Source organism: Cupressus sempervirens, chromosome 6 (genome assembly GCF_028749045.1).
Source record: "Cupressus sempervirens isolate cs-2001-9-10 chromosome 6, ASM2874904v1, whole genome shotgun sequence".
Taxonomy (NCBI): Eukaryota; Viridiplantae; Streptophyta; class Pinopsida; order Cupressales; family Cupressaceae; genus Cupressus; species Cupressus sempervirens.
In genome coordinates, this window is record NC_143123.1 from 57,886,307 (window position 1) to 58,019,364 (window position 133,058).

Below are 133,058 nucleotides of genomic sequence, written 5' to 3' on the forward strand. Positions count from 1 at the left end.
TCATTATTCATATTTTTTGATAAGAAATCAATTGTAATCTAAATAAATAAACAAATTTAAAAAATTTTTGAAACAAAACTTACAAAATAATGTAAAAACAAGGGTAGAAAACATACAACGTGATCTTGATCTCAAACTTTGGCAACAAGGAGGCATTTTGAGGAGGTAGGTGGAAAAAATCTTCAATTCCTTGAACTCGTGTACATGCTATGATCTGATTTAGGATCTACAAGTTTTATGACTTAATCCTAACAATTAGATATATTTTCTTGATCTAGGTAGTAAATGCATGGCTATGTATTGTAAAATTGTTGAAATTTTAGAGTAGAAGATTAGCGAACTAATACAGAAGAATTGTAACCACTTAGGTGCATTTAAATAATGCTTTTATTGAAGAAAATTAATGTAATTGAAAAATGCAATAAAAGAACATCACATAACTGACAGAAAGAGAGATGAGAAAAGAGGCACAACACAATTTGATCTCAGAATTTTCCCTATTAGGACTACGTCTCTGGGTCTAGCTCCAACTGATGGACCGATTCTATTAACTCCAAGTAAAGTACAATGTGTTACAAAATCAATCCCTTGTAGAACATCAACAATACTGCTTCGATGTTCAAGACTAAAAATACGTCCTCCATAATTTCTCTCTCCTCTAGGATTTAATTGCCAAAAATCCTCAAATTTTCCATTAGAAAAATGCTCAAATCAATTTCCCCTATCAATTTTGCGTCAATTTCCTTAGCTCCATCAGCTAGACCGACTGAATCTCTTATGTTCAATGTTTAAAATGAACTCCTATACCCCCTTTTTATATTAAAAAAATTGCCTAAAATGGCCTATAACAAAAGATTAAAATAATAGGCCTCAAAAAAATTACATTTTGTAATTACCCCCTAGGCCAATTAACAAACTTGGCTCTACACCTCATTTGGGGATTTAGTTATTAATAAAATAAGCAAAAAAGCCTATTAAAAGGGTGGTGGTTGACTTTGTTAAAGCATAAATATTATATAAGCCTTATATATATTGAACTACAATGGTGGCATAACAACCATCTAAATTTTACCTAGCTGGCTGGTCTAGGGTTCAAACCCCACTGATGGCCATTTGACAAGAATTGTGATCATTGAAACTTAAATAGGAAATGGCATATATAAGATGTAAATTCATTCAGTGGCCATTATTTTTGGTAGCTGGTGGTCGCAAGTTCCACCCCAGCCACCAAACATGAACTACTTAAAACTGCTCGCCACCATGCCAACTATTCACCAAATTGAATGCCATGTCAGCTGCCAAATCAACACCAAGGTGGGGTGCCATGTGGGCTTCCTTGTCATACATGTGGCACCAAATTTTTTTCCATGTATGCCACATCAATGACATGTGTCACCTCTTGATTGGATCATTTACTTAATGCTGACATTATCATACAGTCATGTTGACATCATCAACCCTCTTTGGTTAGCTAAACATTGATTGAGCATAAATTTTGCATATGAACTCAAATTTTGATGAAATGAACATCGTCGAAAAGCTCTCAATGAGACTTTTGATTTGGTGCCAAATTTGACCAATTTTGGAGAGTTCCAAATTTTTCCTTTCTGACAACCTCTAGTCCAGGTTTTGACCCAACTTTGACTGGCCATAACTCAAGCATACAGACTCCTTTTTCACTTGTTCAAGTTGTGCTAGACTTAGAATTTTGAGGACTCCAATCTAATACTAATTATTATATTTTTAGAGATACTTCAAATTTTAGTGAAAATATCCTTCGAATCAAGCCTCCCCACTAAAAGGAAGATTTCGGTCCTCCAAAAGTTTATTTTTCACATAGAATGCAAATGAGAGCATGTTCACCTCACTTGTCTAGTATCACCTATACAAACTACTGGAATTTTGAATATTTGAACCATCAAATACATTATAAAGAATGATATAACACTGTTAATACAACTAGCCATACATCCACTAGTTTCCACTGTTACATCCATCACCCACATAGCACCAACTTGTAGAAATAGAAGCAACAAAATTGAAAAAACTGATGAAATGGAAAAAGTATCAACATGTTAGACCTCTCATATAGAGACATCATTAGAAAATGAACCTATCAAATCCTCTTTTACCATCACTAGCTGAAGACTTGATTTTTCTTGCACATGAACCTCACTAGTTGTTGCAGACATGAGAGTCAATTTACTACTTGCATTAACAATCATTTTCAAATGTCTTTTGTTTATAATTGATCCTGCATTCTTCATGCAATGAGCTCTGATAATGTATTCAATTCCATCTTTTAAAAAATGATACCTATTATGTTCCCTGTAGAAGATAGCTTTCCTATCATATAAATATGGACTACCCAACACAATCTGATAGATATCAAATGGAACCACATCAAACTCAACCTCATCTATGAACTTAGATGTTATTGCAAATCTTAACTTACATTACTTAGTAACTCACAATATGTTATCATTGTACATCTAGCCTAATGGATAAGGTCTCTTATGTGACTTAGTTTCCAATCCCAACTATTTAACAACTTCCTCTAAAATTAAATTAACTTGAGACCCACTATCTACCAATGTGTCAATTTTAGTGTTATTTGAAATCACCCTTATATGAAAAAGTTCACATCTTTTACTATCTTCAGGAACAACTTGACTTTTTGAAGTGGAAGCATATGAAACATTAGTGGTAGAATCAACAAAAGATTTACCTTCCAAACCCATAACTAATATTGTTGTTTCATCACCATAATCCAATCCAAGATCCTAAACAATAGCTATAGACATTTGTTTTCCCTTTTGATCCTTCTTGAACCACTTTGGTTTCAAATCTTGATGCAATTTCCAATACATTTCTTCTGACAATCTAAACAAGTAGGCTTGTCACCTTCCTCTTTCTTCACGGTGGTTGTCTTCTTTCCTTTCTTGTTGCTTTCAAGAAGAACAAATTCCTTCTTTGAACTAAAACTCATGTTTCCTCCACCTACTTCAATATGAGTTACTTGAACACGTACTTCATCAAAGTTAGAAGGACTAAACATCAATATCCTATGTTTCAAATATGAATGCATTCCACCTATATACTTTAATAAAGTATCTTGTGTGTAAAGACAAATTAAGAGAGTTAAAGCCTTCTTCCTAAACACCTATGTATACTCTTGTAAAAACTACTCTTTACCTTGCTTGAAATTTTTCTTGTCCATAATGGCTTGTTACATATGACGCAAAAGACAAAATTTTTTCTTCAAAGTAGAAGTAAATTAATACCACGTTGAAAAGATTTTACCATGTGTAGCAAGATCATCTTAGATCTTCATCTCCCACCAAACTAATGCAGTACCTCCCATCCTGAGAGTTGCTAGCTGGATTGTGGAAGAATATTCCAAAACCTTTTAAATCCTATAGTACACTTCAATCTACTTAAGCCAATTATCCAATTTCTCTGCATCCAATTCACCACTATATATAGACAAGTCAAACTTAACATCCAGTTTTAACAAAGGCACATTTACATGTTCAAGTTTCTTTGAAGAGCAAGTAAACAAAGAAGATGAAGAAGATATATAAAATGATGAAGATGGGGATGGAGGTTCAAGAGGGTTACTACCACCTCCTACTCCTTTACCTTTCACATCTCCTAATGAGAATTTTGTATCCTCCTTCTTAGCTTTATTCACTTTTCTCAACTATTATTCATGTCTCTCTTGAAGAAGAATGTCCACCAAAGCCTTTAAATCCAAAAAAGCTTTCTAGAAGGCTTTCACATCAAACTCAAAAATATTTTTTTCATATGTCATCTCTGGCCAATGAAAAGTCAAGTTCACCTTCTCCTTGTTTTAATCTCAACTTGGTTAACATTCACCACCTGCAATTTCTCTTCAAGATGCCTCTGATACCAAACTTGATTTGATTTAGGATCTACAAATTTTATGACTTAATCCTAACAATTAGATATACTATCATAATCTAGGCAGTAAATGCATGGCTATGTTGTTAAACCATTGAAATTACAAAGAAGAAGATTAATGAACTGATACAAAGGAATTTTAACTAGTTACATGTATTTAAATAATGCTCTTACTGAAGAAAATTAATGTAATTGAAAAATGCAATAAATGAACATCACATAACTAACAAAAAGAGAGATGAGAAAAGAGGCACAACATAATTTGATCTTGGAGTTTGCCCTATTAGGACTATGTCTTTGGGTCCAGCTCTAACTAGTGGAACAATTCAATTAACTCCAAGTCAAGTACAACGTGTTACAGAATCAAACCCTTGTAGAACATCAGCAATATTGCTCTGATGTTTGGGACTAAAAATACGTCCTCTAGAATTTCTCTCTCCTCTAAGATTTGATTGCCAAAAATCCTCAAATTTTCCATTAGCAAAATGCTCACATCAATTTCCCTTATCAATTTTGCGTCAATTTCCTTAGCTCCATCAACTAGATCAACTAAATCTCTTATGTTTGATGTTAAAAATGAACTCCTATGCCCCTTTTTATATTTAAAAAATTTCCTAAAATGTCCTATAACAAAAAATTACAATAATAGGCCTCAAAAAAAATTCCATTTGATAATTACCCCCTAGGCCAATTAACAAACTTGGCTATACACCTCATTTGGGGGTTTAGTTATTAATAAAATAACCCAAAAAGCCTACTAAAAGGGTGGCAGTCAGCTTTGTTAAAGCATAAATATTAATAAGCCTTATATATATTAAACCACAACTGTGGCACAACAACCATCTAAATTTTACCTGACCGGCCAGTCTGGGGTTCAAACCCCACCGACGGCCACTTAACAAGAATTGCAGCTATTCAAACTTAAATAGGAAATGGCATATATAAGATGTAATGTCATTCGGTGACCTAACGGCCACTGGCTATTTTTGGTAGTTGGTCATCGTGGGTTCCACCCTGGCCACCAAACATGAACTACTCAAAACTTCTCACCACCATGCCACATCGACATGCCAACTGTTCATTGAATTGAATGCCACATTAGCTTCCAAACTAACACCAAGGTGGGGTGCCATGTGGGCTTACTTGCCATGCATGTGGCACCAAATTTTTTACCATGTATGCCACGTCAGTGACACATGTCACCTCTTGATTCGCTCATTTACTTAATTCTGACATCATCATATGGTCATACTAACATCATCAACCCTCTTTGGTCAATAGAACTGTGACTGAGCATAACTTTCATGTATGAGCTCCTATTTTGATGAAATGAATGTTGTTGGAAAGCTCTCAATGAGACCTTCAATTTGGAGCTGACTTCGACCAATTTTGGAGAGGTCCAAATTTTTCCTTTCTGATGGCCTCTAGTCTAGGGTTTGACCCAACTTTGAATGGCCATAAATTGAGCATACAGACCCCTTTTTTGCCTATTCGAGTTGCATTGGACTTAGAATTTCAAGGACTTCAATCTGGTATTGATTATTGGAGTTTTAGAGATACTTCAAATTTTAGTGAAAATATCCTCTAGATCATGTTGTGAGGGGGAAATCTTGCAAAATGAAGATAAAATGAAATGGACTGTGGGTTTGTATCCCATTTATTAAAAAAAAAATTGTTTTACAAAGCGCGTATGCACTATGGCTTGGGTAGCCCAAGCCATAGTGTATATGCACTTTTAAAAACTAGAAAAAAAAAAGGTGTCATCTTTTTGCCACCACAATTTGGTGCACTTACCCTAGACTGAATGTTGATGCTTCTTGAATGGGGGAGAATCTGGTATGTTCTTAGTCATAAAAGACTCTTGATAATTGGTATTGAACAATGTCTTTGGATATTTGGGCTGATTGATGAATTGAGCAGTTGATTAGCAATTGGTATATAATAATTGGTATTATGATTGACACCTTTGACATTGATGTCATTGGGGGAGAAAATGTACATGAAATACATCTTGAGAGAATGTACATAAGCAATGGGAAGAGAAGCACCTATCGAGATGGAAATGTGAGAGTTACCTCTTTAGGGAGATTTAGAAAGATTCATGTAAGTGTGCAAAAAAGAAATGTAAGCTCATAGTCAGAAGTGAAAGTGTGTAGATGTAGCTAGAAAGTATTGTAAGTTGTCTAATGTGAACAATTGTTGTTGATCCTAAAAGAAGAAGAAGAACAATACAGTGTTCCAAAAGATTTCAAATTTGTGAAGATAATTTGAGAAGATGACAACAACAAAGTACAGTTTGGTATTCTTGGAACTTAGATTTTTTTTTATCTATGTTGGTATTATTGCCAAAGGGGGAGATTGTTAGCATGAATGCGGATAATAATACAATGGGGGAGTATCCTAGGAATTATAGAGTATTGATATGTTGCATTCATTCAACATAACAGTAATTTCGTTAAGACTAGAAGAATATCAGTCAAAAATCTTATGATACATAGAAGATTAGGAAATTTTAGATGATGCACAATGGAGGACATGTTCCTAAGGTTGTTCTAATAAAGTGGTGAAAAGGAATAAGCTCGATTTGATGTTCTACAGTGTTACACTTGATTTATTGGAAATAGTGCATATATAGAGCATTTGTTTGGTAGTTTTTAATGTTGCATTATATCTTTAAGCCAATATATAATGAGGTGATGCATAGTCAACCAGAGACAAAAGACAGTTAGGTGATGACATCAACATGTGCACAAGATTTGATTTTACATGTGTTAATTTTTGTATAGATTGTTAGCCAATAGTACTATTGTAATTGTGAATTAATTAACTATTTTTTTAAATTAATTGGGAAAGCCTCATGGCCAACTCAAGGATTTATTACAGAAGATATAGTATAAACTAAATTGTTTTTCCTCTATTGTAAAGGGAACTTGAATTAGAGGATCAAGTGGAATACAAAGTATTAGTGCATTATTCGAGAAGGATTAGAATTCTTACTGAATGAGTATATGTGATCCAAGGGATCATTGGATGCACAGTATGAGATCTAGTCACAAGATCTGAAGTACCAAAAGTCTATTAATAGGACAATGAAAAAGGAAAGAAGTACATTTTAGTTCTATTATTTTTCAAGGAATAATACAAAGATCATTTGGATAGTGGGTTCTTTGATCTTAACCTTGAAGCTATTTGGGTAGTGGGTCCAGCTATCTTCCACAACTCCTAACAGGGTTGGAATCTCCTAACAAGGATTCAAAGTCTCCTAATAGGGACTCATATGTACTAAATGTTGTAACAGACTCCTAACAAGGTCTGTCCTCTAAAATGGAATATTTATATTAGTACATCATCTTGTGGGTATCATCCCTACCACAATTTTCCCTCTGATCAAGGGTTTCCCTAGTTAACATATCTAGTATTAATTGTGCATGTGTATCTTGTTGTGGTTGAATCAGTTTATATTGCTCACATGATTAAGTTTGTTTAAGTATAATGTTTGTGATGATAATTGGATTTTGTGATGATAATTGGATAATGAATTCATCCCACCCCATCTTAGTTATATCAACGGAGTGTATATTCTAACACCCAATGGTAATGAATGACTGATAGAAGAGTTGAAGGCCATGCCAGAGTAGTGCATGTTGATGAAGATGCCTAATCATCAGATTCTAAAGATGTTTAAAGAGGAGAAGTCCTAGTTAACAAAAGAGTCTTGCTCATTTGTGAGAATAAACCTAATTGAAGGAGAAGTTTATTTCACACAAGGTGAAAATGTAAAGATAAGTGTTATGATGTAAGTATTGGTGGTGGAAGAAATGATAGTCCAATGTCAAATAATGCTCATAAAGATAAATCTCAAAATTCAAAAATGTGTCCATGCATATCGTATTTCTTGGGCACAAGATGACCACAAGGTCATGGTCAGTAAGAAATTCCTAGTGAAGTTCAAGATTGGAAGCTACCAAGATGAGGTCTCTTGTGATATCATACCTATGGAAATATGTTGTATGTTGTTGGGTAAGCCATGGAAGTTTGACAAGCATGTTGTATATGATAGGTGCACAAATGCCCACACTGTAACAAAGAATGGAGTGAAACATAAGTTGAAGCCATTGAAGGAGAAAGAAGAAAAAGTATGTAGTGCAGAAGAATATTTTTTGTTGATGGAAAGAAGTGTCTCAAGGATATGAAATGAGAGCATGTGTGTTTTGTTTTAATTATAAAATATGGTAAAGAATAATTAGAGGAGGTACCTAAAAAAGTGAAATTTTTTTTGGAGTGTCTATATATTGTGTCAAATAATGTACCTAATGGATTACCCCTAGTGAGAATGATCAATCAGTAGATGAACTTGATTCTAGAACCTAGTTTTCTAAATAATGTAGCATACAAAATAACACTAGTAGAAAATGAAGTCATGAATAGAAAAGTTTACAAGTTGTTCTAGATGGGGTTAATTCAAGAGATTCTAATTCCCTATGGTGTACCAATAGTATTAGCACCTAAGAAGAATGGAGAATGGAGGATATGTATAGATTCATGAGATATCAACAAGATCAAAATCAAGTATAGATTTACATTGCTATGGATGAATGATATTATGGACTATTTGAGTGGAGCTATGTATTTCAAAAAGATAGATTTGAAGAGTCTATGCCATCAAATTTGCATCAAAGAAGTATTATATGAGTAGTTAGTCATGTCTTTTGGGATAACCAATGCACCAAACACTTTCACAATACTCATGATTGATAAGTTGAGGGAGGAAAAGTTGTTGATAAATGTGAATAAGTATAGTTTTGTGAAGAAGGAGTTGGTGTACTTGGTTTTTTTGTTTCAGCAAGAGGCCCAAGAATGGGCCCTAAGAAAGTGAAGGCTATCATTGAATTGACTACTCCAAGGAGTATGACTAAGGTAAGATCTTTTCATGGATTGGCTAGTTTTTATAGAAATTTTAGAGGTTTTAGTAGTATTTGTGGACCTTTGACTAAAAAAATGAGAGGATAAAGAAAATAATCTAAGTGGACTATAGGAGTAGACAAGACTTTAAATTTTTTGAAACAAAAAGTTATATATTAGCCCATTTTGGCACTTCTATATTTTAAAAAGGTTTTTTAGGTAGAATGTGATGCTAATGGTATTACAATAAGACTTGCTTTGAGCAAAGGAGGTAGACATGTTTCTTATTTTAGCAAGAAATTGAATGATGACAAAAGAAATTATTATGTTTATGATAAGGAATTTTATGTTATAGTTTAGGCATTGAGGAAGTGGAGACACTATCTTCTTCCTAATTCTTCCTAAGGCATTTTTTAATATATTGATCATTAATATTTGCATTTAAATAGTTAAGAAAAATTGAATTAGAGGCATTTGAGGTGGGTTAAGTTTTTGTAGAGCTATACTTTTGTTTTGAAAAATGGAAGTGAGAAGTCTAATAAAGTCATAGATGCTCTTAGTAGAAGAAAAAATTTGCTAGCAGAAATGTAGATTGATGTGGTTGGGTTCAAGGAACTCAATAAGTTATATCCAAAGGATCCTAATTTTGGTGAGGCTTGGAAAGATTGTACATAACCAGTTACACCTGACCAGATAAAGTGGGTGGATTTAATAATCCAAGATAGTATTTTTTCAAGGGAAGTCAATTGTGCATTCCCAAAAGTTCTATGAGAGAGACTTTTATTATGGAGAATCATAGTGGAGGATTGGTTGGACACTTTGCTAGAGATAAAACTATTTATTTCATTGCTGAAAATTGTTAGTGGTCGTGGTTGTAGAAAAATGTCAAGGATTTTGTGCAAAGTTGCAGAGTGTGTTAGATGGAAAAAGGGATGAAGTAGAATATGGGGTTGTATTAGTCATTGCTTATACCTGAGAAGTCATGGGAAGATGTCATCATGGATTTTGTTCTTGGTTTACTAAGAAAAAGATGCAGGCATGATTTATATTTGTGGTGGTTGATAGATTTTCAAAAATGGCACATTTCATCCCCTACAAAAGACTAGTGATTTTGTTCATCTGGTAGAGTTACTTTTCAAAGAAGGAGTGAGGCTCTATGGTTTGCTAAAGAGTATAGTTTTTGATCAAGAAATCAAGGATTTTTGGCATTCCTAGCATAATTTATGGAATAAATCAAAGACAAATTTGAAGTTTAATTCATTGCATCATCCACAGACTTATGGACAAATATAAGTTGTGAAATAGAGTTTGTGGAAGTTGTTGAGATGCTTGCTTGGAAATAAACCAAAAGGTTGGAATCTAATTTTACCATAGGAAAAAATTTCATATAATAATTTTGTTAACATGAGTACTAGTAAATCAAAATTCCATATTGTATATAGGAATAATCCCAAAATTTCTTTTGAATTGAGACAATTAGATAAATGATAAATAAGTAGTGTTAAAGCAAAAGGTTTTCCTAAAAATTTGAAGAATATCCATGAGGAGCTGGTGAAGCACATTTAAAAGACAAATGCATAGTATAAGGATAAGTAAGCTATGGAGAAGAGGTATAAGGAATTTTAGATTGGTGATGAACTCATGGTTCATTAGAGAAAGGAGAGATTTCTAGTGGGTACATATAAGCTGAAAATGAAGAAGTTTGGACCATGCAATATAGTGAAAAGGCATGATTATAGAGCAGCCTATGAAACTTAGATTTGACAACTAGACTAAATATTTTACCAGTGTTAAAAATTTTAGATTTGATAGAATATTATGAAGGAGGTTATGGAGATGAAGTTGTGGAAACACTATGGAGTATTTCACCATCTATTTCTACTAGAAAGGAGATGCAAAGATATTGGACAACCATGTGAAAAGAAGCAGAAGAAATAGAACATATGAAGAGTATTCAGTCAAATGAAAAGCAATGATAGTATAGGATTAATCATGGATAGAATGGGAGGAGGTTTGCCATCTTGGTTTTATTTTGACTACTTGAGACATGACAGGGTCACTTCTTAAATTATATCGGGTGTCTGATGCACAAGCATTCTAGGTGTAAGGGAAATCTTGCATCAACCAAAAATATTTCTACTTCTAGGTTTCCAATGTTTTCAATAAGGGTTATTCCTTTGTAGAGTTTCTATTTGTGGGAGCTTCCTAATTTTAGTAAGTTGGTATTATGTGCTTAGATTGTTATATAATCTCATGTGCGGAGGTTCATCCTTGAAATATCAGCTTTCTCAATGAGTTTTATTGTCATATCATATGTATTGATGTTGATGCATGGGAATATTGGCTTTTCTTAGTGACTACTTTGGAGGAGTGCTCGGTAGTTACTTTGGAGGTAATTTTTGTGTTTACCAAGTGTTCTCAACTAAGCTTTGGTTTGTACTTGGTCACTGAAGAGGTGGTACTTGGACATTACTAGGTAGTTGGTAGTTGTTGTGTTAATTGAGTGACTCAGTTAATTAAGATGTTCAATGATGCTTATTGTACTTGGCATACACGGGGGCCTTGGTTATGCTTGGTTGCAATGTTGATCAAGTAGCTTGATCAATGAAAGGGCTCAATTTCTTTGGAGGACTCGACACATACTAGTGCTTAGTCAATGAAGGAGCATGGTTATGCTAGGTGGAATGCCAAAACTCAGCATGGTTTTTCTCTAATACTCAGTTTGGTCTTGGTTTTGTGTTGACCGAGTTGTCTATGGTCAGCTGACTTATGCATTTAATTTGGTTTATATGTATTTAATTTCTTTTGTAAGCTAACTTGTGGCTTGATAGGTGTATTTAATGTATGGTTTTATTTAATTTGTAATTAGCTAGACTAACTTGCAACTTACTTAGGTATAAGTACAGGGTCTTGTGGAGTCTTTGGTAATTATCATCTAACTTGGAGAAGAGGATGTCTAGCCAAAGAGTGAATTTTGAGAAGGGCTAGTAGATGAGGCTTGGGAAATGAGGAGATTTTTGGTGGGCTTATAGGAACAAGTTGAGATCTTCCTTGGAGGTTTATACCAAAGTGTAGATTTCGACTAGCTAGTGTTTGAATTGGGTCTTGAGGGATCTTGCAGAATTGTTATTGTAATTGCTATTGTATTTGGCCCTAATCGGGAAGGCCTTATAGCTTGGCATATTGCATGTAAACAATTATTCTATGAATAAAGAGTTGCACTTGGTATCAGATTGTCTATATCATTGTTGTATTTTCACTGTGTGGGTATTTGCAAGGATCTAGGTTATCTCTAGTAGGGGTACCCTTGAATTCACACTGTGTTAGATGGTATCAAAGCCTAGTTGATCTTGAGAGTGTAGATCAAGCACCGAAGGTGAGGTAGTTTACATCAGGACCTTGGGTTGAATGGAGTTGATCTGAGAAGATCTTAATTTGGTGGTGGATAATTCTTTCAAGAGTCCAAATCTCTTGGCTATGATGTGGCAGATCATGGTACTGAATAGAAATTGCAAAGGGCTTATAGATCAATCAATGGATGTGAAGATGGAAGATTGATCTTGTTGGGGAAGATTGATGTATTGGTGATTTGTTACAAAAGGTTTACAAAGATCTTGGGAGATTTCTTTGTGAGGATTGGACCCTAAGATGATTGAAAATATTTGTGACGTGTTGGAGAAGAGAATTTGTGAGATGTTTTCTTAGTTACTTAAGAAAGGGATGGTTAAATTTTGTAGATTTTTGTTGAGTTGGAATCTACCGATCTAGAAGAGAGTTTTCTAGCTAGTTAGAAGACTTGTTCGAGAGAGAAGATGGCATAGAAAGGTCAAGGTGGAAGAGGTTGGTTTTGTTGATCATTTTGTGGAGTTTGATGTGAAACTTGTACAAAAACTTGAGGTTACTACTAAGGATATTCTTAACGTTGTTGATGTTGTAATAGAGATTTTTTTTCATGATCAATCAGTTGAGACTAACATGGAGATTGCAAAGCACTTGGTCATGGATGATCTGGTTATAGAGCCTCTTGTTGTGTAGTGCCCACCCCTAGTTAACTTTTTTGATTTTATTGCCAAACTCTTTTAGGCTAGTTTATGTTTATGCTTGATGATTAATAGCAATATTTTTCCAAATTATTGGATATTATTTTCATACTCAGTTAATTATATGGTGAGACTACTTTGGTACTAGTTATTTCATGTATGCATGATTATACTTTGATGATGATGACTTCTAGTGATTTTAGTTATTTAATGATGTTAGTTAGATGGATAATTTATACTTATTTTCTATGGATACTAACCCCATACTACATGTGTATGGTGTGCATGTATGTTTTCTTTATGTATGACATTTCTAATGTGGTTAAGGAAGGGAGGCATAGTCACTTGCTAGTCGAGATCTACACGATGCACCACTTCTTTCCATTTCCTATTTAGTTCAAAATATATGTGTTTGTACATGTGTGGATTTTATGCAGCTTGTAGGTACCGAGTATCGACTTCCCTAAATTGCCAGGATGAGCATACCCTATCGCATTATCTCAATGGTAAGAGATGGGAGATAAATTGTTGGGTCCAAATCCTAACCTTTTAAACCAATTGTCCTAGAAAATTAGGACAAGTATCTGTGAAGATAATCCTTTCAAATTCATTGTATGATATAAATTCATGATTATAACCCTTGAGTTTGATCTTGTATGTGGTATTTTATGATGGGTTTTCATATTTTGTCTTGTAGGTCTTTAGCGATTTTTATTAATTAAGTAAAATTAAAAGATTAATTGATGATTTAATTTAATGAAAATTTGTTAAGATAATTTCAATATTTTATTATATTTAATTAATTGGAAAAATTAATTAAACAAAAGGAATTAAATTTAAAGAAAAAATTGTAGTCTAGTTTGAGAGTGTAATAGTATTTATTTAATTTAATAATAATATATTTAGGAGATCATTTTTAAATAAATGCTAAGTATTATTATTACTTAATAAATATTTTATCAAAAAATTCTTTGAAAATTAAATAAAGAGAGAAAGAGAAATTAATTTATTAAAGATATTTTAGATTGCACAAAGTATGCATGAATATTATAAAAAAAAAAAAAGAGTTAAAAGATTGTGATCAATGAGTTCCCTCATGTGGTCGCACAATCAATGCCCCGATTTTAGGGAAGAACTCCATATCAAAGATTGAGAGTTCTTTTCAGAGGGACTGGGATTTTTGGAGAAGGGATTTCTTAGAGACAAGGTTTTGAGAGAAGAGAATTCTCTCATGTAATCTTCGAGTGATTGCATATTAGCATCAGAACTAGGTAGAGCCTTGTGCTTTGTTCACCTAGTGAATTATGTAATTTAATATTCCTATCTACATCATGCTTGTTAATCTATGTTTACAAATTTCATTGTGATAAATCTTTCAATCTCTCATTGTGAATTAATATTATTCATATGAATTCTTCTATATATGAGGATTGAAAATTAGGAAACCCTCATTCCACAAATTGAATAATTGTTAATTGATTAGAGTTAGTTTTGAAAAGAAATCAATTTTAGATTGAAAATTTGACTAGTTGATCTAGCTTTTCCTATCAGACTAAATTTGCTATGTTTATTAAAAATATATATATTAAAAATTATATTGAGGCGGGGGACTTGTTTTGAAAACAATTTGTAAAAAAAGTATATTTCAGAAACAAAAAAGAAAACTTAAGAAATTTGGGAGGAGGTAGGGCCACCAAATCCCCACCTCCCTTTATTCCCTCCCACGACCCTTTTTAAATGTCTATGTGCGTAGACATACTATTGCACACAGAAGGGGTCCATCTATGGCCACATGGCAACAACTTCTGAAGGACGACTAACAAGCATAAAACATTTTGTATACGCACTTTTTTAAAGATTAATTTATTAAATATAATTTTTATTTATTAATAATTTTATTGATAGTTTTTATTAATTATTAATTTAACTAATAATTAATGAATTTTTAATATAGGTTATTTTAAATAATTATTCAATTAATTTAATAAATTTAGTTTAAATTAAGTTTTTTTAAAATTAATAATAAAATATTAATTAATGACATTTAAAATATATACTGATATTATTATCTAATAATCTTGATTATATATAAAATTGCAGTAATTTTATTTAACAATCAATAATTATTATTTTAATAATTTATTGGAGATAATTGTTTTTAAAGCCATCTTATGATATTTGGTTATAATCTTTTTAATCTCATAAGTTAAGGGTAGCTATATTTTGTATAAATACAAGAATGGGTTAAGTTGTAAGGGTAAAATGTAAACCCCATATATTCAAAAACTTATATTGAAACAAAAACTTAAGCCTTACTGTTATCTCAAACTATGTGTCTTCAAAATCAAACCAAACTATGAAACTACATTGTTAATTGTATGTTGTCTTATGTTTTAGGGTTTAGGTTGAGTAGAGTGTTGAACAATCTTAGGATGTTTACCAAAGGCTTGGGAGTTTTGTGTTTGCAATGTTTATGATGATGCTTTGATCTTGATCTTTTAAACTCAACCATGGTAATGTGTCTGGTATGCTCTATAATGAGTTTGGTTATATTATTCATTATTACTTTTAGTGTTCTTGTGTGATAATGAGATGAATGTTATGACATATTTGACTTAACCTTTTAGTCTTTGATCTTTGGATGCTTTCTAGTTGCTTGTAAAGGATTGAGATGTTTTTTAAAATTGTCTTTTGATACTTTCCAGTCACTTGTATAGGACTGAGGTGAAAACTATGATTCTTTGATTTGTACTTTTATGATCTTAGGGTAGGTTATCTATATGCAATGTTAGGAAGTGGCTTGCAATGGAGGCTAAAGCCCAAAGTGGCTGCCAAGGTAACCCATTGTAGGTTATTTAATAAGTGAAAACAATACACTAAATGAGAGTAAAATGAACCTAATAAGAGTCTTTTTCTTTCCTTTCCCATGCCTCAAGTGCTAGTACAAACTAGGATGGGAGTAGCGAGGATGCTTGGTTATGACCATGCATCGTTAGTATGCCTTGTCAGTATGAAACGATACTAGTGCCACATAGAGTCACTAGGGTGTCAGGATCAAGTTAGCTTGCTAGGGTAACTCTAGAGTTGATTCATGCAATGACATTTTTTTGCTTGCATAGTAGAATCCCCATGTGTCTTTGTTTACCTTTGGGTTTAGATGTTGATTTATATTGGAACCTTTGAGTTCGATTACTTTTAGGGTTTTCCTTCAAGAATTATCTATTACTTTTGATTTTTGTGATTGATATCTTATTTGGGACTTGAGACTATCTCCTTAGCGTGGTGGGAGTGGACTTTTTTGGGTTACCATGAGGTCGAGTGGTATTTCTTTTTACTTTTACCATTGAGATCCACCTATTGATGTCATGGTTGGAGTTCCTTGTTTTGCATTTTATTTCATTCTATCTTTGTGTATTATGATCGATGGTTATATCTATATGGTGGATGCTTTTACATATTGTATTTTACTTTGTTTCATGGATCCAAGAGGGATGATGTGATCTATTTTATAAATTTATATCAACCCTTCATACCTTGTGATATGTACAATGGATGATTGTGCATTCTGAATTTATTGCCAAGTGGCATTCAAAACAAATGTATGTTATTCAAATGGACTTGAACTGGCAGTTATTCTTTTATGTGGATGTGTTATTTATTGGACTTAAAGCATAATTTAAATTTAAATGTGACTCAACGTCTTGGGATTGTTAAGGAATGTAATCTGTTATGTTTTCTTATGTATGATTGTATGTTAGTTCTTCCACTACTTTATGAATGTTATACATGTTATTCATTATAAAAAAAAAATTGGTGAACTTAGTAAAACTTTAGGTTAGTTCTTTTGGATCCCTTGGTGAGGCATTACATGTTGTGAGCAATGGGATTGCTAGTTTTGAGAGTTTGTCATATGTTGTTGAAGAGTTACATATTGTTGTTGGTGTGGATTCACTAGTTGCTAATGTGGATTTGTTGATGAATCATTATGTTCAAATTTTTCCTAGGAGTGAACATGTTGATTAGATGGTTTTGATTCTAGTCTTTGATAGCTAGATGAAAATGTGGATGATTGGCATGTCGATTTTCTTGTTCTTGTTGGAGTGAAAACCTTTGGTGAAGATGAAGATTTCATTTTATCTTTCTTTGGGCATTTGAGTGTGGGACACATTTTTCTATTGACCTGGGGAGAATGATGCAAGAGAATCTTGGGATTTCTCAGTGACTACATTGGAGGAGTGCTCAGTAGTTACTTTGGAGGTATTTTGTATGTTAATCAAGTGTGTTCATTCAAGCTTTGGTTTGTGCTTAATCAATGAAGAGGTGGGATTGGGTAGTTGGTAGTTGTTGTGCTAATTGAGTGAATTAGTTAATCAAGACATTCAATGATGCTTATGGTACTTGGCATACAATGAGGTTTGGTTATGCTTGGTTGTAGTGTTGACCAAGTATCTCAGTTAATGAAGGGGCTCAGTTTCTTGAACTTGACACATACTAGTGCTCGATCAATGAAGGAGCTTAGTTATGCCAGTTGGAATACTGACACTTAGTGTGATTTTTCTTTGATGCCTAATTTGGTGTTGGTTCTATGTTAATGAAGCTATTTGTGGTCAATAGACTTATGTATTTAATTTGGGTTATATGTATTTTAATTTTTTTTGTCAGCTAAGTTGTGGCTTGAGGGGTGTATTTAATGTAAGGGTTTATTTAATTTGTAATTGGATAGGCTAACCTGTGGATTAGTTGGGTATAAGAAGGGGGTCTTGTGAAGTCTTTGGTAATTATCATCCCACTTGGAGAAGAGGATGTGGCAGAAGAGTGAATTTTGAGAAGGGCTAATAGCTAAGGCTTCATAAACAAGGAGATTTCTCGGAGGGCTTACAAGCACAAGTTGAGATATTCCTTGGAGGTTTCTACTAGAGTGTGGATCTAGACTAACTAGTTTTGGGGTTAGATCTTGAGGGATCTTGTAGATATTTTATTGTAATTGCTTTTGTATTTGGCCCTAACCTGGAAGGCCTTACAACTTGGCATATTGCATATAAATAATTATTTTATGAATAAAGAGTTGCATTTGGTATTAGATTGAGTATCTTATTATTGAGTTTATGTTATGTGGTTAGTTGTAGGGATTCATATTACCTCCAGTAGGGGTGTCCTTGGATTCTTGTTACATCATATGTAGTTAGTGCATATTTTTGGTATAAATTTTGGCTATCCAAACTTCAGGTCTAGTGATGAAAGTCTAAATGACTCTAAAAGGAGGCAGATTTGTAGTTGTTGGATGTTTACAAAATTAACTAATATAGATTGTTTGACCAAGGATTCTAGAATGTGATTATAATAGCCCATTGGGTCAACAATTTACTAGTTATGGTCTCCAGAAGTGGACCCATCTAAAAATGTAAATTTTTTAATTATGTTGAGTCAATCTTATGTAATAAAGTGTAATGAAAAGATGCAATATGAGGTTGGTCAGCCTCAAAGGTTAGGGCTTAGTGTCTAGAACCTTCTTGGACTATAAAAGTTCTTATATAAGGAAGGCACATAGGTTGTCTAGAGTAGTTCTAGGTGATAGTTGTAACTCTATCTTATAGACTGTTGTAAGGAAGGCACCCATGTGGGTTTGCATATTGTAATCCTATTAATATGCATTTGCGGTGATAATAAGAAGACCACATTTTATTCTCTTAATTTGTGTTGGTATATGTTTCTCTTGTTTGGTGTGGTATTAAGGGGAGCACATAACATCATAATTTCATGTTTAAAAAAATATTTTATAATGAAATTGAAAAAAATATAACTATAGTAAAAATTTGTATATTTTCTTACATCAAAAAACCAATGCACCTATCTAATGATTTTTTATAAATTTTAATATAAAAGTTATTTTGATGATTTTTGATGAATAATGATAAATCATCAGTAATATAATGACCATTGAGTATAACTTTACTCTTGATAAAAATAAATTACATTAACCTCTCTTTAAAAAAACTCAATTTTATATGAGATAAATTAGAATAGAGACAAAGGATTCACCATATATAGACCAAATTCCTTCTCAATATGAAACTTTCAATAGAGACTAATGGAAAAAATTATTATACATTATGTGATAGGCCATCATCTATCAAGGAGATCACATAGGTGGAATCTCAATACAATTTTAATCTTACAAACACCCTTATAAACTATGGAATTTAAATATCCTAGCCCTTTAATTTGGTAAATGATAAAGAAGAAATAAAATTGAGAGATTCAAGAGTGAGGAAACCCACTTATCCTATAGGTAATCATAATTTTAATGTTGGATGAGAGTGTGAAGTAGTGTGATTATTTTTATGAATGCTCTATTCAAAATCCCTATATGATGTAAACCCATTAATTTGGTTAATGTATTAATCTACTTTGGAAATATTTTTCATCCAACCTAAAGGAATGGAGTATTCAAACATATCTAAGATGTGGTTTCTAACAAACATACAAAAATATCACATTTCTTCTTAGGTACTCCCTATCAGGTTTGCAAGTAGTTCAATAATGACAAAATCAAACAACATGATGTCCCACATCTATCATTAGGCCATCTACCCATGTACAATTTATTTTGAATTCTCATTATGTCAAGCTTTTCATCTGTAATTTATATTGTAAGTATGTTATTTTTTTTTTAAACACCATTTGTGTATTACATTAGGAAAATATTTTGGATCATGCATTGAATTCTAAAACAAGTTACATTTTTAGAAATGAGAATCCATTCTACACACATTTTTGAAAAATTGATTTTTGATTGGTTTTAAATGATCTATCAGTAAGCACATACAAATTTAACATTTTTAGGATGTGTGCATTTCAAAATTTTTGAAAAAAATTTATATTCATCAAACAATTAGTGGAAAAATCTAGGATAAACTACAAGGTGTTAGCTTAATTTTCACTAGAGAAATTAGAATATTTGAATAAATAAATTTAACATTTGAGGGGGAGGATACTAGATGCTATGTTATATTTTTCATTAAAAAATAGGACCACTTTTTGTGCTTATTTTATCATTTAAAAAAAAAATTAATTCAAAGTACTATAACTCTTGTTCTTGTTGCATCTTGCAATTTTGAGTCGAACTTTAATTTTATGTCAAAGTTCAGAGTTTACTAATTTAAATAAATATAACATCTTATTCCCCTTGTTTATTTCCAATCTTTGTACACTTTCCATATGTTTATGTTTATGTGGATATGTATGTCTATGTGTATGTGTATTGTATGTGTATGTGTATGTATATGTGTATGTGTATGTGTGTCTATATATACATATACATATATGTGAGTTTTTTTTTTTTTTTTTGTGTGTGTGTGTGTAGAGAGAGAGAGAGAGAGAGAGAGAGAGAGAGAGAGAGAGAGAGAGAGAGAGAGAGAGAGAGAGAGAGAAGTGTATATATGTATATATAATATATATGTAGACACAAACACACACACATATCTATCTATCTCTCTATCCTATTCTTAAATTAAACTAACAATTAGAAACAAAAATCAATCAACATTACTTGATAGTTTTCATAATATTAACTAACCCATGCCTCAACTTTATCCATAAAAATAGTAATACGTTTCATTTTACAAATTAAGATAATCATATAAATCCACAATGTAGTTTAGCTAAAATTAAGAGGGCCACAATCCTAATATATCTACTAATTTTTTGTATAATATCAATGACATACAAGTATCTACTTCTACTTGCTTTCAACATAGCTTCCTCTAACATACCTCTTCCTTTTGATATAAATCAAACGTAAAATTTTGGATACTTAAAATGCGAGGACAATCATTTGTCTATACTTTTCTTCAATAACATTAAGAAGATTACTCTATCATATTTCTAATGGGAACCTTCATGAACCTTATTTGAAGAAGCCACAAAGCTAGCTAAACTTGAAGAAATAGATTGCAAGCAGCAATTACATTTATTTCTACTCTTCTTCATCTTCTTTTTTACAAAATTGTGCTTTTTTCTTTCATTTCATTTCATTTCTTATTTAAATTAAAAAGTTTATATTTGATTTTTTTTCTTACTATTATTATTATTATAATCATACTTTTATTATGAAAGTATAATTAGGATGATCATTTGTCAAATTTTCACTTGAGTACATATATTCTTTTAACATATTGTAATGATCATTAATTCAATATTTTATTTCAATGTAAATAGATTTTTACTTGGCTGGATGTCTTCTCGCTCAACTCTCTCTATGGTAGCTTCTGCTCTACACTCAAGAGAGGTAATCATGGTTACTAATGTGTATGCAACTGTTGATCTTGTGGGAAACGAGGAACTTTGGGAACATATTCAATATGTTAGAAATTGTCATCCTTATCATCCTTGGGTGTTAGCAGGGGACTTCAATTCAGTTTTAAGTCTGGAAGAGAAGCATGGTGGTTTGGCTAGATTGGGGCCTTCTTCTGCTCTTCTTCGGCAACACATATCTCTTTTGCATCTCTCTGATGTTAAGCCTTCTAATGGCCTCTATACCTGGAATAATCGCAGGACTGGTGTTGCTGCTATCTCAGAACGCCTGGATAGATTTCTTGTTTCTTGCTTCTGGCTTAGTGGCACCCTTACTATCTCTTCAGAAATCCTTGATTGGAGGGGTTCAGATCATTGGCCAATCAAATTTTCTGCTATAGGGGCTTATGTTCTGAAGCATCCTCCTTTTAAGTTCCAGTTGATGTGGCTTCGTGACTCCTCTCTTCATGATTTTGTTTTTTGTTGGTGGAAAGATGGTGCCCCTGCATATGGTACTGCAATGTTCTCATTTTCTAAAAGGCTTCAATATGTTAAAAGGAAGCTCAAGATATGGAATAGGGAATTCTTTGGGAATCTTCACTTTATGAAGAGGCTTGCTCAAGAAAATCTTGATGTCATCACAAGGGAGATTAGAGATCGAGGTTTCTCAGAGGATCTTGGCCAGGCTGAATCCCTTGCTTCTAGAGCTCTAGAAGAATGGGAACTTCGAGAGGAAATTTTTTGGAAGCAAAAGGCTCGAGTTGATTGGCTCTAGGAAGGTGATCGAAACACTGCCTTTTTCCATAAAATAGTGCAATCTCGCCGGAATCAGAGCACTATCTCTTCTTTGGTTAATTCTCAAGGTATCCAACTGAATTCCTTGCTAGCTTTGTTCCAAGAGGCTATTTCGTACTTCTCTACCCTCTTCTCTGAGGGCTCTCCTCCTGCTGATAATGAAGAAAATATTATTTTGTCCTGTATTCCTTTCCTTATCACTTAGGAAATGAATGATTATCTCATGCGTCCTATCTCTTTGGAAGAGCTAGAGGCGGTGGTCTTTGGCATGCCTAAGGGGAAAGCTCCTGGTCCTGATGGTTTTCCAGTTGAATTCTTTCAAAAATTTTGGGACATCATTAATCATGATTTTTTGAAGGTGGTTAAAGAATCCTATGCTAGCAAGCAGATGCTTCGAGCTTTGAACTCTACATTCTTGACTCTTATTCCTAAGAGAGAGGGTGCTAATCAATTGGAGTTTTTTAGACCAATTGCCTTATGTAATGTGGTCTACAAAGTTATTACTAAGCTGATTGCTGAGAGACTAAAAAGGTGGCTTCCCATTATTATCTTAGAAGAACAAGGTGGTTTTGTTGCTGGAAGACAAATTTTGGATGGGGTGGTTATTGCTAGTGAGGCTATTCACTCTATGGTTACTTCAAGGGAGAGAGCCATGTTTGTTAAGCTGGATATGGCTAAGGCCTACGATAGAGTTAAATGGAGCTTCCTAAGGAGTATTCTTCTTTCTTTTGGATTTAGCTCTGACTGGGTGAGTTGGATTATGAGTTGTGTTACTTCTGCCTCTTTTTCTATTCTTATTAATGGTCAACCTTCACAACTATTTGGTGCTTCTAGAGACCTCCGCCAGGGTGACCCTCTATCCCCATATCTATTCATCATCATGGCTGAAGGCTTGTGCAGATTCATTAAGCATCAGGTGTCCTAGAATTCTATTCAAGGCTAGCGGTGGGGTAATGGCTTACCTTCTCTTTCCCATCTTCAATTTGTTGATGATTCTGCTCTTGCCGGTCTTGCTAGGATCAAGGAAGCTGAAGCCTTTCGACATGCTTTGGATGTTTATTTGGCAGCTTCAGGCTAGAAAGTTAATGAGCACAAATCTTTCATTTACTTTTTTAACACTCCTGATTCTATTCAGCACAGGATTTTTGGTATCCTACGGTTTCAGATAGGTTCACTTCCTTTGACTTATCTTGGCATTCCTATTGCCGTTTCCAGGCAGCCACGTCTCTTCTGGCAAAATTTGATTACCAGGCTTCAGGATAAGGTAAATCATTGGACTCATAGATGGCTTTCTACTGCTGCTCGGGTTACTCTTCTTCAAGCTGTTATCCAAGCTCTTCCTACTTATAGAAGCATGGTTCATGCTACACCTATTTACTTTCTCAAAGATTTTGATGCTCTTTCTAGACAATTCCTTTGGAGTGGTAATTTTCGTAGTACTAAATGGAGCTTGGTTAATTGGGCAACTGTTTGTAGGCCTAAAAGGAGGGTGGTCTTGGTCTTCGTTCTACTCTATTGAGTAGACAAGCTTTGGCTGCTAAACTTTATTGGCGATGGTGCTTTGGGCTCGTATTATCACTCATAAATATTTTCGTGGTGCTGATCCTTGCTCTGTTTTTGCACTTCCTCTTGAAGGTCGTCGCTCAATGGTTTGGCATACTTTGAAGACAGGTGCGATGTTGGTGAAGAGGGGTCTATTCTGGATATGTAAAGGAGGTTCTCAGGCTTTGTTTTGGTCTGATGCTTGTAATGGATTCCCTTCCATTTTATCCATATACCCTCATCTTCAGCCTCTTTGTGACTCTTTTCTGGCCACTGGATGGGATAAAGTGGCTCATTACAAGACTCCTTATCAATTGGGACCTGTTGTTGGTTATAGATGGAAGCATTCCTCTGATTGGCCTCCTGGAGGTACAGACATGGATCGTCAGGAGCTTTCTCAAATTCTGGCCTCTAGAGAGTGTTCCTCTTGGCTTGGTCCAGATGTATTGCCTTGGGGCGGTACCTTGTCTGGTAAATATCATGTCTCTGCTAGGTATCAGGAGATAACTAGACAATTATTTGGGGATGCTGAGGTCCCTTGGTGGAAGCAAGTCTGGAATAAATTTTCTTGGTCCAAGTGCAATTTTTTCATGTGGCTAGTGGCTCACAACTGTTGGCTTACCTGGGATAATCTTTGTAAACGTGGATTTCAGGGCCCCTCTTATTGTGTTTTGTGTGGTAATTAAGAGGAGTCTGTCTCCCATCTGTTCTTCCATTGCTCCTATTCTACTCAGATATGGCACCTTTGGTGGAGCGCTTGGGGTTGCTCTTGTCGGCATGCTTCCTCTTTGCCTGAGTTCTGGGCTCGCTTGGGTAGTGCTCCCTCCAAGTCTTCTTCTCTCGATGTTGCTTGGATTGCTGGCCCATCTTTCATGCTTTGGCATTTCTGGTTGGAGAGGAATCGTCACATATTCCAAGATGTTCGGCTTGGTGTTTTGCATTCTTTGGTGGAAAATATCACATTCTCTCCAGGAAACTATTCTTGTGAAGTGTGAGCTTGATGGGGGTATGGATCCGGTTGATCTTGCTATCTGTAATTGCCTCAATTTTCATCTGCAAGATGGGGTTGCGGCTCATAGGTTTCCTTCTATGTCCAAGTAGCTTCACCATCAGAGGAAGGGTCGGGTTAACTGGGATGGGCACTGGACTCCTCCTCCCTGTGGAGTTCTGAAAATTAACACTGATGGTTCTTCTCGTGAGAATCCTGGTCCGACTGGTATTGGCGGAGTGGCTCGTTGTAGTTCTGGGAATGTTAAATTTTTCTTCTCAATTCATAAGGGTGATTATACTAACAATCTCATGGAAGCTCAGGCTATTTTATATGTTGTGGAACAGTGTTGCTTGTGGGGATGGAGTAAGATTATTTGTGAGTCTGATTTCCAAGTGGTGGTGAACATGCTTTCTTCGCAAGAGCTTGAGGATGTTAGTTGGCAGCTGGCCACTGTTGTTAAACAGATTCTTTTCTTCTCTTCCTCTTTTCAGTTCATTAGGTTCAAGTATATTCTGCGAGAATGGAATAGACCTGCTGATTGTTTAGCCAAATGGGCTTCTAGTCATGATCCGAGTTGGAATATTAGGGATAGGGGGCAACTGTCCTTTGAGATGGTGCAAGAATTTGATGATCTTGTTGCTCAGGATCGAGCTCCTTGTTGAGCTCTCCTTGTTGTATTCCTTTCTGTCTTAATAATTTTTTACCCCTCTTTTTGCAAAAAAAAATAGATTTTTAAAAAAGAATGAAAATGGAAAAGTTCATTTATCTACTATACTTTATGTCTTTGTCATAAAGGAATCATACGATTCTAAAACTAGTAATTTAATATTAAATTAAATTTTGTAAATACTTATCAAATGAAAAAGAAAACGAAAAACCTAGATCAATTTGTATAAATCTTCATATGAAATAGTGTTAGTTTAATTATAGAATAGTCTTAATTATATTTCAAATAAATTATAACAAATTTTTTTCATATGTTAAAATTAAAACTTCCATAAATTTATATGTATAAATGAAAATACAATGATAAGTTAATAGCTTATATTTTCTAAATATTAATGAATTGAAAGAGAAAAATCTGATTTGAGCAATCAGAATAAGCTCTTTTTAGAGCTGATTCCTACACAATTTTTTAATCTGAAAGAGGCAATCAATATCTACCATAATTGAAGAGTGAAAGGCGCCCTAGGAGATTCACCATCAGTATCATCTTTCCCATTGCTTGCATACTTATCAGATAGTTTAATTGATGAAATCTACATATCAACAATTTTATTAGATTAAATTGCAATATAGTATATATTTATCTGTGCAATAATTTTTTTAAAAACTATTCAATCATAATTTTTAAAACTTGCGAAGTGAAACAATATTTTTAAATGCTTAAATTCTATAGAAAGCTCAAGTCACTTTCAGCTTGAGTATATTTAGAATCCCATAAGTTACCTGCTGATGTAGCTTTTTATTTTCCTCCTCTAAATGAAGTTGCTGTATATCAAAGCAAAGAGATAAGTAACATATTCATAGAACGAAAGAAAAAAAATTTAAAATATAATTTTAAACAAAAAGAGAATATACCTTTTGAGATCGTTGTTTAATTTCATCCTCGAGAATTTGCTTCTGAGAATTTTATATAAAACAATTTAAATGGGGTCACAAACAGGGAAAAATTAACAATTTCTTGTAAATAAATTTTGAGAATTACCTTTTTTTCTCGAATCAGGAATAAGCTTGTTTGTAGTTCTTCCTCCAACTGTTGCAGGGCTTTTGAATTAAACTTTGATAGCTCTTCTCCATCGATGGAGCTATTTAAAATGGGTAGAAAATAATTAAAGTTTTTGAAATAAAAGCAGTCGAAATAAGGGGCTGGCCCATTACAAAATAATTAAAGTTGATATCAAATAATTTTATTTTTAAAAAGTTTTCTTCCCCTTGAGATTATAAAACTGTTGCATCATTAAGACATAGTAAATGTACAACTTACACAAAAAGCAAGGGATAGTAAAATAATTTGATTTCAGTGGTTATTCATCAAATAGTTGTAATCTTTTATTTGAATTAACTTGGAACTTTTTATGGTTATGTTTTTAAATCAAAAATTATAATACTATTATTTAAAGATATGAATCTATTCTAGTTGTAATTTAGTCTATAACTGATAAAAATAATATATATAAAAATAAAATAATAGATATATTCCAGAAAAATTTCTCGAAGTAGATCAAGAAGAAGATGGATAGATACAGTTTGTGTTGAACTTGATCATAAACCCTAAGATCTATATTGATTGTGGAAAATGGTAAAGAAAGAATTTCCTATTTAAAGAGGAACAAAGCTAATCAAATTATTGAGCAGTGCAAGTATATGAAAGAGGCACGCACAAATAGAGGTGGATAAAAAATGCACAAGTGTGTGAGTGAATACAAAGCAAAAGGAGAAAGCTTGTATATATGTTTTTGATAGTGAATATGAGAAAAATCAAGCAATAAGGATTAAGTGTTGTTCAAGGGGGAAGACTTATTTCTTGAAAGTTGCCAAGTGAAATAAGGAAAGAGATGATAGTGGAGAGCTTGTCAATGAATCAACACCTAAACCGAACAAAGATTTGAACTTACAAACTGAGTTGTAATCATACATATAAAAACCCTAATGTTTTCTTTATGATCATTGTAATTTGTTTCCATCGAAATCCTTTTAATAGAGGTCAACCTAACAATCATTTGAAAGACTTAGTAGTCTATGTAAATCCTTTCAAAAGGTAACATTCTAAATGGAATAATCAAATTCCTCTAACAAGGCAAGTCTTAACAGGGTAATAAAATCATCTAACCCGGTCATGTTTAATAGTGTGTATTATAACCTTTAATAGGGCAGGCTCCTAACAGAGCTCACTTTAAAAGAGTGAAAAATTGGTAATATGTTACTAGTGGATTTTCCCAAATTATGTTTCCACATAAAAATCCTAGTGTCAACTTTTTGTTGAATGCTTTATATGTTTTACATTTAATATTCAATAAAGCATGTTATATTTGGAACAATAATTTTTTTTTGCAGTAGAGACCAAGCAATAGTAGGAGAAGCAGAAGAATAATAGTTTTATTATATAAAAGTTCAAATGGTACTTAAGGACCTTGAGTAACTGATTCAACCCTCCCCAGTTACTGTAAACATTTCTAACAAGTTGAAATATAAAGACATTGAACTTTATGTGAAACTACATATTATATCCACATAAACAATATTATCATGTATCAAATACACACACACACACACACACATTTGATAGCATATTTTAGAGAAAAAATAATAGTATAATAAATGATTCACACTGCATTTTCTACTTGTACTATTATGTGATACAATTTATATATCCATACTTCCTAGATATACCATTTATTTTGAGGAAGGAGTGTGTCATTTAAAGATTGAGTAGATAGTCTTTTACGATATTATAACATTAATAAACAACAATATGTATTGAAAAAATGATAAATTTTAAAATTAGACCAATATGTCTATTACTACAAAAATCAATGCACCACTTTCTTTATAGCACCAAATCTTGTTCCATACCTTAAATTGTTTCATACAAGAGTGTAAAAAAACATTTGGCCTAGTACCAGTGTATTTTTTTAAACTTGGCTTGATATATATATACATATATATGTACATATATATGTATACATATATATTGCTGCATTCTAGAATTTCAATGGGTGTTGTTACTTTCTATAAAAAAAAATTGAGTAGAAACCTTATTCTTAGGTTAAGAAAGCAATGTTTCTTCAAAATTTATCATGTTGTTTATAAGTGTTTCATATCATTTATTAACTGTCACATAGTATCTAATGTATTCCATTGAGTTGTGTTAATTTATTTTCATGTTCTTATATGAATTTCATGCTAAGTTTTAAAACATAAAATCCAAGGTTATCCCTTTATCTTCCAACAACATCATATATGTCATCAAACTGAATTTATTGATAGTCAATCTATACTTCTTTGGATTGCATATGCATTTAGAACCAAATTTACCATTGATATGAGGTAAGAAGCATTTTGTATGTATTACTAAATTTCTTTAAAAAAATCCTACATGGTTGGTTTACATGTTAGTAGGAAATTATTAAGGCCTTGTATTATGGTATTAGTTTCTTCTTTCTCTTTTTCTAATCAATTTTTACATTTACAAGCACCACTACTTCATCCTTCCCCTTGATCTTTTCTTTGGATTTATTTGGGCAAATCTTTGAATAAAAAGATAAAAATTGTAAAAATGGTTTTGTTGATACGAATAGATCCTTGATTTTATATCATAATGAAATTTCAACATTTGTATGTAAGCTGATATGTCAATCAATTTCATTATAATATCTAGAAGAAATTTTAAAGTGTAATTTTACCAAGCTTGCATTATTTGTATTGGTGTATCAAGACAAGGTTCTCTTTTTCACATATTTATGCACTAGAAACTACTATAGTACCCCAATTCACACACAAGCCTCTATGATTATATACTATAAAGAAATTTCTTAGTCAATTATTATTCAAAATCCATGTGGAAAATATATGTATCCATCACAACTCATAGGCAATGGTAGAAATTTTAATAAACCTCTTGAATGCCATCTCATATCTTATTGGGTATCCAAATATTGAATGTTTCATCTTCTACTACATTCAAATGCAATATTGGATCAGTTAAGCTAAGTAAAATTCATGGCTTGTAATTATTACTAACATCCTCTAATAAGCTTTATAAACATTTTGATATGCATTAATTCTAAGTGGTTCCTTATCTAATAATTGTGGTGGTCTTTGATAAGTTGATATATCTTTCTTACACCTAATTGCCACTTTACACCTACTAGTTGTAACTTACTAAATCTATATTTGTAATTGGGATCTAATTTTTTTTCACAATTTGGCTTTCTATGATGGGTTTTCTTGCATTAGATATTTTCTCTATTAGCTTCTTGAATGGTCTAGTTTAGTGGATTGCATGATCTTTTTAGTATACTCTCTAATTGATTTTACATTTTAAGTTATATAATCTCTTCACTTTTAATTATCTATATTCCTATGTTGATTTTCTTGCAACTATGTTTCCTCCATATAACATGAGCAATATTTAAATATTTTGGTCTATTTCTGAAATTATTATTTTCAAAAAACATCAATTATTTTTTCCCCATTTTTTTAAAAAATTAGATAAGCAAGGAAGGGCCTTAGTCTCTTACACTAAAATGCATAACAACTCTAAAGTAGTTATTGAGTATGAGAAAATCAGGGAGGTCCCCCAATAATAATAAAAAATAAAAAATCTATTATTGAATTTAACATTAAAAACTAATGACTATATCCCACAACTTAACTATATTATAAACTAAGTATATCATAATAGCATAGTAATCCTTAAAACATTTAACAAGTTTCCCTTGATGCAATGAGTGTAAAAAAGACCAAAATGAATATAAAATATCATTTGAAATTGTGAAGAGCCTTGATAAGGATGCAATCTTACTTCAACTCCCAAAGTGCCTTGATCAATTATCTAGCTTCATTATCTTCAAATTTCCATGAGTAGTACAAAACTTGTAACCCTTTTTTTTTCAATCTATTTCCTGATCTTATATTTTCAATATTTTAATTTCCGCTACTACTTTTTTATTATTATATTAGTGATCCAAATAAGAGAATCATAAACCTTATCAATGGCCTAACTATTCTTAGACATCATTCTTTAGGGTTGATCAAGTCTTTCACAATTCCATGTAAAGGATAATCTCAACCTATCTCTTCTTCCTCCATAACATGCATATCCTTATTTCTACATCCTCCTCTTTGGAGTCAACAAAGTTGTACTTACTAGGAGTGTCGTTGTCTTGATTTTTAGTTTTCATATATTGATCTTGATCTATGTAAGGAGAATTCATGTCTTGATCCTCTTGATCCTCTTATCTATCATATCCATTATCTTAACTATCCTTGTCTAGATAAAAAATCTCTTCATAAGAGGTATCTTCTTCCATGCACATTACACTTTTCATGTTACACAACAAGTCAACAAAATGTTTAAGGAAGCCTAGAAGACCTTATTACTCCTTGTTTCAGGGTAAATCTCTTCAATCTTAATACCCTTGGATTCATCTTCATATCTTCTCTCGTTCCTCTAGGATAATTATAGTAACCTCCTTGTTAATAGGGGATTTATTGGTTTTTTCATAGATAAGCTAGGGAAGTATAGAGAGGACTTATACTTTTCAATGGTTACCACCAAAAATTGATCAAGAAGAACCTTAGGGGGATTCTTAACTCCCTTTGGTTTCTTACCCTTGTTAGTCAAATAGAAAACATATACATTACCCATGTAAATACACTAGGGAGCCTTAACCATGGGTTTTTGGGGTGGATATTGAAACTTCACTTCATGTTAAAGGGGAATAAGATCTTTGTGATATTCCTCAAAGGGGAAATTTGTATAGAGACATAATTAGGACTTGGTGGAGAAGAAAGGAGGCTTGACTCTCAATACTTTATTACAAAAAAATAAAATATAAATATGATAGCATTGATCTCCCTATGCATAGCATGGTCAACGTAGGAAAATGGTTTCCATGAAAAGTTTTGTTGATTGATCTTATGCTAGAATTTGTGTTGAAATTAATTTGAATAACCCATTACCAGATTCTTTGGAAATTTGTATGGGGGATTTTTCTTGGGTGCAGCAGTTAGATTATGAATCTCTCCCTTTCCGTTACCGGATTTGTCATGAGTATGGTCATTTACTGCGTTAGTGCCCCCGTAACTCAAGTTTCAAAGGAGTGGATGGTTCTATAGCTGGAAATACTGGTGGTTTGGCAGATACTACAAGGAAAGGACAATCTCAAATGCCTAATACTACCAAGGGGATGAATCCGCAAGATGCTACAGGTAAGGGTAAGGCTCAAATGCAAGATAAGGATGGATTTACCCCTGTTCGCCCTCATGCTAACGGCCGTGGTCAAAAGAGGCCTTTGAAAGAAAGATTATCTAATTCAGGTTTTAACAACTTTGAGGTGTTGGATAGTATGGTTCTAGAGGAGGGTATTCCTCCTCCTATCTCTTCTGATCTAGTTTTCCCAGATGAGAGATCTATTCCTAATGATGCTTGTGGGGCATCCCAAGTTGTAGTATATCAGAACTATGAGGTCCTTGTAGCTCTTGTGACAGAGGCTCTGGTGACTCCTGCAATGTTGGAGGATAATGATGTTGTTTTAGCTAATTTGGTTAAGGATGTGCTACCATCAGGTCAGGGCAAGGGTTCTCCTCTCCCCTTGGGGTTGATGTCTCGACCCTTTAAGCGGGCTTCTTCTACTCCTCCTCTAAAGAGTGGGCGCAAAATAGACCAAGAGAAGATTAAACTCATAGGAGATATATTGATTGAGTCTGGTTTAGTGAAACCTTTGGATTCTCATTTTCCCAATTCTACCCAATGATGATTATTCTCTCATGGAATGTAAGGGGGTTGAATAGCATCCCTAGACAAAAGGCTATTCATAACTTGGTGGTTGGCCATAGCACTGATGTCTTTTGTATCCAAGAGACTAAGCTCTCTGTGGAGTCTATGGTCCAACATGCCTCTAGTATTTGGTCTCGTGGCCAATGCCAGTGTGTTGGGGCAACAGGCAGTGCGGGTGGTTTAGTTATATTTTGGGATCCTCAAAAAATTTCTCCTCTTTGCTAGATGTCTTCTCGCTTAGCTCTCTCTATGGTAGCTTCTGCTCTAGACTCAGGAGAGGTAATAATGGTTACTAATGTGTATGCACCTGTTGATCTTGTGGGAAAGGAGGAACTTTGGGAACATATTAAATATGTTAGAAATTGTCATCCTTATCATCCTTGGGTGTTAGCAGGGGACTTCAATTCAGTTTTAAGTCTAGAGGAGAAGCATGGTGGTTTGGCTAGATTGGGGCCTTCTTCTACTCTTCTTCGGTAACATATATCTCTTTTGCATCTCTCTGATGTTAAGCCTTCTAATGGTCTCTATACCTGGAATAATCGTAGGACTAGTGTTGCTGCTATCTCAGAACGTCTGGATAGATTTCTTGTTTCTTGCTTCTAGGTTAGTGGCACCCTTACTATCTCTTCAGAAATCCTTGATTGGAGGGGTTCAGATCTTGGCCAATCAAATTTTTTGCTATAGCGGCTTATGTTCTGAAGCATCCTCCTTTTAAGTTCCAATTTTTGTGGCTTCGGGACTCCTCTCTTCATGATTGTGTTTTCTGTTGGTGGAAAGATGGTGCTCCTACATATGGTACTGCAATGTTCTCATTTTCTAAAAGGCTTCAATATGTTAAAAGGCAGCTCAAGATATGGAATAGGGAATGCTTTGGGAACCTTCACTTTATGAAGAGGCTTGCTCATGAAGATCTTGATGTCATCACAAGGGAGATTAGAGATCGAGGTTTCTTAGAGGATCTTGGCAAGGCTGAATCCCTTGCTTCTAGAGCTCTAGAAGAATGGGAACTTCGAGAGGAAATTTTTTAGAAGCAAAAGGCTAGAGTTGATTGGCTCTAGGAAGGTGATTGTAACACTGCCTTTTTTCATAAAATAGTACAATCTCGCCGGAATCAGAGCACTATCTCGTCTTTGGTTAATTCTCAAGGTATCCAACTGAATTCCTTGCCAGCTTTGTTCCAAGAGGCTATTTGGTATTTCTCTACCCTCTTCTCTGAGGACTCTCCTCCTGTTGATAATGAAGAAAATCTTATTTTGTCCTGTATTCCTTCCCTTATCACTCAGGAAATGAATGATTATCTCATGCGTCCTATTTCTTTGGAAGAGCTGGAGGAGGTGGCCTTTGGCATGCCTAAGGGGAAGGCTCCTGGTCCTGATGGCTTTCCAGTTGAATTCTTTCAGGAATTTTGGGACATCGTTAATCATGATTTGTTGGAGGTGGTTAAAGAATCCTATGCTAGCAAGCAGATGCTTCGAGCTCTGAACTCTACATTCTTGACTCTTATTCCTAAGAGAGAGGGTGCTAATCAATTGGAGTTTTTTAGACCAATTGCCTTATGCAATGTGGTTTACAAAGTTATTACTAAGTTGATTGCTGAGAGATTGAAAAGGTGGTTTCCCATTATTATCTCAGAAGAACAAGGTGGTTTTGTTGCTGGCAGACAAATTTTGGATGGGGTGGTTATTGCTACTGAGGCTATTCACTCTATGGCTACTTCAAGGGAGAGAGCCATGTTTGTTAAGCTGGATATGGCTAAGGCCTATGATAGAGTTAAATGGAGCTTCCTAAGGAGTATTCTTCTTTCTTTTGGATTTAGCTCTAACTGGGTGAGTTGGATTATGAGTTGTGTTACTTGTACCTCTTTTTCTATTCTTATTAATGGTCAACCTTCTCAACTATTTGGTCCTTCTAGAGGCCTCCGCCAAGGTTACCCTCTCTCCCCACATCTATTCTTCATCATGGCTGAAGGCTTGGGTAGATTCATTAAGCATCAGGTGTCCCAGAATTCTATTCAAGGCTAGCGGTGGGGTAATGGTTTACCTTCTCTTTCCCATCTTCAATTTGTTGATGATTCTGCTCTTGTTGGTCCTGCTAGGATCAAGGAAGCTAAAGCCTTTCGACATGCTTTGGACATTTATTTGGCAGCTTTAGGCCAAAAAGTTAATGAGCACAAATCTTCGATTTACTTTTTTAACACTCCTGATTCTATTTAGCACAGGATTGTTGGTATTCTACAGTTTCAGATAGGATCACTTCCTTTGACTTATCGTGGCATCCCTATTGCTATTTCTAGGCAGCCATGTCTCTTTTGGAAAAATTTGATTACCAAGCTTCAGGATAAGGTAAATCATTGGACTCATAGATGGCTTTCTACTGCTGCCCGAGTTACTCTTCTTCAAGCTGTTATCCAAGCTCTTCCTACTTATCGAAGCATGGTTCACGCTGCACCTATTTACTTTCTCAAGGAGTTTGATGCTCTTTCTCAACAATTCCTTTGGAGTGGTAATTTGCGTAGTACTAAATGGAGCTTGGTTAATTGGGCAACTGTTTGTAGGCCTAAAAAGGAGGGTGGTCTTGGTCTTCGATCAACTCTATTGAGTAGTCAAGCTTTGGCTGCTAAACTTTATTGGCGATGGTGCTCTGGACAACATCAACTTTGGGCTCATATTATCACTCATAAATATTTTCATGGTGCTGATCCTTGCTCTGTTTCTGCACTTCCTCTTGAAGGTCGTGGCTCAATGGTTTGGCATACTTTGAAGACAGGTGTGATGATGGTAAAGAGGGGTCTGGTTTGGATGTGTAAAGGAGGTTCTCAGGCTTTTTTTTGGTCTGATGCTTGGGATGGATTCTCTTCTATTTTATCCATATACCCTCATCTTCAGCCTCTTTGTGACTCTTTTCTTGCCGCTGGATGGGATAAAGTGGCTCATTATAAGACTCCTTATCAATTGGGACCTGTTGTTGGCTACAGATGGAAGCATTCTTCTGATTGGCCTCCTGGAGGTACAGACATGGATCGTCAGGTGCTTTCTCAAATTCTAACCTCTAGAGAGTGTTCTTCTTTGCTTGGTCCAGATGTTTTGGCTTGGGGCGGTACCTTGTCTGGTAAATATCATTTCTCTACTGGGTATCAGGAGATAACTAGACAATTATTTGGGGATGCTGAGGTCCCTTGGTGGAAGCAAGTTTGGAATAAAGTTTCTTGGTCCAAGTGCAATTTTTTCATGTGGCTAGTGGCTCACAACCATTGTCTTACCTGGGATAATCTTTGTAAACGTGGATTTCATGGCCCCTCTTATTGTGTTTTGTGTGGTAAAGGAGAGGAGTCTGTCTCCCATCTGTTCTTCCATTGCTCCTATTCTACTCAGATATGACACCTTTGGTGGTGCGCTTGAGGTTGCTCTTGTCGGCATGCTTCCTCTTTGCCTGAGTTCTGGGCCTGCTTGGGTACTACTCCTTCCAAGTCTTCTTTTCTCCATGCTGCTTGGATTTCTAGCCTATCTTTCATGCTCTGGCATATCTGGTTGGAGAGGAATCGTCACATATTCCAAGATTTTTGGCTTGGTGTTTTGCATCTTTGGTGGAAAATATCACATTCTCTTCAGGAAACTATTCTTGTGAAGTGTGAGCTTGATGGGGGTATGGATCTGGTTGATCTTGCTATCTGTAATCGCCTCAATTTTCATCTGTAGGATGGGGCTGCAGCTCATAGGTTTCCTTCTATGTCTAGGCAGCTTCATCATCAGAGGAAGGGTTGGGTTAATCGGGATGGGCACTGGACTCCTCCTCCCTATGGAGTTTTGAAAATTAACACTAATGGTTCTTCCCGTGGGAATCCTGGTCTGGCTGGTATTGGCGGAGTGGCTCGTTGTAGTTTTGGGGATGTTAAATTTTTCTTCTTAGTTCATAAGGGTGATTATACTAACAATCTCATGGAAGCTCAGGCTATTTTATATGTTGTAGAACAGTGTTGCTTGCGGGGATGGAGTAAGATTATCTGTGAGTCTGATTCTCAGGTAGTGGTGAACATGCTTTCTTCACAAGAGCTTGAGGATGTTAGTTGGCAGCTAGCTACTATTGTTAAGCAAATTATTTTCTTCTCTTCCTCTTTTCAGTTCATTAGGTTCATGTATATTCCTGGTGAATGGAATAGAACTATTGATTGTTTAGCCAAATGGGCATCTAGTCATGATTTGGGTTGGAATATTAGGGATAGGAGGCAACTGTCCTTTGAGATGGTGCAAGAATTTGATGATCTTGTTGCATAGGATCAAGCTCCTTGTTGAGCTCTCCTTGTTGTATTCCTTTCTGTCTTAATAAATTTTTACCCCTCTTTTTGCAAAAAAAAAAAAAGATGTTAATTCCCATTTTATCTATCTTGGGATCAAGAATTGGTAAGTTTAGATGGGAGAGTAATGATGCAACCTTCCATTTCTCTAGAAAAGAAAGAAACGCCATCCACAATAAATAAGTCTCATAGCTGAATATTTACCAAGGACTACTATTTAATTGGATTTATGCATTGCCTAGGGCTATCCATACAAACAATAGTTCTCCAAACTCAACCAAACACCACAAGCATTTTTCTTAAAGCAGTGGGTCGAAGGCAAAAAATAGAAATCTGCCTAATAATTAAGGAAAAGGGCCCAATACAAAGGGGTATTATGAATAAAGGAAATAAGGAGTTTCCTATGGAAAGGAAATTCCATTATAGATGAAACTCAGCTAAATTTACTAAGAACACTCCAAAAGGACTACCAAAAACCTTGTTCATATAATTTCAATAAGAGATCTAGTCGCAACAATTCATTGATTCATATTTATCCATGCTCAAAAAAAATAATTTAGTCATAATCTACATTAATCTATTTGTATCCTAGATTTCACTAAAATATTTTGATACCTTTTATATTTCTATAGATGTGTCACAATATGTTACTTGATAAATTATTGTATCTTTCATATATGCACAATTATTCTATTCTTATCATAGACATACTTTGTCAAAATTTTCCTAATGAAACTATAGTATTTGTGTAGATAAAATTAAACATTAATTACAAAAACTTTCAATAAAACAACAATACATGTGTTAATATAAAACTAAAAATCATTGTATAAAAAAGAATTAATAATAAGAAAAATTACTAATTTGGACAATCCAAAATCTAAATAAAGACACCACTTAAATTTTATTCATCAATAAAAATTCCATTAGGTCTTCACGTAACACTTGCCTTAAATTTAATGATCCAACTCATCAATATTATCGTCAACAAGGTTTACATCTCCTAAGAAGTCAACTGAGTCAGCTGGGAGTCATGATTTCCTCAAATTCATCTTTAACAATATTACTCAACAATCACTAAGTTATGACACTTAGTCATCACTTAAGACTCTGGCACTATAAATCTTTCTGGCTTAGCATCAACTAGCTTTCTCAATCAACACTAGATTTTTTTGGTACTAACTATGGCTCCATTGACACTAGCATCACTTGAGATTCCTTTACTATTTTCCTGCTTGGCTTGGCTTAACTTTTTTGACATAAATAGTCACATTTCTTTATCAAAGTCTATCTAATCAAATGTCCATTGTAGCTTCCTTTTCATAACTCAACATTTTCTCTAGGTGCTATTGTTATGAGAAAGTTCTCAATTTCTCTTCATCAATCAAATAGATATGACATTTAGATTAGGTAGGAATATGTTTTATCAATAGATTTGACATCAATGACAAAATAATAATTGTTCCAATTGTAAGTTTCTGACACTCCTACTATAAATACACAAATTTCAATATATATGAAGCTCTTAGTTTAGTATTTGCAATTAGTCTGATATTATTCTTAAGTGTATACACTCTAGGCACATAAGATCTTACAAGTTAGGTGAATGTATGATCTGAATCCTTTTTAATTCATGAATTTTTATTTTGTCTTTTATACATGTTAAAATAAATGTTGAGTGGTACTATGAGGACATTGGAGAAAAACCAATTTGAATTAATAAGTATATGTGAAAATTAAAGTGCAATTTTGATTACAAATATTCATATCTCTGGTTTAGGACCAAATAATTAGATATTCAATATCATTATATATATATATATATATATATATATATATATATATATATATATATATTTATATATTTATATTTATATTTATAGACACACACATACATATATATACAATATATATACATACACATATGTGTGTGTATATACATATATACATACATACATATACATGTGTGTGTGTGTGTGTGTGTGTGTGTGTGTGTGTGTGTGTGTATGTTTGTGTGTGTATATTACATTTATATGTATGAACATACATACATACATATCTATGTATATATGTACATATATTTTTATTTATTTATGTATATACATATTGTTGGTACCCAATATGGACCTAATTTTTAAAATTTTCAATTCATGGTTTTGAACCTCTTTGAACTAAAGTTCAAAGTAGTTCAAAGTGGTTCGATGGTTTGATGTAGTTCGAAATGCAAGCTCAATTCATTTCCTATTCAAGAAATGTAATACTTTAGAGTTTGATGTACAGATCTAGAAACCTAAGTTTCAACTTTTGGATCGAAGGGTTGGAGTAAAGGTCCAAATGTAGTCCCAGTGTTTTCTTGGTTCAAAGGACAAGAATCAGTCTAGATTCAAAGTGCCTAATCCCGCTAAATATCTTTAGTTATCAAGTTTCATTTTGCATCAAAAATTTATAAGATTCAAAGTGTTAAAATACAATTTCAATATTATAGATAGTTGAGTCAAGTTCAGGTGAAGATTCTCTGATCCATATTATATTATTTAAATTTCAAAAGATTCAATCATTTTGCATGTAATCTCCATGCAAGAATGATGTTTGGATCCTATGGTGATACTATCATGATGTTCAAATCCTCAGTATACAAGGTGTTTGTTCTTGTAATTATCGGCCTAGCCAAGTTTGAAGGACTCATAATGATTGAATGAGTTAGGGGAACTAATAAGAAGCATCCCAAGTTCATCCAAATAGCCTATATGAGAGCTGCAGGTTTTAGAAGAAATTAGTTTGGGAGTTTTGAATAGTGACAGTCATATTTCATAGATCCAAGGAATGGTGGCAGATAGTATGATGAATTACTCAAAGTCGTGGCATTCAAATATGATAGTGGCTTGATGCAATGAGACTGCCTACTCCCATATATCCACACATTGGATGTCTGTGATGTTCTTGGCTAAATATGATTACCACCATTGAGGAGAGCCAAATAACGATGCCTACCATCCATGGCATTGAAATAAGTTCACTAGAAATGATGGTCTTGGGCATCAAAAATTATTTGCACTATTCAGTTTGATTGATTATTACACAAGCCAACCATATGATTATCAGGCACGTGAATGAAAGGAATAAAGAAAGCCATTGTTATGCCTGAATAGTGACTGGGACCTCCCAAAGATAAACCTGTGAGAAAAATCAATTAAAATTTAAACTCAATTGCAACCCTAACCCTAAAAAGTTTTCTCGGCACTCACAATTGCCGAGTGCCAATTTTGCTCAGCACGTGAATGTGTCAAGTGGCAGGTTGCTTGACACTTGAAGAAAAGTGCTCAACACAGGAAGGTGTCGAGTGCCATAAATTACTTGGCACTTGCTCGGCACTTGAAGGTGTTGAGTGACAGGCAACAGGTGCCGAGTGAACTCGGCACAAAGAGGAGCTTGACAGTTGCACAGGAAATGCTCGGCACCAATGGATGCCGAGTGTTCTATTTCAAACTTAAGAAATATAACTTACAAAATATTTCAACGTGAATGCTTTCACCATTAAAACTAGAAAGTCAAAGCTTTAACCTTTCAACCAAACTTGTCATATGCAATGAATAGAAGATGAAGAACAATAGATTAAGTATGCTGCTTGCTTTTTATTCAACTGAGATTTAAACTATTACAAAATCTGGGAGCATTTGGCTTAAACCAGAATACCCTAAAATAACCCTAAACTGATTATGCTTCAAAAAAAATTTAAACTTTCAACTGTAATGGCTACATACAAAGGTGCCTGGAGCAATCATTGCTTCAACAGGATGAATCTAACAATGACAAACTTATAGAGTGAGCAAGGGAAACATGTGCAACTGTAGGCACAAACTTCTTTCCTTCTTTCTTCTCTACTCAGCTCTGCAACTTCTCTCTAATCTGCTTGATCTGCACTCTCTTCAGAATGAATGAATAATCATTCCTTTTGTCTCATTCCATTTTCTCCCTCTTTTTTTTATTTCAAAAATTTCACCCACCATATTTATGTTTATGTCTATTATGGACGTCAGAGGTGGTAGGTGAGCATTTGGCTCAAGGGGCAAATGTATATTGCCGTAATAAATATTCCAACACTCACCCTTTGTCCTGAGCCAAAAAAAAACAAAGATCACAACTGATCCACATCAACTACACCAAGACTCTCTCTTAGGTGTACAAAAGATCCAATGCCTAAAGGCTTTGTGAAAATGTCTGCTAGTTGCTGCTCAGACTTGCAAAAATTTATTTTGATATCCCCATCCTCCACCAACTCTCTGATGAAGTGATATCTAATTTCTATGTGTTTACTTCTCCCATGGAAGACTGGATTCTTGGACAATGCAATTGATGAGATGTTGTCACAATAAATTGTGGTTCCATCCTCTTGCCTTTCATTCAAATCTGTCAAGATCCTCCTTAGCCAAATTACTTGACATGTTGCTGCATTTGCTGCAATGTATTCAGCCTTTGTTGTAGATTGAGAAACAATAGGTTGCTTCTTGGATGCCCATGAAATTGCACCTGATCCCATATGAAACATGTATTTGGAAGTGCTCTTCCTATCATCTAAACTTTCAGCCCAATCACTATCAGTATAACCAACCAACCTGAAATCATTTGATGCAGTATAAAAAATCCCAAATCCCTTGGTACCTTTCACATACCTTAGGATCCTCTTTCTTGCTTGCCAATGGGAATCTCTTGGTGTTTCCATAAATTTGGAAATCAAACTTACTGCATGCATTAGGTCTAGCCGAGTTGCAGTCAAATACATTAAACTTCCAACCATACTCTTGTATAGTGTTGGATCCACTTTCTTGCTAGAGTCTTCCTTGCTCAACTTCAGACCTACAACTATTGGTGTGGGGGTTGCCTTATTGTTATGCATTTTGAATCTCTCCAAGATCTGCCCTGAATATTTTTCTTGGGAGATGAAAATGCCATCATGCATTTGTTTTACTTCTATGCCTAGAAAGTATTTCAAGAGACCTAGGTCTGTCATTTCAAATTCACCTTTCATGGCCTCTTTGAATTCACCAATTAGAGCCTTATCATTTCCAGTAAAAATTAAGTCATCTACATACAAGACAACAATCAATACATTACCATTTGCTACCTTGATGTAAAGAGTAGGCTCATCATTGCTTTCGCTAAAGCCATTGCTCATCAAATATGAGTCAATCCTACTATACCATGCCCTTGGAGCTTGCTAAAGCTTGTAAAGAGCTCTCTTCAATCTATATACTTTATTCTCTTCACCTGCAACTTCATAACCAGGTGGCTGCTCCACATACACTTCTTCTTTCAATACACCATTAAGGAAGGCGGACTTCACATCCATTTGATATACCTTCCACTTGTGCTAGGCTGCAATTGCTATGACAGCACACACGGTTTCCATTCTTGCAACTGGGGCATAGGTCTCATCATAGTCTCTTCCATACTGCTATTTGTAGCCCTTGACTACTAGCCTTACCTTATACCTATCAATCTTGCCTTTAGCATTGCATTTGGTCTTATAGACCCATTTCACTCCAATCACTTACTTTTTGGGAGGTAATTCAGTTAGCTCCCATGTCTCATTCCTTTCTATGGCATCTATTTCCTCATCCATGGCATTACACCATTTCTTCTCCTTAATAGCTTCTTCAAAATATGTTGGATCACTATGAGAAAATAATGCAAAATTAACACTCTCATCATAATCTTCATACCTTTCATCTTGGTATATCTTCCTAAGACTCTTGGTCTTTCTTGGTAACAGGGAGGAGACTGTGGGATTAGAATCTTCACTGCTGCTACTTTGCTGACCACCTCAGTCTTCACTAGTACTCAGCACTAACTCTCGGTCATGCCTAGAGGAGCTCGGCAATGTCTGAACTTGCTTGCCTTTTCTTCTATTTGCTCCTTCTTCTTTCTATTCATCAGCATCTTCTTCACTCATAATTGGCACTTTACTGGAAATGCTTGGTGACTCATCAATTTTCCATACCAAGATTGATTTTCAAGAAATTCCACATCTCTTGAAAGCATCATATTGTTGTTTAATGGATCATACAATCTGTATGCCTTTGATTCTAGGTTGTACCCTGTGAAAATGCATTTCACACCTTTGTCATCAAATTTTTGCCTTTGCTCTTTAGGCACACGTGCATATGCTACACATCCAAACACCCTTAAGTGTTCAACTATCCATCTTCTTCGTGACCATGCTTCCATTAGAATTTTGTCATGGACTACCTTTTTAGGACACCTATTAATTAGGTAAACTACTATTGCCATAGCCTCTCCCCAAAATTTAGTTGGGAGACCTTTCTCTTTCATCATGCTCCTTGCCATTTCAACAATGGTCCTGTTCTTTCTTTCAGCCACTCCATTCTGCTGTGGTGTATAACTGGCTATGAGCTCTTTCTTTATGCCATGTTTCCTGCAAAAGTTTACAAAAGAATTGGAGGTATACTCCCCTTCTCTATCTGATATTAGGACCTTGATATAATTTCCACATTCTCTTTCAGCCTGGGCTTTAAATTCTAAAAATTTATCAAATGCTTCAGATTTGTTCTTCAAAAAATACACCCATGTCCTACGACTGAAATCATCAATGAATGTCATGAAATAAGTACTCCCCCCAATGGAAGTAACTTGCATAGGACCGACTAGGTCAGTATGAACTAATTCTAATGGATATCTAGCCCTCCTAGAATTTCTAGAATTAAAGGGAAGCCTATGTTGCTTACCCAAAATACAAGCCTCACACTTGTCACATGAATTTCTTATTCATGGTAAACCTTCTACCATTCTTTTATTTGACAATAAATTTAAACCAGCATAGCCAAGATGACCATACCTGAGGTGCCATAGCCATGAGGGATCTTCAATCACACTCCTTAGAGCTGATTGTGTGTGAGGTGCAGCACAAACTTGAGATGAGAAACATGTCTCTATCCTCAAGGGAAACATTCTATTCTTTTTCATTTGAACTGCTGCAAGTAGGTTCTTGCTCCCACCTTTTTCTTGGATGACACATATGTCATTCTCCATCAACACTTTGTATCCATTTTGAATGAGCTGACCAATGCTCATCAAATTGTGCTTCATACCAGGGGCAAAATACACATTTTGTATCTCCCTTTTCTCACCTTTCTTGGTGCGGACCATAATAGATCCTTTGCCCACAACTGGTAGGGTTCCATTGTTACCTATCTTAATTTCTAATTTGAAACTCTTGTAAATGAATGAAAACAAGGTTTCATTACCACTCATGTGGTTGCTACATCCACTGTCGAGGTACCAAACCTCAGGGCTTCCTTCTTCACCAACATTACACATGATGAAGGCAGTGTTTTCACTTCCCATATTCACATCAGCCACATTTTCTTGTCCTGACTAATCTTTCTGCTTCTTCCAGCATTCATTTGCATAATGCCCATATTTATGATAGTAATAGCATTCTACATTTCTCTTATTTGAGTTTTAGTTTTTCTTACCTCCTCTTGAAGTATTGTGTGAGCTACTTGCTCCATTTGCTCTTCCTGAGCTTTCTGCTATAGCATTTCTTTGTCCTCCATTACCTCGGCCTCTACCTCTAGAGTTCTTGCCTGAGCCATTTCTTCCTCTCCCCCTTCCTATTGGATTTGATTGAGCCTTGAATGCTTGCTCTTGGGTAGAAGAAGATGTGGATCTATTGATCCTATACTCATGGGTTTGAAGAGAACCCATCAACTCATCCATTGTCAAAGTAGTGAGGTCTTTTGCCTCTTCTATTCTCATGACCAAATGGTCATATTTATGAGGTAAACTCCTCAATATCTTTTCCACTATCCTCTTCTCTTGATAGTCTTCTCCATTTGACTTCAATTGGTTAATCACATTGGAGGTCCTTGAACTAAAGTTTGTAACTGATTCATTTTCCTTCATTTGAAGGTTCTCAAACTCCCTCCTAATTTTTTGTAGCTTTACAGTATGAACTTTATTAGTCCCCTTGAATTTCATCTCAAGGATATCCCATGCTTCCTTTGCATAATTTACTGCTGCAATCTTTGGGAAAATTGTCTCTGTCATTGCTGCTTCAATCAAACTTAGCGCTTTAGCATCCTTCCTCCTTGACTCTTTCAAATGAGTCTTTTGTGCATTTGTGAGGGTAGCATACTGAGTTAGATCAGTCACATTGGATCATTGAATCCATTAACTAAAAACTCCCACAAATCATTTGCAACCATAATGGTTTTCATGTTCTTTGCAAATGTATCATAATTCTGTCCATTAAATGATGGTGGTTGCTCCCATATCTTTCCTGCATCTCCTACCATGATAAATATTCCAAGAAAAAAAATGCCCTAACTCACTGTGGATGTGGGGCCTCAAAGCTTTGATACCATGTGGGAAAAATCAATTAAAATTTAAACTCAACTGCAACCCTAACCCTAAAAAGTTTGCTCGGCACTCACAATTGCCGAGTGCTAGTTTTGCTCAGCACGTGAATGTGCCGAGTGGCAGGTTGCTCGGAACTTGAAGAAAAGTGCTTGACACAGGAAGGTGTCGAGTGCCAAAAATTACTCGGCACTTGCTCAGCACTTGAAGGTGCTGAGTGACAGGCAACAGGTGCTGAGTGAACTTGGCACAAAGAGGAGCTCGACAGTTGCACAGGAAATGCTCAACACCAATGGATGTTGAGTGAGCTCGGCTCTAACTGAGAAAGATGTTGAGTGTTCTATTTCAAACTTAAGAAATATAACTTACAAAATATTTCAACATGAATGCTTTCACCATTAAAACCAGAAAGTCAAAGCTTTAACCTTTCAACCAAACTTGTCAAATGCAATGAATAGAAGATGAAGAACAATAGATTAAGTATGCTTCTTGCTTTCTATTCAATTGAGATTTAAACTATTACAAAATCTGGGAGCATTCGGCTTCAACCAGAAAACCCTAAAATAGCCCTAAACTGATTATTCTTCAAAAAAAATTTAAACCTGCAACTCTAATGGCTGCATACAAAGGTGCTTGGAGAAATCACTGCTTCAACAGGACAAATCTAACAATGAAAAACTTACAGAGTGAGCAAGGGAAACACATGCAACTGCAAGCACAAACTTCTTTCCTTCTTCCTTCTTTTCTCAGCTCTGCAACTTCTCTCTGATCTACTTGATCTACACTCTCTTCAAAATGAATGAATAATCATTCCTTTTGTCTCATTCCATTTTCCCCCTCTTTTTTGATTTCAAAAATTTCACCCACCGTATTTATGTTTATGTCTATTCTGGATGTCAGAGGTGGTAGGTGAGCATTTGGCTCAAGGGGAAAACGTATACTGCCGTAATAAATATTCCAACAAAACCCATGTGCAAATGAAGCTTTGACAAAGTGTCATGTGAAGACACTATGTCATGTCCAAATGCCAGGTACCAGATTGAATAAAGAAGAGATGACCAATCGGGTCTCCCCATGTTGAAATTTGACCACCTCATCGAGCCACCACAGAATTTGGATAGGCCTTCATGCAGTTCAATGAATCCTCATTGGATCAAAAACACATTCGGATGCTTGGTATGTGATTTGTTTAACAGAATGCCTATGGAAGTCTTCCTCAACCTTCATTTCCTATCCAGCTATACAGAAGATGTCAACAATTATTTGATGGAATATCAATTCAGTCATATGAGTATCAAGTTGTGGATCAGCGCATATGGAAAGGAGGTATCAGAGCACAAAATCCACATTTGAATTGTTTAGAAGCTCACACACTAACATGAGAGTACATACAAAATTCCATTGCTTCATCAGGGAAGCTTGAAAGGATCACATTTGATGATAAATGATAAACAGAAAAGGATTGAGTCTCACCAACCCTCTTATGTTGAAGCCACAGTGGAGCCCAAGACATTAGCTTGGAACCCGAACTAAAAGTTGAATGTTAGGCCTGCACTCTAATTAGCTCGAGCATAGAATATGTGAGGTGATTTTTGATGATATGGGATCAAATTTTTATAAATCCATTTTACTATAATGCCGATGAGATTAAAGATATGGATAACCCACTCTGTCATGATCATTTTGAGCTTTGTTGACCAAAGTATGAATAATCATTCAATAGATGTCACATATCAAGTGTAAATCAAGGGCATAGTAGTCAAACTACAAATATGACAATGACATTTGTAGAGAGGAGCTGCAAGTCTCATTTTCGTACATTCGGTTTGTCCATATTTTGAGCTCTCGAAGACATGGAATCATCAAAGGTGCCCATGGGCTTAGCAATAAAGCCATGTGTTAATTATTAAGGGACCACAGACAAGCATGTGGATTGTACACATTGCTTGTTAAGCATGACAATCATAAGTAGTTCAGATGGAGAAGAAAATGTCTCCCTACAATATGGAGTTTTCATAAGCCCAACAGACATAAATGATTCTCAGATGGCCTGGCAGCTAAAAGGCAATTGGTGACACATAGGGGCAGTGTCCCAACACCTAAAAGAGATCCTTCACTAACTATTTGATACAAGAGGGCCACTCTCCACATGGCTAACTGCCCTTAGGAATGTCAACATAAAAATTGGGATAATACAAATGTGTGTAGGTCATGGTTCCTTCTCCAAAGGACACCTATCAGAATAATTGCATCACATGTCCAATAATTTTACTTTTTCATTCGAATGTGACTTTAGTTTTTAGAAAACATTAGGCCTTGTAATTCAAAAATGAATAACCATTAAACATGATAAATATTAAGTTATCAAAACTGAGAAGGATTATCGAGAACAGGCTCATATTAAAAGGACAAAAAGAGAAGTCTCCTAGGGGTTCCACTTATGTCTTTCGGCATTACAAACTTTGTGCTACAGTAGGAGGGGAGAGTTTTTCCACATTTTTCCAATTCTTTAGAGAGAGAGAGCAAACTGTGGTGTTGGGAAAGAGTAGAGTTTTATTTTTCTAGACTTGGTGTTGATTATAAAGGGGAAGTTTTGATTTTTAATGTAATGTAAGGGAAGAAATTTTTTTTTTTCTTCTAGATAGTGATTTAGATGCATATGTGTAATAAGGTTTGTGTTATCTTTTGCGCTTTAGAGAAGGGAGATTGGAAGATAATTGCATATCAAAACTTTGAGTTTGGAGAAGTTTCTTTCCATTGATCACAATCTTTGTATAGCTTTCAGTTTTCTCTAAAATGCATTTTAATGTCACTACTTTTTTATTATGTTATCATTTCAAGATATCTTTAAAAGCTCTGATTCTTCATTTTGTCAAGGGGATGGAAGATTTATTCTTTATTTTTGTTCACTTTGTAATGCAACATTTGGGCAAATGAACTTTGTGTCATTTGTTGTTATTTTCTTTTCAATTACTTAGTTTCTACATCTATTTCGTGTTTATAGGTAGATGTATTTAAACCTTTTGTGTTTTCTAGTTAAAAGCATCCGTATTTGAATTCATTTTAAATAATGTATGAGGAATTGTACCGAGATAAATTTAGAGGACATTTATGTTTTTCAATAACAAAATGACCCAACCGTTAGTGTATATTTAGTCTTCTTATTTGGGCTTTGGGGTTAATTTGTATGTATTTTCTTGGAAGATAATTTGTTCACTGATCGATTTTTGGTGACTCTACTAGGGATCTAGAAACAAAGATTAGCATTAAGTTTTGTTTCCTTAGATATTTTTTTATTAGCTTAGTGTGCAGGAGATTGGCGACTCTATTGCAAAGATCATGTTGACTATAAAAGTCATGAGAACATCATGGCCAAACCCTTCTCTCCCTGAAATTTATCAAATGGATGATAAAGTATTGCATGAATTTGTAGGTAGCTTCAAAGAAAGCATTTCTCAGGATGTCCAAAATAATATAAGTCTTGAAGATGATGCCTCATCTTGGTTGCTATGGAAAAGCCTATGTACAAGATTTCACAAGTTGAAAGACTTGAGAGATCTTGAGGAGAAAGTGTTTCGATTGTAGAAACATTTGGAGGTGGATGATGACAAGGCCTTGGTTATGTCTTCACACTTCATCTCATGTAATTATTTAGTGCTAGGTGAGAAAGGAATCCAAATAGCAATAACCCATCCACAAGAAAGCCAAGCATGGGCGAATAATAACCCTCGGGCTTAGAATGAGAATTATAGAAGCCAGGATAGCCAAGAGAAGGAAAGAATTGATACTAACTTTTGGCCTATAGATAATATGTTGAAAACATTTAATGTTTCCCTTCTTGATGATGAAGAAGAAAGATTTCATAATCAAGAGGATTCCTCCAAATGTGTTTCAGTTATCGATCTGAATCTAGTTGAAAGTAAAGAGCTGAAATATTTTCCATCATGCATAGAACATAACAAATGAGAAGATTTTCCTACTATTCTTGAGAAGGTAGACTCATTGAATGAATTTAAAGATGATAAGTTTCAGTATGAGACCTCCTTTCAAAATTATAAGAATGTTGAAACAAAGATAGATCTGCAGACCTCTAAGTTGAGCAGTTTTCAAGAAGATGATCATGTTGCATTTCAAGTGGAGGCAATCTGGCTTCAACCAAATTCAGCAGCAGCAAGAAAGAGAGAAAAGAAGTCTAAAAATCTGGAAGATGAAATCACCTAGAGTGAACTCAATCCATTTTTCTTACCAATAGGGTTTTGTGAGAATGCTAATATCAGAGAAAATCCTCTATTTCAGCCTCAAGACTCACCATTAAATGATGAAAATCTTTCCTCAAAGAATGCTGAAATGTTGATGGAAAGAGAAAAGGTTGGAGTTGATTCTCAGCTAGTTGAAAACTTTGCTGAAACATCGGGTGAAACTTTCATCTACGAGGAAGAGGATGACATCATAAGCAAACTTTTATCATTTCTTGAGCAAGAAGATTCCTCTTTGGATAGCCAAGGTATAAATATAAAAAAAATAAGCTGTGAAAGTTTGTTTGGTGTTTTATTGCATTCTTTTGGGTATGATTCTATTCAAGATAATATTATAAAATCAGATGATGCATTGGGAGGAATGAAAGATCAAATGTTTTACATATCTGATGATGCCCTAATTCTTGATAGAGTTGCATAAATCTATTTTGATAAACTTGATCCCATGTTTTATGAATTCTCTCTATTTAATGATGTTAGACATGATTCTCATGATTATGAGAAACAACAGATCTTTGTAAATTATAGTCAGCAAGCTAATGAAGAATTTCATAAAAATTGTTCTCTTCAATTCAAAACCTTTCTTGATTTAAAAGATGATGGAGTAAAGCCATCTAAAGATGAAGAATATTATGATGAGCATTGGCTATTGGAGACATAATGTTGTGTTTCCAAAATTTTCCATACTATGAGCTTGAGTTTTAGCATTGAAGAGATTGACATTAAGCAATGGTATGGAACTGCTCTATTGAGCCATGCTTTGTTGATGTGGAAAGGCTCCTACTTCTCCTAGCTAGTAAATGGATTCACATGATCTTTTCCTTTTCTCTATTTCTTGTGGTAGGTTTTGCTTCCTACCTATGTGTATATTTTTTAAGTATTCTTTTGTTGTGCGTAGTGTTAGTTTGAATAATGTACAAGCCTTGTGCTTTCTAGTAGTTTAGGTGTTTTGGTTGGCTTTTCCCTACTCCCCTCTGCCTTATTTGCAATCAACTCCCAGTTTTCACTTCTTGTTGACTCTATTTTCCCAATGGATAAGGCACTTTTCTTTTACTAGAGATTACTAGAGTTCTTTGCTTTCAAAATTAGTCCTGCAATTAGTGCTGCTGTTGGTACTCAATATGGACCCAATTTTTAAAATTTTCAATTCATGGTTTTGAACCTCTTTGAACTAAGGTTCAAAGTAGTTTGAAGTGGTTCGATGGTTTGAAGTGGTTCAAAATAGAGACTTAGCAATTCATTTTTAGTTCAAGAAACGCAGTAGTCAGTGTTTGATGTATAGATCTAGAAACCTGAGTTTCAACTTTTTGATCAAAGGGTTGGAGTAAAGGTCTAAATGTAGTCCTAGTGTTTTCTTGGTTAGAAGGACACAAACTAGTCAAGGTTCAAAGTGCCTAATCCCTCTAAAGATCTCCATTTATAAATTTTCATTTTGCATCAAAAATCTCTAAGATTCAAAGTGTTAAAATACAATCTCAATATTATCGATAGTTAAGTCAAGTTCAGGTAAAGATTCTCTCATCCATATTATATTATTTAAATTTCAAAAGGTTCAATCATTTTGTATGTAATCGTCATGCAAGAATGATGTTTGGATCACGTGGTGTTACTGTCATGATATTCAAATTCTCAGTATACAAGGTGTTTGTTCTTGTAATTATTAGCCTAGCCAAGTCTAAAGGACTCGTAATGATTGAATGAGTCAAGGGAACTGGTAAGAAGCATCCCAAGTTCATCCAAATAGCCTAAATGAGAGCTATGGGTTTTGGATGAAATTAGTTTGGGAGTTTCAAACAACAAAAGTCATATTTCATAGATCCAAGGAATGGTGGTAGGCAATGTGATGAATTACTCAAAGCCGTGACTTTCAAATATGATAGTGGTTCGATGCAATGAGACTCCCTACTCCCATATATCCACATATTGGATGCTTGTGATGTTCTTGGAAAAATAAGATTACCACCATTGAGGAGAGTAATGATATCCTCAACCAAATAATGATGCCTACCATCCATGGCATCAAAATAAGTTCATTAGAAATGATGGTGTTGGGCATCAAAAATTATTTGCACTATTCAGTTTAGTTGATTATTAGAGAAGCCAACCATATGATTATTGGGTACATCAATGAAAGGAATGAAGGAAGTCGTTGTTATGCCCAAATAGTGTCAAGGACTTTCCAAAGACAAACTCGTGTGCAAATCAAGCTTTTCCAAAGTGTCATGTGAAGACACTATGTCACATTCAAATGCCAAGTACTAGCTTGAATAAAGAAGAGATGAGTAATCATGTCTCCCCATAATGAAATCCAACCACTTTATCGAGCCACCACAAAATTTGGATAGGCCTTCATGTAGTTTGATGAATTCTCATTGGATCACAAAACATATTCGAGTACTTGGTAATACAATCTATTTAACAAAATGCCCATGGAAGTCTTCCTCAACCTTCATTTCCTATCTAGTTGTACAGAAGATGTCGGCAATTATTTGGTGGAATATCAATGTAGTCATATGTTTATCAACCCATAGATTAGTGCATAAGGAAAGGAGGTATTGGAGCAAAAAAACCACATTTGAATTGTTTAGAAGGTCACACACTAACATGAGAGTATATACACAATTGCATTGCTTCATCAGGGAAGCTTGAAAGGCGCACATTGGATGATAAATGATAAAGGGACAGGGATCGAGTCTCACCAACCCTCTTATGTTGAAGCCACAATGGAGCCCAAGACATTGGCTTGGAACTCAAACTAAAAGTTGAATGTCAAACCCGCACTGAAATTAGCTCGGGCATAGAATATGTGAGGTGATTTCTGATGATATGGGATTGGGTTTTTATAAATTCATTTTGCTATAATGCCAATGAGATTAAAGAAATTGATAACCCACTCCGTCATGATCATTTGGAGCTTTGTTGACCAAAGTATGAATAATCATTCAACAAATGTCAGATATCAAGTGCAAATCGAGGGCATAGCAGTCAAACTACAAATATGATAATGACATTTGTAGAGGGGAGTTGCAAGACTCATCTTTGTACATTGGTTTTATCCATATTTTGAGCTCTTGAAGACAAGGAATCATCAAAGGTGCCCAAGGGCTTAGCAATAAATTTGTTTGTTAATTGTTAAGGGACCACTGACAAGCATGTGGATTGTACACATTTCTTGTTAAGCATGACAATCATAAGTAATTCAGACAGAGAAGCAAATGTCTCCTTTTCATAAGCCCAACAAACATAAATGATTCTCAGATGGCCTGGTAGCTAAAAGGCAATTGGTGACACCTAGAGGCAGTGCCTTGAAACCTAAAAGAGATCCTTCACCAACTATTTGATACAAGAGGGCCAATTTCCACATGGATAACTGCCCTTGGGAATGTCAACATAAAAATTGGGCTAATAAGAATGTGTGTAGGTCACAATTCCTTTTCTAGAGGACACCTATCAGAATAATTGCATCACATGTCCAATAATTTTACTTTTTTAGGAAGCTAACTTTAGTTCTCAGAAAACATTAGGCCTTGTAATTCAAAAATGAATAACCTTCGAGGATGATAAAAAATTATTTAAAAAATTGAAAAAAGATTACCGAGAATAGGCTCGGGTTAAAAGGACAAAAAAAGAAGTCACCTAGGGGTTCCACTTTTGCCTTCCAACATTACAAACTTTGTGCTATAGCAGGAGGGGAGAGCTTTTCCACATTTTTCTAGTTCTTTTGAGAGAGAGAGAGAGAGTAGACTATGGTGTTGCAAAAGAGCAGAGTTTTATTTTTTTGGACTTTGTGTTAGTTATAAAGGGGAAATTTTGATTTTTAATGTAATGTAAGGGAAGAACTTTTTGTTTTTCTTCTACACAGTGATTTAGATGCATACGTGTAATAAGGTCCATGTTATCTTTTACACTTTAGAGAAGGGAGATTGGAAGATAATTGCATATGAAAACTTCAAGTTTGAGGTAGTTTCTTTCCAGTGATCGCTATCTTTGTATAGCTTTTAGTTTTCTCTAAAATGCATTTTAATGTCACTATTTTCTAATTATGTTATCATTTCAAGATATCTTTTAAAGCTCTGATTCTTCATTTTCTCAAGGGGATTGAAGATTTATAATTCAAGAAAATGAACTTTGTGTCATTTGTTATTCTTTTCTTTTTAGTTACTTAGTTTCCACATTTATTTCATGTTTATAGGTAGATGTTTGTAAACCTTGTGTTCTTTTTGGTTAAAAGCATATATTTTTGAATTCATTGTAAATCATGTACGAGAAGCTATACCCAAATAAATTCATAGGGCATTTATGCTTTTCAATAGCAAAATGACCCAACTATTAGTGTATATTTAGTCTTCTTATTTGGGCTTTGAGATTAATTTGTACATATTTTCTTGGAAGACAATCTGTTCACTAACACACACACACACACAATTTAAGCTAAATTTTAGTCAATACATTTGATTATCTTATTACGACCTTCAATCTATTATAGAGATATTAGGAGTAGTAAGATATGAAACTCATATTAAAGAATGAATCGAAGTTGTCTAAAGTGGGGGAGGAGGTTGTAAGGATGGGTAAGTAGAATTACTTATTTAGGAAAGCTTGAATGAGTACACACACACACACACACACACACACACACACACACACACACACACACAAAGAATCAATTTAAACTAAATTTTAGTCAATACATTTGATTATCTTATTATCACCTTGAACCTAGTATAGAGACATTAAGACTGGTAAGATGTGAAACTCATATTAAAGAATGAATGGAAGTTATCTAAAGTGTGGGAGGAGGTAGTACGAATGTGTAAGTAGAATTCTTTATTTAAGAAATTTTGAATGAGTTAATATAGATTTTTTTTCCATAAATTTAGAAACATAACATTAATTATGGAGTGGACATCTACTTTCTTTTATATTAATAAACTAAACTATATATTTATTTATTTTTGTACTAGACACTTTAGCATTTATTTCTATAGTCAAAGTTACATAAATGAATATGAACCTTAATAAAAGGGGAGAGAAACTATTGGAATTATAAGATTCCTATTCTACATGTTGCAAAATTCATTTGCATAAAAATAATACTTCTCATAATTATTTTTACCCTCTTTTAGATCAACATAAAAGATCATTGGACCTCAACAAACTCTCTTAGTTGAGAGTGTTTTCCTTCTTTCCACAATTGCATATGATTTTTTTGAGGATTTTTGAAAAGAATGGGCTCCAAAAGCTATATGTGTTAGATAATGGTGACTGATCAGGAAAGTACTATACATACTTCATAATTAGTGGGGTTCGAGGCATTGCCCCGAAAAAAAACCAAGGATTTGTTTTGCGGCCTCCAAATCCTTCATAGCAAATGCATGTGCTAACTGGCATTTTAGCCCCTTAATATGATCCATGTTAGACCCAACTACAAGCATGTCATCAATATATAAACATAAAATAATGTAGCTATCATCATCCAACCTCTTAAAATAAACACAGTAATCTGAATGACACCTATTATAGCCATGCTCATGCATAAAACTGTCAAATTTCAGATACCATTTCTGAGGTGCTTGCTTCAAACCATATAAACTTTTCTTCAATTTGCACACTAAGTTCTCCTTACCTTTGACCTCAAAACCCTTTGGCTGAGCCATATATATTTCTTCATCCAAATCACCATGAAGAAAGGTTGTTTTAACATCCAACTGCTCTAAATGCAAATCTTCAGTAGCCACAAGACTTAAAATAGTATGAATAATTATGAAGTATGTACAGTACTTTCCTGATCAGTCACCATAATCTAAAAATCTTCCACTTGGGGACTAATCAAGCTCCACACTAAACAACAATCTCCCACTTGCAGACTGATCCTGTAGCAATACTACTACCACATGGGGCTCCCACTGGATCAAACCAACCTGGACTCTATTGTTCTTTTATTTATGGTCAGTCTAGAAGACCAACTGAAGCTAAAGAGAAGTTCAACTTCTCCCTTGTTACAACCTTTGTCAACATATCTGTTGGATTGTCATTTGTATGGATCTTCTCTAGCTTTAACTATCCATCTTCCAAAATTGACCAAATGAAATGGTATTTCAACTATATGTGTTTGGTCTTAGAGAGCAGAGCTGAATTCTTTACAAGATGAATGGCACTCTGACTATCTGTGAACAAATAATTATCCTTCTGATGATGTACCAATTCTTTCAAGAAGAACTAAAGCCATATCATCTCCTTAGCTGCCTTTGTAGCAGCAACATACTCTGCCTCTGTAGTGGATAGAGCATTGATCTTCTGTAACCTAGAAACCCAGCTCATGACTGCCCCACCAACAGTAAAGACATAACCTGTAGTACTCCGCCTAGTATTAATATCCCCTGCCAAATTTGAGTCAACATAGCCCTGGAAATCAGTAGTAGAGCCCCCAAAGTGTAAACGCTTATTGGATGTTCCTCTCAAATATCTAAGAATCCACTTGACAACATTCCAATGGTCAAAACCTGGGTGACTCATATACCTGCTAACAACTCCCACTGCATGTGCAATATCTGGTCGAGTGCATACCATAGCATACATCAAGCTTCCTACAGCTGAAGCATAGGGTACCTTGGACATCTTATTCTACTCTTCCTGTGTCTTAGGACACATCTCTTAGTCAACTCCAAATGACCAAGTAAAGGTGTACTGACAACTTTAGCATTCTCCATAGAGAAATGTTGTAACACCTTCTCAACATAATTAGCCTGGGATAGTGTTAATGTTCGGTTCTTCCTATCTCTGCAAATCTTCATACCAAGGATTTTTTTTGCAGGCCCCAAATCCTTCATAGAAAATACATGTGCTAACTAGCATTTTAGCCCCTTAATATGATCCATGTTAGACCCAGCTATAAGCATATCATCAAGATAGAAACATAAAATAATGTAGCTATCATCATCCAAACTCTTAAAATAAACACAATAATCTGAATGACACCTATTATAGCCATGCTCATGCATAAAACTAGAAAATTTTAGATACCATTGTCGAGGTGCTTGCTTTAAGCCATATAAACTTTTCTTCAATTTGCACACTAAGTTCTCCTTACCTTTGACCTCAAAACCCTGTGGTTGAGCCATATATATTTCTTCATCCAAATCACCATGAAGAAAGGCTATTTTAACATCTAACTACTCTAAATGAAAATTTTTAGCAGCCACAAGACTTAAAACAGTACGAATAGAAGTCATTTTAACAATAGCAGAAAATATCTCATCAAAATCAATTCCCTTTTTCTGTGCAAATCCTTTTACAACTAACTTGGCCTTAAATCTTTTATGACGTCCTTCTTCTTCTTTCAACCTGTAAACCCACTTATTTTGTAAAGCCTTTTTACCTATAGGCAACTTGCATAGATCCCATGTCTTATTCTTTAGCAAAGAGTCAATTTCATCTTTCATTGCAAATTCCCACTGAATCTTAGTATCCACTTTCACAACTTCATCATAACTTTCAGGTTCACCAGCATGAGTAAGTAAAATAGAATACAAAGAGGGAGAAAATCTTTGTGGAGGTCTAATTTGCCTCATTGACCATCTAACATTCACTGGTGTGTGTGGTATTTGTTGTTATAGTTGTTTCACATCATGAGGAATGGCTGGAACATCAACTTTTGGAGTATCATCCAACACTATATAATCATCTTCTTTCTTCTCATGTTGCTGCAACATATCTTTGTACAACACTTTCTCATTGAATATGACATCTTGGCTTCTTACAATTTGATGATTTTCAAAATCCCAAATCCTATAACCAAATTCATTAATGTCATATCCAACAAAGACACATTTCTTTGATTTAGCTTCTAGCTTGGTTCTATTTATAGAGTCTATATGAGCAAAAGCTTCACAACTGAAGGTCTTGAGAAAAGAATAACTCACCTTCTTACTAGTCCATGCTTCCTTTAGAATACCACAGCCCAAAGGAGTAGAGGGACCTCTATTAATCAAATATATTGCAGTATTGATAGCCTCTGCCCACATGTGTAAGGGCAACCCAACATGCAACCTCATGCTCCTTGCACACTCCATTATAGTCATGTTCATGCATTCAGCCACTCCATTTTCCTACGGAGTCCTTGGAACAGTTTTTTATCTACAAATACCATTAGTGGAGAAATAATCTTCAAATTCATGACTGCAATATTCACCACCATTATCAGATCTGAGACATTTTAATTTCTTACCAGTCTCATTTTCAATCAAGCATTTCCAATTCTTAAAAGTTTGAAATACATCAGATTTATGTCTAAGAAAATAAACCCATACTTTTCTAGTTGCATCGTCAATAAATGTAACATAATAATGAGAGCCACCAAGTGAAGATACCTTAGCTAGTGGGTGATCCCACAATAATGGGTTCCACTTTTTGACCAATTTTGACTCTGAAATCAATATTTTTGCAACAAACGTCACGTTCAAGTGACTATATCTCCAAAACTATAAATAATTTCAAGATGACATAAACTAGTGATTTTGAGTACTTTGTTCCTACTTTTTAACCATATTTTTTAATCTAAGAAAAAATATTATTTATGTCAATTTTTTTATCTCCTCCAAAAAGTGGTACATAATGAAATTCAATATTTTCAAAAGTGACAGTCCGTTTGACACACATAACCTTTTTTCTAGAAATGATAATGAAGTAATTCTTTCTGTGTTGGATTTGTAGCATCAATATCCAGTGTCTGTATTTGGTTTGATTTATTTTTGTTGAATATTGTATAGTTTATGAAGTTTTGAAGTGACATGAACCGTAATTCAGACATACATTCTGTTTGACATAGATAATTTGAAGTCAATTTATCATAAACCATTTTTTTTTTTGAATAGAAAGGTATCTCAATAAGCCAGTGCCTCCATATTTTTCAAAAAAAAAATTGACCTAATTTACTAATTTTCTCGAGGTGTCAAAGTTGGTTGATGTTCAATTGGTAATGAACCTATAATGAGTTAAACTCATATTTGAAAGTCTTAATGATTAAATTATGTAATAAAATTATAGTCGTTGGAAAGCTTGCTCCGAGAAGCACATTTTGACATTTTTTAAATTTTATAGTAGGAGATCATTCTCCTACAATTATGGTAGTCAAAAGAGCAAAAAAAAAGAAAAAGAAAAAAAGGTTAAAATTTTTGTGATTTTGCATGTTCGTGCAAACATGGCATTCGCGCGAACACGTTTACCATGTTCGCGTGAACCTATGTTCACGCGAACATGCAAATCATGTTTGCATGAACATATATATCACATATCTTTGCGCAAACATACGAAATATGTTCGTGCGAACATACAAAATATATTCGCGCGAACATGATTAAAAAAAAAGTTCGCGCGAACATATGGTAAACTCAATTTCTCAGTTTGAATTTTTTTCATTTTTGTTCGTTCCACTAAAGTGGAACCCATTATTGTGGGTTCACCCTGGTCCCCATACATCTATATGCACAAGCTCTAATTTCTCCTTTTTATTTTCCTTCCCAGTCTTTACAAAACTCACTCTCTTTTGTTTTTCATACACACAACTTTCACAAAAATCCATATTAACACATTTCAGACTTGGTAAAACTTTCTTTGAATGAAGAACTTTCATACCTTTCTCACTCATGTGCCCAAGTCTATTGTGCCACAACACTGTATCAGAATCTACAATAGCTATTTGTTCTCCCTGCTCAACTACAACAGTTGTTCTTGAACATTCATTTTTCTTTGAAACAATCAAAGTAGAAGGAACAATATGACCTGTACAAAGATATAAGGTGCCTACTTTCACACCTTTTGCTACTACAAGGGAACCTTTTGAAACCTTCCAATTTTTATCATTAAAAATAACTACACAACCCTCATCACCGAGTTGCCCTGCTGAAATTAAATTCCTACTCAGCCTTGGAACATGTCTTACCTCATGTAGTAGCCAATGATTCCCATTCTACAACTTAATCTTAATTTTTCCCTTTCCAACAATCTGACAGGGTTCATTATCTCCCAAATAAACAAGCCCAATATCCCCTTGGACATAATCAATGAAATAACCTCTATGTGGTGTAGCATGAAATGAAGCACCAGAATCTAAAACCCATGAATCATCAACACTTTCTAAAGACAGAAGCAAAGTATCCTCTTCAGATTTGTTACTTACCACATTTGCCTCCTTGTCTCCATCTGATTTATCTCCTTCATTTTTCTTTCAATTCCAGCAATCTTTCTTTTTGTGCCCTAGTTTCCCACAGTACCAGCAGTCGTTTGGTCCTCTCGATTGAGACCTCTTCCCCTTTGACTTTCTTCTTGATTTTTCATGATTTCTAAAGTTACTTCCTCTCTCAATCGTTCTACCCCTGCTTTGTCTATTCAAAGCACTTCCTGATGTAGATCCACCTAAAGATTTCTTACAAGTTTTCTCACTCAAAACAACACCGATCACATCATCATCTTTTAGGGTACTAGATCTAGGAACAGAATTACTCACTACCATTACCAAGCCATTCCAGCTTTCAGGCAAAGAACACAAAATCAAGAGAGCCCTTATTTCTTCATCAAAATTTATACCCACAGAAGATAACTGACTAGTAATAGTATTAAACTCATTTAAAGGATCTGCAATAAATCCACCTTCTGCCATTTTCATATTAAATAAACACTTCATGAGAAATACCTTGTTTGAAGCAGAGGGCTTTTCATACAGTGTCACTAGGGTTTTCATCAACTCTTCTGTCGTCTTTGCTTTTGTAATATTAAATGTCACTAATGGTGCCAGGCATAACCGAATTCTTTCGAGTGCCTTTCTATACAAAAGATCCCATTCAACATCTAACATAGTTCCCTGATTCTTGGCTTTGCCTTCCAATGGCTTCCATAAATCCTTATGATACATATAGTCTTCCATTTGCATCTTCCGTAACTAGAAGTTCTGCCCATTAAACCTATCAACCCTCAGCTTACCCTCATCTGCCATTGCTCTCACTCAACCGTGAGACTCCCACTCAACTGTGAAACTTTCCTGCAGAGGATAACTGAAAAACAACTAGGCTCTGATACCACTTGTTAGGATAAACCACGAACAAAAATAAAAAGTAGATGCAAATATAGCCAATAACAGAAAAACTAATAGATCACACAAAAATGAACACAATGCACCAAGATTTAACGTGGTTCACCCAATCCTTGGGCTACGTCCACCAAACAGCAAGTCTGATCTTATTACAATCTAGTGATTACAACTTGATTACAGTCTATAATCCCTTACAGCTCAATACTGCCGCAAGAAGTAATTTCACATCACAACATAATGAAAAGATACCTAACCCTAAACCCTTTTATACAAGTATTTTATGTTGTTTTAGGGTTACAACATGTCGGCCATAATATGTCGGCTACAACATCGGCCACGGCCCAAAAAAAAATTTCAGGGTGATGCCCCGAACCCCACTAGTTATGAAGTATGTATAGTTCTTTCCTGATCAGTCACCATAGTCTAACAATCTCCCACTTGGGATTGATCAGGCTCCACACTAAACAACAATATGAGGGGTCAATGTTAGTATCATTTGACTCTCTTAATGCACAAATTTACAATTCAAGAGCTACACAACTCTTAACAGGGAGAATATAGTATGAGCCAAAGTTGGATTAATCAGACTAAAGAGGCAATAATTAAAGAAACTCCAAAAGGATCATCCTTATTACATGTAGGTTTGACAATTTGTGTTCTACTTTAGTTGCTTTCCATCAAGTAACCTTCCTCGATTGATAACGAAAAAGAGAAAATGTTTTGCAAACATACAACAGCTAAATTCCAAACTTAACTCCATTTGGTGTCGGCCTCAGAAAGATTTTTTTTCTAAATGATTCACCACCTAGGTCCTATTCACAATGTGAATAAAATTATTTATCCTAAAAATAGAATGTTTGTCACTTTATCTCTTTTAAGTCACAAGATTTAATACATTTCATAATTTTATATAATCCTATCTCTCATATTTGCTTGTATAACAAAAGATTCTCTCTCTCTTTATATGCACTTCATATTGTACATTTGCATTCTTTCATATGACAGCATTAGTCTCTCATGCTTGATCTTTCTTTTCTTCATTCAATATTGAAACCCTTATATTTCAAGTGGCTACATCTTCAACTAGATTTGAAACCCTTATTTCAAGTGGCTACATCTTCAACTAGATTTATATTATCTTGAATGATGCACTTTTCATATAAAAACAATCCCTCCATAATTTGACTGATACATCGAATTTTTTTGTCAACTTCTCAATTTAACAAAGTTATAATTGAATGGTAAGAGTTAAATATAAATAGTCGAATAACTTCCTGGAAGACCAATCAATGTTGGTATGGTGTATTTTTTAATGTCCTTCAGCTCCACCTAGATGTTATAATTCTTATAATTGATTGATTATATATATAGCCTCATAAATTTATAGCTGAGTCAAAAATATAAAATAAATTGAATGAAAAAATTAGATTCTGAAAAGCATCATTTCAGACCCAAAAATGCCTTATTCCAAAACCACAAGCCTCAAGTGAGCAAGGAATCTCTTTCGAAAGGGAAATTGTAGACTACAAAGAACCAGCCCTTCACAATGTGAGAGAAAAATCCTCTTTCACCATTGCCTTCCATGAACAGTTAACCACTTCTGAATTTTAGACTACTAAGAACAGTGCTCTTTATGAGTCACAGGATCTGAAAATAAAGAAGAGTAACCTTCCTTAATTTCTAAACCCTAAGCCAAGGTTTACAAGCTACATCCAGAAATGGATATGATTTCCAATCACAAGCATTAGAACTTGTAAATTGTTTCTGTTAATAAGACTGAAGCGAAATTTTCAACTTTTTTCAGTTTTTCTTTAGTATTTATCTCTAACTGTTGTTTTCTTGTTCACTATATCTATTCAAATTTGAATAACGTGCAAATAAAAAAATGCACATCTATGTTGATCAATTCACTTTGGGAGATTTTACAACTTCATATTTTATAACGTTGACTTTTTAAAACATTTCTAATTTAATTGTGTAGATATTTTTGTGAGTATTTTTGGATCATCAGAATTCAGAAAACCAGATTTAAAAGAAAAGTTAATAGCAAGTCAAGTTCACTAAATTAAAGAGAGAAACGAGGAGACCCGGAACCAGGAAAAAAGAGAAGAAAAAATGAGGGAGGAAAGTTCTGAGAAATCTATAATAAAATTTAAGGCTAACAGTGTTGAAAAATATATTACTATTTAAAAGTGTGTTTTTGCAGTAAAGCAGTGTCACCTGTAGTAATCTTGCAAGCTTTCAAAGTTATGCTTCATGATCGTCGCCTTCTTTTGCCATAACTATCATTAACACACATTGAACATTAGTATTTCTTTCTTAATACAAAATACCCACCAATAGCAATCAACAATACAATTCAAGCATAATTTGTTTTACGAAATAGATAATGCTCATCAGTCGTTACCAATCACTCTGTAGCATTGACAATGCAAATTGTTTCTATGTTAATGTATCAATTAAAATTATCAACTAAAATTAGTCTAGCAAATTCAGCACGAAAGGATGATATTTTCATTTAACACTGGTCCGTTTGGCTGCATGCATAGGAATGGAGAATAGGGATGCAATATTAAGAACAGGAATGACTATTCTAGTAATAGCTTTTTTTGGAATGGGTATAAGCTCATTTTAGAGCTAAAATGAGAATATGTATTCTTATTGCCTATTTCATTTGACGAACAAAACGGAGAATAGAAAATATATTTAAAAATTTCTATTCCTATTCCACCAACCAAACAGCCTAGGGAGAGCTAGAGTATAAGAAGACTTAGTTAGCGGAAATATGAGTGGAATAGGCATATGTAAATTTGTAAAATTTCAAATTCTCTATTTGGGTGCACCAAATCAGAATTGTGAATAGGAATACGTATTCCAATTTTAGCCCAAAAATGAGCATTTGCAATTCCACTTAAATAGGTGGAATTGGAATACAATTCCATTTTTATTTATTTTAGAAAACATAAATTTTGAGGTCCGTGAATTCCCCATCAAATTCTAACTGAACCAAACAAGAATAGGAATACGTATTCTTATTTTCTATTCTAGAATAACAATTCTGGAATATGTATTCGTATTCCTGCAGCCAAATGGACCCTTAAAGAAAGGAGCACGACAAAGGTCATTCTTAAACATCACATACTAGGGAAAAACTTTAAGTTTGATAAAAGAAAATTAATTTTAATTATTTAACACTTTTAGTCTAGATTTCAAGCTTTAGTGTGTGATGTTTAAGCTGTCCTAAAAAAACATAAATGATTACGACCAAACAAACAAAAGAAAGACTCGATATGCAATGTAGATAAGTGTCCCCAGAATATGATTTTTATTTTATTTTGCCATGAAATGATCAAAGAGATAAAAAGTTAGCATCGAATATTCTACTATGACAGTCCTCTGTTTTTGAATAAAGACTACAACTTTTGGAGTGGGATTCTTGTTCAACTAGTTCATGAAAATAGTATTTAGAACAGCTAATGGAAAGAATTGTGAGAAATATAAATAATCTGAAAGTTGTCCTATATATCAACCAGCAGATTAAACATTATAACAGCAATTAGTGAACAACAGAAGCAAATATCAGACGTGCCAATATCAGACACAACAGTGAACCAATATTCATAATAAAAATCCAGCCTTATAGAATGTCCAGCAAACTCTTTAAAATAAATTCTTGTTATATTTATGACACTATATCTATTATAATATTTTGTTGAAGCTTGTACCCCAAAAAAGAGGCTTGTCATTAAAAGAGTTCGTAGCCCAAAAAAGGTACTTTCAATATCTGATTGAAGATTGGAGGAGTTTATCATGGAAGATTTGCATACATTATTCGTATTTACAACAACACTAGATGAAATGGAAGGCGTTGACTAATCATTAGACAAAATGTATCAAAGATTAAAAAAAGTCAAAACATGATTCATTTTCAAGTTCACAAAACATAGCAAATTTTTTTCAAAGTTTCATTATTTTCAATCACAAAATATATAGATCGAAAATTTCAAAAAAAATTCATTGTAGTTTCATTTTTTTGAAATTTAGTTAATGATGCATTTTGTAGGAAAGATAGCTAATCAAAAACTAAATGTCAAGACTTGTAAGGCTAGGCAGGACAGCAAAGATGATTCTTGCAGTTAAAGCATGATTTGTCAATATAATATTCTAAAACAATTATTCAAGTGTATGTGGAGTCTGGACATCTCATTTTTCTTTATAATTTAATTTTTCAATAAGCTTGTAATTTGCCTATGAAGTTGATCATTCTTAATAGCAATGAATTTTAATTTTCATGAATAGATGGAAAAAGAGGGGTAAAAATTTATTAAGATAGAAAGAAATACAACAAGGAGAGCTCAACAAGGAGCTCGATCGTGAGCAACAAGATCGTCAAATTCTTGCACCATCTCAAAGGAAAGTTGCCCCCTATCCATAATATGCCAACCCGGATCATGATTAGAAGCCCATTTGGCTAAACAATCAGCAGCTCTGTTCCATTCACGAGAAATATAAATGAACCTAATAAACTGAAAAGAGGTAGAGAAGAGAATAATCTGATTAACAATAATAATAATATGATCTTACTCTCACCATATTATTAAATGAATAGCTCAGGTCTATCTTCTATGATCCATATTAAAAAAAAATCATCCTCAAATACTTTTCCATTAATAACAACACGATCTAATAGGTGATATAAAATCAGACAACCTATTCTAAATCACTGTTGGCTTGTTTTCCCATCAATCCTAGAAAAGTTGGGAGCTTATTGTACATGTTCAAAGTTGTTTAAGATATGTGACAGTGCAATGACATGCTGTTTCCATTTCCTAAGTATCATTACAGTAAAGAGGCCATTTCAGCATGTGAACATATTATTGTTTCCACACTTAAGATCAATAATGCACTCGAAGCCAAACATTCTGCGTCTGTTTTCCTTCCTGAAAATGAATCATGGGTAATTGTTTGAGATTATAGTTTTGAGACAAAGCATTATAGAAATCTATTTTCCATCAATTTGGGTTCTTAAGCCAATGATCTTTCCCCACCCTTTTATGGCGAAATTCCAGTGAGCTAGGTCTACTGTTGCTGAAAGGTGAGGGGGATTCCCTAGACATAATCCATTGTCCACTTAAAACGCACACCTCTAGCTAGAGTATCTCTAGCCTAGTAAAGGAGTCTAACAATAAGGTTAAATCAAACATGTTTACCATGAGAGTAAGGATTCTGTCAATAAGGTTAAATTAAACAGTAATGCACTAAATCGAATGAGGAAACACAGGTTCTAAAGGAAGCTATTCCCTTAATCGATTATGACTGGCTTTGTAATAGGTGTGGTGAGACTTTCTAGCTCTTCCCTTCTTCTTTTTGAGAAGTAATCCTCTTTACAGTCCACTCCATTGTGAAAATGTAATAAATCTATTAGATTGATGCATGAAGAGCATCTTTGTAGCGAAATGACTCCTAGCTTACTTCAAAGATATTCAAAAGAATCCTTAGGTAATGTCATTGTGAAGATATCTGCAACTTGTCCCTTTGATGTCATATAATCCAACTTCACCTCTTTCTCATGCACCTTTTCTCTTAGAAAGTGATACTTGATTGCAATATGCTTAGTCTTGGTATGCTTCACTAGGCTCCTTGATATGTTTGTTGCATTAGTATTATCACAAAACATAATCAATGGTCCTATCATATTTTGATTAATCCTCTCCAAGACATTCTTTATCCATATAGTTTGTGAGAAATTACTAGAAGCTATTACATTTTTTTAGAGGGGAAATGGTGTCAATTAGTATAGAATATGTGAGATCAATTCATCCATTAACCACTTTCACACAAAGGCATTCAATACAAGAGATGAGGGGCTTCCAAACACATCTCGAGCAATATAGGTCAAATTAGATTAGGAAAAACCAAATACAACGAAGTGGTGCCAATGCTAAACCCAAATTATATCAAAGAAATATGCTAGAAAGTCACCTTTCATTCAATGTTAATTAACTTTAAGATGTGCAATGCAAATGTAAATTGAATCAATAGATTATATGATAAGAGAAAATTATATCTAGGAACTATATGTATACAATCAACTAAACTAAAATGTGAAAATAGGTCTAGGCCAAGAGATAAACAAAAGGGTGGAAGATTAGTCTTGAAACATGCAAGGGAAAATTCTATTTTGCTCTAAAACTTAAAGATCTGCAACTAGGACTAAGATTCCAACTAAAGATTGACAATTACAATAGAAAACCTAGAAAGCCTCAAAAATATTAGATCTTTTATAATAAGTTGAACTAAATAAAACCTACTACTAGGTTTTCTGAATGTGTGAAATGTTCCTGGAGCACAGAAAGAAATTCAACCCATATTTTTAAGGCTATGGTAATGGTTCCCACTTTTTGGACAAGTTTGACACTAAAGTAGATATTTTTAACAAAAACTTGATTTTCAATGCATATTGCTACAAAACCGTAAAGAATTTGATGATGATATAAACTAGTGATTTTTAGCATTTTTTATCTAGTTTCTAAAAGTTTTTTTTTTTTTTTTAATTTAGTTGAAGTCCAATTTTTCCATCTCCTTCAAGAAGTGGTCTATATAAAAATTGGCATTTTCAAAAAGTGATGAGTCGTTTCATCAAGATAAGTTTTTTAAAAAAAATAGTAATGACAAAACTCTTTCAAGGATAGAATAATAACATCAAATCTAGCAAGTTTAGTTGGTTTCATTCAATTTCATTAAAAAATGTAGATTTTATTTTGTGGCAAAGTGACACTAATGATAACTCAGACATACCTTGTTTTTTATCAATATAATTTGAGTTTTATTTGTTAAAATTATTTTTTTCTTGATTTTATAAAAAGATAACATACATACCTTTGATGGACATTTTTTTGAAATTTTTTATTTTCTCATTATCTATTTTCCCCAAAGCTTCAAATGTAGATTTGTGAAATGACTAAACAACCTATATTCAATAAAACCAAAAAAAATACATTATAATAAAACTAATATATACTAAAAATATAGTCATTGGAAAGGTTATTCCAAGTATAACAATTTTCTATGTTTAGTTTTAGAATATGGACCTATTTGGCCCTTGTTTAAGCCCTCAAAATGGAAAAAAAGATAGAAGTTTGAGTTTGTAAAATTTCCAATTTTGGGACCTCTAAATGAAGAGGGCTTTGAATGAAGTCCATGGAAAGGCTTTGAACAAAGGGGATTCATTCAAATCCTCCCAAGTGGTTATTTGGGTGGCCTTAGGGGGGTTCAAACAAAGCCCTTGGCCCACTTTTTGGCCCCCTGATGGCCCAGAACCCCCCTGGCCCACTTTTCAACCAACTATTGGCCCTAGGGGGTTCAAGTGAAGCCCCTTGGTCCACATTTTGGCCACCTATTGGCCTTTAGGGCCTTGTTTGAAGACTTAAGGCTTAGTTCAAAGCCCCTTTGGTAGTTGGCACAAGGGGCTTCAAATGAAGCCTAGGGCCACAACTTTTAATGAAGCCCTAGGGGGGATTCATTCCAAGCATAGGTTTCATTCAAAACCCCTAGAAGACAATTTTCCCACTTTTCATGTGATTTATTCATGATAAAAAGTGGGAACCATTATTGTGGCCTTACTTTTTATGAAAGCCTGTAACTAATACTTTTTAAATCTAAATCCATAGTAATAATTTGTTCATGTATATAAGAAAAATAGGTTTTATTTTTTTGAATGGGGGCTTATCTTAGTCAAGCACTAGTAGATAGTAGAATAAATCTTCAAATTGAAATATAGATAATGGTGAAGGAAATGCTAGAATGTAGTAGGACTAAATTTAACAATTGAAATACATGAGACTTGTCAAGCTTGGAGATTTCAATCCTTCTTGATATAGGTCAACCTAGTTGACTTATACCTATATAGGTCAACCAAGTTGACCTATACCTAAGGGTAATCCCAATAAAAGGGATCTTAAGGTCTACAAGAAAGTGCAAAAAGATTCACAAAATATTAAAATTGTTAGAAGATATTACCAAAAAGGTGATAAAATAACACCTTTAAAGTGCCATACTTGAAGATGATAGATATCCTACAAAATTGTGCAAGAACAGATGAAGAAAAAGAGATAAAAACTACAAAAGAAGGGATAAAAAGACTCAAAATGTGTTAGGATTAACCATAGATATAAATAAAAATTCCATGCAAATATAACCAATATTAGAAAATAATAAATTGCATAGAAGAGAACACAAGACACAAATATTTAAGGTGGTTCACCCAATCCCTAGGCTACTTCCAGAAAAAGAAAGTCCAATATTATTATTATCTAGTGATTACAATCTATAATGTCTTACAACTCAATATCACTACAAGAAGCTACAATCTCATCATACCTTATGAAATCCCTAACCCTAAGCCATTTTATATAAGTTGTTTCCACTTACAAAAGTAGGGCTAGGATAAGTAATCTAATAGAAAAACGTATGAATTGATGCCTTTTACAATCATAAAGTAAGTGTTGCCCCTTGACCTTGTCTTGGGGGCACTATCCCCAAACCCCCATAGCAATAATATGGGGGGAAACCACACCAAATAAATTGATCTAGCAATTAACATCTAAGTTTGATTAGGCTCCACATCACAAAAAAATTAAAGTGATTCTATTTTAAGGCAATAATTTTTTCCCCACTCTAGAGAGAGTATGAGACAATGAATACTATAATAAAAGAAGAAGAAAAAGAGATAGTGTCACAATGAGATAGAGCATAACCAAGTTTAAGGACATAGCCATGAAAGCTAAGATGCTAACTCCATTCCCATGTGTAAGAGGATGAAAAAAATGCAACAAAAAAAGGGAAAAAGAAATAAAGAAGGTTCAAGAGACTAAACAAGGGTCGGTACTAACACACAAATCAACTATTGTAGGAGATCTTAACTAGAGAAACATCTCACCTACTGATATCATGTTTGGAAGGTTAGTAAAAAGAATAAGAGATCATTTAAGAAAGGAAATGACATCATAATGAATGATATCCCATATGATTTTATTCCACTAGAGAGAGAGAGAGAGAGAGAGAGAGAGAGAGAGAGAGAGAGAGAGAGAGAGAGAGAGAGAGAGCAATTATCTTCCTAGTGAGTTTTGTGTCTTAGAATGAATCAAAGAAACAAAAATAATAAAGAAGGATCAAAGGGTTTAGTAGATTTGTGTATTTGATAGTCACTCACGTACACTCATTGATGAATTTTTCATGCCTACATATGTATATGAGTACACTCAAGGATCAATTCCTTACTGTCATCATTGAGTGTAAATATTCATATGCTCTTTGTGGATGGAGAAGAATCATTGATACTCATTAGGTTGTGGCATCTTATAGTGTAATATTAAAAGTTAATAAAAAGTAAAGTATTGTAGAAGGAGCATGCATTTATTCCCCCTCCTTCTGATGACTATATAGCCATAGACATCATAATGAAGATATTCTTTAATAATGCCTCTATCAAAATGTGACATTCTTTAAGAGATAAGGCATCCCATAAACTAATAAAAGTGTGTTGGTTCTTATAAGATACAAAAATAGATAATTATGGAAGGATATGTCGTCTATGTACACCTCTTATATACAAGAGAGATTCATGATGAAGATAAAAATTCCTTATAGGAAAATAATATCACATGATACAAAAATATACTATACAAAGGAAAGTTTATAGAGATCTTAGACAAAGAGATCAATGATGCACAAGAGACCTTACCCCCCAAGTATAGAGGCAATAATGAGCAATAGGAAAAATGAGAAGACCATGGTGGATTATAAAACAAAAGCACTTTTTCATGAAAAAAAAACTTACATAACCAATGAAAATAATGTACCATAAAATAATGCAATCTATAGAAAAATGAAAGAGGGATATGGAAGGATACCATGTTATACCTACTTAGTTGTCATGAGATTAACAAGAAAAAGAAAACTGATCATTAAGGGGAAAAAATCTAATATATGCTCTAAATAAGAGACCCCTTTATAATAAAGATGCATTTACAAGAATAAGATTGCACTCAAAATGGTAATCACTACATAACTCAATAAATGCATATAAGAGTGAAGATCAAACTATAAAATAAAGCAAGTTAACAAGGGATATTGAATGGATTGAAAGGATGCATTATTCCTCCCTAAGTAGTTTCAATTTATATTAGAGATGTGATTTCAAGAAAACATGAGATTGTGGTTGGGATATTGATTCTTATGTGATATAGTAAATGCATGCAAGACAACATATCATCTTATAAAATGAGAAAAAAGTCAAAAAAAAATGGATAAAATGGACCGCTCTATACAGATAGAAAAATGAAATATCCCCCATTTCCCCCCAAGTGGGGACTCAAGGGAAATGACTATTATGTTTCTCAAAAAGTAGGACAATGAGACAACAAATGAGAGGGTATTGAAATATTGCATTGTTATTAAGTAGAATGATATTAAAAATGATTCTATTTATCATTTCAATTCACATTAAATGCACTATAAGTAATGAACTCTTTATGTTTCAAATAATAACATGTATGATTCTTATAGAAATGAATTGGGTAAAATATGGAAATGGAGAAATTTTGTTTAAAATAGAACTATTAAATATACATACAATCATCTAATAAATATGTTTGATTTTCACAGTCAAGGATGTTTGTTTTGGGAGAAAATGTTTGTTTTAAATTTAAGGTTGTACAATCTTGAAGGTTTGATAATCTACCCATAGGATAAATGTGATTAAGTTCCTTAAGGTCTAAGGTTAAACTTATGAAAAGGAGGTCATAATTTGATCAAGAAGACCCAATTTTATTTAAAATATATCTTGAAAGGAACAAGAAGAACCATCAAGGGTGTGATCCTCCACTTGTAAGGTACTTTAATTAAATGAAAAATATAACTCATCAAGGCCTCATCTATAGAAGCAATGAAATGCATGGGAAGTGGTTTATTATTAGGAGGAATAATTATGTTATCCTTCGATTGTAAAAAAATTGCTTAATGAGTAAGGGAGTAATCTATTTCCTTATCCAAGGTTTCATCTCAAATAGTAGAATAATTAGGGGAGGAATAATCATAACTCAAAGAGCATCCACAAAAGAGGGAATAGTCAATATTCCTATCTAAGGGTTGATCCCAAATAGTAACATTATCATGACTCACTAGATCTTGAATAACATAATCCTTTAAAAGATGAACCTCAATGAAATAAAACACTAAAGTGTTATCAAATTCATGGAATAAGATATCTTGAAGATCATGAATAAATCTTGAAAATAAAGATAACAACCCTATTATAATTAAATGCAATGTCTATGAGAGGAATGTCTTTGTTTTTTTAATATTATTTTAAACCAAATGAAATACAATGTTTCTTGCTTGGATAGTCTTCATTTGCTTGCACTTATTTTTGGGTTCCTCATGATTCTATTCATACTTGTACTAGTGTGGGTTGCTCTTTTTAAGGTTTTTCCTCATTTATCCATTTCTTTATTTTTCTCACGTGTATTTTTTAAATTATTCTTAGATGTTGACAACACAGATATTCAACCTTGTTTAAGATGATCTAATGACTGGAGATATGATGATTTTGGATTTCCATTCAATGATCTATGTTTGGGTAGGGAAGTAGTTTGACTCAAAGATTAAAAAAAAGGCTTTAAAGATTGGTTGGATAATAGAACACACGTCTTCAAAATTGACTTATTATTATTATTTATTCACACATTAGATATGCACGAATATTCAACTTTGCTCAAGATTATCTAATGTCCAAAGATATGACAATTTTGAATTTCCTTTTGATTATCTACATTTGGGTGGGGAAGTAAGTTCACTCAAATATTAAACAAAAGGCTTTAAATATTGGCCAAGTAATAGCATATAACTTCTCTCAAAATTGATGTTTTATCATTTGTTAGTCACACATTAGATATGCATTGATCAATCTAATCATTCTATATGAATAAACTAAAATGTAATAAAAACATTTGTTACTTGAAAGGTTAACTTAAAAACATCCACATTTGTTATCATGGAGGTAACTAAACCATCAGTTTTCTCATATTTCTTCTTTTCTTACATTATTTTTTATAGGAGATTTGTTGGAGTTGAAGGCAGAAATCAAGATGCTTGGTGTAAATGTATTATTAGAGTACATCATGCAATTAATTTGTTTTCCATGTCACCAACATATAATAGATGTTATAAAGTGTATTGCAGTTGATAATGTTGACTTTATGGTATTAATCTCTCTCATACTTTGTATGAACTAATATGGTTTCAGTGTCTAATTTATTTCTTCCACTAAGGATACTTCTAGTATAAATAAATCATCTCTAATTTGTGATTTAGATTTCCTTTCCAGATAGTGTGCTCTATCCTTCTCTAATTTTAAAACCTCCATCTCCTTCAAGAATTTCTTGGGAAGCATGCAACCATCTTGAGTCACCTCAATTCTTTTTTCAAAGCATGATGATGCATGTAAAACTGAAAAAATTTCTATGTATGTCATTTACCCTCAACCATCTACCAATTTTCTTTAGTGACTTTGAATCCAAGCCCATGCCTCATCCATTGCGAGCATTGAATCATATCATGTGTTAGACCTAACACATGACTGCATCATAATATTTCCATATTTATATGATCTATAAACATGGATTCTTCCCCATGCAAGACATCCATAATATTCTAGAATTTAGGGTAGCCAATCAGAAATATACCCATCATCCTTCTCCTTGAAGGCTCTTCAAACAAAATGTTGTTACTACTCAAGGATTTTGAGAGTGAAGTTAAATTACATTTGAATCTACTTTTAATCAACAAGGGTGAAATGTCCCCTTTCTAATTTTATATGATATTTAAAGCCTCTATTCAGGTTTTTAAAATCAAACAACCAACATTTCAAAGATTGACCAATTTCTCAATAAAACCCAAATCAGGTATGCCTGAAATAGTGCCAAAAACTTCACAGCTTCACATATTATTAATAAATATGAAAGTGGAAATTTTTATACAAATTTCACCAGCATAATGGCCTACAAAATGAAATTTCCATATCTGTATAGCATTTACACAACAGCTCCCAAACAAAGGACAAAAACAATGCTCATCGAGCTCCCAAAAATAACACAAAATAGCCCAGAAACACCACAAAAACACTAATAATCTATCACAGAAGTAGAACCACAACCAAATAAAAATATTCAGCCCTATTTTAACATCTAAATGTCTAAAATATAGCAGCAACCCAAAATGATAAGAAATACTCAACCGGAAACACCAAACTCTTACAAAAAACACACCTAAAAACTCACAAATTTGCACTGTTCAGCACAAGGGAAAAATCTACATGAGCTTGCACATGGAATGGATTTAAAATCCCATCATTATCCTTCCTAAAAACCTAAAAACTCCCATACTTGGGTCTCCTTCTCCACAAGTTTGATAGCCTCTAAAGAACAACAAAGCAATGAGCAAAAATCAAGTTCTGGAATGAGCCCAAAATGCCTCCAAATCCCTTAAAAGAGGGCATAACCCTAACTCATGTCCAATAGGGGTTAATAAAACATATTTTAATAATAATTTTCATATATTATTCCATTGGTTTCCAAAGATTAGCCCCTTTTGCCGAAACTTCACCTTTTTGGGCTTTCCTGCCTTAGCAAAGATTATTATTTTTAATTATTTGAAAAAGGGACATGACAAGTCCTCCCCTCCCAATTATTTCTTTTCCTCAAGAAATGAAGGTTGGAATGCTCAAGAATATGTGCTCCTTCCCAAGTTGCATCCTCCAGTGGTAATCCTTTCCATTTGACCAAATGCTCTATGATGCTCCTATTTCTCAATCTTTTCTCTCTTGTATCCAAAATCTCTTCTGGTATCAAAACTAATTTCCCTTCATCATCAAGAGGTGGTAATTCTATAGATACTATGGTTTGTTGTCCTAGAACCTTCTTTAGGCAAGATACATGGAAAACATTATGTATTTTGCTATTTGGTGGGAGCTCCAATTCATAAGCTACCTCTCCTACCTTCTTGGTGATCTTATAAGGCCCATAGAACCTTGGCTTGAGTTTCTCTACCCCACTCCTCTTCAAGGTGCTTTTCTTGAATGGCTGCAACCTGAAAAATACCAAATCTCCCACCTCAAAAGATCTATCGGTCCTTTTCCTATCAGCATACAACTTCTATTGGTTCTGTACATGTTGTAGATTATCCTTAAGGGACCTTATTATGTTTTGGCTTTGCTTAACGAAATCACTTGCTACAGGTACTCTACTATTTGAAAGTACTAGATCAACAAAAGAAAGGGCATTATAACCATAAAGAGCATGAAAAGGAGGCATACCAATAGACATGTGATGAGGTGTATTGTAACAATACTCTCCTAGGTGCAACCATTTCACCCAAGCATGTTGTTGATTTGAAACATAGCTCCTCAAATATCCCTCTATCCATTTATTAACTATCTCTTTTTGTCCATCTTTTTGAGGGTGATAGCTAGTATTGGGAGTGAGTTTAGTTCCTACCAAATGAAAGAGATCCTTCCAAAAAGAGCTGAGGAATCTACTGTCCCAGTCACTAACAATGTTTCTAGGCAAGCCATGTAATCTTAAAATTTCCTTGAAGAACAATTCGGCCACTTGTGATGCCTTGAAATCGGATGTGATAGGAAAGAAATGTGCATACTTAGTTAGTCTATCTACCAACACATATATGAAATCCTTACCTTGAACCTTAGGCAACCTAGTGATGAAGTCCATGGAAATACTTTCCCATTTTTGTTTAGGAATAGGAAGTGGCTGCAACAACCCTGCAGGAAATTTTTTCTCACTCTTTCTTTGTTGGCATTCCATACATTCCTTAATGTGTTTAAGGACATCCTCCTTCATACCCTTCCATGAAAACTGCTCTCAAATTTTCCTGTATGTCTTGAAGTATGCTTGATGACCAGCCAAATGTGTGTCATGAAAGGCCCTCAATATCCTTTCCTTAGTTTTTGATCCTAGCACTAAGAAGATGTTGTTCTTGTAATAAATCAATTCATCAACAACCTTATTCCTATTATCATCTACTAACTTATCCAAAATCTTGGTGGCAAAGGAATCTTTAGCATACTCTAAAATTACGGAGACTTTCCAATCAACAGAGATAGATGTTAAGGAACACAGAGTGGGCTTTCTTGAGAGAGCATCAACAACCACATTTTTCTTTCCTTTCATGTATTCAATATCAAAATCATAAGCTTTTAATTTTCTTACCCATTTTTGTTGACAATCATTCAAATCCCTTTGGTTCAAGAAGAACCTGAGGCTATTATGGTCTATCTTTACAATGAATTTCCCACATACCAAATATTGTCTAAACTTATGAAGTGCATGCATGATTGCCAACATTTCCTTATCATAGATGGAGTAAATTTTCTCTGATTGATTTAGTTTCCTACTATTAAATTCTATTAAATGTCCCCTTTGAGTTAGGACATCCCCTATACCTTCTCCAAAAGCATCACATTCAACAACAAAAGGTAAAGAGAAATTTGGAATTGCAAGCATAGGGCATGAACTCATTACCTCCTTAAGCTTATCAAATGTTTTTTGTGCCTTTTCTGTCCAAAAAAAAGCTCCTTTCTTTTTCAAATTAGTCAAGGGGGCAGCAAGCTGAGAAAATCCCTTGGCAAACCTCCTATAGTAGCTACATAACCCAAAGAAACCTCTCAACTGTGTAAGATTAGTGAGTGGAGGCCAATCCAAAATTGCCTAGATTTTTTGTTGATAAACCTGTACTCCTTTAGAAGTTATAATATGTCCCAAATATAGGATCTCTATCAAACCAAAATCACATTTAGATAGCTTAGCATAGATTGTTGTTCCAAAATTCCCAAAACAATGTCTATGTGCTTTAGATGCTCTTCCCATGTTTTACTGTAAATCAAGATATCATCAAAAAATACCAAAACAAATTTTTGAAGATGCTAGTTGAATACCTTATTCATACAAGATTGGAATTTTGTAGGTGCATTAGTGAGGCCAAATGGCATAACAAGAAATTCAAAGTGCCCATAGTGACATCTAAAAGTAGTATTTTCCACATCTTCACTCCTCATTAGAATTTAAAGGTACCTTGATCATAAGTCAACTTTTGAGAAATATACAGCACCATGTAACTCATCAATGAGTTCATCGATGCGTGGTATGGGATACCTATTTTTTATGGTCTTCTTTTTTAGAGCCCTGTAGTCTATACACATTCTCATTGTACCATCCTTTTTCTTGAGAAGTACCACAGATGATGCAAATGGACTAGAGCTAGGCCTTATGAATCCCATGTCCAGGAATTCCTTAATAGTTTTTCAATTTCTTCCTTATAACCTCTTGAATTGTGGTATGGGGTTGTTATAACTGGTTTGGCACCCTGTTCTAACTCTATAACATGCTTGAAACCTTTATCTGGTGGTAATCCTATAGGCAAGTCATTGAAAACTATACTGTGCTTATCAAGAATATTTTGAATTTCAAAATAGAAATTACCTTGATTCTTTGGAGAGCTTGTTGGATGGATTATGACTCTTGTTGCCCATGCTACTTGGCCTCTTCGAAAAGTTCTCTCCATCCTCTTTGCAAAGACTGCCTTAGGTGCTCCATTCGATAAGCCTCTCAATAAGACTTCTTTCCCATTGGAATGAAATTTAAACTCCATAGTTTGATGGTTCATGTAATAGCCTCCAATAGAGTGCAACCATTGAACACCCAATACAAGATCTGTCTCCCCAATGCCAACAACATAGAAGCCATCACATAACTCATAATCTCCTAAGGTCATCTTGAGTTGTTTCACCACCCGTGTGCAAGGCATAGTGAATCCATCAACTACAGTAACATTGAATCCCTCAAAATCTTTTACTTTAAGCCCTCTTTTCATGAAAAATCCCTCATCAATAAAATTGTGAGTTGCCCCAAGTTATCAAGAAGAACTTTCAACCTTTGCCCTACTAGTACCCCTCAAATTTGAAAGGGATGGTATCTTGGGACTCCTGATAATGCTGCTAAAGTACCATCCTTGCTGATTTCTTTTTCTTTTTCTTCTTCTTCCTCCTCCTTAGTGTCATGAAATTCCTCATACTCATCTAAATAAGATTCTAAAGCAACTTCAATATAATGCACTTGACCTTTCCCCAAACATCTATGTCCTAGAACCCATGGTTCTCTACAAGTGAAACAAAGCTTTTTCCTTCATAATTCACTCCTAGTCTCTTCATCTACCTTATTTTTTGCCACATTTATCACATCTTTTGGTGGTAGTGTTGGAAAAGTATTTTTCTAAAAATTCCCCTTATGTTGCCAAGGATTTGGGGGTATTTGATTAGTGACTGGTCTCATAGGTACGCAAGTTTCAAGTTGCAAGCTTCTTTTGATAGCTTACTATAAGGTTGAGGGTGAGAAAGCCTTAACCAAACCCTTAACAGAATCTTCCAAACCATCAAGAAAAAGATAAACAATCCTCTTTTCACTCATATTAGGTACCATAATAGCTAATTTTTGAAACTCTTCTATATACTCATTAACTAATTTGGTTTGCTTCAACTTTGACAATTCTTTAAAATACTCTTCATCATCCTTGAGGTCAAATCTATCTCTCTTTGACTGAAATCATCAAATGTAGTTACCTGATCATGACCTTGAGTAGTCATTCCATGATACCACCAATCATAGGCTGCATCTTCCAAGTGTAGACTTGCAAATTGAATAGCATCACTCTCCTTCATGGGGTTAAGTGTGAAGAAGGTCTGTAATTTTTGTAGCCATGCTCTAGCTGAAATTTTATTTGTTCCATCAAAAGTAGGTGCTGAAAACTTGCTTATTTTATTTTTGAGATCTCTTCCACTTATGTCGTGCTCCCTCTTGTACTCTTTCTTGGGCATCAAAGTGTTCATCATATCTACATATTCTCTAAAAGGAATTGAACTGCAAAAGTCATCATCTAAGCCATTGTAAGTAGCTCTTAATGCAATCAAGTTACCTGTAACCTCTTCCATGAGATTAAGGGTTGGATTTGGCACTGGTGGCTCATCTGTAGGAAAAAAAATTGTTTTTGTTGATTTAGAGGGTGTGGGTTTTATATTTCTTGGTTCCTCTGAAGTGCTCCCTTTCTCATTAATAGATGCAACTCCTTGAAGATTTTCTGTCAATATTCACAAAGCCTCTCTAGTTTCTGCCAAACTATCCACTATTTGCTTTTGAGTATTTTGGATGTCTTGGAAGAATTTCTTTGCCATCTCATCTAGATCAGCCATACGTTTTCCTTCCTTAGATTTTTCATTTTTACTTTCAACTAGAGGTTTGATCAAAATTTCTTTATTCTTTTCTCGCTGCAAATATCTCTTTTCTCTTTCACTTAGTTGCATGCAAACTTCTACAAACCCTCAAGCTGGCAAGATCATAGCTCTGATACCACTAAAATGTCCCTTTTCTAATTTTATATTATATTTAAAGCCTCTAATCAGGTTTTTAAAATCAAACAACCAACATTTCAAAGATCCACCAATTTTTCAATAAAACCCAAATTGGGTATGCCTGAAATAGTGCCAAAAACTTCACAGCTTCACATATTATTAATAAATCTGAAAGTGGACATTTTTACAGAAATTTAACTAGCATAATGGCCTAAAAAATGGAATTTTTAGATCTGTATAACATTTATGCAACAACTCCCAAATGGAGGACAAAAACAATGGTCATCGGGCTCTCGAAAATAACACAAAATAGCCCGAAAATATCACAAAAACACTAATAATCTATCACAAAAGTATAACCATGACCAAATAAAAATATTCAGCCCTATTTTAACATCTAAATGTCTGAAATATAGTAGTGACCCAAACTGATAAGAAATACTCAACCGGAAACACCAAACTCTTACAAAAAACACACTCGAAAACTCGCAAATTTGCACTGTTCAACACAAGGGAAAACTCTGCATGAGCTTGCACATGGAATGGCTTTAAAATCCCATCCTTAGCCTTCTTATAAACCTACAAACTCCCATCCTTGGGTCTCCTTCTCTACAAGTTTGGCAGCCTTTGAAGAACAACAAAGCAATGAGCAAAAATCAAGTTCTAGAATGAGCCCAAAATGCCTCCAAATCCCTTAAAAGAGGGGATAAACCTAACTCACATCTAAGAGGGGTTAATAAAAGATATTTTAATAATAATTTTTATTTATTAGTCCATTGGTTTCCAAAGATTAGCCCCTCTTGCTGAAACTTCACCTTTTTGGGCCTGCCTGCCTTAGGAAAGATTATTATTTTTAATTATTTGAAAAGAGGACATGAAAAAGGGTCAAAATCTATTTATAACTCACAACTTGGCATGATTTTTTTGATCCCTAACTCATCTTCCAACATATGTGGCTTGACCAATTCTAGATACTTCTAAATGTTAATAATTTCCCAAGCATTTCCTTTATTTAGCATGATCCCAATGATTTTAATTTCCACTTGCCTCCATTTCATTTAATGATCATATATCATCATTAAACTATAATGCAAAGAAAATATTCAATTCCACCCATGTTTCCATTGACAACTATAATACAAAGGTGGAAGAAGGTATCAATTCAAATTTGAAATTTGACTGCTAGCTTGGTATTTTAAAAAATGCAGGTGTGTACAAAATACACTATCCTAGTCCATTAAGGCATAAACAATGACTCTATCTACTAGTCTTAAGTTCAAACCATTATGCTTTGATCTCCTAGAAGTCTGCAATAACATGTTTTCCTAGTTCTATCAACTTGACCATCAACTTCTACTTGACGTCCTCCTCATCATTCTCATATCTCTTGGAATTGGTCACTCTAAAACCTTCAAAGGCCCCTAGAAGTGATATGATTTCTTTTATTGGCTAGTTGAGATACCTAATCTGTGTCTCTATTTTATTAATTTTGTTAAATGTTAGTAGAAAGCCAACCTACGAATGGATTTTCTTCACATTGAATTGCCTAGCCATGTTGATGGCTAGAAAAATAGCTTGGGCTCCAACTCTGGCTTCATTATTTGTTCCCTCAAATAGATTCTTAGCCACTGCTGCAATCCTTTCAAATCCCTTACTACAAATTCAAAGTTTAATTTAATCCATCTTTTCTTTGAAGGATTCTATTGCTGAGACTCTATGTGAACAACTAAAAAAAAAATCACTTAAAGGAAAATTAAATTATTTCATTTAATTTTTTGCATAGGCACACAAAAGTGTAAATAAGTTAAAAATCTGGTTTTTATTGAACTATTAAACTATTTCTCTAACTATGCATTTTTAAATGAAGGTGTTAATTTGATTAGTTAGAGTAGATAATCATATGTTTGCAAGATACATTGATGCCATACAATGGCTAGTTGATATAGACTTTCTCGACTTGATTGTAGAAAAATTGAGTTCACCTATAAATATGTTGAACAATTCTCATTGTTCTAGAATTCTTGTGTTTTATCTCTAGGTAGACAATGCATTTGGGTCTTTGGGATTCTTAAAAAGCTTGCTAATTTAGAAAAAAAAAAATTGTTAAGAAGAGTCCTCTTGAGGTACACATTAATGCAATAGAGACACTCTATGCTATAACTCGCTCAACACTTTCTACTCTTGCTACAAAGCTTCCATGCCCAAGGTGTGAACTACAACATGGATTTTTGTACAGTTTAAATTATCTTTTATATTTATCGGTAGTGTCTTTGACATATTTATATTGATGTGCAATTTTGTGGGAAGGCTTTTTCACCATGCTTTAGAAGATTCACAATTAACATCTTCCCTAGTGTATTCTTTATTTGTTTGTATCTCTGTGTTGGATACAAAGTGATCAACAACTAGTAGAGGAGGTGGTGGTTGTGGACACCATATTCTAGAGTCAATTTTGTTGCAAATCCTGAGATTGTGGATGGCATGCTACAGAGACTTGGTAAGTGTCATTGAGATACATATCTTCAATTGTATGGTAATTTTTGATCCTTCCAATGCAAAACCAAGGCTAACTTAATTTTCTTTTCTAGATAAATGATTATTTGAAGACTTGAGTTTGATAATATATGGCAAGCATTACTACATGCAGATGATGTGGAAGATTAGGAACAATTTGTAAATGTGGATAGTCTTATTTATGAATAAATATAGGAAGTGCCTTGTGAATAATAAATGATGACTTTCCTTGTCTACTTCTTGAAAGCTCTTTATTGAAAATTTTTTTTTTTAAATTCCAATGTTGCAAGTGATTTGCTGAAGCTTTTGGATGTATCTTCTAGTGAAATTTTTCTACCCATGACATATGGCCAACTCCAGCCTCCTTTGGGAAAACATCATCTAAAGGTTTATTCTTTTTCAACACATGTTCATTAGTTGTAATGGGAAAAAAGCTATTTTGTGGAGGTGGGGTAGTGAATCAATATAACAACAAACTTTACTTTTCCAACTTAATATCATAAGCATATAGCTTAATCTTAAAGCCTGATCATTGTTGCATATTAACTCAAATGAAATCTAAGTCTAATGAAACACTGATAGGGAATGAAATATAAGTGGAAACACCAATGGTATAAAACCATGATAGATTAAGGCTTTTATATAAAATTTACAAAGTTGGTATACTCAACTTACTAGAGGCAACAATAGCTGATTCATTTCTTGAGACTTCTCCTCACTAGAGGCAACAATCCATCATTCTATTTGTGAGAATTTTCCCACTAGAGGCACCTATATCTTGTTATTTTAAAATCATCAACCTCATTCTTTTAGGGGGACCAAACCTTCATAGGGTTAAAAGTACTAACCCATTATTCAACTTTCCACCTTATTAATGTTGCTCCTATAATAGATGATGGATAAATTTTTCTTTTGGAAACTATTATTATGGTGACTAGAATCTTCCACAAAACTGATTACAATCTACTCAAACATTTATAAAGCTGTCATATTATTTCTCACAATGTTTTCTTAAATATGCTTCATGGCACTACTCCAAATTCTTCTCTATTTCTGTATGAAATCCTCCTCATTGTTTTTCTCTTCTATAATATGATATATCACATATATTTCCTATATCTACTCAAATACCTATCATAATCTTTCCATACAATCCTTTATAATTTTTAAATAGTCTTTCATATATTCAATATAAATTTGTATAGTCTTCTATATGCTCCTCATAAATCTATGCATTCCAGCCTTCATGAATCTACAATAGTCTTCTATATCTTATCTTCATTAGATTTGCACTATCTTACTTTTCAGCAGTGTTCTTGGTAGTCTTTGAACTCACACCATTGTTTCTCACACTTATTTTGATCTCTATTTTGCTCTTTTGGAGTGATCACTTCAATCTTAATCATTAGTTCAGGTGATTCCATACATAGAATATTCTTCTTACTATGTGAAGTTGCAAATTTATCATATTTAAACTAATTTTATAATGATCATTTCCTTGTTGCTAATCCCTTTTTCTTTCTAAATAAATAAAACCTTGATTACTTTTGCTTTGCTAATCATTTTCATTATTAGTTTTCATAAGGTAAATCACTACCTCAGGGAGTAGCCCCCCATATAAAGGTGGATAATATAGAAGATTACAAATATGGTCAATAGCTGGTGAAAGAGGAAAATGAGTCCTTAACTTTGCTCAAATATCCTATTTAGTTGCTCTATGCTAAACATTGTATCTATCCCTGCTAGGAAGTCAATGAAACTTTTCATGTCATGTTTTACAATTGCCTTCTTGAAAAGGGTCTACACTTTTCCATTGTAACTTTCTTCCATTTTTCTTGTAGTATGAATAATTAATCATTCTTCTTTTAATATTTTTATCCACTAGTAATCGCTATCTCATAATTGGTAATCACCATGCATTTATTCAAGATGACTTAATTGAAAAATTCATGTGAGTTTGCCAACTATTATTTTGTGAATTGCACATTTGTTTCTTACATTCAAATATCAATACTTTGTATTGCAACCTTTACCTTATAAAAGACTACAATAATGATATAATTTATACTATGTTAGTTGGGAATAATAGATCTGTCTTTGCCTAAATCACTACCCTCATACCAGTTCTAATTCTCTTTGATTATTGCCTTCTAAAGTTACTCTTTATTCAAAATTGTTGCATCTACAACAATTCTTTACTTCTCTTGTAAATAGGTCCATTTATACTGCATAATGTTTGTAGTTGATTCTTTATTTATTCTACTTCTCATTCTTGTTCAACGTCACTTCACTTTGGCTTATTGTTTTCACATGGTGCAAAGATAGTAACTAAGTTTTGTGTAAATGTAGGAACTTTCTAGATGCAAATTATTCTCACTTAATTATTCTTTTCACAATTATATAGATTTACTTTCTTTATTTACTTGCACTTGAATTTTCATTATTCTTTTTTAGGAGGAACAGAAGCTATAAACACATTAGTGATCCTTAGTTTTATTCAAAGAATCTTGAAGAAAAATTAAGAAGATTGCAATGTAGTCTCTATTTTTAAATCAGCTATAATAGGATTAAAAAAGACATTTGATATTATAAATCATGAAGACTTTGTCAATATCTATATTTTAGAAAAGGAATAATTTAATAAGTTTATGATTCTAAAAAGCCTTTAAAACTTTATAAGGTGTGCTTCAAATTCCATTTCTCATTCTAATGGTATTTATGATCATCATTATTAGGGTGCCAACAAGCTCAGTTGGAGAGGACATTAGGCTACAAAAGAGATTGAATTTGACATTGAATCGAAATCTATAATGTTGTAGCAAGTGGAGAAAATTTCAAATTCCATGCAAGTGGCAATAGGACCTAAGATAATCTATGATTGAAAGTTATAGTGATTTAATGCTAGTGGTGTTATTTAGTAGGGTTAGATTGGAAGTATCCATGCCAAGTATTGTGTTGTATTTCTTATTTATTTTGTTGACTTATGAAGGGCTAGACTATGGTTATTGAACAAAGATATGGATCTCTAAAGAATACAAATGATGACAATACTATTAAAAAAAAGTATCAATTTCAGTTATAAATTTAAAAATGTTGGTGCAAATCTCATGACATAAGTTGCAAGTACAACATGTTGCAGTATATGGTAAATTTGTGTGTTGGGATTTTATTTATTTATTTATTATATAATATCTTGTAACTTATATACTTGTTGATTTCATATTTAACAATTATTTTTGAGTCACTGATATTTTTGGTCCTTGTATTAATAAAAAAATAAATGAAGGTGAGGTGCAACTGGTTGAAACTACTAATTCATTCCAGTATTCAGCCATAGTGTAGAATGTTCCAAGGACTTTCAACCTATAAACACAAACTATCATGCCCCTTTCTTCCAAATATTTATTTTGGAATGTCCTGCCAATTTTGTGCTCTATGGATAGCTACAAGAGGTTCCTATATTATCTTGAATGACCAGAGAGTATTTTTAGGTTGCGTCTTGGAGATGTATGACTTTCCTTAGGTTTTAGATGCTTTCTCCATGGTCAAGTTATTCATTTATTTTATTAACCTATTAATCATCATGACAAGCAAATTCAAACTAATATTATATAGCAAGCACATCACATTATGAAAAAGAAATATATCATGCGAGGTTGAAAAAATTATCAAGGGGGTTGTTGTTCTTAAGGTTCTGAATTAACTTTTTTTTTAAATATATATTTTCTTAAGGTTTTAACCTTGACTTTTCAAATTTCCTAGCCCTTAAGAGGTTTTTTTTCAATTCAAATTTTTAAAATTTTATGTTCAAGCCCATGTTTTAATACAAGAATAACAAGAAGTTAATGATATTTGGCATACCTAGTTTTTTTTTCAGTATATTGGTTGAGCTAATGAGGTAGAAGTTGAGGAGAATAAAGGAAGAGTTATATTAAATGTTTTAAATGCCACAATAGAAGTAGTAGAAGAGGGTACTTTTCCAGATGAACATTTTCCCAATTAGGGTATACAAATATGGCCACTTAGGATCTAAAACATCGTTTGAATTAAGTGATGATTACTTATTTCAAGAATTTCTAAAAGTGAGTGTTTCCCCTATTTACACATCAAAGGAACTAGATAAACTTCAAAATAAGTATAAATCACTAAATAAATGATTGGGATTAGCTCAAAAGATAAGAACCAAGGCAATGTAGAAAGTTACACATTGAATAATCATTCTTTAAAGGGTGCTAGCTCAATGGACGAGCACCTGCTTCAGAAGTAGATGGATGGTGGTTTGATTCAATGTGCCCTATTATGACCAAATATCACTACTAAATATGCTAATAAATATTTGATCAAATATACCACTACATATGCTACTAAATATGTGACCAAATATAGGATTAAATATGAACTACAAAATATTTGAACAAATCAACTATAAAATATACAACTAAATATGTGATTAAATAAAATACTAAACATGTGATGACCCACATCATTAAAAATACTACTAAATATAGTACTATATATACTACTAAATATATGACTAAATCAAAGATCAATTAAATGACTAAAATTTCTTAGTAGCAAATTTATTATTGTTATAAATGATTGGATATTAACTACTATTAGTCATATGACTAAGTTTAGTCACATATATACAAGTTTTGATTGTTTTTTGATGCACGAGCATCCTAAGGTTTTTAGCAATTTGCATGTTGGAGGTATTTTGGCTAAGTTTTATGGACTCAGTCACCAAATAGTGGTTCTCGGTCATAGAAGGGCGTAGTTGTGGCTAACAAGCTCAATCATTGAAGAGGCTTAGTCATTGAAGGGGCTTGATAGATATAGATTTCTCGACACTCTCTATGTACTCAGCTTGTATAGGTTTCTTGGCATTCACTATAGTGCTTGACATATTTTGGTTGCTCAGCATGCACTAGGAGCTTGGTGATGCTTTTGGTTTGGATAATGCTCGGCTTGGTTTCTTTGATGCTTGATCTAGTCTTGGTTCTTGTAGGTACCAAGTTGTCTATGAGACAATTTTTGGTAATTCATTCATTTTGTAGCAAACTTTGGGTATTTAATTTGCATTGTAGCCAACTTATGGTTCAACATATATTTAGTGTAAGGGTTTTTATTTAATTTGTAATTAATAGGGCCCAATTGTGGCTTAGTTAGGTATAAGTAGGGGATCTTGTGGAGTCTTTAGTCATGGTGATCTATCTTGGAGAAGAGGATGCAAAATTTCAAGAGCTAGTAGTTGCAGTTTGAAAACTAGGAGATTGCTTGGTGGGCTAGTGAGCACAAATTAAGATTTCCTTGGAGGTTTCTACCAGAGTGTGGATATAAACTAGCTTAGATTAGGATTATGAGTTGGATCTTGTGGGATCTTGCAGAACTATTTTGTATTTTTTTTGTATTTGGCCCTAACCCAGAAGGCCTTACAACAGGGCATATTACATGTAAATAGTTATATTTATGAATAAAATATTGTGATTTGGTATTAGATCTTGAATTGTTGTTTCTTTATTATTGTGCTTCCACTGTATGGTTATTTATAGGGATCCAATTTACCTCCAATAGGGGTACCCTTTGATTCTTGTTGCATCAAGTGGTATTAGAGTGAATGTGTTCTTGAGTGTGTGGACAGATTTCCAAACTTGAGGTAATTTGCACCAGGATTTGGGTGAAGGTTGGAAGAGAAGATTGGCCTATTAGAGCTGGTTGATCTTCTTTATTTGTGGATCTATTGCAAAGGGTTTAAGAAATCTTGGAAGATACTTGAAAGAAGATTGCACCAAGGAAATTGATGATCCATGATGTTGTAAAAGAAAGGATCTAAGAGAATATTGGAGCAAAATTTAGATATGAGATTGCATTGATGAAGAGTGACATGATTGCTGAAATTGTGAGTGCTTTAGGTGGTGTACCTAGGAGATTGGGTATTCATGATGGTTATGAGGAATTTTTTGAAGACTTTTAAATTGTCAGATCTAGTGGTGAGGATAGAACTGATCATGTGGAGAAACCTATTAAAACTAGGGTTGGTCAGTTTGCTAGACCTAGATCTTAGTTGAGGCTGAAGCATAAGATGGAGGTTTGTAATTTTTCATGTACTTTAACTCCTAAAAACCTAATTGATTGGATTTTTGAATTTAAAGACTATTATGAGCTTGAGGATATCGAGGATCCACTTAGAGTGAGGTTGGCACAAACTAAGTTGAAAGGACATGCTACTCTTTGGTGGAAAGAACTGCAAACAGACAAAGAGGATGAAGGTGGAATTAAGATCACTAGATGGAGGCTAATGGTAACTAATTTGAAGGCTAAGTTCATTCCTATTGATTATGAACTTGATTTGTTTAAGAGATTGTAGAATCTGAAACAAAAGGATATGACTATGAAAGATTATACTGAGGAGTTCTACAAGTTGACTATTTTGTTAGAGCTCAGAGAATTATCAAAGGAGAAGGTAGCTTGGTACATTAATGGTTTAAAATTGAATATTTGGGTCAAGGTTGGTATACTCAATATTTCTTTGGTTGAGGATTCTAATAAGTATGCTCTAAAAGTACAAGATAAGTTGAAGAGGAAAAGTCAAGGTAATGTTAGAGGGAAGGAGAAGTAGGATAGCTTGGCAAAGGTTGAACCAAGTGTAAAAGATGAACCAAAACCTATGGATCATAAAAGGAGTATAGGTGGAGGTGAGTTTAGAGGTAGTTGTTTTAGATGTTCTAAATAAGGGCATAGATCATTGAATGTCCTCATGGCATGATAATTGTTTTTCTAAATGAGGTTGTAGTCTAAGACAATCAACCTAAGCAAGGAGAGAGTTTTCTATCTTGGCAAGTATTGATTGGTCAGTTGGAGGACTAGTTTGTGCAAGACTTGTTGTAATTCTAGTGCTAAATTCTACAATGTGATTGTGGATGGTGTTAATACTGGTAACCTTGTTGCTGAGGAGATGGTTCAAAAACTTGGTTTGAAGAGAATGAGACATCCTTATCCTTATAGGATTGGCTAGTTGCAAGGTAAGAATTCTTTGGAGGTGAGGGAGCAAAGCTTTTTTGATTTCTAGATTGGGTAGTATAAGGATTAAGTGTCGTGTTATGTTGTAGACATGAACAATTGTCAAATATTGATTGGTAGACCTTGGCAGTATGATTGCAGAGTTGTGCATGATTGTGTCAAGAATTTTTTTATTGTTAAGAAAGATGGCAAGAATCATTCCCTAATTCCTTTATAGAATGAAGAGTTTGGTGGGAGGAACCTAAGTATTGGTAGCTAAGTTGAGTTGGTAGATTTTGACAAGGTTAGAGACCAGTGTGGAAAAAAGATATACAACACACCTAGGATGGATGTGAAGAAGAAGAAGAAGAGAAAGGGAAAGTGTGTACAAGTTGGAGGTATTTTGGATAAGTGTTGTGAACTTAGTCAAAACAGTGGTGCTCAGTAACTAAAGGGTGTAGTTGTGGCTGAGGAGCTTGGTCATTAAAGGGGCTCGATCACTAAAGGAGCTTTGTAGATGCAAATTTCTTGACACTCTCTGTATGCTCAACTTGTATGGGTTTCTCAGCATTCACTAAAATGTTCAACATATGTTAGTTTCTCATAATGCACTAGGAGGTCAACGATGCTTGTGGTTTGGTTGATGCTTGGCTTGGTTTCTCTAATGCTCAATCTGATCTTGGTTCATGTAGGTACCAAGTTGTCTATGAGCTAGCATTTGGTAATTAATTCATGTTCTAGCCAACTTTGAGTATTTAATTTGTGTTGTAGCCGACTTGTGGCTCAACATATATTTAATGTAAGAGATTTTATTTAATTTTTAATAATCTGGGCCAACTTGTGGCTTATTTGGTTATAAGTAGGGGGTCTTGTGGAGTGTTTATTCATAGTGATCCATCTTGGAGAAGGGATGTGAACTTTGAAGAGCTAGTAGTCATGGCTTGAAAACTAGGAGATTTCTTGTTGGGATTAGGATCACAAGTAAAGATTTCCTTGGAGGTTTCTACCAAAGTGTGGATCAGGACTAGCTGAGATTAGGATTGTGAGTTGGATCTTGTGGTATATCTTGCAAAATTATTTTGTATTTTCTATTGTGTTTGGCCCTAATCCTAAAGGCCTTACAGTCTAGCATATTGCATGTAAACAGTTACATTTATGATTAAAGTATTATGATTTGGTATCAGATCTTGCATTGTTGTTGCTTTGTTATTGTGTTTCGATTGTGTGATTATTTGTACGGATCTAGTTTACCTGCAATAGGGGTACCCTCAGATTCTCACTACATCACTTTTTAGTCACATATTTTTGGTTTTGTACTAGTGCCTTTTTGTGGTTTATTCTAATACTACTAAAGTATCAGACTAAATTTATGTGGTTTACCACACTTCCTTTAGAAGGTCTATCACCTAGATGTAGTATGAAGTATCACCTAGGCTCTTTTGGAAGACCTTCTCATCCAATCAATAGGTACTTCCCAACTTCTTTGGTAAAATCTAAAACATTATTTAGATACCCTTTTGGGAGTTCTTTCTCCACATAGCTTGATCATTTAGTTATGATATGTTTAGGGATCATTTGTTATCCTTTGGAATTATTTCCTTGTCTTAATGGTAAATTGAATTGTATGGATAAACACTTACAAATATTGAATATTGTCTATAAAATGAATATCACAATTGAATATTTTATGTAAGTTTGGAATGAATATTATATACTAAGCTCATGTAGTTTGTTAATGAATTTTTTGGTTAGTAGAGATGCTTAGGGATCTTTGGTAGTTGATTATGTTAGTCTTCTATTGCATTATTATGTAGTAGTAGTTGTTGTTTTTTCTTCTTAACTAATAAAAAAATATTAGTTTTTGTTTATCCTTGTTTGAAGGATCTCTAGCTGAGGCATTACAAACACTATAAAATGCATGAACTCTCATATACATCATAAGTACCATAAAGAGATGCAAGAAGCATAATATTGAAAAGGATAGTCAAACACAAAAAGATCATCATAATGCAAGATATCAATTAACCAAGAGAAGACATATATAAAGAGAAAGATGAAAAGAATCTAACTCCAAAAAGGGCACAGTTCAGATACAACAATTATAAAGAAAGGTGAAGAAGAAAATATAAGGATATAACTCCAAAATTAAAGAAGAGAGTGTGCCAATTTTACCAATTTATGTATGATTAGAAAATGGAAGAAGAAAAATCACATAGTAATAATGGGGGGAGACCAAGATCCAACCATTTTGATTAAATTAGATTGATATAAGAGAAAATATTAGTGTGAATCTTATGGTTAAAAATATGAATAACTTGGATTTATTTCCCTCTCACCTCCACCTTACATGGGTTTGAGAAAGAAGATAAATAAATTAATATTCATATCTAAATTATGGAAATAGAAAGGGAGAGATCACATACATCACCAAGTACAAACATTAAAATAGGCTATCAATGATCTTAGAAATTGCTACAATTTAGGATTGAGGCCAAAAAATGAGACAAATTAAACCTTGAAATTGCCCAACAATCTTTCAAGGGTCACCTGGTTACTATTGAAGTATCAAAGGTGAGCTCGTTAGCCCTAAAGGAATGAATGTGACACTAATCTCAACTTCCCAATTTTGTAAGGAGTCAAAAAGGATATGGATCAAATCTGTAACATGTTCACTAATCCAAGATCTAAAACCTAAAAAATAAATGATTTATTTATTTTTAGTTGGAGGGATGGGGGGTGGTTTCCCCTAGTAAAACCCCAATTTAGGAATTAACCTAGAAATGAAATAAATATAGAATCCTAGCAAGTAGTAGTGTTAGATCTAACATAAGACAATGTAAATATATGAATATGCTCTTGAAATTGGAATATAATCAAATATGTAGATGTAATAGCCTTGACCCAACTTCAAAACCCCTAGAGAGGAAATCAAAGTGAAACCAAAACTTTCACGAAAGAATTTGATTTAATTCCACCTTATGAATGTATATCTTTAGATGATGAATGTAAAAGATGCAACAAAGGATCTTGAATATATGAAGGGTGATCTTGAATGTTGAAAATGCTATAGAAGATCTAGCATAAACTCCTTCAATATCTTCAATGTATGAATCCTCGACCTTAAATGGAAAGATAGCTTAAATGCCTTGAAGTCTTGAAGGATGATTGAAAACTTGAAAGCTTGAGTGCTTATGTATATGAAAGATGAGATGCCAAATGGAGGAAATGGAAGGGCTTATATAGGGTTCAAAATTGACTAATTCCCAAAGGGAAACCTACCTAGAGATTAACACCGCAAAGTTATCTAGAGTGTAGTGCATTCCTAATTGGTTAGGGGTCCACTACATCCCTAAAAATCAAGGCCTAGAACCTTTGTGATCCCAAAAAGGGACTTAGATCCCAAATATTAGGCACAAAATCTGAGATATAACTATTTTGGTACATATAGTAGATTCCAAGTATTTATGTGAAGGGAAGGGAGGATCTAGGAGGATAGATCCTACCTCAACCTTAACACCATGAAAATATGAGCTTTAAAGAGGATCTATTATGTTTTACCCTAATTCCACCTAGGAGAAATGATAGAAAAGGGAAGAACTAAGGAAAGGCCGAAGGAGATTGTTGATCTTGCATTAAATGGTTGGTAAATCAATAGTAAATTGGAACGATTATAATTTTTAACATGGTATATTATGTTAAAAACTTATTTGTATATATTATATTTTGGTATCATTTTAATATCATATTAATGATAAAATTGAATAAAATATATAAATATGTATTTGTATGTATGTATGTATGGATGTATGTGTAAAATTTATATGTATGTGTATCTATATATGTAAGTATGAATGTGTATCTATATATCTATGTATCAATATGTATCTATATGTATGTATCAATTTTGATAGTAATATCACATTTTGACTTTTAACATAAAAAATCTCCTACTTATCAATTAATGAGATAAAAGTTCTCATAAATGAGAAATACTTAAGTCATAATAGTTCTTTAAGGTTTCATGAATATGGTAGTAAGAAATGTGGGCTTAAAATTGGAGGAAACTCTAGAATGGTTAAGCACACTTGAATCAAAATAATATGGGAATGGGGAACCTCCTTAGAAGGCTTGATGCTTGACCCTACTAAGCATCGCCTAGATGCAGTGAGTGTTAAGCATTCCATTAATTTTGATGAGAGATAGTTTTTTGTTAACCACTAATCATGAAACATAGGTCAATGAGTTTGATAAAAAACATACATATGTGTATATCAATGAAAATATCACAATTTGACATCTTGTGGAAAATGTCTCGTATATATCAATTTTAAAGTTTAATTCTTAAATATACTTAACAAAAACATATCATTTAATCATTTACTATAGGTAAATGAATAGGAATAGGTAAGATAGGAATGACAATGGTTTTAGGTGATTGAGGAGTGAATTATATCTTCTCTAATGAAAATCTGGATTATGAAGATGGTTATTATACTCTTGTCTATGTATGGTCATGTTAGAGCATACAATTTTCTATTATTTTGTGGGGTCTTTGTGTATCTTTGGGTAATTTATCTACTTCTTGTTTCTACATTGGGGTGGATAATTTTCTTTAGTTCTGTTAGGATACCTTCTTCCCCTTTCTTCATTGAACTCAACTGATAGGCTTCTTGCAGGCTCTGACATTTGTAGAAAATAGGACTCCATTGTTAGATTCAATTTAATCATTACAAAATGGTATTTTAGACTTTTTTTGTGGTTTTTTCTTATAAGGAAACTAATTTTCTATAGTCATGGGGTGTTGGCCCATTTTTTTGGTGTTTGAGAGGAATTCCTCTACATCTAAGAGGTTTTCTCATTTGATATATTCTCCGAGTGATGGTAGTATTAGTGTTTCCATTTTTTGTAGGGGCTTCTTCTCTACTTTATTTTGTTGTCTAGTTCCATAATTTGGGTTTTCTCTCTCCCTATTCATTATTATATTTCTATAATGCTTTACTAAGGGTTTATTTTGGAGATATTCTAGGTGTTAGCACTTATCTTTGGCAATAATTTTGTCTTCCCTTTTTGGTTAGGCTTTGTATGATGAACTTGGTAAAATCAATTAGTTTTGATTTTGCCTAGCCTTGGATGAAGTAGATTTGGTCTTGGAGGAGTGTGTCTTACTAACTCAAATTTTTTGTGGCACAAGGATTTCTCTGGTATTTGGCATTAGATTTCCACATAGTGTTGACTTGGTGATTTGAACCTCCTTGGAGATAAGTGACATGGATTAATAGCCTCCCATAAGTTGAGTTAAATCTAGCATTTGGATCAATTATTAATAGTTCAATGTTTTTATGCAATAATAAATGATTCAAACAATTGGTATCAAATCATTCAATTATAGGTTCAAGCCTTCTTTTAGTGGGTGCTAAAGGCTTAGTTGGTACTAAAGGGGAGAGTATTGAATTGGTTTTCAACTTCTCCTTGGAGATTTATGACATGGCTTAATAGCCTCATGTTGGTTCAATTAAATTTTACATTTTTATCAGACATTAATAGTTTGATATTTTATTGCAATTTAAAATGATTCCAACATAGAAAGAGTATTTTTATTTAATTTTGTGGAGGTGGTTCAACCTCCATTTCTATTACATTTTAAATTTTCTTATCCTATAGAACTTGAGTCTTATTTTCTTTATTGGTTTCAGACACCTATATTTTTCTTGAACTATTCTCTTTGAAAGCCAAGTGGATTGTAGAAGTCTTAAATGGTCTAATTTGTCCTTTTTCTATTTTTTTCTTAAGAGTGTGTGGTGTTTTGGCTTGTTTTGGGATTTCTATTTTTTTCTTTATTTGCCTCACTAGGCTTCTTGTTCATGGATAGATTCACATGCTTAAGGATGGACTATTGATGTGGAGTATTGTTATGTGATTATAATATGGTTGTTAATCATTCTTCCTTTATTTTCCTCTCTCTTCTACCTTGCTCATTTTATGGCATTTCCTATGGTGGAGAATTATGGCTCTAGAGATGTTGAAAATTTTAGTTTTCTTTCTGTAGTTTATTGTGATTGCTAGACATGGTGTTGAATTTATTATTTCCTCTCTCATTGGGTTTTTAATTCTCTATATATCTTATTAAGATGGCATCCTCTCATATTGATGTGACAAGGATTTTATTATGAGGGTTGTTGAAGGATTGGTTTGGTGATTCTTTTGTAGTTAGCATGTCAGTAATGGGAGCCAAGTTAAATCCCACAAGTTCTTTGATTGTTCTATTACTATCTAATATTTTTACTATGTGTGGAAGTTAAGCGAGCATGTGAAAAATCCATGCAATTTTGGGGATCCTCTCAAAATCCTATAATAGTTTGTGTACCATGTTAAATCTCGGTTACCAAATTCTTCATTTGGTTCTTCATTTCTTAATCTCTTTAAGCTATTTTATATGGCTATGTGAGTTAAGTTAAAACCCATGAAGAACCCCATATTTATAGTCATTTTTAAAAAATCTCTTAAGAGTATTTTTATGGGTTGGAGAATGTAAAAAAACCTCTTGATTGGATGGTTCATTTGTATACACTACTAGGCTAAGAGATAATGGAAGAAACCCTTGTTTCACTTTTAAGCTTTGATGAGCCTTAAACACTTCATGATATGAGGTTGAGACCTTTAGTGGTGTATTCACTTGCATAGCTATAACTTTGTATGATCTATATTTATATGCTAGTGAATATGTTTTGGTCATTGGTTGCTCTTTTGTAATGTTTTATCTATTTCCATTGACATCTTATCTAGGGTTCTATATCTTGGTCAAAATCTACTTGTTAAGGATTTTAGATCCCTTTAAACCCAATTTTTACCTTAATCAAAAACATATATTTAATAATTTTGTCTGAAATTTACTTAAATAATTTTAATTTTAATTTTGATTTCTTCTAGTTTTTATTTCTTGTAATAATCCTAGTAAATACATCTTAAGTATTGTATGTTATTAGTTCACAATATTAGTTAAAGTTGGTAAATTTATTTTTTGGTTAAATAATGCTTCCTATTAGAAATGAGTAAAATCAAAGTAATATGACTCTAAAAAATTGTATTCATTCACTATAATATAAAATATGTGAATTAAATTATGTAGAGAGTGAGAGTCAATTTGTGACTATGAGAGTAGAAAGAATGATTATATGTTTACAATAAAATATAACTAGTCAATATGTGATCCACCAGCTCTTTCCATAATGCACTAAAAATAATTAAATTATTTAAATAAATTTGTAAAATAATGCATGAATTGCATAAGTTTAAATACAAAAATTGTAATAAAATAAACATTTTTTATAAGAAGAAAATAGATATTTTAAGAAATTTTCTTACATTTTTATCTTGATGTTTGGCATGTTCCATAGTTGCATCTTTGGTAAAATCACATTTTTCCATAATTGCTTTCATGCTGCATAAATAAAAGATTAATAAATTATTAAACTAGAATATGTTTGATTGCATATTACACTATTAAAAATAATTAATATAATGTAAAACTAGAATATGAAATCTAATAATCATGAAAGTATGTGTATAACTAACAAAATCATATATATGCCTTAAAGTTAATAATTAATATGCATTTCAAATAATTAGACAAGATTATATATGAATTTGTATTCATGAGCTAAAATTTGATTGAGTAAAGATCAAGGGTAAAAAAGCATATGATTTAGTTTTCCCTTGGAGATTGTATTAGACCAAATGCTAAAGGATTGGGGTCCTACAATTTTCGGACTTAATTTTTTTTAATTGTGAAATGCCTCCTTTAGCTCCAAGCTAGATATCTAAGTGCTTTTCTATTTTTAAATTTTAAATGATAATAGGTTGGGATCCAACCTCACTTAATATATTAAAATATATACTTTGTAATCTCACATTTTAAATAATTCTTCAAAAGTAGCACGGTCTCATAATTTATGATTAAGTAAACTAGGAGGGATCCCAAGCCCTTACACCAATTCATAGGGAATGAAAAAAGGTAACACATGGGGAGTGAGTCAAAATATATCTCGAGAGGCAAAACTGGAAAAAGTTGCAAAGCAAAAATTAGAGCATCCGAATGTTTATCTCTTTTTGTTATTGTAGATATTATTTTCTTTCTAGTTCTTTTCCTATGGAATTCTTAAATTAGCCTTTATATTATATAATATTATATAGAAGCAATCTTTTGTTTCTCTAGGTTTCACCAAAGTAGAGTTCATATCCGGATCCACGAAAACTCAAGAAGTAGTGTGGTTAGAGAAGTTACTGGTTGGTCTATTTGCAAAGCCTCTAAAACCTATAGTCATCCATTATGATAGTCAAGGTTGCATCAATGATTGGGAAATTCCTAGTACTCCCACCATCTTGGTCCCACATGCACTAATTGGACCTAAAACTCTCAAAGAATATTTTCCATTTTTTGATTATATATCAAAAGATAGGAACAAAATGACCACAATTTTAGGTATTCACCTAATCTTGCTAGGTGTTGGTGCTTTTCTCCTCATATTTAAGGCTTTGTATTTGCGTGGCATATATTTGTTGGAAGCATGAATTTTGATGATACTTTTATGGGGGAGTATTGTAGAAACATGGTTAGAACATTATCATAATGGTATATTACATTCATGACTATGTTTGTCATTGATGTCAACATAGTAATTTTATGTGGTATTAGATAGAAGAAAAATGGTAAAGATCAATTTGGTACAAATATTTAGTTGAGCATTTTCACTAAGTGAGGTTAAAGGAGATTATACTAAGTGTCTAGTATATGCAGCTAACCTCAAAACAATAAGATATTAAGTCTAGAAGAAGTTATGCAAGTTTTAGTGATGACTGTTTTGAGATAGAGTTTACTAAGGCATGTTTTGGTAAATTTGTTACATCTCTTAGTAGATTTGTTATTCTAAGAAGCCAAAGTTAAATATGTGAAGAAGATGTTTTGAAGATGATGTATCTAATTCACTCATCATAATGTCACATGTAAGGAAAGTGACTCAAGTTACAAGGTGGAAGATTAATGTTATCACTAAGTGTAACATGTTCTTAATGAGGTCCTATAATAATTAATTGAGAAGGTGTAGTAGCTAACTCAATGATTTCTTTAATGGATTCAGTATAAAGGAATGACATTTTCCTTTATCATGCATGAGATTTATGAATTATTATAAGAAGCATGAAGAGCAGAATGCGAAGATAGTAGAGTAGAGCAAAGGTGAAGAGAACTTCATTGCCAAGGTTTTATTGTGAGATCTAAAGTTTGATACTTGGATCTGACATTTGTGACCTAGTCTACAAGGTCTGATAGTGATTGGTCTAGTTGACAAGATAGAGGAAAGAAGTTAAAGAATAGTACAAACAATTATTCTATAAGGAATAGTTGAAATATTAGTTGGACAGGGAGTTCGATGATCTTTTCCCATTAGCTATTAAGGCATTGGGTTCTTCTATCTTCTACAACTCTTAACAAGGTTTAAATCTCCTAAGAATGATTCAATGTCTCCTAACATGGACTCATATGTTCTAAATATTGTAATAGACTCCTAGCAATGTCCATCCTCTAACAAGGAATATTTATATTAATACATCATCATGTGGGCATCATTCCCACTACGGTTTTCCCTCTGATCAAGGGTTTCTCTAGTTAACATATCTAGTGTAATTGTCTATGTGTGTCTTTTTATGGTTGTTGTTTACTTTGATTGAATGGTTAAGATTATTTAAGGTTGATAGTTAGTGCATAATTGATTCACTCCCCCCCAGTTATATCAATGGACTATTGTTTCTAACAATTGGTGTTAGAGCATTAGGTACTTGAAGATAAAGTTTAACAACTTTGGGAGATCCGTGGTAAACATATTTAGAAAGGATAGCCCCAAATCTGATGGAGGAAATTTCAACACCCAAAAGATGGATCTTCTTTGTGAGAGATTAGAATTGTGTACAAAATTGAGCATTGAGTTTCTGGATAGAGGCACAAATAGATCCAAATTTGAAGAAGACATGAAGATCAAGGAAGGTATTGAACTGCTTACGAAAAGAAAACAAGAATGTATGAAAAAAATTTCTTGTTGGACATGTAATGTGTTTGCTCATTTTCCATCTACATGCCCTAAGAAAGTCAGGAAAATTAGAAAGAGTTCAATTTCTAATGAAGATGAAGAATTTAAAGCAAGTATGGAAAGATTCTTGAATGATTATGATGATAAGGATAATGAGCTTAAATTGGCTAAGAAAGAGGAACTATTAGAAGAGATAGCCTTGTTAACTATTATTGATGATTGTAAAGAAGAGGATAATTCTAGAATTCTTAGACAGAATGATGAAGTATTCGTTGAGACTAAAAATGATTTGTAGAATGAAGGAGAGAAAAGGCATGAAGAAAGCTCAGAACCTTCAACAGAGCTAAGAGTTGAGATAACAACTCCTACTTTTGGTAAGAATATGACAAAGAATCATCCACTAGAGAAAATCATTGGAAGCAGAGATAAAGGTGTGATGACAAGAAGCAAAATCAATGAAGAACTATGTCTAATATCTCAAATTGAACCAAAGAATGCAGATGAAGCATTTAAAGATGACTATTAGAAGCGACCTATGAAAGAGGAATTGGATCAAATAGTGAAGAATGACACATGGGATATAGTCCCCAGACTAGCAGACAAGAATGTGATAGGAACAAAAAGGGTATTCAAGAACAAGATGAATAAATAAGGTGAAGTTGTAAGGAACAAAGCAAGATTGTATGTAAAGGTTACTCATACAAAGAAGGAATAGACTATGATGAAACCTATTCTCCTATGGCAAGAATAGAAGTAGTAAGGTTATTCTTTGCATATACAACCATATAAGAAGTTCAAAGTGTATTAGATGGATGTCAAGTCAACATTTCTGAAAGGAGAACTTGAAGAAGAGGGATACATAGAACAACCTAAAGGTTGTCCTTTAATAGATGACAAGGACAATGCGCATATTGAAGAAAGCATTAAATAGCTTAAAGCAAGCACTTAGGACTTGGTATGAAAGGTTGAACAATCATTTAACAAAGCTTGGATTTAGCAAAGATATGGTAGATAGTAATCAATACTAGGAATAAATAGATGATGCATTGATGATTTTGGTAATATTTATTGATGATATCATATTTGAAGGAAATGAAAATGAAAGTGACAAGTTTGCAAAGGAAATGAAGAAGGAATTTGAAATTAGCATGATAGCAAAAATGAAATATTTCTTAGGATTATAGATTGTGTAGGACAAAGAAGGAATCTTCATTTCTCAAACTAAGTATTTGAAAGATTTACTGAAAAGGTCTGATTTGGAAACATGTAAACTAGTTGGAACACCTATGGTAACTGGACACAAGTTATCTACAAAGGATGAGACATCTACTATTGAGTAGAAGAAGTAAAAATCTATGATTGGAGGGTTGTAATATATGACTCACACAAGGCTAGATATAGAAAATGTAGTTGAAATTGTTGCAAGATTTCATGCTGATCACAAAGAAGCACATTATGTAGCAGTCAAAAGGATATTTAGATATCTTAAAGGAACACTAGAGTTCTAATTGTGGTATGATAGATCTATTGATTTTACTTTAAATTCTTATACTAGCATTGATTGGGTAGGCAACATGGATGACAAAAAGAGCACCAGTGGTGGAGAGCCTTCTTTCTTGGAGGAAGATTGGTTTCTTGGTTAAGCAAGAAGTAAGATTGTACCTCACAAAGCACAGCTGAAGCAAAATATGTTGCAGCAAAAAACAATTGTAATCAAGTTGTTTGGATGAAGCAGATGTTGAAGGATATAAGGATAGAATTCACTGAACTCATTTTCATACATTCTAAGACTAAGCACATTTCTATCAAATGTCACATGTTGAGAGAGAAAGTTGCAAAAAAGGAAATTTGATTGGAGTATGTAAGAACTAAAGAGTAGATTGTAGATATTTTTACCAAGCCTCTTCCCAAAGAGAATTTTGAGTATGTGAGAGGTACGTTAGTGGTTACACCCCTTCATACATCAGAGTAGATGATGCAAGAGTACATCAGTCTAGTGTAACATAGTGCTATTATTTGTCTAGACTAAATGTTGATGCTTCCTATATGGGGGAGTATCTAGGGTGGACAAAGTCATCTAGGACTCTTTTTAGATGTTATTTTGAATAGTGTCTTTTGACACTTGAGAAAGTTAGAGGCAGTTGTTTCTGAGATTGATGATAGTTGAAACCTTTGACATTGATGTCAATTAGGGAGAGATTACAACATGAAAAATAGTTTGAGAAAAATAGTGCATGGAAAAATAGTTTTTTATGAAACACATTGAGGTATATCAATGAAGGAGATTGATTGATGAAGAGGATTTGAAAAGAAACCTATTAACAATCTTTTACGATTGGTATTTTTGGAACTAGATGTTTTTCATCTATATTGCCATCAATGCCAAAGGGGGACATTGTTGGAGCCATGAATTTTGATGATACTTCTATGGGAGAGTATTGTAGAAACATGATTAGATCATTATCATGATGATATGTTACATTCATGATTATGTTTGGCATTAATTTCAACATAGCATTTTTCTATGGCATCTAACAAAAGAACAACGGTAAAGATCAAGTTGGTACAAACAACTAGTTGAGAACTTTTACTAAGTGAAATTAAAGAGCTCGATTATACTAAGTTTTTGATATATGCAGCTTACCTTAGAAGCATAAGATATTAAGTTTGGAAGAAGCTATGCAAGCTTTAGTGAAGACTATTCTAAGATAGAGTTTATAGAGCCATGTTCTGGTAAAATTGTCATATCTCTTAGCAAATTTGTTATTCTAAGAAGTAAAAGTTAAAGATATGAAGAAGACATTTTAGATGTTGGAATTACAAAAGGAAAAGAGTAAACTTCCTCATAGATTAAACTTGGACCCATAAAACTTTCACCATACATTCATCACATGCATTCAATAGGTAAGCTCAAATAACATGTAAAGCATATGCATATAAATCATATAACCATGAAAACATTCATGCACATAACACCAAATATGATTACCCAAAAACCCTCCAAGTGAGAAGGTAAAACTAGGGTGGGGATAACACCCACAAATCTTCACTATTGTAGTAATAAAGTGTATCCAATTAAAGATACAATGTTTTGACCATAAAACATGATCTACCCTATGAAAGGTCTTCCTTGCTAAAGGCTTACAAAGACTGTTAGGTCTCACCTTGTTAGAGGATTTCAACACCTTGTTAGAAGTGTGCCTTGTTAAAGGACTTCAACTTACAACTAAGAAAGCACTATGTTAAAGGATTTCATATAGCCTATTAGGACTACTCTATTAAGATATTTAATTGAAATCACCTATTAAAATGTCTCAACATAGATCCTGCATTGGCACTTTCTTGCCTAATAATAGATCACCTCTACACAATATCTTATTGATCCTTCATGATCAAATGTCTCTTTGTTGTATCCATTGCTTTATCCTCTATTCTTCTCTGACTGATTCTATAATTCACTCTTTCTTCATAACCTCTAAGTCACCTTGAATGCTCTATATGCAAACTATCTTGTTCACTCCTTCAATTCCTTCAACGTTCACTCTCCTCTATCATAAAGAGTTTAGGGTTTTCTCCTCCTTAAGAATAATTAGGTGGATTAGGGTTAGGTATGAATCTACGGTTGAGATTCATCCATTTTGCTATGTAAACCTTCCCTTTTCTGATTGGTTGCATGTAATTGCATAGGGAATCCAAATATAGATTAATCCTTATCTCCATAATACAAAATACAATCTTAAGTTAGCTCAAAAATGGTTTACATTATTTTTTGTGTCATTACAAACAAATATGTCAAAATTATGTCACTCATAATTTGAAGTCTTTGTTGCTCAACATGCACTATTATTTATACTATGACTCAACACTTGGATTACTCGGCATCCACTGTTTACTCAACTTGTGAATCACTTAGTATTCACTATTTACTTGGCTCCTGAATCACTCGGCATCCATTGTTTACTTGGCTCCTGAATCAATCGGCATGGTCTATCTTCTCGACACTTGAGTGACTTGGCACATGAAAGACTTAGCACTCATTGCAACTTAGCATGGTCTAATATTTACATGTTGTGCTTGGCATGTATTACTAGCTCAGCATGAACTAATTAAATGGCTTAAGTGTGTTGATACTCACTTGTCAAAACCAATTTCAGAAAAACAATCTTCCCCTTTGACATGAGTGTCAAAAACACTTGAATATACAATATTATCCTTAATCTCTCAAGTAGAATATATCCATGACTCGGCTTATATACAAGACTTCAAATTTTCAAATTTGTACACTAACTTCTATACCTCAAAATTTTATAACTCTCCTTAAGTTCATGTGTCTATTTTGTATCCAAAATCGGTGCTCCTTTTTGAGTAAATGTGTCTCTACTAATAAACTTTGACTTTAATGAGTTCTTATACAATTACTCTTTCATCTGATATGCTCTCTCTTAGCTGATATCTATATTTGTTTGCTACTTTCTCCCTAGATATGTATATTTATCCCTTTGTTCTTATTCTCCTCTATTGATATGCTCCCCCTTTCTTATTTCTCCCCCTTTCTTATGTCTTCCCCTTTTTATGTCTCCCCCTTTTTATGTCTCCTCATTTTTGACACTTATGTCAAATGGGTTATATACTTATGTTTGTCCAAAAAGGATTTATGGGCATTCATTATTATCCTTAGAGTTGCATCCCAATTATCACATGCAATATTCAATGACTTTATTTGGATTGAAAGCTTGACATCAAGGTGTACTAGACCATCTAAAGTATATAGATTGGGGTCTTTCTTCAATATTCTTTCAGCATAGCCTAGCTCCTTGTGCATTATCTCCATATGTGGAGTGAGGGTAGCCTAAATGCTTGTCATTTTGGCTCTAATGTTAGCCTCATCTACTATTAAGATAGCTAACTAACTCTATGTCTAAAGAAATTTTCTAAAATGTTTTGCACTTTGAGCTAGATTTGTAGGTAGGTTTGCACCTAATGCAGAAATTTTTCTCTCCAAACCCACAATGTGACTTCTAGTCCCTTGGATGAAGAGTGTAGGATTGCATAGTGTTAGTGTAAATAATTAATTATTATTACACTTTACTTAAATTTACTTAGGATAATGCAATTTTATATTAGTTTTCATGTAGACACTTAGGAATATGCATAGTCATATGAGTTGTCTTGTTGACAACACAAGAGTTAGTGACTTATTTGAGCACATGGTGTCTACAACATCTCTTTATGAGATAAACCTATGTAAACTTATCCTCTCATCATTGCACAGTCTCTTATGCTCAATGGAGGATAATCCACTCTTCTTGTACATGTGCTTAATTGTGATATTTATCTCTTTGCTGACTCCTAGTCATTCTAGATGCCTTTATGTATAAACACTTCTAGTGTGTATTCATCTAATATCCATTCTTGTTATTGTTATTATGATCACCCATTATTGATCCATATAGTGCTAGTGCTTAAGCTTCTTGATCTTGGTGTCATTTTTCCCTAAGAAAATTTTTTATACATAGTTTTGTACAATGAGAATATATTCTCAAGTACCTTCTTCACATCTTTAACCTTGGTTGCCAATGTAACTTGTTGTAGTGCTATCTCACTAGATATTTTCTCATTTACTTTGCCTTGAAACTTCTTTTCAAACCATTCCAATAGTTTTGCATTTGTATCAAGGTATTCATTACTAACCTTCTCCACTATATCTATCAATTTTTCTATTAGTGGCTTGGTCTTGTCAAGAGTTGGCAAGCTAAATGCATCTAAAAAGACATATTTTATATCTTGAAGTGCTTGCTTTTGCCTATGTTCTCTCGTAAGCATTTCTTGATGCTTTTTCCTTTCTAAGGCTTACTGTAAAATGCCTATTTGGTCCAATGTCATAGTATCATAGTTATATTTTGGAATAAAAATGTCCTCATCAAGGCTTATGTCTCGATAATGTATTACCTTGTCAACCTTTGATGAACATGGGCTTAGTACTTCAATCTGTAATGGAGTAACATCTGTGCTTGGCCTCTAAAGAGTTTGTGTAGGAGGAGTGCTAGATGTTGGTAAGGCTACCAGTGCTTGGATGGCCACTTGATCCTTCACCTTTGTTTCTATCTCTTTAGGCTTGCCCTACTCTATCACTATGACTTGGCTGGCACCTTGTGCTTGTACTATAGGTACAGATGAATCTATCTATCCTATTCCCTTTTGTTGTCCTATAGTCATGTCTTTCTATTCTACTTCCTTTTCAACTGTATCAACTTTAGTAGATGTATCTATTTTTATTTGGATTAAAGGTTGTACAAGAGTAACTAAAGGGATGATGGAAGGTGGTTCTTGTGGATTCACCTTTTCCCTTGTGACATCAGTTACTACCTTTTGCAGTTCTTCTACACTGACCAAAATAGGATTGCCACATAATTTGGCTTGCAAGGTAGATTGATCCAATATCTTCTTTAAGTCTTCTGCAATAAGAGGATTGATGTTCTAAACTAATGTATTAGAGACATCTTTAGCAATCATATTTTCAGTGGTTTTGGTTGTGTCATGAGAAGGACTAACACTTGGTACTTGTGTGTCCTACACACTCTGTTCTTCTTGCTCCTCCTCAACTGATGCCTTGTCATCATCTTGCTTTTCTCTGTCTCCTCCAATTGTATTATCTTTTTCATCATCTTCTTTATCATCATCTTCCTTGTCATTATCTTTATCATCATTTTTACCCTTTAAAGGGTCAGCTTCTCCTTGCTTAATAGTGGTTAACCCATAAATGAGTTTCCATATTTATTTTGAATTCTTAACAACATCTTCAATATTATTTGGAAATGTGAAGGCTCTATATTTAGGTGTGAATCTAACTACATATTTCTTGAAAGCCTTAGCAATTTTTCCCTTTGTCAACTCTAGCATTACTTGTGCTAATGTTATTTCCTTGATTTGTCTTTCCATATTTAGACAATGATATCATTTTTGCTTTAAAATGTCATATAGGCTTTTAGGTATTGAGTTGGAAAATTCTAATGGAGTGTTCTTAAATTTTGACATCATGGCATATAATGCCTTTTCCACTTGGTTTTTCTCTTCTTTTTACAATTTATCAAAATCAATATGATTAAAACCAAATAAATCAGCATTACTCTTGACATTTTCACATAAGTTCTCAAGATCAAAGAGAGAATTGTGACTTACAACCTTGAATTGACTATTATCATCTAATTCTATCTTCTCTTCATTAGAATCTAGTTGAGCCACATACTTCCTTCTTTGTCTTTTCTATTGCTATCCATCTTGCTCTGTTTGCTTTGACTTTTCCTTGGCCTTTTGGGTAGTTGCTCATGTGGTAGCCTGTCTAGTAGGTATAGTAGACTTTGGCTAACTAGGTTTTACAATTATCTTTTACTTTGCCACTAGTTGTGCCTTTTCCTTCCTCTTCTTTGACTTAGTAGTAGTAGGTGCTTCCTTGGCTTCTTCTCCCTTGACACCTATAGTCTCTTCCTCTTCTTTATCTTCTCGAGCATGCCTTGAGTTAAAGCTAGACGTTCTTGAGCTTGTGCTTGTTCTTCCTCTTCATCATCTTCTTCATCTTCATCTTCCTCCTTGGTAGCACCCCAAAGTTTTTCTTTCAATTTCTTTACCGACTTATCCTTCTTCTTGATTATAGAGGCAGTTTTTAGTTACATGGAAATCTTTGATTTCACCATCTCATAATTTCCAAAAACTTTAGTAGTCTTATCTAGTTCCTTTGCAAGTAGGGTTGTTATGGCTATTGAGGCTTTATTTACATTTACCTCATAACCTAAGGGTCTTAACCATCTTACCTTTGGTGTGGTAGCTTGCACAAATGTGTAGTCAGCATCAACATGAAAACATACATCATTATAATGTTTCTCAACTAAGGAAACTGGAATCTTAAGTCTTTGCTTCATTGACTTCTCAAAATCTTCAAAGTAGTAGGTCATTATGGTTTCAAATTTTTCTCCTAGCTGCTCAATGTATTCACCTATCTATACTACAATTGATCTATTAGTCTTCCATCCTATTGTTTCAAATGAGGGGAATGTGTTATGTAGATAAAAGAATATGCAAACTAGCATAGAACCAAACTTTCATTGTGCACTCTTGGTTTTCCTTATTGCTCCAAGATTCTCCATAAGTTGTTGTAGCTGAAGTTCTACTAGATCATATGTATGATCTTTCTTAACAATCTTATAACCAACATCCATAGCTATGCAAGGTACACTATTCAATCTACTGGATTGATAGAATTTTTGTGAGATTACCTTTACTACAAAGTTTAGTAATGGATTAGTTATGGTATCTATAGTCATACCTCTTTTATTCTAGATTGCTCCAGTATTCTTCTCAATTACCTCCTTGGAATCACTCCTAAGTTTATTTGGCCAATCTAGGGTTGGATGGCCAATAAGCCTATGAATTATTCTTTTAGTTATTTTGATTGGTCCTCCTTCTAGCCATAAGGAACCATCATGAATTTGGCTCACCACAATTCATATCCACTCAATTTTTAATACATTCAGAAAATCTAGGGCTCGTGTTAAACCCTTTTTCTCAACAATTTTGTATTCTTCCTTCAAAACACCATTTTCACACAATCTATTATACACACTTCTTATTTCCATGTCACCAATGCTTCCTATCCTACAATTGTAGCATTTCCTCACATCTTGCACCATTATCACATTTGGTGGGATCATGGACAAATCACTTGAAGGGTCTTGTTTATAGGCAATGTCAGGAATGACTTTAAATATAGGTTTCTTTACTTCATTGCTAACTAGTTGAATATTTAAAACTTCTTTTCCTTCAATATTTTTCAAACTTGATGCCATTATGACAACCTAGGGTTTATGAAAATTTAAACTACGTAGCTCGATTTCTGATAAATACCTTGGAAATATGACAAATGGGTGATGAATCTTTGCACAAATCATTTGTAATTTCTTCTAACAAATTTTGGGTCACTTCTAGCTCTTCTCACTCTTTCTCAATTTTGAAATGATGAAAAATGAGCTTAAATTGATCATATACCCTTTGAAAACCTTGCATTTAATGCTGAGTACTTACACAACTATAAGCTCATCAATAACCTATTTTAGGTTCATTTAGCATCCATTGACATTTCCATCACTCAGCAGCTACTACAAGCTCGACATCAACTAACTAGCCTGACAAGTCAGCATCAACTAACATTCCACTTGGCACATATAGGAAACTTTTCATACTCGACAACAACATAAAAACTTTAAAGATTTGTCTTGAATTTATAATAACATGTCGCATCTTTATTCATGTTAATGTATTCTTTTCAGTACTATCTCCTTTTGGAACTAATGTATGCTTTAACTTTTAAGTATTAGTCCCACATACCTTTTGTTTGCCTAGTTTGATGTGGTGTGATCACCTGACCCATTAGGTGGAGTGAGCCCTTCTCCATTTGATGTGCTGCAAACATCTTTCTTTTTCCATGTCTTGTTCATCTCACCTGTGATGTGTTCAACATCTCCCTTGCCTTTACCTTTATCAATTTCACAACTTGGTGCCTTTGACCTAGTTGGACAATATTTACTTATGTGACTAGTCTTCAAATAGCTAAAACATGTAATTTGACTTAGCCATCTTTTGTAATTGCCACTGAACGGTGTCCTAATACAATTTTTAGGAATATGTCCATATTCTTGGAAATAATGTTAGTTGCATCTTAAATTATAATCTCAACTGTAAGAGTTCCCATTGTTCCTTACCTTTGTTGGCTTGTTTGATGACCACATAGATTTGGATCTACATTCAAAAGATTTATGTCCATACTTCTAACAATTATGGTAATATCCTTCAAATCTTTGTGTATGCATGGTCCTGGTTCTACATTCATGTGCCTGGTGACCTTGCTTATTGCACTTATGACAATGAGTCATATTCTTAGGCTTGGCATTCTAACTTGTAGTTTTTCTCCTGCACATATTAGCAGTATGTCCTTTCTTACCACAATTATGACAAGTAGGTTTCAAGTTCTTACCTTTGATGTTGTTTTTTTCTGCCACTTTGGATGATTTTCCTTCTTTAGTTCTTGTGTAGCCCAGTCCTAATGTATCATTGTTGGATCTAGGGGATCTCAGTAGTTCCTCAAAGTATTTGATGGCTTCATTTGGCTTGTTAAAATTTTTAGCAAAATCCTTTTCTCTTTTTAGATCACTTTGCAGTTGTTCATTCTACAATTTTAATGTAGTTATCTCAATATCATTGGCAGTCAATTCATAGTTGGCATTCATCTTTTGACTTAGGGTATCTAATCGCATGTTGGAAATATTTGTTAGCTCTGTTGACTTCTCTTACAATCTGTTGGCCAAAATTCTTTTTTCTTCTTCAATCATGGCCTTGTCTTCCATAGCTTTCTTCTTTTGTTTAGTCACCTCACATAGCAGTATAGCTTGTGATTCTTGTTCTATCTTGAGATTTATGATTTCCTCAGCTTGGACTCTATTCTTTTCCATTAGATCTGCAACTATTACATCAAATTCATTGGAGTCACCATCTACAAATAGCTCAGTAGTGTCTATCTTTGTATAGTGTGTCATTTTTTGCAATAGCAATCTCCTTCCTTCTCTTCAATGATTTCTTTAGTTCCTCTCTTGCTTCATTCAGTTGATGTAGTATGAGATGTATTTCAATCTCCTGATTTTCAATAGTCTTTTCCAACTTGTAGACTTTCATTTCAAGATCTTTCCTCAAAATTGAAAAGCTTCCCTTTTTGAGAAAAAAAACTCTAATACCAATTGTTTGAATTACAAGGGAAAAGAGTAAACTTTTGAGGGTGGCGAGATGAACTAGTAGTTTAAACTTGGACCCATAAAACTTTCACCATACATTCATCACATGCATTCAATAGGTAAGCTAAAATAACATGTAAAGAATGTGCCTCTAAATTATATAACCATGAAACATTCACACACATAACACTAGATATGATTACCCAAAAACCCTCCAAGTGAGAAGGTAGAACTAGGGTGCAGATGACACCCACAAATCTTCACTACTATAATAATAAAGTGTATACAATGAAGGTTACAATGTTTTGACTATGAAACATGATCTACCCTATGAAAGGTCCACCCTGTTAAAGGCTTACAAAGATTGTTAGGTCTCACCTTGTTAGAGGATTTCAATACCCTATTAAAAGGGTGACTTGTTAGAGGACTTTAACTTACAACTAAGTAAGTACCCTATTAAAGCATTTCATATAGCTTGTTACAACTACTCTGTTAAGAGATTTAACTGAAATCACCTCTTAAAATGTCTCAGCACAGATCCTACAATTAGCACTTACTTGCCTAATGACATATCACCTCTACACGATATCTTATTGATCCTTCATGATCAAATGTCTCAATGCTATATCCTTTTCTTTATCCTCTATTTTTCTCTGACTGATTCTACCATTTACTCTTTCTTCATAACTTCTAAGTCACCTTGAATGCTATCAATGCAAACTATCTTGTTTGCTCCTTTAATTCCTTCCACATTCACTCTCCTCTATCATAAAGAGTTTAGGGCTTCATCCTCTTTAAAAGGCTTAAGCGGATTAGGGTTAGACATGAGTCTATGGCTAAGATTCATCCATTTTGCTGCTTAAACCTTCTCTTTTTTTGATTTGTTGCATGTAATTGCATAGGAAATCCAAATATAGATTCGTCCTTATCTCCATAATATCAAAATATAATCTTAAGTCAACTAAAAAATCATTTACATAGTTGTTGGTGCCATTACAAACAAATATGTTAAAATGGTTTCACTCGGCATATGAAGTCTCTGATTCTTGGCATGCACTATTATTTATGTTGTGACTTGACACGTGCATTACTCGGCATTCACTATTTACTTGGCTCCTAAATCACTCAGCATCCACTATTTACTTGGATCCTAAATCACTTGGTATCCACTATTTACTTGGCTCCTAAATCACTCAATATGGTATATCTACTCAACACTTGAGTGACTTAGCACATTAGTGACTCTGCACTCATTGCAACTTGGCATGATCTAATATTTACATATTTTACTTGGCATGTATTACTAGTTTGGCATGGACTAAGTAAATGGCTTAAGTGTGTTGACACTCACTTGTCAAAACCAATCTAAGATCAATAGTGGAGATGACGTAGCTAAACTCACTCATCATAATGTCACATATACAAAAAGTTATTCAAGTTACAAGGTAGAAGATTAATGTTATCACTAAGTGTAATGTGTTCTTAATGAGGTCCTATAATAATTAATTGAGAAGGTGTAATAGCCAACTCAGGGGATTGTTTTATGGATTCGGTATAAAGGAAGAAAATTTTCCTTTATCATGTATGAGATGTATAAATTATTGCAAGAAGGATGAAGAGTAGAATGAAAAGATAAGAAGAGTAGAGTGAAGGTGAAGAAAACTTCATTATCAAGGTTTTATTGTGAGATTTGAAGTTTGATACTTGGATCCAAGATTTGTGACCTGGCCTACAAGGTCTAATAGTGATTGGTCCAATTAAAAAGATAGAGAAAAGAAGTTAAAGAATAGTACAGACAATTATTATGCAAGGAATAGTTGAAAGATCAATTGGACAGTGAGTTCGGTGATCTTTCCCTAGAAGTTGTTTAGACAATGGGTCCTTCTATCTTCCGCAACTCCTTTCAGGGTTGGCATAACTCCTAACAGAGTTAGAATCTCCTAACAGGGACTCATATGTATTAAATGTTGTAATAGACTCCTAATAGGGTCCATCCTCTAACAAGAAATATTTATATTAGTACATCATCTTGTGGGCATCATTCCCACTAGGGTTTTCCCTCTGATCAAAGGTTTCCCTAGTTAACATATCTGATGTAATTGTGTATGTGTAGCTTTATATGGTTGATGTTTACTTTGATCCTCCCCCCCTCTCAGTTATATTGGTGGACTATTGTTTCTAACAATATGATACATGCACTCTCAGTGGTGGGGTACTCTCAGTGAATCTATTCTTCCACAACAGATCCAAACATATAAAGATACATGGTCCGTACATCAGAGTCTATATGGTAGACATAAGTGTCATCACATTGGAATACATTAGCACTAAAGAGCAGTCTACTAAAATATTCACTAAACCTCTTGCAATGTTGAAAGTGGAATACTTTGGAGGAAAACTTGGTACGATAAAACTATAATTGCAACTCTTGAGATAATCTCTCAAATATATATATATATATATATATATATATATATATATATATATATATCATTGTTGTTTAAAGAGTTACTATTGTGCACATGTGGATTTTCATGAAAGGTGATGATCTTTCATTTTATGAGATGTTAGGTCTCTATTGTAAGGTAACAACCTTAACAATAGATTGACCTATTATCATAGATTTTAGTAAAATTTTATCCCCAAATGTGTTAGTTAATGTGATAGCAAAAGTATCATGAATGACTTTTAAGTTTTGTCTCGGAATGAGTCGAGATGTATGATAATGAAAGTATCAAAGTTGACTTCATTATCGTTATCCCAGATTGTGTTAGATACTTTGATACTTCTTGAGTTGGTGTATAAATCCTTGAGTCATAATCATGTTCAAAATTGTATTTGTCTTGGAATGAGCTGGATATCATGCTTTGTTACCTTGTTAATGAGCATGTTGATCATGTCAACATCATTATTGGATTGATTAGTTCCTCTCACACTAAAAGGGAGTGTTGAAATTTAGTCTCAGTTGGACCTAATCACTAACCATCAATATAAATTACATTGACATACATATACACACACACATGCACATGCACATACACATAGCGCGCGCACACACACATATATGAATATACATACATACATGTATATATATAGACATATATCTACAAATATATACACACATGCATTAATATAATTACCGTTGTGTTCGATCAGAGATCTTCATAATGTGCATTGCCCAGATAGTGTTGTTATTTTCTGTGGTTAACCTTATCAACTAACAGTCGATACAAAGCAATGTAATGCTATCATTTGCCATCACCACATGACTCTGAGCACTCAAGGGTGATCGGGCTTGCCTCACGGTAGTGCAAATAATGATATTGTTAACTTGTGTTTTCCCTGAGATTATCGGGCGCTTAGTACGGATTAAAGTTATTGTGGACAGTCATATCCACGTAGGGACATGATCCTACATGGTGCATGGCATGCCATGTCTCTACATTAGGATGTCTATTGATTTCATTCTTATATCCATCGATTGCTAGGGAGAAAGTATCAAAACAAATATATTATTGTCCTTAGCAATCTGCTAGTTGCAATAGATTCATTGTTCTATACATTGTGCGATTTCTAGCACTGCATTCAGTCTTTGAAACATTAATTATATATATTTTGAGTTGTAACTGTTATCATCCACATATTACATTGTTATCATTGTGAAGATCAACAACAATAACCTGCTACAGAAATAATAATCGATCACAGTCTTGAGGAAGATAGTCTTTCCCATATATAGACATACTAGATTACTTATCAAGAATATAAACAGATTATTCTACCATAAGATCTCTAATTCCTTAACAATTATAGCTGCCTCACGTGTAGAAATATAGATACCATATTTCTCGCATCTATAATCCTTTATAACGTTAATTTCCACCTCAACACGGTCAGAAAGATATAGACTTCAAAAAGTATCTCTGATCATATTCTTGAAATGCCAACGTAAAATTAATATCATCAACCCTCTGTACTTAATAATTAAAAGTTTCATTGCGAATTCAATACTCATAGATCCAATTTGTGTGGTCAAGTTTGACTTTTATGTCTCCTCAATAGTATCCATTGTTATTTTCCTCGACCTCAATAGATGGAGTGTGAATGAGCCTTATATGGTTTAGGATATTGATCGATCAACTCGATACTGACATAGTCAATTTTGAAATTTACTACTAATCCTCTATTATGGTTTACAATGTAGTTATAAACTCTTTTGTTTCATTTCTATAATATTGTATTTTATCATCGATGCAGCTATCCTTCCTATAAATTGCACCATTGACTAAATTTCAAAAAAAATAGAAATATAATGAAAATTTTTGAAAATTTTGGCATTTGATCTTTATGATCTATATATTTTGTGATCAAAATCAATAAATTTTTTGAAAAAATTTCACTGCATTTTCATGAATCTGAAAAAGAATCATGTTTGACTTCTTTTTTTGTCTTTAGTACATTTTCTTCAACCATTATTGATCGGGATCCTTTGATTATCCATTCCTTTTTTTTTCTCACAAATATATCCCTTTTCTTACTAAGACCCAATCAACCTTTATATGCTTCCCTATTTTTAAGTTGTAACCTTAGTCTTGATGTGGGTTCAGTTGATAATTTTGATTCATTACAAAGTAAATTTAGTTTAGTGCAACTAACATAGATTGATAATAAGTGATTGAAATTATATTGATCACTTAGATATTGATAGATATTATCTATATTAATATGAAGTAATCATAATTATGTAGACATATTGCATTTTATTATACTAATTACTATTAATCATATTTTGATTAGTTATTAGCATTATATTGATCCATAGTGCTATTATCAATTATGAATTGATAGAATTACTAATATAGAGATTTAGAAATACTCAAGTCATATTCTAAGTATATAAGGATATTATTATATAGATAATATGTTAAATATTATTACTAATATCATATCGATTAATTTTATGGATTATTATAATGACAAATTGGTCATAATGGTTATTATTACATTAAAATGCAATGCTTAGGAATATATTTGTATTTTGTCCACTAATTAGGATTCATGACACTATTAAAGATACTAATGACTCTAAAGATTGGCACGAGGTATCTACAAAATTGGATAATTGAGTAGTAGGGTTGATAATATTGAAACCCATAGAATTTCCTTGGATGTGAATTGGGCGAAATGAATGAAATGACTCAAAATTTGCATGGAGAGTATGGTTAAGATGAAAGAGGTACTTAATATAACACATGGTTATTAGGGTCATGAAAGTGGATGGAAGAGTGAAAAGAGGAAGAAAAGGAATGTCAAAATAGACATGAAGGAGGAGAAATCCAAAGGAAAAAATATCCAAGCCTCTTCCACTTGCGAAAAGAAAATAGAGAAAAAATTAAAGGATGGGGTTACATGCCTCGAGTCCTCTTTCATTTTCAATCTCTATTGTTAATGGTTAATAGGAAACCATAAATTATTGTTAATACTTTTTCCTTGTGAAATAATATTTGTTTGATTGTTTTAAGTTTTTATGAACACTTTTTGATTAATGAGAGCTTGATCTCCAATTTTTTTTTAAAATTTCCTAATGGTTTTGTTAAAACTTTTTTAAAGGAATGAGAGCTTGATCACCAAATTATTATTTTTATGATGGTTTTGGATTGATTTGTAATGGGTTAAGGACTAGATATCCAATAAAAGATTAATAAAATCACATGTGATATGAAGTGTTTGAGTGTGTAAATTGATTTAATGAAATGACTTAGTTGATAAATATACTTAGGAAAGAATGAGATTAAAGATAAATTAAAGATTATAATATGTATTTATAACTATATAATTAATGATAGAGTAAATACATTGTTTGATGAGTATCTAAAATAAAGGTTACCCTTAACCATCACATATTTAGTAATTCATAAAAGAATTTGATTATATGGAGTACACCTAATGATGAAGTGTTAAGTCCAATAATTATGCAAGTTTTTATTTGTGAAAGAATTTAATACATAAGAAATCTTAATTAAACTATCTATCTATCTAGATAGATAGATAGATACACACACATAAGTGAACACATCATTTTTAATACATAAATACACATAAAAACTCTAAATTAGTTAAATTTTAACTTTTTCATAGACAAAGCTACATACATATGAAAGAGCATAACATCTCCCATAAATTTAAAAGTTCCTAGGAACTTTTAATTAGTTAAAAGTTAACTTTCTAATATATGAGTGAAATTATTTCCCTTAAAGTACACAGAAGGGCTCTAAGCCAAAATTTGGCTTTCTCCCATACACACAACAATCAAGTATACACAAGGGCTTTCTCATAGTCAAAAACTTAATGGAAAAAATGGACAAGGCTTTTTGGGAGGAAAAAGGAAAGAGAAAGGCTACAATTTCTATAATGTAAGTGGTTGATGAGGAGGAGTTCAATGTCAAGTTCATAGAGGGAGATATTAATGACCCCGATGTCAACCCTCCTCGTGGTGTTTTACAAACTTCAAAAGTAGTCTCCCTTTACTCGCTCGGAATGGATAAATGGATTTTCTATTCCCTCAAAATGTTGAATTTAAAATGCATAGCTCTTGAAGGGAAAATAGAGACAGTGTAAAGAGAATGAGAAAGTGTAGAAGGAGAAGAAGGTAGAACGTATGGGTAATCTGAAGATAATCTGTAATTGAAGAAATAAAGAGAAATTTTGGAAAAATGGAAACTATGATTAGAGATGTGTTGTCTATATGCTAGTGTCTACTTGAAACCATCGTAGAGTGCATCAATAGGGTGTTGGGTATCTTGGATTAGGATAAGGAGGTGAGTTTGATGCTCAATCTGGAGGAAGTTGAGAAAGAAGAGGAGGATTGCTTGTCTTGGAAAATGTACCCAATTCAACACCAAGAAGAAATGGAAGAAAGGGACCCAAATTGACAAAAAGCATATCAAAGAGGTCACAAGGAAGATCAAAAACATTCAACAAGAGATGAAAGAGAAGGTGGAAGAATTAGTCTAGCTTCTTCCATTTTTGTGTTGTCTCTTTTTTGTTTTTCCTACAGTTAGATTGTTAGTGTTTTAGTTCATGTTGTTTTTTGTGTTTGGTTTTGCTAGGTTCTATCAGTTGTGACTATAGGTGTGATTTTTGTTGATTAGACACTATTTCATTTTGAAACTTTAATTTTAAAATCTTTATGTAAAACTCTTAGAATTTTGGGTCCCCTCTAAAAAAACATGTTTTATCCTTAATAAAAAACTTTGTTAATTTTTAGATTTCTGGCACACAGATATAGGAACACAACATCATGGCATTTAAATGTTGGGCTAATATACAGTGTTTTTTTTTAATGGAGGTTATCCACAAACAAGTTTTAGGTACTCGATATGGCCCCAGGCGTGCCTAAAACCTCTTCGGCCAAGAGCCAAGGACTAAGGAGCATCCACGCTGCCAAATTTGCCTAGGGCATGATCCCAGCCTCATCCCTTATATATAGTTTTAGTTGAACTAGCATATAATTTTGTGAATGTAATTTTGCAATTATTTGCATAACACACTGATCTCTGATTACAGAGCTTTTCTCCCAATTTGATTGCTTTCTTCATGGAAATGGTGTTTCTTTCAAAGAAAATTTACTGGATTTGGAACAAAATTGGCCCAACAATTCTAAAATTATTCGAAAAACTCCACTAAACTTATGGAAAAAAAAATCTTACTGAGTTTCCTAAACGATTTACATTTCTAGTTTCTATTATATCAATCCCAAAGACCCAAAAAACATGTTATGTGCCCACCAACGTGGATGTTCTAAGAAAAGAGATATTTTCAATTTTATTGCTTTGTTCATACTGATATCTGAATAGTGTGATAGTTGTCCTCACCATTACTGGTCTCTGCATATGAGATGGAAAAGAAACCTTTTCTTCCGGTTCTATTGTTTGGTTCATACACACAAGATTCCTTTCAAAGCAAATTTTCAGGCCAAAGGGACTGAACTTAAAACAAAATTGGTTCATTTTTTTACACATATCTATAATCTATGTGAATGGTCATGAAAACTTTACAGTTTGTTTGTGTAAAGATTTTAGCTTTCTATACTGATGATGAATCATGTATAAAAATTTCACAAAACTTCTCAAATCATTCTCCAACATGAAAGTTATCATATAAAAACACACCAGCCATGTAATCAGATAAGTTTCAAACAAATATTTTTGGAAAATGATAGAGAATTCTAACCTGGTGTTTGAATATTCATGCAATTTCCCAGTGCTGGAGAATATGATGAGCCCAACTTGTGCATCACAAAGAATAGCCAATTCCTTTGCTTTCTTCATCAACCCACTTCGCCGTTTAGAGAAAGTAACCTGCCTGCTGCTGGAATCATTCATCCTTCTTATAATAACTTTTCCTCTCACCATTGACAGATCTCTGAGCTTCAAATCCTCTCTTGAAATCTCTCAAACAATAGGCCCGAATGATGAATTGCGCCTTGTTTTTCTTAACTAGTATTGTGGGGGTAATAAATTAATGAAGATGCAAGAATATGGGCAATGTAGTCGACAAACATTATGATTAGGGTTTTTCAATCTTCGGTGAAAAAGCCACGCGTTGGATTTCTGTTGGGTAATCGATAAAGAATCCTTGTGTCAGGCTGGAATTACAAGGAGAATAAGTTTGCTCTCATTTTTCAACGAAAAGTTGTGTATTTTCCTTCCATATGTTGACAGATGTCCTCGACCACTCTTATATTTTAAATAAAAGTTATGCATCTTTGCCATTCTTGTATTTCCCTTAATATTAATTTAGATTGCGGGTCTTTATCTGACTCACTGTAACCAATACAAATTCCTTTTCTAAATTTCTAGATTTCTCTCATGCATAGCACTTCAACACCTGTCTGGTTTGGGAAAATATTAATTAAATTAAGGAAAGAGACGTCCCACCTTTGAAAAGAAATATAATCAGGAAAAGCTTGCCCATGGAGCTGAAAGAAATAGTTGGGCACAAGTGGCAGAAAATAGGAACATGTGCAGAGAGGAAAATTGAATTAAGTAAAGAGAGAGATCTAATAGAGCTCTAGATATTGTAATAAAAGGGTTGGTTCAGAAAATGATAGCTCATAATAATAATAATAAAAGATTAGATAGCAAAGCTACTTTAGTGGATAGGGCTATTGATAAACCGAGTAGAATATAACAAATTGTAAAAGAAAAACGAATCCGTTAAGACAAAATAGATACTATTAAAAATATGGAAGAGAAGAACAGAAGGTGGAAAAGGTCACGGAGTGATAACTATTGAAACATTGGGACGAATCATAAAAGTAGAAAAAGAAGATTGAAGTTATTGTTAATATGTGTGGACCAAAAAGATATAGAATATATGGGTGATCAATTTTGTTACTTATATTAATCTTTTTAGTTCAACATTAAATAAGTGAAATAATTTGGATTGTTGGAATTCATTTGGAGTATAGAAAAGGGATACTAAGTAGTAGCTATTTTTACATCAAGTTAAATTGTGACATTGTTATTAGGATTCACATGTGTAATTTCTTGAATCAAACTTATTGACTCAAATTTCATAAGTTGTGGTTCACACGAACCAATCTCTTATGAGAATGAATGGAACACTTAGCAATTATTGTATCTAGGTGATAATTCAAATAAGTAAAGCATTGGAACTTTCTAGGAGCTTGCCTATCCTAGTACTACTCTAACTCGAGTGTGATTTAACTACGAAGTTTCTTCCATGGTTAAACCTACTACACGTGCAACCCCATTTTTAACTATGGAGAGAACTTTGTTGTTAAGTGTGCTCTGACTAGAGTAGTACTAAGATGGGTGACCTCCCCAAAAATTTTGATGCTTCACCTTCATGAGCATCACCTAGATGCAATGAGTACTAAGTGTTCCATTCATTCCCATAAGAGATTGATTCTTGCAAATCACCACTTATGAAACATGGATCAATGAATTTGACTCAAAAAACTGCACAGTTGAGTCTTGGAAGAAATATCACAAGAGAGATTAGTTTATAATAATTTGGGAGAGGTCATTTTGAGAGGAATTTGATGAAATAATAAACACTAAATAGGCTCTTTATGTTGGAAAAAAAGGAATGTTTGAAAAGAAAAAAATTTGACAAGAGGTGGAAGAAACACATAATATTGAAGAGGTTATGTTAAAATTGTTGGGAGTTGTACTTATTGTTATTTTATTTTATTGAAGTCAATCAAGAAATGACACAAACACAACAAAATGTAATGTTCCCAAGTCGATGTGTTACCTAGAGATTGCCTAGACAATGGAGCTGTACGATTTTATGCAGAGAAACAAGTACAAGAAAGAAAATGGGGTGCGAAGACAGAGCACAGATGGCCGTACGGTGGGAGTCTAGGGCCTGCCAATTTAAATTTGTATAGTGGAACTCAAAGGGAGTCTGCACGGGTAAGAAAATGCTCGTACATCAAATGTGAAGGCCGTACGAAAGATGAAGTTGAAATATGTACATGGCTTGAGTCCATACGGTTGAAGTGGGAGGCAAATGGGGAGTAGTACGATGGTATAGTGCAGTCGTACGATGAGAGAAGGTGCTAGGAATTTTGGGCCGTACGGTTAGGAAGTGAGTATGGAAGGTTGATCACAATGTGCACGAACACACAAATACTTAAAGTATTTAATTCAATGGTAAACACAAGAACACCAAATAATACCTGTACAAGCATGTAGAGATATTTACCAATTGAGAATTTGCAAATAATGAGAGCACTCCAACTACCGAATACAAACCAGATGAACACCAATGGAATAGGGTGAGGGTTGATTCCCACCAAAATCGAGCAAGCCAAATAGAGAAGGTCTTTCACTTCCAAAATGGTGAACAATGCCGAACTCCAACAGGAATTCGTAGAACAGAGAAATGAAATCCAAAAACATACCTTTCGACTACTACGAGCCGTGCTTAAATACCCATTGGGAAAAGCTTTTCGATGGTGTACAAAGATTAGCCGACGGTGACACAAACTAATATGACAAAAATTAAATTTTGGGTCCAAGTTAAATTAAAACAATCGGCCCATTACACAAAATAATTAATTACATTTATTTTTCGTCGGGGACATCATACTCCTCCCACCTTGAAATTTGCTTGTCCTCAAGAAAATGTAGTGTCGGATGTTGTAGGATGTGTTCGCCCTCCCATGTTGCATCATCTACTGGTAGATGTCGCCAACGTACCAAAGATTCTCTCACAGTTTGATTACGCAAGACCTTTTTGCACACTTTGAGAATCTCAACAGGTTCCAGAATGAGTTTTCCCTCCTCATTGAGTGGTGGAAGATCTATAGTGACGATGATGTTTTGCCTAATAGCCTTCTTCAAATAGGAAACATGGAAGACATTATGAATGTGGCTACCTTCGGGAAGCTCTGGTTCATATGCTACCTCACCAATGTGTCGGATCACGCAGTAGGGACATAAAATTGGGACTTTAGTTTCTCCTTCCCTGTTCCCTTAAATGATGACTATCGATAAGGTTGTAATCAAAGATAGGCCAGATCCCCCACTTTGAAACTCCTCTCTAAGCGATGCCTGTCGGCGTATACCTTATATCATTTTTGTGCTTGTTGCAAGTTTTCTTTCAAGCTCCTCAAAATGTCCTATCCTTCCTGAAGCCAATCCTTGGCCCTTGGAGTGCGGCTGTTGCCTAGCACTGTATCGATGAAGGAGAGTGGTTCATTCCTATCTAGAGCCTTGAACAACATCATCCCGATTGACATGTGATAAGTGGTATTGTAGCAGTACTCTCAAGGTGGATCCATTTCACCCATGCACGTTGTTGTGCCGAGACGTAGTTCTGTAGATAACCTTCAACCCATTTGTTCACAATTTTAGTTTGGCCATTTGTCTATGGGTGGTAACTTATGCTTGGTGATAGTTTAGTTCCTGCCATCCAAAATAATTCTATCTAGAAGATACTGATGAAGCGTCCATCCCAGTCACTGAAGATGTTTCAACGTAATCCTTGTAGGTGAAAGACTTCTCTGAAAAATAGATCAGTGACCGTTACAGCCCGAAGGTCCGAGGGGATGGCAAAGAAGTGAGCATACTTTGTTAATTTGTCAACTAACACGAAGATGCAATCCCTTCTGTTCACCCAGGGAAGACCTATTATGAAATCCATTCATATACTTTCCCACTTATGTTTTGGAATCAGCAAAGGTTGTAGCAGTCCAGTAGGAAGAGTATGTTTAGATTTGTTCTATTGACAAATAGTACATTCTTTGACATGTTGCAACACATCCCCTTTCAATCCCTTCCATGAGAACCTTTCCTGCATACTCCTGTAAGTCTTTAGGAAGCCAGGATGACCAGCCAGGGGGGAGTTGTGCATATGCTTTAGGATCTTCTGCTTAATCTTGGATTCTAGCACTATGTAGATCTGATCCTTATAATAGATGATATCATTCACCACCTTATAACAATCATCATGGATGTGACCATCCATTATCTCATAGGCAAAATTATTTTTAGAATATTCCACCCGTAGTTGTGCCCTCTAGTCAGTTGAGATCTGCTCTAGTGAGCAGATGGCGGGTTTTAAGGACAGAGCATCTGCAACAACATTGTTTTTTCCCTTTACATATTCAATGTCAAAATCAAAAGATTGAACCTTGCTTACCCATTTTTGTTGCCGTTCGTTCAAGCCCCTCTGCTCCAGGAAATATCTCATGCTGTTGTGATCTATACGGACAACAAACTTGGCACCAACTAGGTACTACCGGAACTTGGTCAGTGTGTGAACAATGGCCAACATTTCTTTATCATAAATGGAATACAGGTGCTTAGCTAGTGTAAGCTTCCTACTCTCATAGGCGATGGGGTGTCTGTCTTGTATCAAAAATGCTCCAATACCTTCCCTTGATTCATCACATTCCAAAATGAATGGTCGGGTGAAGTCAGGCAGTGCCAACACTAGACAAGTGCTCATGGCCTCTTTTAGCTTATTGAATGTGAGTTGTGCTTCTTCATTCCACTGAAAAGCCCCTTTCTTCATCAGATCTGTTAAAGGTGCGCTGAGCTAAGAAAAACCCTTGACAAATCTCCTGTAGTAGTTGCACAATTTGAAGAACCCTCGCAGATCGGTGAGTGATTTCGGGGGAGGCCAATCAAGGATAGCTTGGATCTTCTCTTGATTTACTTGAACCCCATATTGACTGACAACATGCCCCAAGTACAATATCTCTATCATTCTAGACTCACATTTGAATTGTTTGGCGAATAGGGACTATTCTTCCATGATACTTAGAACCTCGTTCAAATGTTTCAGGTGCTCCTCCCACATCCTGCTATAAATGAGAAGATCATCAAAGAACACCAACAAATACTTACCCAATTTCTTGTTAAAGATGAGGTTCATGCATGACTGGAATGTAGCAGGTGTGTTGGTCAGACTGAACAGCATGACCAGGAACTCATAGTGTCAGTAATGGCAATGGAAGGCCATTTTCTCCACATCTTCTTCCCTCATTCAGATCTTATGGTATCCAAAATGGAGATCTATTTTTGAGAAATAGACTGCACCATGTAGTTCATCTAGCAGTTCATCTATCCTCGGAATGGGCTACCTATTCTTTATTGTCCTCTTGTTCAGTGCACGATAGTCCACACACATACGCAACGTTCTATCCTTCTTCTTGACCAACACCACTAATGATGCGAACAGGCTAGAACTGGGACGGATCCATCCATTATCAAGTAACTCCTGGATCATCCGTTTGATTTCATCTTTGAACTTCATCGAGTGGCGGTACGCTGTGGTTATAATAGGTTTCGCTCCTAGTTCTAACTCTATTGTATGTTCAAATCATTAATGTGGCAGTATGCCAAGAGGAATGTCCACGAAAACCCTTTTATGCTTACTTAAAACATCCTGAAGCTCTTTATCCTGTGGAGGTGTTCGATGCCCCTTAATAGGTTCCACCAAGATGAAACATTGTGCAGCCCACGCAACATCATCATGCTGTAGGATTGCCTCCATCCGATGCATAGACACTTCCTTCGATCCTTCATTTTCCATCCCTTGGAGGACCACCTTCTTCCCATCAGCCATGAAAGTGAAGTCCATTTTCTTGAAACTCTGAGTGTATTCATCAAGCGTCTCCATCCACTGTATGTCGAGGATGACCTCCATGTTGGCCAAATCCACTATGAAAAAGTCCTCTATCATCATGTGATTTTCCATCGTGATGCTTAGCTAAGGAACTAGGTGCATGCAGGGCAGGAAAGTCCCTTCGGCAACTTTGACCTAAAAGCCCATGTGTGCTTCCATTAGAAGATTTCTTCACTGCACTAAAGATGAATTTATGAAATTCAATATAGCTCCGCTATCCAACATCATTGTGACCCTTTTTCCCTAAAGGGTACCTCGCACACGAAAAATTGTGCACCTCGGATTACCAGCCAAGGCAATGGATCCTCCACATTTTATTAAAGCGGCAATCCTCTCCGTATGGTTGAAGTTGGCCATGTCAATGTCACTGCTAGGTTCGATGTCTTCCACTGGCGTTTCCTCTCGATCCTGCTCATCTTCTTCATCAAACATCACTTCAATGTAATGAATTTTCCCTTTCTTGAGGCATCAGTGGCTAGGTTCCCAAGGCCCCTTGCAATTAAAATATTACTTCTTTCTTCAAAGTTCTTGTTGGGATGCTTCATCTAGTGATGGCTTCTTGGGCAGAGGTTTGTCCCTCGAGAACGTCGACAGTTTCAGATGTGAATGAATCCAAGAGGATGAGGATGATGTTGATGGCAACGCCATGCTTCATGCCTTATTGATTGCTTCCATCGAGGCTGACGGGTTGAATCCTTTCACCCAACCTTTCAGTGGTTCTACCAGTCCATCCATAAAGAGAATGACTTACCTTTGTTCAGAGATGTCTATTACCAACATAGAAAGTCTCTGAAACTTCGTGATGAACTGATCTACTGATCCCGTTTGCCTCAGCTATGCTAGATCTTTGAAATTGAGCTTGAGATCTTTTCCATCAAATCGTTCAATTAGTTTCTCCGTGAACTCAGCATAAGTCTTTATTTGATCATGTCCAAGAGTGATAGTGTCATGGTGCCACCATTCATGCGCAACGCCCTCCAAGTGTAACGTGGTGAATTTGATCGCTTCTTTTTCGGGCATAGGATTTAGCTGGAAGTAGGTGTCAATTTTCATTACACATGCCTACGTTGAAATGGAGCCTGAACCATCAAATGGAGACAGGTTCACCTTACTCAATTTTCTCCTTAGGTCATTGTTAAAAAATCCTCCTTTGTTTCCACCTCCTGCATATCTCATTCTTAGATCTGCATAATCCTTGTAGGAGATGTCTTCTTGAAGATTTGCATTCCGTCAATCCTCTCATATTTCCTTGAAGGTTGGAAGTCTCTTTCCGTGATGTGTCTCAGTCTGTGGTGGGAAAGTCAGCATGGATGGTCGAGAGTGTCCAGTATGAGGGTGTGATCTACCCACCATCGAATCTACACTATGTCCATTTAGTTCTCCAAAAAAATTGTTTTCTGCAACTTTTTGAGAGTTTCTTCCATAAACCACTAAGTATCAGTGATCTATGCCTAGTTTCGCACAAGATCCCTCAGAAGTGCAATGAGTTCTACACTTGTCCGTTCCCGTTCCCATTCCTATTCTTTAGCCATTCGATCAACAGAATGTGTCCTTCTTCTCTTCCGGCTATAAACTCGCATTCACCGATCATAGGCTGGCTGGATCGATTTGCTCTGATGCCACTATAATGTTCCCAAGTCGTTGTGTTACCCAGAGATTGCCCAAACAATGGAGCCATATGGTTTTATGCAGAGAAACAAGTACAGGAAAGCAAATGGGGTGCAGAGACAGAGCACAGATGGACATACGGTGGGAGTGTTGGGCCTATCGATTAAAATATATACGGTGGAACTCAAAGGGAGTCCGTATGGGTAAGAAAATGTACATACATCAAATGTGAAGGCTGTATGGAAGATGAAGTTGAAATCTTTACATGGCTCGAGTCCATACGGTTGAAGTGGGAGGTAAATGGGGAGTTGTACGATGGTACAATGCAGCCATATGGTAATAGCAAGGGCTGGGAATTTTGGGTCATACGGTTAGAAAGTGAGTATGGAAGGTTGATCACAATGTGTATGAACACACAAATACTAAAAATATTTAATTCAATGGTAAACATAGGAACACCAAATAATACCCATACAAGCATGTAGAGATATTTACCAGTTGAGAATTTGCAAATAATGAGAGCACTCCAACTATCAGATGAACACCAACAGAATAGGGTGAGGGTTGATTCCCACCGAAACCGAGCAAGCCAAATAGGGAAGGTCTTTCACTTCCGAAATGGAGAACAATGCCGAACTCCAACAGGAATCCGCAAAATAGAGAAATGAAATCCAAAAACATACCTATCGACTACTACAAGCCATGCTTAAATACCCATCGGGAAAAGCTTTCTGAGGGTGTACAAAGATTAGCCGACGGCAACACAAACTCCTACGACAAAAATTAAATTTTGGGTCCGAGTTAAATTAAAAGAATCAGCCCGTTACACAAAATAATTAATTACATTTATTTTTCGTCGGGGACATCACACAAAATGTAATATCAAGTCAAAAGACAATTATAAAGAATAGAAGAATGGTAATTCAGCTAGAAAAAAATCAACAACAAAAATTATTAAAGTCAAAAACATTATAAGAAATTAAACATAAGAGAGATCAATATTCTTTTATCTTTTGATTGAATTTTGTAGAAATATTCAAAAAGAAGTCCTTCTGAACTGACACTTAACAATTCCCTCTATCACCAATTGAATAGTAATCATTAGATTATCCTTCCATTTCTTCCATATAACCTCCTCCTACCCCAGCTTCTTATAACAAATCTTAAAAGAAGACATTTTAGAAAAAAATTGTCTATATGTGATTTTTTCATAAATCTTTCGAATCACACCCTAAGTTCCATCAATTGAAATATTAGAAAACTTAAAAGAAAAAACAAAACCAAATCCAAATTAATATAAGAAGAGGAGGGGCTGGATAGAGGAGAGTTTGAATGTGGAATATCAGTGGTATCACTGCCAAATTAGTACATGTGCCTTGCAATGATTTATTTTGAATTTCAACTGCTGTTTGCATTTAAGTATTCGGAGGGGTAAAAAACCGGTCCAATTTTATTCCTCCTTTCCATAAAAATAATGGATGAACTTTTAATTGTTTACTCTTTTGATAAAAGGAAAATGTGGCTTAAAAATCTCAATGGATTATGGTCATGATAGCTTCCCAAAATTAGTAGTTATGTCGACGTCACAACTTTCCAAAACTAGAAGTTTTGTGGGACAAAGAAAAAGAAAAAACTTTTTCTTTTATCGATCCACACTGTCATTGGACATTTATAGAAGCGGTATTGAGAAGACATTATTTATATTTCCTGCCCTTGCATGTACTGGTAAACTCATTGGCCAAAGTTTGCTTAGTTCAGGCCCCTCTCTTGCATCAAGATTATATTAAATGTTTTATAGATTCCACAGCACGCACGCAATGTTGATTTGGCTGGTTTGGTTGTTTTAGTCATGTCTCTCATCAAATTGTGTGCAAAGGGAAATTTTATATACAGTATTAATATTAAAGGGAGTGATATGATTTTTCAAATTGATTTGATCTTGATTTTTTCATGAGCTTGATAACATGCCTCATAGTTTAATACAGATTTGATACTCATATATACACAGTTTTTAATATTAAAAGGAGTGATATAATTTTAAAAATTGATTTTTATAGTATGTAAGAGATCAAATCTTTTTAAGCATAAAGAACTATTATCATTTTAAAAAAAAGAGTTTAGAATGTTCTAAATAAATTTGATAGAATAGATATATTCTAATTTTTAACATAAAAGTAAGAGGTGTAAATCTAAGATTATGTTACAAGATTTGGTATAATTATCTCAAAAATGAAAAATTGAAAGATCCTATTTTTATGGGTCTATTTATACAAGGTACTTCAAATATTATAATTAATTTAAAATAGTATTTTTTAATGATTATGATTTATGAAATTGTTATGTTTCGGATATCAAATAATTGGGTTGGATTAAGAAAATGAGCTCTACTAGGGTTTGTACGGCCTCCATCTGAATCTTTGTTGCTTTCCACTATTTGTCATACCACATTTACCATGGGAATATTTTCATTTATAATGAATTCGGCGTTCTCTGACCCAGCAGTTGATGCTCGTGCTGGACTTGCTGTTGCTACTAGAGATAATGGCTTCACTGACCAAACACCCACGCAAGTTTGTTCCCAAAGTTTTCCACAAGGTAATTCCTCTCTCAATATTATTTTGAATGCCAAGGAGTTTGATAGTGCATGCACCTAGTTAGAACAACAAACCCTTATTGGGTATTTTGTGGGTTGTACTCCTTCTGAAAGCATGCTGTGGGAATGAGTTTCCAAAGTTTGGATACCTTGGGTTGATCGTCTTAAAGGCGTTCAAAGCCTTACCAAAGGCTTTTTTTTTGCTTTGGCAATGCAAACCAAGCTGAACATGTTTTAGTGCGAGGCCCTGGACTATAAGGTCCTCCCTCTTGGTTTTTCAACATTGGTCATGAGATTTTGTTGTCTATGATGATCCAAAACTTAAGGTACCCATTTGGGTGGAGTTCCTTGGGCTTCCCATTCCTTGCTAGTCTTTTTTACCTACTATTGTGCAAACTATTGACAACGTTGTTTTCCTTGAACCATACAAGTTTTTCAATGCTCATCCCCAACATAGGGTTTGTGTTGAGGTTGACCTCTCTAGGGACCTCAAAGATACAGTGGATATATAGATAGGTGGTACCACCTTTATTTAGAAAGTGCTCTACCTTAACCTTCTAAATACCTACTATCAGTGCTAGTCAGCTAAGCATAAGATTAGAGATTGTCCCTTGGTGGATCGTGACCATCCTTCTGCTTCAAAAATGAAGCTTGCTTTGGCCACCAAGACAGATGAATGGACTATGGTGGTGAAAAAAGGGAAAGGTTCTATTGCGGCTAAAGCGAGCTTTATGCCTATGAATCATGGTAAATCTAGCTCAAGCTAGATACCCATAGAATCCCTCATTCCATTGCACCCTCTACCTCCTATTTCAAACCTTGGAGGCTAGGGGATAGTGGGTTTTCATACCCCAGATCTACACCCTCTATGGACTCGAGTGTCGCAAGAAGCATTGATGATTACCTAGCAAAAGCTACACGGATCTCATAGCCTAGATAACCATGATGATTTTTTTGACAATGGGGAGAAGCTTTGAAGGGTCATTGCTATTGATGACCCCTCTTTTGAGCCTCCCTATTTTTTGCACAATAGATTCTCCTCTCTTGGGGATGAGGATGACATGCAAGTTGGTTACCATGAATTTCATGTCATGGAATGTGTGGGGGTTGATAGACCTCCCTAGAAAATATTTTGTGCATGATAGCAAGCATCAGTTTGATCTTGATGTGCTTTGCCTCCAAGTAGTTAAAATTGTTGGGTTTCTTCTTACCTTAGCTTGTCGTGTTATTTGGTCGGATAGTGTTGTTTTTGCTTCTCAGCATGAAGCTGGTCAAGGTGGTGTTGTTACTCTTCTCTCCCCTCATTTAATTTTCTTTATTTTTTTGCATGGTTCTGACCCTTTGCACGGGGTGGTTTGGATTTCACTTTCTTTTCAGAATCATTCTTTTAGTATTTTTAATATTTATGCTCCCAATGATATTGTTGACTATTCACACCTGTGGCATTGGTTGGCAGATCATTTACCACCTATGACATGGGTTTTTTGTGGGGACTTCAATATGGTTGAGCTAGCCTTTGATAAAGAAGGCCTTCTACCCTTTAGATGGCTAGTTGGTGAATGGGAGGCCTAGTTTTACATGCAAAACAAATTGGGACTTTTTGATCCTAATGTTACTCGTCGTCACTCTGATGGGATTTGGCACACTTGGTCCAATTTTTGAGCTAGATCTAATAGAGTTTTTAAAAGACTTGACGGGGCTATGATTTTTGTGTAGTCCTTTCTTTCCTTTTCTCAAAAGCATACCTTGCCTATCATTCCTCTTCTTGATGTGACATTGTTAGATCACTCCTCCATCCTCTTTTCCATCACCTGACAGTTAGCTTAGCCTCACCCAAATAGAACCCAGTTTTACCTCAACACTTGTTGTCTCATCTACCAACTATTGCTCACATCCTACATTTTTGGAATCTTGAGCCTTGACCCTTCAATCACCATGGATGGATTAAATGGTGAAATGATGCTATCCTTTGTACTGTGAGATTTCTTTGCATTTACCGCAGATAGCTAGCTATGTACCATAGGAGATCTTATGAAGCCACTACTCTTTATCTGCATACAACCTTTGGGGCTCTTGCCATGAATCTATTTGATACAAAGCTCCAAGTTTGGCTTGCCAACCTTTGACACTAGAAATAGATTGCAGATAGTTATGCTACTAGGGGATCTTAGATCAAAGCCTATCTCCATTGGTTGGAGTTTGACGATTAGGCTTCCAAGGAATTTTTAGTGCTCATCATTCTGCTATGGGTATCAAATGCATCCAATAGGATCAACCAATTCTCACTGACCTATCAAATATTCTCCAAGCTTTTGTGTGTCATTATGAGCAAGTTTTTATAGCTCAGGAGCCCTCTATTGTGCGTGATCATGTGCTACAATCCTACCTTGATGTTACTCCCAATAGGCTTGCGCCTAAGAAGTATGCCTTTTTGTGAACAAAAGCTTACTCTTGCACACTTAAAGGAAGCTATCTTATCCATGGCTGATGACAAATTCGCTAGATGTGATGGCTTCCCTTGTAAGTTTTACAAGACACTTTGGGATTACATTGGCCCTAATTTACTTTAGGTTTATTTTGAAGGAAGATTCTAAATCATTAGGAAACTTCATCAACAATGGGAATATTACATTCATACCTAAAGATGGAGATCTTGAAGAAATCTACAATTGGAAGCCCATCACTTTGTTGAATGTCTCCTACAAAATCATTGCCAAAGCCCTCTCTCTTAAAATTTGGCATTTGCTCCCTCAGATTGTTTGACCTGAACAAACTAGATTCATTAATTCCCACTATATCTTGGAGAACATTTTTACTATCTAGGAAGGAATGAAATGGGCTAGGCAATACAAACAGGAGGCCCTTTTCCTGAAGATTGATTTTGTCAAAGCATATGACTGTATTGAATGGCCTTTTATTTTTGTTATGCTTCAAGCTCTAGGTTTTGGCCCATATTTTTATAAATTAGTGTAGATGTTATTTGGGTATGCCTTTTCTTGCATCACCATTAATTGTTGACAATCTGAAGCTTTTGGGCTCTTCAGATCTATCCATCAAGGTCGTCCTCTAAAACCTTCTCTCTATGTTTTGGTAGTTGAGGGCTTTGGTTATCTATAGGCCAATTCCATCTCATGAGGTCTGGTGCATGGTATTTCTTTACTAGAGTCAACCACTCAACTAGTTAATGGCTATTTTGTAAATGATTCCTTCCTCACATTGATTGAGGATGAGGAAAAAATTACAAATGCTTTACAATGTTTAAATACTTTTTGTCTTGCTTCAGGGTCAACTATCCAATGGCACAAAACCCTTTGCTACCAACAATCCTTTTTACCAAGCCCTCACTAGTTGTAGCAATGTGGATTGAAATGGGTCCAACATGGGGAAATATTTAAATTTTTGGGCATTCCCTTTTCTTTTCAAGCATCTCCTATGAAGTTGTGGAATGTTGTGCTTGCTTGAATTGAGAAGAAGCTAGAATATTGGATCACTAAGCCCCTTTCACTTGCAAGAAAGTTTCAAATATGTTCCAAAGTGCTTGCTACTACTCATGTTTATTATTCTTCTTGTTGGAATCCTTCTAAAGCCTCATACCTTAAACTTGAATGTCTTCTCAAGGACTTTCTCTGGGCCTCTAATGATGCGCATCATGGTTTTCACAGAGTGGCCTAGGACTTCTATTGTTTACCCAAGGATTCTGGTGGTCTTGGCTTGCTTTCCACCTATAAATAGGGGATAGCCCTTTGTGCCAAATGGGTCATATGAGTTCTCACTGGAGATGAGGTCTAGAAAAATTTTATGTCATTGCATTTCTTCAAGCTTTCGGGTCAACTACCTGGCCTGGAAGGGGATTGGTTTTCAAACCCTTCTTATGACTTCCGAACCTATTCAGATTTAGGGAACTTTTGTTGCTAAGAGTATTTGGAAATCCTAGGAAGCCATTAAACCTTGGCTTTATTGGGCTGGTAATGGATTTAGAGATGGGCTCTCTATGAATCATCAAAACCTTTGGTGGTCACCCTTGTTTGCCACTCAAGGGGTGCCTTTAGCCAAGCTTCAAGGAGCTAGTGCTTTGCATTTATTTTGTAGGGGTATCAAAACACCTAAAGATTTATTCTCTAGGGTTACAATGAGTCTTTTCTCATGGGAGGATTTGTAGGTGCAATTTAGGCTTATCCATCTACATCAACAAACAATTGATCTTCTAGTTTTTGAGGTTCCTCCCAATTTGTTACACAAGCTTTGAATTCACTCATCCTACCCTTGGTGGAAAGATTAAAAGTGGTACCTTACCACTCTAATGGCTTGTTATAAGCCCAAACTGGGGTATCAGTGGTTGGTGCCCCATCTTCCAATGGTTGATACTCTTAATCAGCTTTGGCATTTGCATTCTTCGCATAAGACTTGGAGTCTTAGATTTGCCACTATCTGACATACTATCACTAAGCCAAAGATAGCTCACTTCATCTGGTGTCTCCTCTTCTAGGGATTGCCTTTGGGTTCTCAACTTCGACATCTAGGAGTTCCTATTCCTAGATGCCCTTTTTGTGGCCAAACTAAAAGCTTTTTGCATATTTTGTGGTTTTGTAGAAGAGCTCAAAATTACTAGCTCTAGATTGTTTATTTCTTCATGCCTTTTCATCCTGAGGCCTTCACTTGGCATATGGTGATTTTGCATGATACTCCCAGACTTCCTTTTAGATATGCCCAGATTTGATATGCTTTCAAAATGGAGTTATTGTTCACAATCTGGAAAGATTGCAATGTTGTTTTATTCTCTCATAGCTTTCTTGATATTTATGTTGCAATGTACTCCAAAGTACATATATGTAATAATGTCATGATGCAAATTCAAGTACAAACTGACAAAGTCATGGTAGAAGTGGCTCACCTATAGGAGCTACTCTCTCATTGGGGAAATGCACATTGTATGGTTGCTCAAGTGCCTCCAGATGCTTTTTCCAATGATCGTACTCCTTGTGGTCATCGGAGAGGCCAGAGTAGTTATGCTCATAGATCATAGACCCTCAAGTTGCAACCTTGTTGCTACTTTCCTAGTGGTGGCTCTCAATTTCGTTGTTACTTAGCCTTGCCTCCTTGGAGGTTATGCTCGAGTTGGTGTATGGTGGCTCCCCTATTGCCACTAATGTTGATTGTTTGTCTACTCACCGTGACCCCAAGTGAGATTTCCCCCAGCTAGATTTAGTCATTTCCCCTCCCAAGGTAGAAGAAGACAAAGACAAGGATTAAGATGCTATTGTTGTTGATGGTTGGGCTCCCCTTGAGCCAACCAATAACCCCAATAATTTATAGGGTTCTAATGACAAAGACCCTCCTTCGACTGGCACTATTATTGTAGCTTGAAGTTTTATATTTCTATTTTTATATGTTTTTTGATGAATAGTTGATCTCCAGCCTTGGGCCATTTGAACTAGTGGGGTGATCCTGTATCCCTCGACCCCTTTTTTGTGAGTATGTATCTTTAAAGTTTTAAATTAATGGAAAAGGTCTATTCATCAAAAAATTATTATGTTTTAATTTTATTATCTTTCTTCTTGAAAATTAATTATTTATTACAATTAATTTATTCTTCAACTTTAATTAAATTTATGTATGTGAACTTGCCACATGTGCTATTTCAACATTTTGGATCAAAATCACAAAATTTAAAGAATCTGAATTCAAAATATTTTTTTCCTAATTCCAACCTACTAACTACAATGAGCTAATGTAATGGATTTAATTATATTTGTATATTAAACAACTTATGTATTTTAAACTTATTGATTCATTTTTTTAAGTATCAATAATGCAATAGGCAAGAGCCTACAACACAATGGTAACTTG

At 34.1% G+C, this 133,058-nt stretch overlaps 1 protein-coding gene across 1 annotated transcript; it reads right to left on the bottom strand.

The window, feature by feature from the left end:
- Window positions 1-26,031: 26,031 nt before the first annotated feature.
- On the bottom strand, window positions 26,032-117,388 carry LOC149551124 (MADS-box transcription factor 27-like). Its single transcript, XM_089789635.1, has 5 exons — window positions 117,074-117,388; window positions 95,350-95,425; window positions 62,220-62,281; window positions 26,195-26,294; window positions 26,032-26,109 (listed from the first exon to the last, which is right to left on the bottom strand). The coding sequence occupies exons 1-5, from the start codon at window positions 117,253-117,255 to the stop codon at window positions 26,047-26,049; spliced, it is 483 nt and encodes a 160-aa protein (XP_089645761.1). The 5' UTR covers window positions 117,256-117,388; the 3' UTR covers window positions 26,032-26,046.
- Between the last annotated feature and the right edge of the window lie 15,670 nt (window positions 117,389-133,058).

Bases quoted from the DNA above. Each gene is read 5' to 3' on its own strand.
- LOC149551124 (XM_089789635.1), bottom strand. From the start codon at position 117,255: ATGGTGAGAGGAAAAGTTATTATAAGAAGGATGAATGATTCCAGCAGC. The intron at 95,426-117,073 runs GTTAGAATTCTC...TTATTTATGCAG, and splicing joins CATGAATATTCAAACACCAG to CATGAAAGCAATTATGGAAA. The intron at 26,110-26,194 runs GTAATTCTCAAA...TAAAATTCTCAG, and splicing joins TCCTGATTCGAGAAAAAAAG to AAGCAAATTCTCGAGGATGA.